The sequence below is a fragment of the Mustela lutreola genome, chromosome 2 (assembly GCF_030435805.1).
Source record: "Mustela lutreola isolate mMusLut2 chromosome 2, mMusLut2.pri, whole genome shotgun sequence".
In the NCBI taxonomy this organism is placed as follows: domain Eukaryota; kingdom Metazoa; phylum Chordata; class Mammalia; order Carnivora; family Mustelidae; genus Mustela; species Mustela lutreola.
This window is the reverse complement of record NC_081291.1, coordinates 1,153,865-1,283,740: the sequence shown is the minus strand read 5'-3', so window position 1 is coordinate 1,283,740 and position 129,876 is coordinate 1,153,865. Positions and strand designations below refer to the sequence as shown.

The following is a 129,876-nucleotide window of genomic DNA, read 5'->3' as shown; positions in this document are numbered from 1 at the left end:
CCAGGGCCAACTTACCACACTGCTGGTTCTCCCCCTCACCAGGCCCTGGGCCCCAGTCCCGGCCTCCGTGAGGGATGGCAAGGCTGGGTGCCCCCAGCAAGGCCCCGGTCTCTCGCGGCACCAGGGGCAGCCCCGGCCCTGGGTCCCTGTACTCTGTGGGACCCGCTGGCCTTTTCCTGCCCTCGCGGGAGCAGATCCAGCTCAGCTCCGGGATCAGCCGGGACCACCTGCCGGCAGCCAGGCCAAGGCAAGAACAAGCATTCTGACGGGGGTCCTGGAGGACCCCACGGCCCACTCTGTGCGCCGGGCTGCCCGGGGGTTGTGCTGGTGTGTCCCAGCGGCTGCGGACGGCTGGGCAAACCTCATCCCTCGGGGTCAGCCTGGGCTGAGGGCCTCGTGTTTTGCTGGGGCTGCACATGTACTGGGGTTCGAAATCCCACTCAGGTCTCCAGCTGCAGGCAGGGCCTCTGGTTTCTGGACGCTCCAGCAAAGAATCATTTCCCGGTCTTGGCCAGCTCCCAGAGGTCCTGCCCCTACCTCCACTTTCACGATCCTCAGCATGCAGGCTGGACCCCAGGGGACAGCGAGCCCGCTGTAGGGGCACCTCCACGGGCCCTTCAGAATCCTGGGCAGGTGGAGGAGCTCCCCCCGGGCTGGGGACCCTGGGGGAGCATGGAGACCATGACCAGCGGAGCAGGCGGGCCTTGGTGGGCCAGGTGCCCCACAGCACTCCCCAGCCACAGCCGGCCCAGAAGCAGGGACAGCTTCTAGAACCGGTGGACGGAACCTCAGGGACACGTCCAGCTGCACTGACCGGGTCATCTTTTACCGGTCAGCAAGGGGGATGGACAACAATATTTAGAAATTCTTAACAACAGGGGTGTCTGGGTGGCGTGGCCAGATGGGCGGCTGACTCTGTTTGGGCTCAGGTTGTGACCTCGGGGTGGTGAGACAGAGCCCCACATTGGGCTTCAATGACAGTGCAGTGTCTGCTTGAGATTCTCACTCTCCCTCGGCTGCCGCCCCTCCCCTGCACGCTCTCCCCAGTACAAAAATAGGTCTTCAATACCTTGATAGTGGTGTGCCTTTCCATTTAGTAATTTTTAAAGAGATTTCATGTATTTCACAGAGGGAGAGCACGACCAGGGGGAGCAGCCGAGGCAGAGGGAGAAGCCGATTCTGATCAACAGGGACCCCAATGCAGGGCTCGACCCCAAGGCCCCAGGGCCACAGCCTGAGCCGAAACCCACCGAGCCACCCAGGCGCCCTGGTGGGCTTCTTTCCATTTTACGTCATTTTGAACGAGTTGCAGAACTTGAACTGAGGGTTTTCAGGTGACCCCACCCATTTTCCCCTCAAGCCAGCGTCCTGGAGGCCAGGGAACAGGACCACCGCAGGACAGTCTAGGGAGCGCAGTCCAAGGAGGCTGGGGTGGGGGATGGAGGGACAGGAAGGAAGGACACTGGGGGAAGCTGCGTCCACAGGCCAAAGTCTGACATGGCCAGGGGCCCCTGCCCTGCTCGGTGTCCCCTCCTCCCCAAATCTCTGGGTCCTGCCGCCCCTCTGACGCCAGTCCTATTCTTTAGGGCAGCCGGGCAGGGGCGCTGGCCTCAGATCCCTCCCGTCCTTGCGGGCCACCGCGGGCTGCACTGCAGGCTCAGATCGCGGGATGCGGTGAGGAGCTGGGGGTCGCTTCTGCTGCTGCCTGCGCCCCTGGTCGGCCAGCGCCCCTTCTTGCCCCTGGTTTGTGCTTCCGTTGGCGGGGGGCAGTGCGGGTGGAGGAACACGGTGGCCGCGGGCTCCGGCCGTCAGAGCCCGCAGGGACCCTCTGCTTCCCGCTGGGGCCCGAGCACTGGGGCCCGAGGCCCAGGGACGACCTCCCTGACCTGCAGGTGGCGGAGTCCTGGCAAAGGCCGTCTCCCGGCCCGGGGTGAGCGCGGCGGGCGCGGGGCCCAGGCCCGGGCGGTCCTCCCCCCCGCGGTCTGACGGCTCAGTGCACACCGTGGCGCTGCATAAATGCAGGGTTCCCCTGCAGGGAAGCGGCGGGCTGCGGATCGCCCCTCGCGCGCCGGGTCACGAAGGAGCCCCGGGGTGGCCGGCCGCGCCCGGGGTCCTGACCTCGGGCGCCGAGGGAGGAGCGCGGTCGGTTTACAAGGGGCGCGGCCCTCCTTGCTTGGCCCTGAGGCCAACAATCCCATTGGCTGGACTCTGCGCCTCGCCACGCCCCTCGCGCTCAGTCCCTGCAATCCTATTGGCCCAGCTCCGGGGCCTCCTCGTCCACAGCTCGCGAGCCCGGCGCCGCGCCAGGTTCGGTGACGCAAATGCGTTGCCCGGCAACCGCTCTCGCCGGGGGGCCGCGGGGCCCGGCGCCGGGTCCAGGGCGCAGGCGCGGCGGCCGCGAGTCCCCAGGGCGCGGGGCCGGGACCCCGGCGTCCCCTCTGCCCTCCGCCGGCGCGCTCGTCGCCCGCCAGCCCCGGGCGAGGCCCCGCCGTGCGGTCGAGGAGGAGGGGCCGCGGGGGCGGCGTGGGAACGGGCTGAGCGCCGCGGGCGTGCGGCTGCCGAGGGCGGGGGCGCTCGGAGGCGGCGGGTCCGCCGGAGCGTTGGGCCGCGCGACCTGATCCCGCCCTGGGGGAGGGGCCCCCGCTCCGGCGTCCGGGGGCCCCCGCCGCGGCCGCTGCCGCACTTGGTGCCCGCGGCCCTGCGCCCTGCGCCCGGCTGCACCTGCCAACCCCCGCCTGGGCCCAGAGTGGCCGGCGAGGCGTCCGTGCCTGGGAGAGCCCCGCGGCCGCTGTGGGCATCAGCAGATTCGGGGCCTTCAGATGACGGAAGTCGAGTCTGTGACCCTTGCCGAGGTCGGGAATCCCACGCAGGACTCGCAGGCTAAAGCCCTGGCGTGCGGGGCGCCCAGGGGCTCGAGTCATGGTCTCAGGGTCCTGGGATGGGGCCCCGCATTGGGCTCTTTGCTCGCAGGGACCCTCGTCCCCTCCCCCTGCCTACTTGTGATCTCTGTCAAATAAATAAATAAAACCTTAAAAAAGAAATACAGGAAAAATAAAACCCTAGCGTGGGCAGGGCTGGGCTCCATCCTCCCCACCAGCAGTGTGGGTCTGCCCATCTCTGGGACGCCCGCCCACCGCCTCCCTCCCCTGAGAACCTCAGGAGGACACAGGGCCCCCAGGAATCCCGACCTCGGGGTCCTTAATCTCATTTGCAAGTTCCTTCCGTCACTAGATTTCATAATGACAGGCATGAGGACAGGGTGTCCGCTGACCCCGGGACAGGCCTGAACTTTCTGCAGCATGGAGCCCACTCTGGGCGAGACTCTGGGCTAGGCGACCTGAGCGGTGTGGCCTGCCAGCATTGGGCTTCCCCCCACGACTGCCCCCTTTTCCCTGCCTACTCCATCACCTGTCCTCTTTGTGCTCCCATGGCCGTGTCCCTCCCAGGACCTGCACACATGCCTGAAAGCCCCGGCCCCTCCCAAAACTGGGGGCTCTTGTACATGACGCCCCAGGTTATTGTTGGGCAGGTCAGCTGGTAGTGGGAGATCTGGCTTTCCAGGAGCCACCTGCGTGTCCACTGCCTTGGAGGACGGGGCAGAGAGGAAACAAGATCACAGGCCGGGGAGGCCTGGGTGGCTCAGTCGGTTAAGTGGCTGCCCTCGGCTCAGGTCAGGATCCCGGCGTCTTGGGATTGAGTTCCGCATCGGACTCCTTGCTCCGCAGGGAGCCTGCTTCTCCCTCTGCCTCTGCCTGCCACTTTGCCTGCCTGTGCTCTGTCTCTGACCAGTAAGTTAAAAAAAAAAAAAGATCACAGGCCAAGGGCCCCATCCTCCAACACTGGGGCAGAGTGGTGGCCCTTGGCCAGATGCTGGGCCGGCCCTGCCTGCCCCCAGCCCCACCCCTGCCCCCACCTTGGGGACTTCCAGTGACCGATCCATGGGAGGCAGGACACGCGCACGCCCCATGGCGGCTGAGGCACCCACAGCCAAGCAGGCGGGGCAGCCCAGGACTCCTGGCCACACCCACTCCTGCTTTCTCTTCTCCCTCCCTCCCCCACGCCCATGGAGGACAGCCGCCCTGGCTCCATCCCCAGGACTGCTGAGCCACCGGAATGGAGCGGGCTGTGAGTCAGTCAGCAGGAAGGGACACTTACAGCCACTTGCATCAGACGTCCCTGCTGCATTGCCCCACAGCCAGAAGCCCCAGCTCGTGACCCCCCACTGGGTCTGGGGTGCTCCTGGAGCTTGGGGGTTCCTGTCCATGGAGGGCCAGACAGGAGGGAATATGAGGGGAGGGTACAGGCCAGGTGGGGCGCCACTTGTCCCTATGCCCACAGCCACCCTTACTCCAAATGCCAGTCCTTACCCCAACACCGGGATCCTCCTTAGAAGCCACACTGCGACCCTGGTCCTCCCACACCAGCTCAGGGCTTTAGGGTAGCCCTGGGTCCCTCTGTGAGTCAGGGGCCTGGCTCTGAGCAAATGAGGGAGAGGCCCAGCCCTTCCCCCAAAGGTACTGACTTGTGAGGGTACTGCAGTGGTCCCAGCACTGTCTACGCACCGTCTGCTCGGCCCCCAGCCCCACGCACAGGCCCCCGGTGCGCTCTCCTGTGTGTGCACACACCGCCACTCAGCTCCCACGTGTGCACAGGCTCTGCCCTGCACAGATCCAGGCTCCGCGCTTCTCCAAACGTGCGCAGACACATGTGCACGCCCAAATCTGGCCATACTCGCACGCACGTCAAACTGGGACCTTGTTTTTAGTGTTGGGGAAGAAAGGTCTTAGCCATTGCCTCCCATAGGGCTGTCAGGTAAAATACAGGACACCAGGTGCCATTCCAATTTCGCGTAAACAATGAATAACTGTTTAGCTGTTTGGGATATACTTATGCCTTCACTGAAAAATATTCCTTGTTTATCTGAGATTTCAAATGTAACTGGGTGTTCTGTAGTCTTGGCTCAATCTGGGAGCTCTGTCTGCTGGGTCGTGGAGGCCTGAGCTTCCTGGATTCCCCCAGACACTGCCCAGGAAGTCAACACTGCACACTCAAGCCCCCCGCACCCCAGGGCTCTGGCTGCTTAGCCAGGCCAGGGAGGGCCCTGCCAGAAGGGACACCGCCCATCACAGCCAGCATGCCTCCTGGCTCAAAGGAGGCAGGGGGAAGCAGGGGCCCTAAGGGGGAGAAGTCAGGACCCGCCCGGTGTCTCCTCAGGGGTCTGGGGGAGCCCTGGACCCTACCTGCCTGCGCACTGGCTCTCTCTTCCCTGTGCGCCACTGATGACCACCAGGAGCTGGGCAGGTGTGGGGGCGGGGCCCAGACCTGGTCTTCCAGCCTCATGTGCCTGGCAGACCACCTCCCACCCCCCAGGGCAGGTCAGAGGAACCTGGGGTCCAAGGAGAGGTGGGCAGGGTAGCCGGCAGATACCCTGGGCCCCCTTTCCCTCCCTGGCCCCTGGGCACCCAGCACTTCTGGGAGCTTGGCCTAGGAACAGGGCCTTCCTGGAGGAGGAAGACTGGCTGGCTGGGTCTGCGGCTGGCCTGCAGCAGGACAGGGCTTGGGTCTGCGAGCACGCAGGCTGGGCCCAGAGGTCCCTCGACTTCCCCATTCCCACTGGCAGCCCCCATCGCCCCTAGAGCAGGCCAGGCTGGGGTGGGCCTGGCTCCCTCTCCTTGTTCAGCGCAAGTCAGGCACTCACAGGCCCCTGTCCCAGGGTCAGACCTGGGGCTCAGACCTGGGGTCTCAGAACCCTCGGTTGGGGGTGCCTGGGTGGCTCAGTGGGTTAGGCCGCTGCCTTCGGCTCAGGTCATGATCTCAGGGTCCTGGGATCGAGTCCCACATCGGGCTCTCTGCTCAGCAGGGAGCCTGCTTCCCTCTCTCTCTCTCTCTGCCTGCCTCTCTGCCTACTTGTGATCTCTCTCTGTCAAATAAATAAATAAAATCTTTAAAAAAAAAAAAAAGAACCCTCGGTTGGGGGTGGGGGTCGGCCCTGACCTGCTCAGGGGATGTGTGTGGACTAACTGGGCACCCCGCTATCAGCAACGGACATACACATGTGCGCTCCTCGAGCTGTGCACAGAAGCCCGTGCCCATGTGCCCATCACACACAGCCCCTCCCGTGGGGACAGGCCCTGTGCACACTGCGATCCCCACCCCCACCAGCTTTCACAGAAGGGTATGCTCCCCTCGTGGTCCCCATCTGCTGTCCCACAGGGCAGGGGGTTACAGGACTCTGCTCACTGGATGGGCAGAAGCAGGGGGTCCCTTGGGGTGTGTGAGCCTGCCCCCCCCGCAGGAATACCTGGTGAGGCCCGGGGACATTTGTGGTTGTCATCACTGGGGGTGCTGGTGCATCAGGTGGGTGGGGGCCACAGTGCCCAGGATGGCCCCCACAGAGAGTGATCAGCCCCTATGTCACTAGTGCCTAGGGCGGGCCTCTGTGGGAAAGATCCCAGAGGTGGGGCACCTGGGTGGCTCAGTGGGTTAAAGCCTCTGCCTTCGGCTTGGGTCATGATCCCAGGGTCCTGGGATCGAGCCCCATATTGGGCTCTCTGCTCAGTGGGGAGTCTGCTTCCCTTCCTCTCTCTCTGCCTGCCTTTCAGCCTACTTGTGATCTCTGTCTGTCAAATAAATAAATAAAATCTTAAAAAAAGAAAAAAAAAAAAAAGACCCCAGAGGTAGGGGCCAGCACCCCCGCCCCTTCTTCCCATCTACAGCACGGCGCCTGCGGAGGAAGCAGCTGTGCAGGCTGTGTGCGGGTGAGGCCGCTTGTCTGAACAGCGCCCAGAGCCTGCCCCCTCCCCCACCAGCCAGGCTCCAGGATCAGGACCCCAGGACCTGAGCTTGGCTGCCCCTGGGAAGACGGGCCAAGGGCAGGGCTTCGTTCGTGTCTGTTCCCCGAGGTCCGTGTGAATGGCAACCCCCGCAGGTCCGCACGGGAGGGTGAACATGGCTAAACACCCAGCCTGCGGTGTGGACCTTCTTCACTGCTGTGGATTGAATCACAGTCCCCAGGACCCAACCCTTGGAACCTGTGAATGTGGCATCTGGACAGAGGGCCTTAATGAATATTAAGATGAGGTTGTATGGGAAGGGTGAGGGCAGAGTTGCCAAGCAGACAGCTGCCTGAAGGCGGGGGCGGGGACCCGGGCAAGGCCTCTGGGGGCCTAGGGACTGTGGCACTCTCGAGGACTGCCAGCCGCCCGGATGCCCGGGAAGCCGGGAGAAGCAGGAAGGATCCTCCCTGGGAACCTTCCGGGAGGGTGTGGCCCCACCTCGACCTTGATTTCAGACTCCTGGTCTCCCGAATCGGAGAGCAGAAATTTCTGCTGTTTGAAGTCTCCTGGTGTGTGAGAAGTTAACACCCTTCAACCCCTGTACATGCAGACACAGACACACACCCCTTTGCACACACATGTGCAAACACACTCAAACACACCCAGTCTTTTCAGCTGTATTCAGGAAGCACTTGCCGTGTCCCAGGCCCTGTGCTGGGCTCTAGACGGCCCATGGACAAATCTGTGCTGTCCTGGAGTTGAGCTTCTGAGGAAGGACAGTGGCCCTTCCATACCCACCTGACCCAGCAGGGCACAGAGAGGGCCCTGGCCTGAGGGCAGGGGTGGGAGGGAACAGCTGGCAGAGGAGGGAGGAAGAATGAGGCGACTTCTCCCAGGCAAGCAGGTCTGACCGCCCCACCCCAGGCACCTGGAGACCTGTGTGTCTACACACACACACACACACACACACACATGCACGCAGGGGGCGGAGATGGGGCGGGGGTGGGGGGCTAGTGCTGGCTGAGGTCAGGTGTGGTCTTGGCAGGGGGCACATAGAGGCTGCCCCATTAGAAGGGGACCATTCAGCTTCACGTCAGTGGGGCCTGGCTGGGGAGGCAGAAAGCCTCTAGTCGGACAAGCAGCGTGGAGGGCTGCGAGGTTGGTCCAGCCCACAAACACGCACTTCCGTGTGCCCAGGGTACGGAGAGTCTTTGGGGACAGGGAGCTGGCCTAGCTCAGGAAGGACTGATTCTACCCAAGTCCCGGTCAGGGCGGAAGTTGGGGGGCAACAAAAAACCGCCCGTCCTGGCTGCCCCCACCCTTTGGGCTCTTTCTTAGTTCTGGGCCCCTGCTCTCTCTGAAACGTTCCTTTGCAGGACTGAGGGAAGGTCTTTCATAGATCTCAGCCCCCATCCCAGTGGTTCCCTTTCTCGGCCAACTACAGGGCAACCCACTGGGGGGCTCCCTGGAGGAGGCAGCTGGGGCTCAAAGCCTTTTGGGGGTGCACCAGCAGGACAGCCAGATCCAGAATCAGGGAGAGGCACCAGGGGGTCATGGCAGCTTGTGGGATCAATCAAGACAGAGCCACAGCACGTTCTGGCATTGGAAAGCTGCAAGAGAGAGCCATGTATGTTCTAGGAAAGGGAAGTCGCCCAAAGCAGTCCGTGTATCCCAAGCCCTGGCCGGCTTCCTGGGGGTATGGCCACAGCGCAGAGCGCGGCTCCAGCTCGGCGCCAGGGACCCACGGGCCTCCCAGGGCCGCAGGCAGCCCCTCCACCACCCACACCCCTGCCGGCAACGGTCAGCAACCCTCCCGGATCCTTCCCCCGAAGCCCCGCGCACCTCACCGCGCAGGCGCGCGGACACCCTCACGGCCCGAGTGCGCAGCCGCCCTGGGCCCGAAGGGCCCTCCGGCCCCGCCCCGGCCGAGCGCGTGTGGGAGGGGCGGGCGGGGGCGGGGCATGCGTGTGGGGCGGGGCGAAGCCTGGCCTATAAAGGCGGCGGCGGGGCGGCGCGCCCGGCTCCTCTCAGCGGCGGCGGCGGCTGCGGCCAAGGCGGAGGAGTCCGCGGTGGTGGCGGCGGTGGCGGCGGTGGCGGCGCTGTTCCCCGCGCGGTCCGCGCAGCGGGCTCCGGGCTGCGTGTCTCGGGCGGCGGCGGCGGCAGTCCGACCCCGACCCCGACCCCGACCCCGGCCCCGGCCCCGGCCCCGGCCCGAGCCCGACCCCGGTGAGTGCGGCCCAGCGACCCTGGCCCGGCCCCGACCGGGTCTCGGGGATCGGGCCCCGCGGAGCGTCGGCGGCCCGGGCTCCCGGCGCTCTGGCCGCAGCCACTCACGCTCTCCTTTGTCTGCTCCCGCCTGCAGGGTCCCTTCCCCGGCCGCCCCCCGCCCACGGGCCGCCCCCCCGGGCCCGCCGTCCCCTCCCCCGCTGGCGGGGCCCGGACAGAAGATGGTGCAGAAGAAAACAGCCGAACTTCAGGGCTTCCACCGTTCGTTCAAGGTGAGGGCCGGGGGGCTTGGGGTCGCCTGGGGCTGGACCGGTCCAGTGGCCGGTGGGGGGCGCGTAGCCCCCCCCAGGATCCCCCCAACTCCGGGGCTCGTGCCTGCCCTTCGCCCTGCGTCTGGGGCTGCCCCAACCGGGTGTGCACTGGTGGTGGGGGGCGGTCAGTGGGCCACAGGCCAGGCCCCAGCACCTTGGGGACTGTGGGGTGTTTCCTCCAAGAAGCCCAAGTGGGGCAGGGGCCGCAGCCTAGGGGCACCTGGCTGTTTGTCCCCTGCAAACCCCAGCCAGGGAGCCCAGCAGGCCGCAGTCCAGCTGTCTGCGCCCTCAGCCTGTGGGTCTGTGGGGTGTTTCCTCCAGGGATCTGAGGTGGGGCTGCAGGTCCCCAAAAGCTCTCCTAGGTGGTCTGCCGAACGGGGGAGCGGATTGGCTGCCCCCCCAGCCCTGCCCCTCCCAGACACTCCAGGCCCAAGTGCTATTTCCTGTGGGAACGGGAAGTTTCTGCGGCTGCCGCCGAGTCCTGGTCTCCGATGAGCAAGTCTGGGGAGGGGGGGCGGGCAGGTGCTGGGCTGGGGCCCCGCAGGGCTGGCTCAGGGGACGCAGTGATGTCAACGGCCGCCCCACCCCGCCAGCCGCGTTATGTAATGGCTTCCCCGGGCCTCCTTGGGCAGGGACCTGTTGCCCTGTAAAGAAGGCAGGACCTGGGCGTGTGTGCAGGCGTGCGCACGCGTGCGTGTGTGTGTGTGTGTGTGTGTACACAGGCGCGCGGCGCACCGGGGTGGGAGGAGCGAGCTGAGACTGTTTGGGTTAGAACTCCCAGGCCTGTCCAGCCAGCATCTCGGGCCAGCGTGCCCCACCCCTGCCCACACGCCTGTCATCTGTGCACTTACCCCCCACACCCCAGGGCAGCAATAGCCTTGGCACATCCAGGTGTCCGGGGCTGGGCTGAAGTTGGGGGTGTGGACCTGAGATAGCACTGGCAGTGGTCTGTCCCCTCCTGGTGCTGGCCAGTAGCTGAGACAGGGTCCATGTGAGGGGCCCGCACCGCGGCCAAAGCAAACTCGAACTTTCCGGATGGTTCCAGCTGCCTCCTGCCAAGGCCTGCTGACTGGAGGCCTGAGGCCTGCCTGAGGCCCGCCCACGGCCCAGTCCGCCCACATCGCTTCGCCCAGGTGGGACGACCGACCGGGAGTGCGGAGGGGGTGGGAGGAGCACTGGACGCTGGACGGGGAGCCTCCGCTCTGAGGTGGCCCTCCCAGCTACTCTAGGACTGTCCCGGCACGCTAAGGTTGCTCTCTTGGGCTGGGGCCAGCTCCCTCCCCCCCACTGTCCAGCAGCGGCTCAGCAGGGACAGGCTTCTGGCAGCCATCTCCCAACACACTTCCCCCATTGTAAGCTGGGAAATCGGAGACCTGGAAAGAGCAGGGGTTTGGCCTGGGTCCCCCCAGCACACAGTGATGAGGACAGGGGGCGGCCTGGTCACTCTTGCGGTCTCCATGTAAGAGGCCGGGACAGGCGTTTGAGGGCAACGAGGGGACCCAGGAGGCACCTCAGGGCCCCGCGCCGTCCCTCCGTGTCCCCTACAGATGTCTGTCGGGCCTGGGGCTGAGGTCACTGGCCCAAGGTGAGGTGGCTGGCGGGTGACGGTGTTGGCTGCTGAGTGGGGGCCTCTTGTCTTATCGCCCCTTCATGGGGTTACCTGGAGCCCCTCCTTCCCGGTGCGAGGAGTAACCTGGCGCCTGGGGCGGAGTCTTACGGTGAGCTGATTGCTGGCGCTCCAGCCTGCTGTCCGCCTGCCTCCCCACAGGGGCCGGAGCCCTCAGCGGGCCGGGCTGGGCCAGTGGACGAGCCCTGAGCAGGCTGGCAGGAGGTCTCCCTTCTCCCCGCTCCCCTGCCAGCCCGGGCCTCCTAGCAACTATCTGCAGGGCGGGTGGGGAGGCTGCGGGGGCCCCTGCGTGTTCTGCAGCCGCTCCCGCTGACCTCCGCCTCCCCCCTCTGCTGCCGGCCTGGCTTCCGGGCGTCCTGTCTGTAGGAATCTGGCCCAGCTCCGGGCCCCTCGGGGTCTCTCTAGGGCTTCCCTGGACTTTCTTCTCTGCATGACCCACCAGCCAGATAATGGCCCCACTTGTCGGGAGGGCCAGTGGCCGGGCCCGGGTCACCCAGCAGCAGCAGTAGCGTGCAGCAGAGGCGCCCCCATGCCCACCCGAGGCCCCAGCCGCCTAGACTGCTGGCGAGCGGGGAGCTGAGTTAGAGGCAGCTCCTGAGGGAACCTGGCTGTGCCTCAGCCTCCAAGGCCGCACACCTCATGCCCGGGCTGTCTGTCCTCAGCCTGGACCGTGTGCTCTGCAGAGAGTGGTTCCAGCCGTCCTGTGGGGCATACGGGACCAACCCCCAAGCGCCTTCCTTCCCCAGTCATGGGGGCTGGTGGGCAGCCTCGAGTGGGCCTCTCTGTCACGGGGCCACTCTCGTGGCTGGGCGCGGGGGCCTGTGAGGGGCTCTGTCGGGGGGTGAAACAGGATGGTGCCGGCTGTGGCCTGGGCAGGGCCAGGCTGAGGGTGGCCGGGGTTGACACTCTCTCCCGAGGCCTTGGAGGCCCATTTTGTGAGCCTGCAGAGTCTGGGGGAGTGACCCTGTGGGACCGGTGACAGTGGAGCCACAGAGGGAGCAGTATGTGGCCAGGAGGGCAGTGGCTGCCCGTTCAGCAGAGGGAAACTGAGACCGGAAAGACCAGGGCCTTGCGTGGGAGGCCGTGGGAAAGCGGCGGGGCCGCCCCTGCTGGGAAGCCCGCCTGGAAGCCGGTGACTCGGCCCCTCCCACGGACGGCCTTGCTGCCTTTGATCCCGGGCAGCGCCAGGGGCCAGCCGGGCTACGGAGCTCGTCCCCATTCTGCAGCGGTGAACAACCAAGGTGTGAGGCGCGGCCTGGGCACCACGGTGACTCACGCCCAGCTCTCTGCCCGCGCACGGGCCCTCCCCACACCGCAGCGCCTTCCTGGACGCCCCAAGGGCCCTGGGCTCGGTGGTGGGGGGAGTGGAGACCATTTCCTCACAGTCCGGCAAAGTCAGGCTTTGTTCCCCTTGAATGTGGACACAGGGTGGGCCGCTCTGGGCGGGGCCTGAGTGCTCTCGCCTCTCCTGCTCCTACAGGGGCAGAATCCTTTCGAGCTGGCCTTCTCCTTAGACCAGACCCGTCACGGGGAGACCGATTTCAGCCTGGAGTGCCCTGCCCGCCCTGGTGAGGCCCCGAGAGGGAGGGGGCCTTCCCCGGGAGCCGCGGGGGGGCCGCTGCCTACTGGGCAGGGTGGGCCTCACCTCCGGGTCTCCCAGTACAGATATGCCCGCGAGCCAGCCCATCGACATCCCGGACGCCAAGAAGAGGGGCAAGAAGAAGAAGCGGTGCCGGGCCACCGACAGCTTCTCGGGCAGGTTCGAGGGTGAGTGGGCGCCAGCGGGGGCGGGGCGGGGAGCGAGATGGGGGCCGGCCTGGGGCAGCTCTCACGACCCCCTCCCGCTCCATAGACGTCTACCAGCTACAGGAGGACGTGCTCGGGGAGGGCGCCCACGCCCGAGTGCAGACCTGTGTCAACCTCATCACTAACCAGGAGTACGCGGTCAAGGTGAGCGCCAGCGCCCGGGCGACCCCCGCCCCTCTGCCCGCAGCGCCTGGGATCTGGCACCGGCGGAGGGTGGCGGGAGGAGGGAGCTGGCGTTCGAGCCCCTGGGCCAGCAGCTGGGGAAACTAGTGTCTAAAAATGGCCTTAGGGCCAGTGAGTCAGGCCACCCCTGGGAATCTAGGTCAGACTGGCCTGAGCCCCGAAGGCTGGGCAGGAAGTGACCACGAGCACCAGCTCCCTACCAGGCGGCTGGGGGCTTCGGTCAGAGCTGGCTCTTGTCTGCTGGGTCCCTCGTGCCATTCCTCAGGAGTGACAAGTGGCTCTTCACGCTGGTCACAAAGATGACCTTTACTTGGGGCCCGAGGAGGCTTAACATATGGGGAAACCAGGGCAGGCCCAGAAGGACCTCTTGGGTGTTCCCGGGTGGCCCCTGACCCACGGTGTGGCCAGGTGGTCTGGAAAACTTGTGTTCCTTGGCCAGGTAGTGTGACCCTGTGTTCTGAGAATCTTTCCAGTAATCCGTGGTGACCCTGCCTCTGGGTGGGGTGGGGTCTGAGGAGGCTGGCGGCCCAGGACAGGGGACCAGGCGCCGCGGGCACTGGATGGTTTGCCTCCAGCACTTGCTGCACTGGGGGCTTTCCTGCTCGGGACCCTGCCGGGCAGCCTGGCTCCCTATCCCTGTTGGGCACTGCAGCTTTCTCACGCTGCTGTGTGGGCCTCCCGTAAATGCGGGGCTCACGTTTTCCTCCACGAAGGCAGGTCCTAGCCAGACTGCCCAGAGCTCCTCCAGAGGAGGTGGCTGCTGGCGCTGTGTCAGGAGGCCCTGGAATCTGGTGGCTCTGCCTCTCGGCACAGGTGCTTGTCACCAGACAGGTGGCACAGGGCACGGGCTGGGCCCTGGCAGCAAGTGGCCATCACGCCTGCCTGCTGCAAGAATGAGCTGGGGGGGCACACCGTGTTCCTCCCCCACCAGGCAGGTGTGCCGGACGGGGAACTCTGGGCCGGGGGGTGACCTCACCTGCCTCACTGGCCCAGGGAGAGGGGGCCAGAGATCCAGCCTGGGGAGAGGTCCCCAGTGGGGGCCAGGGCTACCCGGAAAGAGCCAGCAGACACCTTCTGTCCCCGCTTCTGGGAGCGAAGATGGCTGGGGCACCCTCCGGTTCTCAGAGCTCCTGGGTGCCTGAGGGGATTGGGGGCAGAAGCTGGCTTCTTGAGGCTGAGTCCCAGGGGACTGTGCCTGCTCGTTGGCAGGAGGGCCCATCTGGGCGGCCTGGGGGACCCCAGGCAGCTGCCCAGACAGTCGTGAAACCGGAGGTGAGACTTGGCACTGAGGCAGGCAGGGACAGCATGGCCGGTAGCCAGGCACCCCGAGGCCCCTCCAGTCTCCTGGGTGGGTTGGGAGCCCACTCAGTGGCCACCCAGTGTCCTAGTCAGGGAGGGGAGGCTGCCCAGTTCCAGGGACCTTGACACCCTGAAGGGGCATTCCGTAGGAGTCCCAGACCCCAGACATGCCCCCGAGGCCTGCGGGGTCAGGAGTGGAGAAGGCGCAGCTCAACTCTTCTCTCTCTGGCTTGCTTGTTTCTCTCCTGGTGCCACTTGGGAAACATGTTGTCCCTCCCTCCCCCCAAGCTGTGGTGACGCCATAGTTCTGACTACGGGCGAATTCTGGGCCCCAGAAGAACTCAGTTTTTTAGAACTTAAGATTTAAGAGCTAACGGGGTCCTAGGCATGGCACAGGGTGAATTTTGGGTAGGGGCCCTGTGGGCCTTAGAGGGTCTGGCTGACGCAGCTGCTCTGGCTCCTGCCCCTCCCCCTTCCAGATCATCGAGAAGCAGCCGGGCCACATTCGGAGTCGGGTTTTCCGGGAGGTGGAGACACTGTACCAGTGCCAGGGACACAGGTAATGTGACCCACCTTGCCACACACTGGGCCCAGAGCCAGCTCTCCGTGGATGAATGGGCCTGAATAGCTCGTCATCCCCAGCAAGCATTTCAGGAGCAGCGTCCAGTGTGTCCCTATAGGCAGGGTCTCCTGTGGGCAGGCAGGGATGGGGAGGGGTCGGTGCACAGGGGCCTCAGGAAGCCTTTCTCCTCTCCTGCCTCTCCAACTCCCTGTGCCCCAGGAATGTTCTAGAGCTGATAGAGTTCTTTGAGGAGGAGGATCGCTTCTACCTGGTGTTTGAGAAGATGCGGGGCGGTACGTGGGGCCCGGGAGACCCTTCCCGCTGGGTTGTAGTGGGCTGTGGGCTGGGCCACCAGCAGGACTTCTCAGAGCCGCCCCTCCTGTGCATGGCTTGTGGTGTCTGAACTTGCTGTCCAGACTTTGGGCCCCAGGAGGCCAGAGTCAGAGTGTCCCTGTGGGGGGGAGCGGGAGCTGCTGGGCAGTGGCCTGGAGGCGCCCTGGTGACAGTGTGCGCTCTCCCTCCGCTGCGGCCTGGCCCCAGGCTCCATCCTGAGCCACATCCACAAGCGGCGGCACTTCAACGAGCTGGAGGCCAGCGTGGTGGTGCAGGACGTGGCCAGTGCCCTGGACTTCCTGCACAACAAAGGTGTGTGGGGTGGTCCCCGGGGGCAGCCGGCCCGCCTGGCGCCCGCTCCACCTGCCCCGGGACTCCCAGAAAATGCACCCGCGGACTCGCCCTGGTTCTCTCTGCAGGCATCGCCCACCGGGACCTAAAGCCGGAAAACATCCTGTGTGAGCACCCCAACCAGGTGAGGGCGCTGGGGAGCTGCCCCCTGCGGCCCGGGCAGGGGTGGGGCGGGACCCCCGCCTCAGGGCCTCTGCCCACCCCTCGCAGGTCTCCCCCGTCAAGATCTGCGACTTCGACCTGGGCAGCGGCATCAAACTCAACGGGGACTGCTCCCCCATCTCCACTCCGGAGCTGCTCACCCCGGTGAGCCACGGGCGCGCCCAGACCCGCTCCGGGGCTGCGGTTGCATAACCTCGAGGTGCTGCGGGCCCAGCGCCGCTGAGCTGGGGCTTTTCGCCTAGCAACAGCCGCTGATTGGCCCCGCGGAAGAGGGTGGGGCGGGGCTGGCTCCCGGCTGCTGATTGGGTGGTGGGGCGGGCCGAGCACCTGCCACCTGTTGATTGGGTGGAGGGGCGGGGCGGGCATCCTAGCCCGCCTCTGATTGGCCAGGCTGGGGCAGGGCGGGGCGTTGGGCGCCGCGGCCCGGTGACCCTGCGGCGGGGCCCTCACGTGACTCCGGGAAGTCCCGGCCCGCGCCGCCGCCCATCCCCCTCGCGGGCTCCTGACGCCCGGTCCCGCCCGCAGTGCGGCTCGGCGGAGTACATGGCCCCCGAGGTGGTGGAGGCCTTCAGTGAGGAAGCCAGCATCTACGACAAGCGCTGCGACCTCTGGAGCCTGGGGGTCATCCTCTACATCCTGCTCAGCGGCTACCCGCCCTTCGTGGGCCACTGCGGCAGCGACTGCGGCTGGGACCGCGGCGAGGCCTGCCCAGCCTGCCAGGTGCGCGGGGGCCCCGCACCCGCCCCCTGCGCCCCGCGGGGGCCCCGCACCCGCCCCCTGCGCCCCGCGGGGGCCCCGCGCCCGCCGCACCTCTCGGCGTGTCCGGATCGTGGGTTAGGCCGGCTGGTGTCCGGGGCGCCCCTGGCCGAGCTCAGCACTAAGCCGGCGAGCCCAACTCGGGTCCCGGCAGCCGACCCTTCGCTCCCTTGGCCCCTGCCCCGCAGAACATGCTGTTTGAGAGCATCCAGGAGGGCAAGTACGAGTTTCCCGAGAAGGACTGGGCCCACATCTCCTTCGCTGCCAAAGACCTCATCTCAAAGCTGCTTGTCCGCGACGCCAAGCAGAGGCTGAGCGCCGCCCAGGTTCTGCAGCACCCTTGGGTGCAGGGGGTGAGTGAGCCCCACGGGGGCCTCCTGTTCCACAGGGCCTCTGGGGGCCTGGGGAGTGACTTGGGGTGAGTGTCCGGGAGTCTTGGGGAGCCGCAGCGGCTCCTGCCCACCACGTGGGTCCGGGGCTCTGTCCCGTGTCTGGGCCGGGCACAGCAGAGATGGAGATGTTGCTGCCAGCCAGGGCTTGGGATTGCCGGTGCCACTCGGTGAAATGCTGGGCCTCGTGCCCCAGAAGCACCAGGGCCCTCTTCTGGCCTGGCCCACCTGCCTGGAGCAGCAAGCCAAGGTCGTCCAGGGGTCGGGCAGGACCCAGGTCTCTGGCAGAGCCTGCCAGCCCCCAGCTCAGCTCCCTGTCCCCACCCAGCTGGGGAGAGCCTGCTGGTTTTCTGGCCCGCAGTCAGTCAGCCTGGCTGCCAGTCCAGGACGAGGAGGGCACAAGGGCAAGGGTCTTAACCAGAAATAGAAGTTGCACTGGGACTCTCCAGGGAGCCAAGCCTGGGGCTCTCATCTCAGGGCTCGCCGCTGGAGAGGCACCCGTGCCCTTCTGGGACTCAGGAGACCCAGGAGTGGACACGGGAGGGGGTGGGAGCCAGTCCCCTGGGCCACTGCTGGACTTCCGCCCCCTCCTGCTCGCCTTGGCCTGGCTCAGTTCCCGCAGGTGCACCCCTTGACCCCTGGCCCCAGCCAGCTGGGCACGGGGGCGCCCCTGGGTGCTGCTCCTGAGCCCCGGCCGTCCTGTCCCCACAGTGCGCTCCGGAGAACACTCTGCCCACACCCATGGTCCTGCAGAGGTGAGGCTGTGGGGGGGTCCCGAGGGGGGCACTGAGTGGGGGTTGGTTAAGGTTGGGCGTTCAAGAAAGACAAGCAGTTCTCTGTAAGTGGGTGGGCTGGGGAGCCGTCTGAGTGCCGCTGGGGACGGTGCCGGTGTCGGTGACGGCGGGAGCCCCGGTGGGAGGCTGCAGCCCCTCCCCCAGGGTACTGCCCAGGGGATTGGGGCCTGCCTGCAGCCCCCCGCCGACCTCTGCGACCGCCCCCTCCCCAGGAACAGCTGTGCCAAAGAGCTCACCTCGTTCGCCGCGGAGGCCATCGCAGTGAACCGGCAGCTGGCCCAGCGCGAGGAGGACGCGGCGGCGGCGGAGGAGGGCCAGGGCCCGCCGGTGCTCATCCGCGCGGTCTCCCGCTGCCTGCAGCTGTCCCCGCCCGCGCAGAGCAAGCTGGCCCAGCGGCGGCAGCGCGCCAGCCTGTCCGCCGCGCCGGTGGTCCTGGTGGGAGACCACGCGTGACCCCTCGCCCCTGTACATAGGTCACTCCCGCCCCTCCCCCCACCGCCCCATCAAATCTGAAGAGGTTTTTTAAGCTGTTTCCAGCCGGTGACCCGCAGGCTGCCCTCTCTGGCTGGGCTCCGAGGCACTGAGCTCAGCCGGGGGTCTTTTTATGTGAGGTTTTTGCTGTTGGGTTTTTTTCTCCTTTTTTCTGCCCACCCCCATGTCTCCCCCCCTTTAAAGGTGTTAAAAGCAAAGCAGGCGCCGGGGAGAGGAGAGGGGAGGCCGCGTGTGGCTGGGCTTGGGGGTCCCTGCTGCCCCGGCCCCGAGGCTCGCCCGTACTGTGAAAGGTCCCCGCCCGCCCGCCCTGCCACGACTCAGGAGAGGAGACGATCATCGTCTTCCAGAGCTGGGGGCCCAGGAACGCGCCCCTCCCCAGCCCGCACAGTATTTCAGGGACGGGCCGCCCCACACCTCCCCCCAGTGACCCAGCAGCTCCTTACCCGTCACCCCAGAGACACCCTGGCGGCTGGGTGGGGCGGGGTTTCTCAGGTCTCCCTTGTGGCGGGAGGGGGCCTGGGTGCGGGCAGGTGGGCTCCACGGCTGCCCGCTGTACCCACCCCCTGCCTCGGACTGACAATCGGGGCTCTCAAACCTTGACCTTAAGCTGCAGCCGACCCCGGGTGGGGGGAGCACCCGCTGCCCCCCCAGGATGGCGGTGCCGGAGGAAGTGGGAGGGGCTGGACAGGCGCCCGTCAGCCAACGTGGGGGTTCCAGAGACCCCCACCCTGGGCACCCGAGTGCCCCTTCTCAGGGCTCAGTCTGACCGCGGCCATGTCCCGCCCCTTGTCGCCCTTGGGGTCTGGTGTGGAAGCTCTATCAGCCCCCTTCCTCCGCAGAGCCAGGGCCTGCCCAGGGGTCCTGCTGAAGCTCCTCCACCCCCAAGGGCAGCGTTTCGACCCGCCCACCTTCAGGAAAATGGCCGCTGCTGCCGCGGCATCCTCCGGGGCATCCTCCGGGGCACCAGGAATCACTGTGCCCGCCTCTGCCCACCTTGGCGCTGGGCTCACACGTCGGGTCTGGCAGGCCTGGGGAGACCGATGCCCCTCCTCCTCCTCGGGAAACACTATGCAATACAGGCTCCCCTTCTCTACGCACACGCGCTGCTGCCCGCCGGGGAGGGCCCCCCGTGGTCCCTAGGCCCAGCAGCCTGGCCCGGCGTCTGGCCTGGTCTCCACAGCGGCCCAGGGCCTGGAAAGCCCTCCGGCTTCTAGTTTGTCCTGTTCTGTTAATTTTTCAGACATCAGTTGACTTCCTTCCCTGTTCTCGAATACTTGAATGTTGGGGGGTCTCGTGGGTGGGGGGGCCCAGATGCCGTTTCTGTGGCAGTCTCCCGTGGCTGGTGGGGACTGCCGCCCCTCCAGCCCCCCCCGCCCACCCGGATCTGTGGACTGGCCTTTCCAAAGACCTCGGGGCGTGGGAGGCCGCCCCACCCCGTTTCTTGCCCACCAGTGATCCTACATTTTGCAACTGGGGATTCTGCCTTTTTGTAAAAAACAAACAGGCCCCCGCCCGCCACAGGCGCCTTGGCCGTTTTACTCTAGAAAGCCGAGCCACGAGGAGCTTTGTTCCTTCTTCCCAAAGGTGGGACAGCCACTTCTCTGCCTGCCACACGTCACAGGGACCGTGGGAGTTGAGGGGCTGTCAGAACCGTTACTGTGAATGCGCCTGGCCCCCAGGCCGCCCCACGCTGGGGGAGGGGAACGGCCACGTTCAATGTTAAGATGTGTAAAAAAGACAAAAAAAAAGTTTTTTTAAAAGTGGGGGGAACACATCCAAGCACTTTAAGCGCCGCACCAGGTGAACTGATCCAGCTCATCTTCCGGACACCGACTGTCAATGCCGGAATTTTGTATTGTTTTGTAAGGATTTAATAAAAGTCATAAAAACTTGTGTGTCCTGGTTTCCTGTTTTGTAACAAATGGCCTCCAACCATTTCTCACCCCTGTTGAGGCTGTGAGTCGGGCTGAGGACAGGTGCGGGGGGGGGGGGGGGGGCGCTGCTGGTGGGGTGTGCCCTGAGCCGTCTTCACGGAGCTGAAGTGGAAGCTGCCGGGGCAGCCTGGCCTTGGACCCTGGCCCTCGCCTCCCCACGTCCCCCTCACCGGGCTGCTGCCGGTCTGAGCTTGGGGAGGAGGAAGCGAGAGCTGCTGGCAGTGCCACTGACTTGGAAGGCCACAACCCAACAAAAAGTTGGTTTTTTTTTTTTTTTTTTTTAAAGATTTATTTATTTATTTGACAGACAGAGATGACAAGTAGGCAGAGAGGCAGACAGAAAGAGGAGGAAGCAGGCTCCCTGCTGAGCACGGAGCCCAATGCGGGGCTCGATCCCAGGACCCTGGGATCATGACCTGAGCCGAAAGCAGAGGCTTTAACCCACTGAGCCACCCAGGCGCCCCTGGTTTTTTTTTTTTTTTAAGATTTTATTTATTTACTTGACAGAGATCACAAGCAGACAGAGAGGCAGGCAGAGAGAGAGGGGGAAGCAGGCTCCCTGCGGAGCAGAGAGCCGGATGCGGGGCTCGATCCCAGGACCCTGAGATCATGACCCGAGCCGAAGGCAGCAGCCCAACCCACTGAGCCACCCAGGCGCCCCAAAAGTTGGGTTTTGAAAAAAGACCTACAAACCTGCCCAGATTTTTGTTCCGTGCAGGCCTCTGTGCCAGATAGCCCAGGGCTGACTTCGCATCCTGGCGGGGAGGGAGCGGATCAGGGAGGGCTTCCTGGAGGCGGGAGCCAGTGGGGTGGGGGAGGGGCTGTGACCTCCGGCCCCTGAGGGTGTCACCAGCTGCTTCAGCTTCCCCGTCAGACCAGCAGGGATCCGAGATCAGCCTCACGAGGAAGGCGTGAGCAGGTGGCAGGTGCCCAGCCGCCTACGAGCCGTGTGAACTTCTGGGCCATCTGCGTGGGCTCAAGCTCTGTCCCGGGGCTGCAGCGTGACGGTGCCGGCCGAAGGACGCTCACTCGCGTGTGGGGGACACGTGTGTCTGTTCACCGGTCCGTGGTCCTCAGCTTGTCCCCACGTTTTTGGGTGCTGTGAGCTGGGCTGCAGTGAGCAGTCACCTCTGTCCCTGCGTGGACGGACACTGCCGACAGGAGAGGGCACAGGCACACCCGGATGTCATTTTTGGAAGGACCATCTTGTCACTGTGTGGACTGGGGACACAACCCAAAGGGCCTGGTGAGCTGCAGCCAGCCCAGGGAGGGGTGACAGCCCGGGGCAGGGGGCGCCAGGAGGCCAGAGAGAGAACCAATAGCGACCTGCGTCAGTAGGGGACCCGGGTGCTCCTGGAGTCCCAGGATGTGGCACAGGAGAGAGGGGCACTCTCTGGGCTGGTGACAGGCACAGACTCGAGGATCTCCTGGGCAGGAGGGGCCCCGTCCTCTGTGGGAAGGAAGCGAGACTCAGCCAGGAGCACACCCTACCTGGCACGGAACGGGAAAACCCAACCCCCGCCCCCAGCATTTGTCCAGCTGCCCCTAGAGACGTCTCTGGAGACCCCACAGCTACCCTGCTCCCTCCAGGACCCCCGCCCCCACCGCCAAGCGCCACTCCATCGCCCGGTCCCTCCCCTATCCCTTGCCCAGCCCGGCCTGTGTGTGCGCACCGAGCCCCGGGGGCCACGTGCCAAGCTCCCATCCTCCCTGGTGGCATGAGCCCCGCCTGGCCCCGCGCTGACCTCTCCCTGTCTCCTCCGCCCGTGCAGGGCCTGCACCAGGGACCACCGGATCTTGCAGCTTCCTCCGGGCGGACCCCGCCCCTCCCACCTCTTCCTCCTCCAGGAGCGGCAAGAAAGTCCGGAGCAGGAGGGACTGGGAGCCTTTCCCAGGCTGGTGACGCCCCGGCCCCGTGTCCACCTGGGTCAACCGAGAGGCTGGCTTGGGGCTCACCCCCTGCGCCGGCGCTGTCCGGCCTTGGGCATCCCGGCTGATGCGGGCAGGCGGGCGCGTGCGGACGGGACCGGGACCAAAGCGCCCTGGAAATCTCATCTGCGAAGCGGGTCTGTGCCCTGCACCCCCTTGACAAGGCTGGGACCCAAGCTGATGTTTGGGGTGGATGATGGGGAAACGGGCCGGCCTGCGGAAGCCGTATTATCCTCACAATTCTGTCTGCAGAGCTGAGAGTTTTTAAAAATAAATTTTATTAAAAAGTAGTAATAAGGGGCACCTGGGTGGCTCAGTGGGTGAAAGCCTCTGCCTTCAGCTCAGGTCATGATCCCAGAGTCCTGGGATGGAGCCCCACATCGGGCTCTCTGCTCAGCGGGGAGCCTGCTTCCTCCTCTCTCTCTGCCTGCCTCTCTGCCTACCTGTGATCTCTGTCTGTCAAATAAATAAATAAAATCTTTAAAAAAAAAAAGTAGTAATAAAGTAGGGTCTCCTGGGTGGCTCGGTCGGCTGAGCATGTGACTCTTGATTTTGGCTCAGGTCCTGATCTCAGGGGCGTGAGGTGGAGCCCCGGGCAGGGCAGGGGTCCCCCGTCTGCCCCTCCCCCACGCACGTGTGCACCCTTGCTCACTCGCACTCAAATAAATAAATTAACAAAGTAGCAACGCACGCACAGACAGCCAGGGGCCCTGTGGGTGTCGGAGCCCGGGCCGGGGCACGATGGCTGAGGTCTCCTCGGCGTCATGGGACGGCGTTTCCTCTTGGGGTGAGGGAACTTTCTGGAGCGAGACGGCAGCCATGGTTACACAGAACAGTGACTAGCACACGCCGCTGGTGCGTGCTGTGATCTGCGCCTCGATCCGGGCGAAAAGGCGACCAGAGCGTGTCTGTGGAGGAGGCGCCCGTGTTCAGGTAGCGCACCGAGGGCTAATCTATCACCCCAAGGCGGGGGCCGAGGCTGCACAGACGTGCACCGCCCCCCAGGACTGGGGCCTTCCGCAGGGTTTGCTCCTGTCTCTCCCCGTCCCCACGGCAAGCTCTCCCGTAGGCCACACCAGCCCCAGGCCCTCCTCACCGGTGCTGCCTCCAGAGGGAACGCTTGCCTGTCCCAGGGTCGGACTCAGCCACGAGGGAAGAGTGCTGGGGTCGAGTCAGACGGACATTTCTCTCCGCCCCACGCAGGGTCTGGGATTCGCGGCAACCGCGGGAGGATGCTTCAGGATTTCTGTCCTGCCCGTTATTTCCCTCGTGTAGACTCAGTTTCCCCACGTGGAGTGTGACAATGGCGACCCCGCTTCCCTCTTCCGACCCCCTGTGAGGCAGCAGGAGGCTGGGACCCCAGCAGGGCAGGGGGACAGACGGCTGGCCCGGCCCTGGACACAGAGGCACAGAGACGCGAGAGGAGCGTCCCCAGCATCGTGTCCACTCGTGCGAGGTGGTCCCTGAGGGTGTCCGGGCCACAGGAGGTTGTGGGACTGTGCCCTGGTCGCACCCGACCCGAGCCCCTCAGCTCAGTGACTCAGTCCTGCCCAGTCTCTGGTCCTGCAGTGTCCCCCGCCTTGAGCCTGGTGCCAGGCACGCAGGGCGAGAAGCCTGCTCCCGGCCGCTGCCGATGGGACAGCCAGGACCGAGGGGAGGGGACACGGGCCTCTCCCGGGCTTAGAATCAGGGGAGTCCACACACTGCGTCCCGGGGACAGTCCCTTGTGCTGGGAATCCACAGCGGGTCCTCCCGCCCATTGGTAACATTTTGCAAAACCCTGTTACAAAGTCAGCCCCAGGACTCGGGCATCCCTGCATCCAGCCCAGTGGCGAGTGGCGTGGGGGTGTCCTAGGCCCAGGGGAGGGGCGTCCCTGTCTCCCACACTTTTCTCCGGGGGTGCAGTTCACACCCGTGGTGCCCAGTGGCCCCGGGGGGGGTGTCTCTGGGACCCCCCCCGAAGTGAGGCAAGGGGAGCCCCTCGCCCTGCATTTGGGGCCGGAGCGGGGTACTGGGGGCACCGCGGGCGGGCAGGGGAGCGATGGGGAGACCGGGGCACAGAGCGGTCGCGTGCCCGGCCCACGCACGGAGAAGCGGGGTGCGCGGCCGGAGCCGTGGCGCTATGAGGGGCGGCCGCTTCGTTCTGCCCCCGCCTGCCTGTCTGTCTGTCTGTCCTTCCCTCCCGACCCCTCCCTTCTGACTTTCTTTCCGGAACGAAAGCACGCATTTGCTGGAGATTCAGAACTCTTTACTTGCCAGAAGGAAAACCCATAAAGGACATTTGTGCTGTGGGTCTTGAAAAATTCACCAGCGAATGAAAGGTTTCCACGCACGGCGTGTGCGCTGGCGGCGGCGATGACGGTGTCCGGAGAATTGCAGGGGGGCTTCGGCCGGTCCTGGGAGTCCGGCCCTCTGGGTCGGGGTGGTGGGTCCCGGCCCCTCCGTGGGCCCGGATGCAAGGCTCGGGAGTGGGGAGAAACGGATCTGGAGGCCTGGGTTTCTCCGTGGGGACAGCAGGGACCATCTGGGGGGCGGGGGAGGCCGGGAAGTGGAGGAGGCTGGCGGCCTGCACGGGGTCCCCACTGTCCCCACTTAGCCCGAGGGCACAACCCACCCTGTGAGGTTTCTCAGGAGAGCTGAGGAGGGCTGGGCTTTGCAGCTGGGTCCGTCGGGGCTTCCAGACCAGACTGGGTGGCCCCCAGAGGCGCGGCAGGGATAGGACGGCACCCCTGCCCATTCTGCTGTGGGGACGTTGTAGGAAACCAGGACAGGGGAGAGGGGCGAGCTCCGTGGGAGGTTGCCTGACAAAGAATCCCAAACTCACCAGTTTAATGCAACCATTATGTTCTACTCCTGCTTCCGTAGACCAGGAATTTGGGGAGGGTTCAGCAGGATGGTTTGTCTGGGGTCGGCCCCGAGCCCACAACACGCAGGGAGGGAACCAGACACAGGAGGCCACACGGGGTGTGAGTCCACGCGTGTGACACGTCCTGACCAGGCTCCTCCACCGCCGGGAAGGGGCCTGTGGGGGCCGGGGGACCGGTGGGGCTGGGGAGTGAGGGCTCTGGGGAAAGGGATTCCTTGCAGGTGATGGAGGGTTCTGGAATTAGGCAGTAGTGACGGTTGCACACCTCGGGAAACATACTGACAACTGAGCGAATGGACCTGAGGACACGGGGCTCAGCGAGAGCGGCCAGACCCAGAAGGACCCGTCCCACAGGACCCCACTCCCAGGAGGGCCCCAGAGAGGAGTCTGGTCCACGCAGAGAGGAGGGGGTGGGACCGGGAGCTGGGGCAGGCGTGGGGAGTCCGTGCTTCCTGGGGATGGAGTCTCCGTGTGGGGGGTGGGACGTTCTGGAGCCGTGTGGGGGTGTGAGCCGTCTGCGCAGACGGTCGAGGCAGTGCATTCGTGTTATGTGCACTTTATCACAGTAATAATTTTAAAAAGGTAAAGCAAAAACCAAAACAAGACAACAGAAGGCACGGGGATGTATTTCTGGCCCCGTGTCTGGGCGACTGGGCCACCGCTCATCTCTCCCCGCTCCTGGGCTTGCGGCCATAGTCCCCGCGGGGCAGACAGGACAGGGATCTGGAGTGCGTCCCTCTGTCGAGTCACGGCCCTGAGGTCCAGCACTCCGGGCTGGCCGAGTCTGTGGCTGAGGGGTGACCCGGGCCCCAGCCGTGTCCAGGCTTCTGCCAGGACGGTCCTGGAGCAGGAGTTGGGGGCCGGTGGGGGGAGCTTTCCAGAGAACACGGCTCGGAGGACAAGGGAACCCACAAGCCTCCTCCGTCGCTCTGCACAACCGGCCAGGCAGGAGTTGGCTCCCCTCTGTGCAGAGGGGACGGGCGAGGCCGCCTTTTGTCCTCTGGACGTCGACTTCACCACCTCGCCCGGGCCCCGCTGGAGAGCGGCTCCTCCGGACACGGTGGAGGACAGAGCGAGACGGACGTCCGCACCTCCGCAGCGAGGCTGGCTTCCTGCTTGCCCCGTAACCTGGGTCTTGCTCCCTCGCGCAAAGAGATGTTAGGACTCTCTCGGGCCTCGGAGGCCGCCTCCGGGATGAGGGGCGGAGGACTCGAACCTCAAAGCCCGTCTCAGCAATAAAGAAAGAATCTCGTGACCCAGAGGACTTTGGATCAGCCCAGTGCTGGGAGAGATAAGAGAAGTGTGAGGAGGGGTGGGTGGAGGGGGGGATCCCAGTCCCTGTGGTTCCGGAGAGTGGCACAAAGTGCTTCCAGAGCATTCCAGAATATTCGCGTCTGCTCTAGGCTCACCCCTGGTCGGCGTTCCTGGAGTACAGTCGGGCAGGCTGGGAGCTCGCTGGGCGTCCGACGGACGGTGTCTGCAGTGGGTTGATGTAGGAGCAGAATTTGCTCTGAGAGTCGAGACAAGTCAGTGCGTCATCAGACCCATCACCCCGAATCCCAGAGGCCCTTCTGCTTCTCCCGGAAACTGGCCCCTCGTGGCTGGGTCTCCCGGCAGCACACAGGGAGGCGGGAACGCACCGGAAGGTTTGGAAGGATTCCCTGGGAAAGTCCAGCAGGGCAGGGACTCTCTACGGGGACTCCCTACGGGGACAACTACCCCTGGAGGCACCGGGCCACGACTGGGGGTGTCTGTGGTTGTCACACTATGCTGTGCCTGGCCTGGGGGTCTGGGGGTGCTGCTCAGCCCCACTAGTGAGGACCGTCCAGCCTCCTACATCCGCAGTGCTGGGGCAGGGGCAGGAGCCTCGTGGTGGGGGGCGCAGAACCAGAGGGCAAGGCAGGTGAGCCAAGGGGGGACATCGCACAAGGTCCCCTAGGGGCAAATCCGGAGAGGACGAGGGTCACACATCAGCTGTCCCTCCTGGGGCAGGGGAGCTGGGGTCCACCCCGCACCTGCACGTCATCAGAGTAGGGCTGCTGCCGTGGGGACGTTACTCCCAGGGTCCCCCGGCTCCCGCTGAGACCTGGCGAACGGGACATCAGCTGCCTGAGGGGCCGAGAGCACAAGGCGCCGGCTCGGGTCGGGGGAGCGGCGTGAGCAAAGTCCTGGGACCTGGGGGCGGCCCCTCGGCTCCTGCTAGAAACGGACGTCCAGGTGCAGCGGGCAGCGCAGGAGCCCGAGGTCCAGGACGCCCACCAGGTGCAGGGCCCGGCGGTCTGCTCCCTTTGCTCCCTGTGGCCACCGCCCCCAGGACGGCTGCCCAGGTTGCACCGTGGCAGGAGGACAGGCCGGGGTTGCCCAGGCTCCTGGCTGGCAGGCGCCCTGACAGCGCTGCGCACACAGGCCCGCAGGAGGTGAGACTCCCCGCCCCCCAGCCCTGACTTCCCGCAGAGACTAAGCTGCTTGTCCTGGGAGACACCACCTCCTGGCGGGCTTCCGAGCTTCCTTCGGCTGCTTTCTGGCCACGGAACTTCTCATCAGTGGGAAGCTGCACTCAGGCTCGATGGGAGTCCAGGCACCACTTTGGGCTCGAACCCTGGGGCAGTGGCGCCCCCCTGGCCATATCTGGGCGTCTGACCCTCGGGCACGACGAGACCCCAGCACCCCGCGCCCCTCTTCCACTAGTGACCTCAACCCCACGACCGCCCCAACTGGGAGTGAGAGTTTCACGAAGAGATGCTGTTTTCCCTCAAACATGTATCCTTCTTCCCCCCAAACCTGGTCACGCACTCAGTTCCTGACCTCGGGAGGCCACGTGAACAGTCCATTCTATGCCCAAGCAGATCCGGCCATTGGGCCGGGTGCGAGACTAAATGAGACTAAAGCGTGACCAGGTGGGGCTTCCCCTGTTCCGGGTCACTGACCTGCTTGCAGGAGGAGCCTTCCTGGGCCAGGGTGCCAAGGAGAAGGCTGCGCGGGCCGGCTGGAAGCGCTTCCGTCTTCAGCCCAGGCTAATGGAAGCCAAGGGGCACCAGGAAGCCTCGACCCACAGCTACGATGTCCCTGGCAAACCTCAGGTGTGTGGGGGAGGGAAGCCTTTTCCTCTACCCTCTTAGGTTCTGTACTGGGGCCTGTCAATTAAACGGATGAAAGACATTTTATAGGAGCCACACAACTTTGCTTATTTTTAATTTGACGTGCTCAGGCATCACGTCAAGAAGTTGAGGTTCTAATGAACCTCAAGAAGTTGAGGTTCTTTTTTTTTTAAAGATTTTATTTATTTGAGAGAGAGAGGGAGAGAGAGCGAGCACAGGCATATAGAATGGCAGGCAGAGGCAGAGGGAGAAGCAGGCTCACTGCTGAGCAAGGAGCCCGATGTGGGACTCGATCCCAGGACGCTGGGATCATGACCTGAGCCGAAGGCAGCTGCTCAACCAACTGAGCCACCCAGGTGTCCCAGAAGTTGAGGTTCTAATGAACAGGGAGATCCGACAGCTCGTACACTGTCACGGGGGAAAGGCGGGCAGAAGAGCCGCGTATGGGGGAGCAAATGAATTTTGGGAATGATAAACTGCCCTCAGGAGAATAAGTGGGAGCGGTGATAGTTTGTGACAAAGTCTGTCTGGGAGCGGCGCCCGCTTCTGTTCCCCGAGAGGAGACCCTGATCCCTGGAAGGGACCTATGACAATTGCGTTCTTTCGGGAGCCTCCGTTTTCAGGCAGATAAGGGATTTCAGGAGCTCAGACGCTCGCAGCTCAAAGTAATTCTCACAACAAAGTGCCATGTTTTGGGGGTAACAGGTCCGGGTCCCCTTCAGCTGCTCCAAAACTTTGGAAAGTTTTACCAAACTTTCCTTTTCGTTACTTGTGTCAGACATTTTTGGTGCGAATGAGGACACCCCTGTGCGACAGCCCCAGTGTCCTAGAGTCCCGCAGTGGCCGGGGGTAATGACCTCCCACCCTGCCCTGCACCTTGGGTCCCCAGAAACGCCGCAGGGGTTTCCCGGCTTGGCTGTTTAAGCAGCGCCCTCTAGAGGCCCCGCCAGTGTAGACAGGCCCGGAAGTGGTTCGAAGACCCCCTGCGGCGAAATTCTAGCTCCTTAAGGACTCCGGCAAGAAGACGCACAGGTGTTGGGTGGGCGCACTGCACAAAGTGTCAGTCAGACGAGGCGAACAGCCTGCGCACCTTCCCTGGTCACCCCTGGGGCCGACGTGCCCTCAGCCTCCTGCTTCCGCAGCTCATCTCCGCGTCTTCCGGAGGACCGCGGAGCGCAGGGAAAACGTGGCGTGTTAAAAGCGAACACTTACTTCTCACATTTCAGAATATTTCCTTCTGCGTTGCCAAGACATATATGTACATATTTATATGCATCATATATGTTTATTTATTTTTTATAAATTTTACTTATATAATATGTGTTTTTATGTATTTATATGTTACTTATGTAATATATATATATTTAACTGCAATAGAGAAGTTACGACAAGGTGAAACATGGTGGGTCAAACACTACCTATTTTACCTTTTTATTTTTATTTTATTAATTTATTATAGTTTTTTAAAAGATTGTATCTATTATTTGACAGAGGGAGACGCAGAGAGAGAGGGAGCACAAGCAGGGGGAGGGGGAGAGGGAGAAGCAGGCTTTCTGCCGAGCAAGGAGCCTGATGGGGGGCTCGATCCCAGGACCCCAGGATCATGACCTGAGCTGAAGGCAGATGCCCAATGACTGAGCCATCCAGACGACCCTATTTTATTTTTTTAAGACTTTTACTTTTTAAAAGATTTTATTTATTTGTTTATTTAAAGATTTTATTTATTTATCTGACAGACGGAGATCACAAGTAGGCAGAGAGGCAGGCAGAGGAAGAGGAGGAAGCAGGCTCCCCGCTGAGCAGAGAGCCCGACGCGGGGCTCGATCTCAGGACCCTGGGATCATGACCTGAGCCGAAGGCAGAGGCTTAACCCACTGAGCCACCCAGGTGCCCCTAAAGATTTTATTTTTAAATCATCTCTATACTCAACGTGGGGCTCGAACTTATGACCCTGAAATCGAGAGTCATCTAGTCCACGGACTGAGCAGGCCGGAGACCCCCAACAGTCACCTACTTTCACCCCTGCAAAGGTCTGGAGTTTTGTACCCGAACTGAAATGGCTAATACTTCAGAATTCCCTGTACTTGCTTGAATAACATCTACCAGGGGCACCTGGCCGACTCAGTCCGTGGAGCCTGTGACTGTTGATCTCACGGTTGTGAGTTTGAGCCCCAACGTGAGCACAGAGATTGTTAAAACTAAAATCTTGAGGGGTGGCTGGGGGGCTCAGTTGTTAAGCGTCTGCCTTCGGCTCAGGTCATGGCCTCAGGGTCCTGGGATCCAGCCCCGCGTCGGGCTCCCTGCTCAGCGGGATGCCTGCTTCCCCCTCTCCTACTCCCCCTGCATGTGTTCCCTCTCTCTCTGTGTCTCTGTCAATTAAATAAATAAATAAAAAAAAAAAAAAAAAAAAAAAAAAAGATGCTGCCAGGCAGGTGTGGTGCGCTAGACAAGCCTTGGAAGGGAGCTCGGTTGCTCATAAACCCACCGTCCACCCGTCGGGAACGGCCCGCCACTTCCTTTGGTTTCTCCTTGTCCAGCATGTACAGGGGCCCGTTGGGAACCAACACTGCACCTTGATTTTAGCCCCCCGGAGGCCATCACAGCCTTCTGACCTCCATAGTTGTTGGACAGAAATGATCTAAGCCACTGTGGCTGTGGTATGAGTTACCATCTCATACCCACTCGGGGACCAGGACTGGTCCCATGCCCCGTCCCCGAAGAAATCAGTGGGCCAGGCGTTCCCGGGCACCCCACAGTTCCTGCCATCTTAGATCTTCATTCCCAACCCTTGGCTGATTGTAGAGACCCTTGATATCACCACTAGGGTCTGTCCTTGTAGTTTATGCTGACAGGTAAAGTGAACATGAAATCACACAAGCTATAATTAGGACATTCAGAAACTTACATGGTTTGCCAAATGATAAAAGAAAAAGGTAAAATTATATTTTGGGTGAGGGGCTAAAAAATCAAGGGTTTGCAAATATTTTCTGTAATATTGCCTGTGCTTTGGTCTCACATCTACTCACATCTGTCCTGGAAGCTGGGAAGCAGGCAGAGACACCTCCCAAATGAATGGGCACGTCTCTGTGCCAATAAAACTTTATTTACAATAAGAAGTGAGGGGCCGGGTCTAGCACTCAGGCAGGCCATATTCACTAAGGACACCTGTTTCAGAATATCACTGGAGCTAAATTGGAAACAGCAATAGGAACTCACCCTCTTCCAAATTGATTGTTTCTACCTGATCACTTTAGGTAGCCATTAGAGGTTCTGCACCAAAAATTAGCATGCAGTCATTGAAGATGTGTCCCCAGTACCCTGCAGTCATGGATACTCTTCTCCATACCCAGGGAATGGGGGTCTCTGGAGAACAACTGGCAGTGTGTTTCCGGGCAGGGAAGGTGCACTACGGGCTTGGACTATGTCACTGCAAGAAGGCAGGGGTGTCTATCCACGTGGCAGTGTTGAAGGCACACAGGAGCCCATACAGACATATCCGTCATCAATCATGATTACAATTAATTAAAACTGCGTGAGTCTGAATGGCACGAGTCCATAATTATCCTCCAAGGGCAGGAACAATGGTTATACTATACACAGGCCTGATTTGTTCCGGTGAACCATTTCTCAGCACCCTCACATCAAAAATCTGCTATCCTGTCACCACACGGAACAGACTCAGGGTGACCCAACTATATAAAAGATCCTATTCTTTGTAAAAAAAACCCAAGAAATTAAAAAAAAAAAAAAAGGGCCAATAAAGAAATACACTAAAAAGCTTACACTAGTTATTTTCGGATAGTAAGACAATAGGTGATAGTCACGTGCTTTTCTGTATTTTTCTGGCATTTCCAAGAGTCCCTCCTTTATACTTCTAGAATGAAAAATTATCCCCGGGTTTGGACTGCCTGTGTCCACGGTTATAAGCTGGTGCTTTGGCCTTGGGTCAATTTCTCACCCCAAAAGAGCCGAGTGAGCTGGTGCACAAGGAGGCGTTTTATCCCATCTCGTGGCCGAGGCTGCCGTCGGCAGCACGTCCCGTGAGGGGCTGGCAGGTGTACAGGTGCAGGATGCCCTTGGCTCTGTCCTCACCCCCAGGGTAGAGGTCGTCCCCAGGGGCAGGGGACTGGCTGTCCGTGGAAGGGAAACCCGGAAGGGCTTTAAGCAAAGGCTCTGAGCCTCCGATTAAGCTCGGAGGAGACTGGATTCTACAGGGTAAGGAGGGGTGAGTGGTTGAGGCTGGAGGCTGTCCTGAGAAGCAGGGGCAGTGCACAGTTAAAGCGCGGAGTCCCTTGTTCCAATATTGTTACAAATCTCAAGATGGTGACAGCAGAGCATTCCATCAAGCTTGGGGCCCTGGATGACCGCTTGGGCTGCGTGCCCGGGGAAGTTGGCCGTGATGGCATCCAGAAACGGGGACCCCATTCAAGCTGTGCTTTGGAGGTGAAGAGCTGATCGAGATTTGGGACTGCACACTGAGGTGGGAGGTCTTGCCTGTGGCTCTCCTAGGTGTCACCGGGCCACTCGCCCCTGCCCCCAACAAAACTCCCTTCATGGGAACGACCAGGCCAAGACTGTGGTGTGGGGCGGGGCGGGGGGGGGGTTGCGGGGGCTCCCAGTCCCTCATTAGATGCTACATTGTTGCAGATGTGCAAATGTGTCCTGAAGTGCCCTGTTCAGGTAAGGGCCAGAGGAGAGCCTCACGCCCGCCTATGGGGATGGGCCCGTGCCGCCGGCCTTGACCCACCGGCCTTCTGGCCACCCTGACATGGCTCCAGGACCTGGAAGGGTCGCCGCTCTTCCTGAGTGCTGGTCAGCGGTCCGCGGCCCTTCCTCCAGGGACCCCTCCCCCAGCGCAGCTCCAGATTTTGCCCCCCGCCCTCGGGTTGCCCAAGAAGCCCGGCTTTATGGACCCCGACCTCCCCGTGTCCCCTCTGCCGGGCGCTGGGGTGCCTGGCACTACGGGCGCGGCCAGCAGTTTGGGGTCGAGGCTCCGTGTGCCCCTCGCTGCAGGTACCTGGCCCCGAACGGGGCGCGTTTCTCCGCCCCTTCCGCCTGCGCGCCCCTCCCCCCTGCGCGCCCCCTCCCCGCCCCTCCGCAACCCCCGTCCCCCTCGCCCCGCCCGACTCCCCGCCCCCTCTCCCGTCCTCCCTCCCTCGCCCCTCCCCTCCGCTCCCGTCGCCTCTTCCCTCCCCTCCCCTCCGCTCCCGTCGCCCCGCCCCTCGCCCCGCCCCTTCCCGCCCTCCTCCCGCCCGCCCCGCCCCGCGGCCGCCGCACCGACAAGATGGCGGCGGGTGGGAGCGGCGGGCGCGCGTCGTGCCCGCCGGGGGTCGGCCCGGGCGCGGGGGGCGGCCCCGGGCCCAGCGCCAACGCCGCCCCCGCCCCCGGCAACGCGGCCGCCGCCGCCGCCGCCGCCGCCGCCGCCGTCGTCGTCCCGGCCCCCGCCGCCCCGGGGCCGCCCCCCGCGCCCGCGCCGGGACCGGGGCCGGGGCCGGGGCCGGGGCCGGGCGCGCAGGCCGCGGCGGGCGGGGAGCGGGCGGCCGAGGAGCCGGGGGCGGCGGCGCTGCTGCGCGAGCCCGCGTACAACTGGCAGGCCACCAAGCCCACGCTGAAGGAGCGCTTCGCCTTCCTCTTCAACAACGAGGTGCTCTGCGACGTGCACTTCCTGGTGGGCAAGGGGCTCGGCGCGCAGCGCATCCCGGCGCACAGGTGGGCCGCGCCCCGCCGCCCCGGGCCCCGCCGCCGCCCCGGGCCCCGCCCGCGCCCCGGCCCTGCCCCCCAGCCCCGCGGCCCCGGCCCCGCCGCGCCGCTCCCCGGGCCCCGCCCTCCCCCGACCCTAGGACCCCCCCCCCCCCACCATCCCATCGCGGGGACCCAACCGCTGCGGGGACCCGCCACCGCCGTGTCCCCTGAGCCCCAGCGCGCCTGGGACCCACCTTGCCCCAGGCCTGTGACCCTGCCAGGCCCGCCCTCGCCCTCCACCCGTCCGCCCTCTGATACTGGCCCTACCCTGGCCCTGGGACCCCACCCCCAGCCCCCCAGCGGACTCCTGCCCTCCAGACCCAGCCGCCCCCACCGTCCTGCCCCAGTGGCCTGCTGCACCAAGTCCCCCATCCTCCCCGGCTGGGGACCTTCAGGCCCCCACCAGACCCCCCCACCAGACCCCCCACCTCTGGAGCCCAGGAGCCAGATTCCTAAACCGCATAACCCCCTCAGTGATCCCAGGTCTGTGACACCCCAGCCCATGTCTGCCCCCGTCTCCAGGCTCTGTAAAAGGGGCCATTGTTGGCCCAGGTCGGCCCCCCTGCCAGTCTCCTGGGTGAAGCCCCCAGACCCCCAGCCGGCCGAGGGCAGGGGTGGGGGGTACTGATGTCAGACCCCCGTTCAGTCCTGGTCTTTCTGCCCTTTGCACTCCAGGGGGCTGGGGCTGGGGCTGGGATGGGGGGGGCCGGCTGGGAGGCCTCCGTCGGGGGAGGGGGGCGGGGGGTGTCTTGCCACTGGCCTGGAATGTTCCACAGCGAGCGGTCCTCCAGCCTTCCTGACATGTGGCCTTTATTTAACCTGTGTCTTTGAGATGTTTCTGGCTTTTTCTTGGTTATTTATGTGCAGCTGGATTTAGATTTCTGTCTGCAGAAGGTTCCAGGCCTTTGGTTGGGTCCCCGGGACCTCCTCCGCCGTGTGCAGGCAGCTACATGGGCCTCCCCCCTGCCTGGAGTAGGGTCCTTCCCAGAACCCCCCACCCGCCCCAGGCCTCCTGCATGTCCATCTGATCCACTCAGCCCAGTCTGGCCTTTAAAGCTGTTCCCCCCAACCCACCCAGCTTGGGGGAGCGCACGGAATGAGCTCCTGCCCGCCTGACCCACGCCCTTTGGGGATGGGGCCCCGTGGATGCAGCTGGAAACCCCACGAGGTGGGGGGGCCTCAGGGTTTCTGCTGTAGGGGAGTGACCGGCCGTCCGGCGTGCCCTTAACCTTAGGACATGCACTCCAGCGTGCGTGGCTGTTGGTGATGAAGAAAGGATGGGGAAGGTGGGCGTGGGACCCCCAGAGGAGTCCGGGAAGGGTGTGGCGCGGCTGGAGCTCCCCGGATGGGCTCTGGTGGGAAGGTCAGCCTTGTGTGGTTTCTGGTGAGCTCTTCTGGGAGCAGGAGGGAGTTGTGGCCCGGGAGAGGACGGGCGAGGACAGCAGGGATCCTAGCCCTGCGCGGGTGGTGCCAGTGCCCAGCGGGGCGAGGGGGAGGGGAGGCCTGGGGACCAGAGGGGCTGGGCCTGCAGCAGGTGCAAGAGGGCGCTTTGGGCAGAGGGACAGCGGCTGCTTTGAAGGGGGTCCTGGCTGTGGATGCAGCCTGCACGCGCTTGGTGGGGACCCTCGAAATAGCAGGTGCAGGTCCTCTGCCTGGGGGGCTGGGGTGGCGGCTTGGTAGGGGAGGAGGGGCGGGCTGCAGTGGCGGGTCCCTGGACCCTGGCTCCAGCATCCTGGGGGAGGACAGGTGTGGCAGGGATGCGTCCAGGGCCGAGACACCTGGCGGTGGGGGGAGGCGGCTGGAGGCCCTGTGGGTCTGGGGTCTGCAGCGTGCGGGGACAGAGCCGTGGGAGGGGTGGGGTAGCCTGGGAGAGGTGTGTGGTGGGGAGCGGCGTGGTGCTGAGGAGTGGCTGTGAGGAGCCGCCCCGAGAGGGGTCTGGGCACAGGCGGGGCGGCAGGCACTCCCCTTCAGACCGGCCTCCCGCTGGACCGTGGCTTCGTGCACGGGCGGCCACACGGGTCCCGAGTCCCCAGGGAGCCTGGGCCCGAGACTCCCGGAGCCCGTGGGTTTGATTGCCAGCCAGGGTCCGGGTCCGGCTGACGGCACTTTTCTCGTCCCTGTGCCCTGGCATTGACGCCCCACTCTTTGGCCGCTACTGATAGAAGGTTCTAGTTCTTTTTCTTTCTTTTCAGCCTTTGGGTGGTGATTTTGGATGCGGGGGTGAAATTTGCCCGCAGTGATCATGTGGATCACTGCCCGGCGAGTGGCCCGGGGCGTTCTGGGCCTCGGTTTCCCTACCTGTGAACTGGGTCTGACAGCTCAGATGCCTCCACCCCGGGACTTCCAGGAGGACAGACTTGGTGACCCCACCAAGTGCTTATCGCAGGGCTCCAGGGTGAGCGTGAATAGAGGTGGGGACGGAATCCAGGGCGTGAGGTCAGCAGGCCGGGGGCCCTGTAGGGAGGGGCAGAGGCTCGGTACCCCGGGGCCCCACTGGCGTGTGCCGGGGCTCCCCACCTGGGCCCAGATCCTAGGAGGTGATGGTAGCCTCATTGTGGGGAAACCTGGCACACCCCCCTGAGCCAGGGCAAGGTCAACTTGAGCGTGATGGTGAGCGTCCGTCAGGGACTCCGGGTGGATCAGGCCAGAAGGGCACCTCGCCTCTGTGTTCTTCCCCAGCGTTGTGGGTTGAATGGTGGCCCCCGAAAAGGCGTGTCCACACCCCAGTGCCTGGTACCTGTCAATGGGACCATATTTGGAAAAAGGGTCTTTGCAGATGTGGTGAAGTTCAGGGTGTCAGAGGTCACCCTGGACTGTCTGGTGGGCTCCAAACCCAGTGACAGGTGTCCTGGGAGACAGAGGAGAAGCCCCCGACCACCACAGAGGCAGGCACTGGAGCCCTGGGGCCCCCCCGCGGCTGGAGGAGGCAGGCAGGACCCTCCCCTGCAGCCTTCCGAGGGCCCTGCCGCCCCTGCACCGGCGACTTCTGGCCTTCAGGACTGGGGGACGGTGGGATTCTGTTGTCGAGAGCTGCCCAGCACGTGGGAGACCGGGGTCTCCAGGCTGACCCCAGGACAGCCCCCAACAGACTCAGATCAGGCTCACGCGGTGGGACGCCTGGCCAGGCGTCCTGGAGACTGTCAAGGTCACGAGAAGCAAGGAAAGGTGGAGATCTTGCCGCACGCTAGGGGTGCCTAAGGGGGTGGCCAGACGCCATGTGGGTCGCTGGTGGTGTCCTGCCACAGAGGGCAGGTTCGTGCCCCTGCTGAGCCCACGGCAGAAGGCAGACTGGGGGAGGGGCTTGTGCCAACCATGAGGAAGGCCCCTCGGGCTGGCCCACCCCCTGCCCCAGGCTCTGGCGGGCATGGGCTGACCGGGGGTGGGGGACAGCAGGGCCCTGGGCCCTCGTCTGGGGGCTCTGCTTGGCCTTCACCCTGTCCCTCACGTGTACATACAGTAGATGCATTCAGTAGGTGCTCAGTCACTGCAGGGCTGCTGACCTGCCCGAGTCAGAGGTCTCGTCGCTGCGGAAGCCCTGGGTGTCTCCTACTCCCGCAGTCGGTGGCTCCGATGCCCCAATTCCTCCCGTCGTGGAGAACGGAGCCCTGCAGGGGGTGCCCACGGGGAGCGGTGTGTGGGGTGTGGGGTCCCGGGGCATCGACTGTTCTGCTCCCAGATCTTGGCGATGACTGGCCGTACCATTTGTTTGGGGCACTGCCGAGGCCCTTGTCCTTTATCGAGACTCTGGGCTGGTCTCCCCCTGACGCTGACCCTTCTGTCGCTGATCCCGGCCGCGCCCCGTCCCCCCCCGCCCCCCCCCCCCCCCCCCCGGCAGACAGTCACGGACGCGAGGCGCCGGCGGGATGCACCCCTGGGCCGCCGACACTGGGCGCCGGCAAACTGCGGTGAACGGCCACACGGCCTCCGTCTCAGGTGCTTCGTCTGCCCGGCGGGACAGGGCGGTGCGGGCAGCGCCATCCGTGAACGGGCGCGGCCGTGTTCCGAGAAAACTTCATTTGCAGAAACGAGCGGTGGGCCGGTCTGCCGGCCGCGGGCCGACTCCTGGTCCCTTGGGTTTTCAGCTGCCGAAGGAGCTCGCGGCGAGGCCGGGTGCACCGGCCGCACCAGGCTGGGAAGCGCGACGGTCAGGCTGGGTGCGTCTGGGCACGGGAGCCCTCTCCGCTGGCTCAGGCCGTTGTCCGGGTTCGCGGGACGGCTGCGTGGTTTTCCACAACGGCTTTTGCACATTTATTGCCGATTTTTGTTCACTTTTTTTTTCTCTGTCATGAATAATCTTCGTTATATTTTTCCAGCTGGTTCTTGCTGGGAATCATGTTTATTTCTGTCTGATTTGAGCGATGTCTGTCCGAGGCCTTGTTCCTGCTAATCGTCGGGCGGATTCTGTGGTCTGGCACCGCTGATAGGTTTTCCGGTGGTGACGGGCGCCCGGAGTCCCACTGTCCCGCGCCAGCAGCCCGTGGCCGCCGAGCCTTTGAAATTCAGTTGTCGCAATGGAGGGATTGAATCTTTAATTTCTTAAAAAGATTTAATTTGTTTGTTTGAGAGAGAGAATGAGCACGAGCAGGGGCAGGAGAGGCAAACTCGCCGCTGATCAGGGAGCCCGACGCGGGGCTGGATGCCAGGACCCGGGGTCATGGCCTGAGCTGGAGGCAGAGGCTTCACCCACCAAGCCCGTAGGTGCCCCAGCGAAATCTTCAGATTTTAAAAAAAAAGGTTTTGGGGGATTTCTCTACGCTGTTGTTTTCAGTACACTGAACCCTTGAGTCATGGCGGGGCTGGGGCTCTGGCCTGCTCCCGGCCAGAAATCCACGTGTCACTGTCCACCCTCCAAACCGCCCCTGCTGGTAGCCTAGTGGGGGCCACAGGCTGTGCGACGCCCGAGCGGACGCTTTGTCTGCCATGAGCCGTGCTCTGAGGATCGGGAGGAGAGACGACGTTGGCAGCCCCGGCAGCGCTGGCCGAAGGACACCCGCCTGGGCGTGGGCCCCTGTTGGAGGCACAGCGACAGCTCTGTTACCTGTTCTCAGGTTTAATTTTATTTGTTTATTTATGGACGGCAGAGGGAGAGCCCCCAGCAGGCTCCTCGCTCCTGTGCAGCCCGAGGTGGGGCTCGATCATGACCCTGGACGGGAGCCGAAATCAGCCCGAGGCTTAACCGGCGGAGCCCCCAGTGCTCCAGCTCAGTACGGGTGTGGCCGGGGTAACTCTGCAGCTACTGAATTCCATGCAGGGGCAGACGGCGCCGCGTCCATGCCGCGGGCGTCCAGCTGCCCTGGCTTCTGCGCGGCCGGGCGCGAGGCTGTGGGCGGAGACCCAGGTTCTTAACTCCGGGGTGGACCTGGGAGCGGACAGCTGGGCCTCGGGGGGAGCCCTGACGTTCGACAGTTGGAGAAAGCGCCAGCCTGGGGCTCCCCGGGGGTCTCCGCTGTTCCACTTGGGGATCCCCGGGTCGTGGATCGATCCCCGACAGGCTCCCTGCTGGGTGAAGTCTGCTTGTGGGGCTCCCTCTGCCGCCCCTGCCGTGTGCGCGCTCTCTTGAATAACTTAGATCTTTCGTAGAGAAGGAAAGCACCGGCCTCCTTCCCGGCGCCGCACCGTCTGCCCCCGTGATCTCGGCCTGGTGGCTCCGTGCTCCCTCCGGTCTGTGGGGGCGCCGGGGGTCATCGTGGCTTCCCTTCAGGGAGGGGTTCGCAGGGGCTCCCCTGTGCTTGTGCGTGTCCGCAGCGGCTCCTTCTCCATCTGAGCTGCCCTCGTTTGTTGGTGTAAAACCGTTCCGAACTTCATCTTCTCGAGGGTCCGCAGCGACTGCCCACCTGGCCGCTGAGTCCCACGGCTTGCGTCTCCTCCGGGGGAGGCGGGCTCGCGAGGTCCGCCCTCCCCATGTGCACCTGTTTCTCGCCTTGGGTTGGGTACGCTCCGCGCTCGCTGGACGCCGGGGATGGGCGCTCCCCTCGCCGAGTCCCGGGCTTGGCCTCATGGACTCGCGGCCCTTGGTCCTGGCGGCGCCCGTCGTCCCCGTGGCGGGTGGTGGTCTCCCCCAGGCCGGCCGGGGGCCCTGCTCAGCGGCTGTGGCGGCCGGCCTCCGCCCGTGCCTTGCTTCTGGTGCTGCTCTGTTCCCAGCGCGTGGCCCTTTCTCGGCGTTGCTGTGGCTGTGGTCATCGGACTCGTGTTTGGAGAGCGCGCCCTGGCTGCTGCCAGCCCCGCCGTGTGCCCGACGCGCGACCGTGGCGTGTGCACGTGGAGGCCCCCAGATACGCTTCGGTCAGGCCAGCCATACCGCAGTCTGCGCGCCGCTCCGCCAGCCTCCTAGAGCAGCCTGAAGGTCCGTCAGGTTGTCTCTCCGTCAGCGCTCGTGGTCTCCGGCGAGAGCCTCATCGGGACGCCCATCGTGCGGGCCTCCTGCGGCTCTGCCTGTGGCCTGTGCCTGCCTCACCCGCAGCCCCTCCCGCTGCGTCCCAGGGCTGCTGGCCGGGAGCACTGTCCACTCTAGGGGCTCTCCCCGGGGGACACTGAGGCTCTGTACACGCCCCGTGTCTTCTCCGTGCTGCCCACTGGCTGTCGCGTTGGGGGACGAGGAAGCCCACCGGGTGCCGGGCGGTGGTTTTCCGTGTTCGTGAGCCGGACTTCTAAAGGGAGAGCTGTCCCCTCCTCCTGGCCGCTCCCTCGGTTCTGTGCTTGATCTGTCTTTGTGGACGTGGATACGCGCTGTGTCCCACACACGTACTCTGTTGAGGCTCACGGCGCCCCAGATTTGGCCGTCCCACAACCCCCGCTCCGTGACCCTGTCCCATGGCCTTGTCCCGCTCGGAGCCTTTCTCTGCTTCCTGTCCCCACGAGACACTCTGAGTGCGTCTCGTACTTTCCCTGCTTCGGCCCTGGAATCCACCACGTCTCCAAGGAGCTGGTCCCGTTTGTCGACACCGAGCTCCGGGCGCTGGGCGTCCCCTCGCCGCCAGGGTGTCCGAGCGTGGAGCCCTTCCCAGTGGACGAGCTGCACCCCCGACCTGTGTGTGCGTCCACCTGCCCAAAGCACAGGGTGACCCAGTGCCCCAGGTCAGCACCCCAGAATCCGTCCCTCCACCGCACCTGTTGCCCCTTTATCCTCGGAGGAGAACCTGGCACACCCCTTCCATGACAAGCCTGCTTCGTGGCACAACCCCAGGACCCGCGGCTCTGCTCAGGAGCGAGACAGGACGCGCAGGGGTGCGGCCCCTCCGGAGGCCCGGCTCCTTAAGCGGCGCCTTGCCTTTGTGTGCGGCTCTCTTGGCCTGCACCCCCTTTCCCAAAACGGGTTCTCACGCCATCCGGGGGTCTTGTCCGTGTTCCGTCTTCTTTAAAGCTTTTCAATTGGGGTAGAACGCACACAACACGAGGTCACCACCTGACCGTCTGTGCACAGCTCCGCGGCGGGAAGCACACACCCCCACCCTCCGGCTCCAGAACTTTCCATCTCCCCCACGGAGGAGACTCTGTCCCCACGAAGCACGGACTCCCCAGCCCTGCCCCAGCCCCCGCTCCCACCCTCTCCTGTCTGTGCGGACGGGACTCCTCTGGGGCCCTCCTGGGAGTGGGGACCTGCGGGACGGGTCCTTCTGGGTCAGGCTGCTCTCGCTGAGCCCCGTGTCCTCGGGTCCCTCCGCGTCATGGCAGGGGTCAGGGTCCCTCCCTTCCTGAGGCTGGACCGTGTTCCCGTGTGGGGACGGGCCGCGCTGCGTGTGTCCTTCACACACTGAGGACACTGGGGCGCTTCCCCTTCTGGCCGCTGTGACCCACGCTCTGTGAACACAGGTGTGCAGCGTGTGTGGACACGTGTGCGGCAGGCGTGAAGGTGCTGGGTCCCGTGGTAGCTTGTGTCCAGCCCGCAGAGGGCCCACTGGACCGTCTCCACAGTGACCCTGTGACCCGCACGTCCCCGTGTCGGTGTCTCATCTCGCCGCGGTCCGCGTGGTTCACCCCCCCCGTCTCTGTGGGCCGAGGTGGCGTCCCCCGGGGGGGGCAGATTGGCACTTGGAGAAGGAATGCCAGTGTGGTGACGAGGGGCTGGAGGCGCGAAGGCGTCTGAGCCCGGGGACGGGAGACCCGGTGACCTCTCTAGGGCGCGTCTTGTGGCCATGCCTGCTGGCAAGGGTGCGTGAGGTCTGGGGCCACAGGTGTCCGGCACGCAGCGTGGACACACGAGGTGCCATCCGGGCCTCTCGCTGCGGCGCCCGACCGTCTCCCGGCCGGGACTGAGGTGCTTGTGTACAGCTGGGACATGGGAGCAGGAAGGCGCTCGGTTACAGGTCGCGGGAGCGCAGGGAGGGCCGGGGCCGCCGCCGTCGGGGACGTGTCCGAGGCCAGCAGCTGCGGAAGCCAAGCCTGCAGGCTGCGGGACCACAGACGTGTTTCCTGTCCCCGTCCTGGGAGCCAGACATCCGAGGTCACGGTGTGACGAGGAGGTCCCTCCTGCCTCTCCTAGCTCCGGGGGTGTCCGGGTGTCCCCAGGCTCGTGGCTGCGCCCCTCCCATGTCTGCCTCTCACCACGGGGCTTCTCCCAAAGTCTGTGTCCCAGAGTCCCCCTTACAAGGACTAGGTGTGGGACGAGGGCAACCCTGCCCCCCTGTGACCTCATGCGAACCAGTCACGTCCACCAAGACGATTTCCAAGTGAGGTCCCGTTCCCGCTTTCTGGGGGACGTGACTTTTGAGCAAGGCTGTTCTCCCCCGTAGACTCGGTTTCGCGTCCGGTCCTCTGTCTCGGGTCCGGTCTCTGGATGGGCTCAAGCCCCGTGCCGCGTGGTGGCCCCTACAAGGGCCTGGGAGGTGTGGCCCAGGGTGGAGGGGACGGTAGGAGCTGCGGAAGGAGGTCCTTTTCCCCGTGAAGAGTCGGGGGCTGCCCGGCCTGGGACTCGGGGGGGTCTGTGGGCAGGCAGAGGCTGGAAGGGGGGTGTGGGGGCCACTCTGAGCCCCGCATGCGTCCCGATGGGGGCCCCAGGACTGGGTGTGGTGCGGGGGCCTTGGGGGCCTTGTGGGCCCGGGGCAGGCGCTCTGCGGCCGATGGGTGGCGGGGTGAGCCCTGGATGCTGGGAGTGGACAGCACAGAGCGGCGGCCCCGTGGACGGCTCCGGCTGGGGGTCACAGCTTGGAGGACGGCGGGGTGCCGTGCTGCTTGTCCTCAGCCAGTGGGCCTTCCGGTCTTTATGCTGAGAAGTCGCAGGCAGGTGGGTCCCCTGTGGTCACGTCACACTGGATGAGCCCTTTGGCCTCACAGCTCCCGCCTCCCAACGCCGCCCCTGCGTCGCGCGCCCTCCCCTGCAGCCTCAGCTCCACTCCCCTGCCCCTGCCAGCCTTCCTGGACCCTCGCAACCACCCCAGCCTGCGTGCGTCCAGCCCCACAGTCAGGCTGTCCGTGCACCAAACCTGTACGTGCCTCCCTCCAAGACGGCCGGGACCCTAGTGCCCACAGCCCGAGTGGGGGCGTGGGGGGGGTGACGGAGGGACCCTGACAGCCCGAGCGGGGGTGTGTGGGGGGTGGACACGGAGACACTGACAGCCCGAGTGGGGGCGGGGGACGGGCGCACAGGGGGACAGAGCCTCAGGGCATGGGCTGCATAGCCTCCTTCCTCCGCCTCTCCGTTCGGGAAGCGTCTGCTCCCGCAGCAGCTCCTGTGGGGACAGCCGGGCCCCCGACAGCCCAGACTCGGGTGACGGGCAGAGGCAGAGCGGCGTGGAGCGTAACCGGGCTCTTCTGTGCCGCCAGGTTCGTGCTGGCCGTGGGCAGCGCCGTCTTCGACGCCATGTTCAACGGCGGCATGGCCACCACGTCCACCGAGATCGAGCTGCCCGACGTGGAGCCCGCCGCCTTCCTGGCGCTGCTCAAGTAAGACTCCCGGACCCTTCCCGGCGGGGTGCGGGCGGGGCAGCGCCGAGACCCCCGACGACCGCGCCCCAGAGCCCCCTTCTGTGCGTGGAGGGGCCTGGTCTGGGCGTGTCACACGCGTGGCCTCACACACCGCGGGGCCTCCTGCGTCTGGTCCCTTTTCTGTGCGTCGTGGGCTCCGGGGCCGTCCCCGGGGCTGCATCCACGTCCCCGTTCTCACGCCCGGCAGTCAGCAGGGTTTGTGGAAAAGCAAGATAACGGGAGAACCTTCCATCCGCCTCCAGTTGGCTCTGTGAGCCCGGAGCTCCCTCTCCACTGCGTCCACCTTGGAGCCCTGAGTGCTGGGTGCGGGATCATGACCTTCGCGGAAGGCAGAGGCTTAACCTGCTGAGCCCCCCAGGAGCCCCTAGGGCACCTTTTTAAATGCAGTTCGTCTTCTCTCTGCGAGTGTGAAGAGAGCACAGAGTCTCACGGGAAATCCGGGGCGGGGAAGGAAGAGAAAAGACTGGAAGTTCCAGCAAGTGTGAAGGACAGAGCACGCGGCCCCCATCTGCTGTGTCCGAGCCCCGCGAGTGCTGGCCCAGCTCCAGGCCGCAGCCCCGCAGCCCCTTGGGGACACCCTTGCTCCCTCCCGCTGCCCACCGGGTCCCTGGATGCCCCTTAATCCCTGACTGACACGGTTGGTCCTTCGCGGTCCCGGCGACTTCCCCACTGGCAAGCGGCACTGTGGGGAGCGATCTCGTGGATTTGTCATCGTGTAACTTCTCCGATTGCTCAGCCCGGGCCGGCGGGCTCGGTCTCTCCGTCTCCACCACTCCCCCCGCCGCTGGGAGTGTAGAAGCAGCTGTGGGGGGGGTGCCGTGTGCCAATAAAACTTTATTTACAAATACAGGTGACACAACCATGGTGAGCTCTCACCCCGTACCTGGGTAACTATTATGAAAAACACAGAAAAACACGAGAGCTGACAAGAATTAATGGGGAGTGGGGGTTGGGACCCCCGTGCAGGCCCAGTGGGAATGTGAGACCTGGCTGTGTCCCCAGGAGACGCGCCAGAGGTCCCTCAGGAGGTTTCCACTTGGAGCCACCATGTGACCCAGCAGTTGAGCTGCAGGATGTCTGTGCGGAAACAGAGAGCAGGGACTCGAACGTGACCTGTGCACCTGTGTTCACAGCGCGAGTGTCCACCTGTGGGTGCAGGGGAGACACCACGTGTCTGTCCACACGCTAGAATGTTAACGCGGAGGGACCCCGAGGACACGGGTCAGCGAAAGTGGCCAGACCCACAAGGACCCGTCCTGCAGGACCCCACCCAGGAGGGCCCCAGAGGAGTCGTGTCCACACAGACAGGGCTGGGGCCAGGGCAGGGGGTGGGGAGTCCGTGCTTCAGGGGGACAGAGTCTCCGTGTGGGGGGATGGAAGGTTCTGGACCCAGGGGGGTGGTTGCAGGACCGGGTGAGTGAGCTTCCCGCTGCTGAAACGTACACCTCAAAATGGCGCTGGGGTGGGAGGGGCCGTGCGGCCACCTGGGGCCACTGCTGGCCGGCGGGTCCAGGTGCCCTCAACCCCCCACTGCTGGCCTGGGGGCCGCTGGGCGCCTGCCCTCTTTGGTCCGGGGCTGACTCTATGGGACCACAGCTGCTCGTGCATGGGGCTCTTCGGCTTCTGGCACATTCTTGGGGGACGGGGAGGGTGGCCGCACTCGGGCGCAGCCCCCCAGATCTGGCTCTTGGGGCTGCGTCCCTGTGCATCCGGCGGGCTTCGGCCAGTTCCGACCTCTCCATGCCTGGGCCTGCACCGCAGGCCGCACGTCCACGTTCAGAGTGCAGAAGTGGCCGCAAGGCCCGGGACCCAAAGCTCTGGCTGACCCAGGGCAGACCCCACCGCGGGGACCTCGGGCAGAGTCGGGGGGCTTCCGTGCTGGTGCTCCGGCATGGGGCCGGCCCCGGGGCCGGAGGGGCCGGACTGTGGGTACGTAGCCCCTGGCTGGTCCAGGCGGGTAAGGGTCTTGGGCAGGTCGTGTGTGCAGGTCACGGGGTGACGACAGCTGCTCGTTCCGGAAGGCTCCTGAGGCTGGAGCGCTGCCGCCCGCCCGTCTGACGGTACTGGTGTCCTGTCTTAGGTTTCTGTACTCGGATGAGGTTCAGATCGGACCCGAGACGGTCATGACCACGCTGTACACGGCCAAGAAGTACGCGGTGCCCGCGCTCGAGGCCCACTGCGTGGAGTTCCTTAAGAAGAACCTGCGGGCGGACAACGCGTTCATGCTGCTGACGCAGGTGCGCGCGGCGCGGGGCGGGGTCGGGGGGGCTCCGGCGTGCGGGGCGCGGCGCGGGGCAGGTGAGGGCGCTGCGCGCGAGGGCGGGATGGGGGCGGGGCAGGTGAGGGTGATGGGACCCGGCGCCGAGGCTCCCGGGGCCGCGGGAAGCGGGTGCTCGGGAGAGGCCGCGGGTGTGCAGGGGAGAGGGAGGCCGGGGGAGGGCGCGGGTGCACGGGGGCTGGGGGCGCGAGGCCGGACCAGAAGGCCGGCGTGCGGGTGCCGTCCCGCGAAGGCCGGGGCGGGGACCAGGCGAGGCCGCGGGTGTGGGGTGGGGCGCGGCGCGGAGGGCGGCGGGAAGTACGGACGCGGGCGCAGGGGTTGGGCGAGGGCACGTGCGGGCGCGTTAGGGCGCGGATGCAGAGGGAGGCGGTGAGAACGCTGGTGCGCGGGGGCGGGGCCGGGCCCCTGAGACTGGGCGCGGGTGGGCTGCTGGGGGGCGGGGGCCGCTGGGACGGTGCCAGGACCTGGGTGGGCGGGGACGCTGGGACCAGGCGACACTAAGGCGCATGGGGCTGGGGGCGGCGAAGGCGCGGTCGGGGAGCAGGTGAGGAGGGAGGGGCGCGGGGGCGAGGCGCCGGGGGTGCGCGGGACGCGGGAGGGCTGGGCGGGAACGCAGGCGTGTGAGGGTGCGGGGAGGGCGCGGCTGGGGGGGGGGACCTGAGTGTCCCTTAAATGTTGTGGCTGAAGGAGAGCTTCCCTAGGCTCATCCTGGCCTGGACCTTGCAGACAAGGTGCCTGGCCCGTGTTTGGCCAGAGATTTCCCAGCTGCCTTTTGATGCCCTTTTTCAGGGGTCAGGTGTGGGGAGAGGGGCTGTTACCATCATGAGAGTTTCTTGGAGCAGGTCCCTTTCAGGGTCTGTGGTCCCCGGCGTGGGGGTGTGGCTGGCGTGGCCACAGGGACTGGAGGCAGGGAAGGGCGTGGACCCAGGCGGGTAGGGGACAGGGCCGCCCCCTCCCTGGCGGGCCTGGGCTCAGCCTCATGTGGGCTGTGGCAGGGCCAGAGCCAGGCCTGTCGGGTGGCACCGAGAGCCGTAGCGCTGTGGGTTGTGCCGACCAGGCCCCAGCAGGGAGAGCACGTACCGGGGGCAGGGCTGGTGCTGGGCAGGAGCCGGGACGTTTTTGGCTCCGGTTCCCGCACCCTGCGAGCAGGTTCCTGACGGTGCAGTCTTGGCTGGTCGAAGGGCAAGGCTTCCCTGTCCGCTGGCCGTGTGTGGCCCTCTCCCGGGCCTTCTGCCTTCCCTGGGGCCTGGCCCGCCCGCGGGCCCCATGTCTGCCTTGGAGGCACAGGCATTGTAGAGCCCGAGTCTCTGCGGCCCCGTGGCCGCGAGACGTGGAATTCAGGCCTGCGTCTGGGCCCGAGGGGCGTCCAGGGTTCCCGTGTCGGCCGTGCGCTGACGCCCGCCCTCTCGCCAGGCGCGACTCTTCGACGAGCCTCAGCTGGCCAGCCTGTGCCTGGAGAACATCGACAAGCACACGGCGGACGCCATCACCGCCGAGGGCTTCACCGACATCGACCTGGGTGAGGCCTGGTCGCCGGGGCCTGTGGCCGCAGGTCCGGGGAGGGCGGCGCGGCGACCTCCTGCCGAGCTGGTGCCTTCCCCCCACAGACACGCTGGTGGCGGTGCTGGAGCGGGACACCCTGGGCATCCGGGAGGTGCGCCTGTTCAGCGCCGTGGTCCGCTGGTCCGAGGCCGAGTGCCAGCGGCAGCAGCTGCCTGTGACGCCCGAGAACAAGCGCGAGGTGCTGGGCAAGGCCCTGGCGCTCATCCGCTTCCCGCTCATGACCATTGAGGAGTTCGCCGCAGGTAACGGGGAGGGGGCGGGGGCTCCTCGGCAGGAGCACGACCCCCCGGGTCCCCAGGTGTGACCCTGAGCCAGCTGTGGGAGCCGGGGTGGGGGGTGCTTCTCCACTGAGGACACCCTGGCCGGGTTCACGTGGACAGTGTGGCCCGCATGCCAATGTGTAAAGACCAACAGCCCCTGGACGGCACCCGCTGGGCATCTGGGCTCCCTCCCCCCACGTCCCGCGTGTCCATCCTGGACAAGCCTGCACTGGGCGGGAGGAGGCTGGGCTCGCGCGGACGTGGAGGCAGCCCCACCGTGTGGACATGTGGGACACGGAGCTGCCGGCCTCCCCTCCGGGGCTGGCGGGTCCCGGGTGAGGCTTCCGGTCCCGGCAGCGCAGCTAGTGCCGATCACAGCCCTGGGTCTCCGTGTGCCCCACACCGTGCTTGGCTTGCCAGATGGAGCAGCTGCGGTGAACTGTTAGCGCGCGTGTCGCGCACGCGCGAGCCAGGACCGCCGTCTCCTGCGGAGTAGTGGTCTTGAACGTGGGGTTCAGGGCTGGCTGTGACGTCCGAGCCCGATTGCCCATCATCAAAGGCGTAGTGAGTGCCTCTCGTGTGCCAGGCACCAGCAGTCCGCGGTGACCAGGGGGGCCTGGGCGCTCTGGATGGCGCCAGGCTGTTGTCGGGTGGGGGTGGTCAGCGGGCCAGGCCTTGTCCCGTCCCCATACCTGCGGGAGCCTTGTGGGGGCTCCTCCTGCTGCAGCTTGGCTCACACCCCCAAAACTGCTCTCCTGGAGGTCCCCCTGCCCACCGGGCCGCTGGAACCCCTAGTGACAACCCCACCTCTCGTGAGGCCCCCCCAGGCCGCCCTGCTCTGCCTGATGCCTGTGGTCCCTGGGAATGATCTGTGTCTGCGCCCTGGGGTCGGGTCCAGCCTTCTGGCCCTTTGTTGCTCAGCGCGTTTTAGAGAAAGACGGCCCCTGCTTCTGTGTCCCACCGGAAAACAGGAGACCAGAGACAAGTCGGGAAACACCGTGCCCGGAGGCCCGACGGCCAAGCCCACCGTGGCCGCGGCCTGATGTTCTTTTCCTCCTGCATTTCCTACGCAGAGATTAAAAAGAACCGTGTCAACTCTGTTCATGTTGTACCTTCCTTACTCCCCCAGAGCTGTCCCCATGGGTCCCAGGGCTGCTCGCAGGCCTGTCATCAGACCAAGGAGACCAGCCCCGAGGCCCGAGGCCCATGGATGGGACTGGGCCGGCTCGCCGCCCCTAACCCCTGTCGCTAGGTTGCCTGGCCCAAACCCCCGCCGGCTGGGGGAGACAGCGGCACCTCTTTAGCCTGGGCAGGGCGGCTGCGGCTCCCTGAACCAGGGCTGCCCCCCAGGGCGGCTGGTTGCCGGGCGACCCGGGGGCGGGAGGGGCTTGTGGCCCCGGGAGCCAGCGAATCGGAGGCCCCCGCAGATGCCAGGGCTGCCCGGACCCCCGGTGTTCTCACCTCTGAGGGCCCCCGCCGCGGCCCGACCTCCGCCCCCTGTGCCTGCAGGGCCCGCGCAGTCCGGCATCCTCGTGGATCGCGAGGTGGTCAGCCTCTTCCTGCACTTCACCGTCAACCCCAAGCCGCGCGTGGACTTCATCGACCGGCCGCGCTGCTGCCTCCGCGGGAAGGAGTGCAGCATCAACCGCTTCCAGCAGGTGGAGAGCCGCTGGGGCTACAGCGGGACGAGCGACCGCATCAGGTGGGCCGGCGGGGGCGGGGCCGGCGGGCCGGGGGCGGGGCCGGCGGGGGACACGGCCGCAGCTTGGCACCTGCTCTGTTCACCGCCCAGGTTCTCGGTCAACAAGCGCATCTTCGTGGTTGGCTTTGGGCTCTATGGCTCCATCCACGGGCCCACGGATTACCAAGTGAACATCCAGGTGCCCACCCTGTGCCCCCCCCCCCCAGCAATCAGCCAACTCATGGGGACACGGGCTGACTCTGGGCCTCCGTGGGGTCTTGGGGGAGGCACGGGGCGGGGGGGGGGGGGGCGTTGGTGAGCAGCGCCCGCTCCCCCCGCCCCCCCCCAGATCATCCACACGGACAGCAACACTGTCCTGGGCCAGAACGACACGGGCTTCAGCTGTGACGGCTCCGCCAGCACCTTCCGAGTCATGTTCAAGGAGCCGGTGGAGGTGCTGCCCAACGTCAACTACACGGCCTGCGCCACGCTCAAGGTGTGCCCCTCCCAGACCCCAGACCCAGCCAGGGTCCCGACTCCCCACCCCCGTTGTGGGGCTCTAGGGTCATTGTGGTCATGGCCCCGGGCAGGGGGCTGCCACCCCGAGGCCTCCAGTAGGACCCACTCCCTTGGGAGGGGCCTTGCTGGGGCTCCGGGGTGCCTGACTGCCGGAACCCCATCCACCCCCAGGGCCCCGACTCCCACTACGGCACCAAGGGCCTGCGCAAGGTGACCCACGAGTCCCCCACCACGGGGGCCAAGACGTGCTTCACCTTCTGCTACGCGGCCGGGAACAACAACGGGACGTCCGTGGAGGACGGCCAGATCCCCGAGGTCATCTTCTACACCTAGGCCCCCAGGCCCCCGAAGTCACCTGAGGCCAGCAGGCCGCCCCCCGTCCCAGGCCGTGCCCCCGCGGCCCCCATGCTGTGGGCGTGCTCCCTGCCACGTTTCTGGGCGTCGGGAGAGGGTCACTCCCTGAGGGGAGCCTGGCTGCCTGCTCCGAGGAGCTGGGCAGGAGCTGGCAGGCCCTCCTGCGGGTGTCGGGAGGCAGGGCCGGCCTGGACCCGCCCTGAGCGGAGGGGCTGCCGGGTCCTGGGGCGTGGGAGCCCTGCACGCTGTCCCTGCAGCTCGGGGCTGCCTGACCAACGTCCTTCCCCCGGGCTTCGGCCAGGACCCCGTCTCATGTTTGTTCTGGCCCCCCCCCGCCCCCCCCGCACACGGCAATGCATTCTGGGTTCCCATGCCTCGCGTCGGAGGCGTTCAGCAGGGGCGCCCCTAGTGCATCGGCTTGGGGTCTTGTGTTCCGGTCTGGTCACGGGATGCTCAGGCCACCCCGACCCCGGGCCCCAGCACACTGGCCTTGGTCCCCCCTTGAGGTCCTGCGGGCTGGCGCTCTGCCAGGCCCCCCGCAGCCGTCCCGCCCCTGCAGCCACGGGCGCAGACCACAGGCCCCGTCTGCCCGGGTGATGCCGTGGGTATGCGGTGGGTCCGCCGTGGCAGCCAGGTCCCCGGCTGGCCCACCCCCCACCCTGTACATAACGCAGCCCTGCCCTTCCCGCAGCCACCTCCGAGCAAGCACCCTGCGCAGAGGTGCGGGGGGGCGGAGCCCCGCCCCCAAACCCTGCTGCACCCCTACCACGTGTTCCCGCCCCGTGATTCCTTCTGGAAACTGTCTTCCCCAAAGCCATGGAAGGTGTGCCCTCCTCACACCGTACCCCCACATGATTTTTTTAAATAAAGAAAAGAAACGTAATGGCCCTGACCTGTGGGCTTCTTCCTGCCGGAGGCGGCCCGGGAGCCCAGCTGCTCCGAGAGCTGGCCCTTCTCTGCGGCCGCGTCCCCACCTGAAGACTGGGTGGCCCGGGGAAGGTTCTGCCTGTGTCTGGAATCACGGTCTCCTGACACAGATGTGCCTGCCCTCCCCATGCCCTCTGTCTTCTGCACGAACTTCTGGTCTGCCCATCGGGGGACCCCAGAGGGGCTCTGCCGGAGCACCCTGACCACGCCTTGTCGTCTCTGCCCTCTGGGCCCTGGAGCGGGGCGGCACACAATAGGTCCCTAGGCCGTGCCATGCAGTGCAGGCAACCTGACCTGGGTCCCTTGCTTGGCTCTGCCCCATGGGTGAGATGATCCCCAAGAACAGGCAGAAAGAGAAGGGCCCGAGAGCGAAGAATTTTCCAGAATGAATACATACATCGATCCCTACATTTAAAGATCTCAGAAACTCCGAGATTTAAAAACCACACATACTCAAAAGTGCTAGAAACCAAAGGAAAAAACAGCAGGAGAGGGGCACCTCGGCTCAGCCGTTTAAGCGTCTCTTGGTTTTGGCTCAGGTCATGATCTTGGGGTTCTGCGATCGAATCCTGCGGCTGGCTCTGTGCTCAGTGCGGCGCCTGCCTGACATCGTCTCCCTGCCTTGGCCTGCCCCTAACGCGTCAGCAGGCGCTCTCACTCTGTAACATGAATAAATCTTAAAAAAATGCACACAAAAGAGCTACCAAACTAGAAAATGCGCCCTTCAAAATTGAAAGACAAATGAACTCAAACAGCAAAACGGGACCAAAACTCTGTCAATTATGTTAGACACACACAGATCTCCACGGCGGAAGACGGTCAGGCTGGGTAGGAAACCGAAACTAAACTAGTTCCTGATTCCAAGAGTCTCACTTAAATTACAAAGAAATAGAAAAACTGAAGATAAAAGGTAGTCAGTTTCACTACGCAGACCCCGACCTTGCCAGAAAGACGGCAAAGACCTGAGGGCAGCAAGTGGCCCCGGAAGTGAAGCCCATCGCGCAGCGACGGGGGGTCTGCGCGGCAGGGAGGAGAGGCTGCGGGTGCGCACACGGGTGCGCGTGCGGAATAAATGTGGAATAAATGCGGAGATGGAGACGCAGTCAGCAGAGCCCGACGGGAGGCTCTAACACCAACGCGCCGCATCGGCGAGCAGGACGGCACCGGCCGGCACCGAGGCAGGCTGCCCTCCCACGGCAGGGCAGTCGGACTGGAAACCAATCCAGGGGGATCAAAGCTTGTTTCCATAAACACAGGCTAAAAAGCCATATGGGAATGAAATATTCTGAACTGAATGATATTCTGATCATACTAGAGCAAAATCGTAGATCCCGTCAAAGTGGACTTGGGGAAATTTATATTGTATGCACAGGTAGAAAAACCAAAGGTCTAAGTTTTCATCTTAAGAAACTAGAAAGTGAACAGCAAACTTGATCCCCAAAGTGGGAAACAATATGCTGAGACAAAAATTGAAGCAGAAAACGTGAAATACCAACAAAACCATTAGCTGGTTTCTTGCTGGAATCCTAGCAAAACCCAAAAACTTTCTTTTTTTTTTAAACACAAAAATCCAAGAGCGACGTCCAGACTGAGGAGGAGACAGCACTTCGCACCCCACAGATCGGGAGGACACAGCACGAGGGGTGTTCTGGTTCGGGTACGGACCGTCTGCACGCCCGCATCCCGTGCGGCCTCACGGGCGCCACGGAAACGAAGCGTCCTGAGTGGAAGACGGAAGAACGCGTGTGCAGCGCACGGCATCAGCCCCGTCTCCTTTCAAAGGGAAAGTTCTGCCATTTGCAGCAGCGCGTGGCCTCACTCACGCAGAGGCTGTGCGCGGCCCTCCGTGTGACGTCTGAACTACAGCCGCTCCCGTGGGATCAGGCCAGGCAACGGGGCAGAGGCCGGTCGGCATGCATCTGAGAAGATCTGCGCGCTCTCGGGGCGCACCGTGCAGCCCAGTGACGACAGCGCAGGCCGGCAGAGGTACTACAAGGGGCCCCATGTCCTCGCCATGCACACACCGTCAACTCTGGGAGCTGAGGGGTGTGTTAGTCACCCTGGCCCGGGGTTGGGGGTGGGGGGCGCTGCGCATCAACGTCCTCTTGTCTGCACGCCATCGGGTCACAGCGGACAGCCTGAAGTTAAAGTTGGAAGAAAACCTATGAAAGGCACACGGATGCCGAGAAACCTAGAGGGGCTGGGTTTTAGGAAGAGACACTGCCCGGCAGGCAGAGGCCAGCAACTGACTCCCCAGAAGCATGTGCTGAGCTGGGCACGCCATGGGCAGGGCACACTCTGCCCGAGAGAAGCCAGCTGGGGCTGGCATCTGTGCGCCAGCAGAACCAACCAGAACCTGGAGGAGCTTGGAAAATGGCGGGTTTTCTCCCATGGGACTGTGCTTAGTGCTGGGCGTCTGGTGCAGGGTGGGTGGGGTGGAAATCTGCGGTCTCTCCCTGCCTGGAAATCACAGTCTGCGAGAACTCGGGGCCGGCAATAAAAACAAGCTCAAGACATGAACAAAGTTCAAGACCTGTGAACTGGAGGTGAGCCAAAGCCCAAGTGGAAACGCAGCCTGATGAGCCCGGCCAAGGCCTCATCCAGGCCGGCAGTCTGGGAAGGAGCGGCCCCCGGCTCTGCGGTGCTTGAGCACAGTGTCTGTGACACAAAACAATTCTGAAACGTGGAGGAGAAAAATGAAATCTATAATCAAGAGGGAAAAACCACCACAGCCGGCAGAAGCGGACCTACAGGGGCCCCGAATGTTGAAACGAGAGGTCAGGGGGGCCTGGGGGGCTCAGTGGGTTAAAGCCTCTGCCTTTGGCTGAGGTCATGATCTCAGGGTCCTGGGATCGAGTCCCGAATCCGGCTGTCTGCTCGGCGGGGAGCCTGCCCCCTCACCCACCCACTCCTGCCTGCCTGCCTACTTGTGATCTCTGTCAAATAAATAAATAAAAACTTAAAAAAAAAAAAAAAAAGAATATATTGGGGGCGCCTGGGTGGCTCTGTCGGTTAGGCGTCTGCCTTCGGCTTGGGTCATTCACGATCCCAGGGTCCTGGGATGGAGCCCCATGTTGGGCGCTCTGCTCAGCGGGGAGCCTGCTTCTCCCTCTGCCTGCCGCTGCGCCTGCTGTACTCTGTCATGTAAACAAAATCGTAAAACAGAACAATTAATAAATTGGATAGCTTAAGAACACACGAAGCACGACAAACAAGTCAGGACTAGTAAATCCAAAGACATGTCAAATGACCCAAACTGGAAGCACAGAGGAGGAGGAGGAGGAAACCGTAAAACAGAACCGCGCGTATCAGAGCCCTCTGGGGTCAGGGAAGAGAAGAACTGGAAACCTGGGGTGAGGCCCTGGGAAAGCGCGCTCGCTGACAGCAGGACACCGGCCGGAGCTGACGCAAGACACAGACCCCCAGATCTCAGGAGCCGGCAAGCCCTGCGGGATGAAGACAGAGACAACCACGTGCCACGGCCATGCGGCTCACACGCGCTGCTGCAGGCGGCCAAAGAGGTGCAGGAGTTGGAAGGAGCAGCGGTGACTCACATCAGCACCAGCCGAACGACATCTGTGAAATGCTGGAGGCAAAAAAAACAAAATGCCCCCACAAAAAACTGAACCCACCTGCCCACCCGAAATCTCATTCCCAACAGCCATCGCTAAGGCAGGCAGCATGTTCTCAGGCGGACAAATGTTGAGACTTTGTTGCAGAAACCCACACTCCCAACACCTTTAAACGCAGCTCCCCAGGCGGGAAGGAGAGGCCGAGCCCGGGCCCCCTGGCGTGCGGCGGAGGCAGCACGCACACGCGCGCACGGAACGCACACACATAAGCGTGTACTCACAATTACATAACGGAAATATACCAGGGACCAGGACCCAGTGACTCTGCTCAGAAACACACAGCAGATACCGCACCGGGGGACCGGAGGAGGGTGAGCGGGACCAGCAGCCAGCAGCGCCTGCGCGACCCGCCGGCTCCATCCCCGGGGCCACAGGCTCTGACCCGACAGCCCAGGGCGCCGGTGGCAGGTCACCCAGACCAGCGGTGCCACTGAAATTGTCGCCTGGCCAGGAGATGCCTGGTCGGTGGCTGTTCTCTGCGTCCCCCGGGCGCCCGTTCAGTGTGGGGTTGGCGATGTCTCTCCAGCAGAGGCTCTCCAGGTCGCTCCGACGTGCTTCTTCAAAGGCTCTGCCGACGCGGCGCTCCCTGGCGGCCCGGTCTTCCTCCCGGCGCACCTCGCGCTCCCTGTCCCGCTTCCAGGCCCTTCCGCGGACGCCCGGCCCCGCGGACTCTTCCTCGTTCCTGAAGTCTTCTTCCCCCTCCATTTCCTTCTGAATTCAAGCTGTTTCCGCTCCTAGTTCTGTCCATTTCCGTCTTTAGTTTTTGAATTTCTGATCCAAGATGACTTTTCGCAGAAGTCTTCAAATGTGGTCGGGAGTGTCTCGCTGTCTTCATCGGCGTCGAAGTCACCTGTCCGGGGAGGCTGGGAGTCCCCTGGCCGAGCTCCCTGGTCTGCAGTGGACAGGGTCACGTCCTGGTTTCGCTAAGATTCATTCCCTTTGCTTTCGGCCATATCACTCCAAGACCCTTCACAAGGGCATTAGCCCAGCAGGGGGAGACCCCCCAACATGAGCTCACCGACCCTCACCACATCCAAAGATTCCGTCCCCAACAACGTCCCGGGCCACGGCGGGGTCAACCTGGTGAGCGCTGGGTGAACACGGGCAGCCCGGCAGCCACCGAGACCTTGTCCCTCTGTGCCGCATTCAAGGCACCACGAGAGGCTGTCCCGGGCCCCCACTTTGTCAGGCGTGTGGGGACCCTGTGCGACTGCCCCAGCCCCGCCACTTCTGCAAGCAGCCGCTTTGCCGGGGTTTCTGACATGTCGGTGTGAAGCCAGGCCCAGGGAGACCCGGCCCGTACCTGTCCTCCACGCTCATCCCGACGAGGGCAACAGCGGCGTCCCCAGCCCGCAAACACAGCCTTGCCCAGCTCCGGCACTGACCGGAGCTCTGACGCCGTCTTGGGAGCAGGGGGTCGCGCCCCGGGCCTGCCCCTCCTAGGGACGGGTGCACCTGTGCTGCCTCAGCCAAGCCTCTTGCAAACACCGCACGCCACACTCAGGACTGCTTTCATTTTCCTTTATTTTTTTTAAAAAAGCCCCTAAACTCTATGGCTTCCAGGAAGCGTCAGAGAAACCGAAGTGCCGTTTCTGTACACGGTATAAAGCAAGGCCTAGACGCACACCCGCTGCCAGGCCGGCCCCGCCGCTCCAGCCCGAGGGCCAGCGCAGGCCCTCCGGGGACCTAGGGGGACGGCTCCCGCCAGGGCTGCCCAGCCTGGACGCACCCGCGGGGCTGGGACCAGGCTTTAAGGCGCTTGTCTCCTGCCGCTGCACCGGGGCGTGGAGCCCGGCCGCGAGGAGCCCGCGAACGCCCGGGCACAGACCTCAGCCCCAGCGCGAGCAGGGGCCGCCCCTGGGGCTCTGGGCCCTGGACTCGGCTCCACGAGCAGCAGCGGCAGGAGACCCTGCGGGGCTGTGCCCGCCCGCCCAGGCTGGGCTGCAGCATGTGGTCGGGGCCTCCCCCACCCCGCCTTCCCCTGTGGCGCGGGGAAGCCCAGGGTGGGCTCGCCCCCGTAGCGATGCCCACGGTGCCCCCTCGAGAAAACGGCCTTTGGATCGAGGGAGACAAGCTGAACTTTATGAGACTAACAGGGCGGGCGGCGCGGGCGGCCCACTACTCACTCCGGCGGGCGGCGGCCCCGCCGCTTCTTGTTCCGCTGTCACTGCTCTCGGAGGGAAGGACTAGACACGGGTGTAGGAACGTTCGGCCAAAGTCTCGTGTGAAGGAAGTGAGCCCGCGAGGGGCAGGCGGGCAGCTGGCCAGCCCTGCAGTCTGTGTCCTGGCTGCGGCCGCGCCGCGGGGCCAGACTGCCCCCGGGGGGCTGTGGCAGGAGGGGTTGGGGCGCCTCGGCCCCAGGGTCACTTGTGACGCTGCACCGCTTTTCTCTTCCTCCTCTTGAAGAAGCAGCAGCACCTGCACGGGGAGGGCAAGGGGACAGGGACATGGGGCATGGGGTGGGAAGGAGGCCCGAGGTGCCCCCGTGCCCGGCTGCTGCCCAGGGCCTTACTTGGTGTCCTCGGCCACCTCTACCTCCGCAGGCGCTGTGATGGGGGCGTTGGAGTGCCCGGCCGTGGGGTCGTCCGCGTTCAGCTCCCCGTTGGTGGAGTTCAACGCCTGGGTGGGGGCGCAGCAGGCGGGTCAGGTGGGCCCTGCCCCACCCCCCCATGTCGGGGTCGTCAGCCCCGCCCCTCACCTGGTTTTTGCTGTGTGGCTGGGCTTTGTCCCGAGGCTGAGGCTGCGAGGGCAGGTCGGAGTGGACCGTGCCGATGGGCGTGGGCTGCAAGGGGTGCGGGGCGCACTGCTGAGGCCGCCCACCACGCGCCCGGGCCCCGCCCCTTGCCCCCGCCCCGCCGCCCGGGGCGCCGCCCGGGGCCCCGCCCGCCGCAGGAACCAGGACTCTGGGCCGGCGCCCACGTACCAGGGGCTTCCCCGCCCAGTCGTACTCGTAGTCGAACACGAAGCCGCTGCGGTCAAAGAGGTCGGTGAAGAGCTTGCGCAGATAGTCGTAGTCCGGCTTCTCGAAGAAGTCCAGGCGCCGCACGTAGCGCAGGTACGTGGCCATCTCCTCTGTGGGGAGCCGGCGGGGGCGCGGGGTCAGCGGGGCGGGGCACGGTCAGCCGGCTCGGGGCCGCGGGGCGGGGGCGGCCCTCACCTGGGAAGCTCTCGCAGAGCACCTCGATGGGTGTCGCTCGCTTGGTGTCCCCGATCTTCTGGTAGCGCTCCTTGAGCGTGTCGGCCTGCGGGGACAGCGGTCAGCCGAGCCCGCGCCGCCGGCCCCCGCCCCCGCCCCCACCCCCGTGCCCACCTTGAGCCCCTGCCAGGGCAGGCTGCCGCGCAGGAAGTACATGAACATGTGGCCCAGCGCCTCCAGGTCGTCGCGGCGGCTCTGCTCTGCGGGGGGAGAGCAGGTCAGCGCGGCCCGCGCACCCCCCCACCCAGCCCGCGCGCCGCTCACCCTTGCCCAGGTGCGTGTTGATGCTCATGTAGCGCGCCGTGCCCGTGAGGCTCTTGTGCTCCCGGTACGGGATGTGCTTCTTGGTCTCGGGGTCGATGTACTCCTTGGCCAGGCCGAAGTCGATGATGTGGATGGCATGCTGCCGCTTGCTGCCCGGCCGGCCCACCAGGAAGTTCTCGGGCTTCACGTCGCGGTAGATGAGGCTCTTGGTGTGCACGTACTCCATGCGCGTGATCTGGGGCCGGGGTGGGGGGCGGTGAGGGCCCCCCCGCCAGCCGGCCCCCAGCCCTGAGCCCTGCTCCGCCCGCCCGCGCGCCCCCAGCCCGCACCAGCTGGACGGCGATCATGAGCACAGTCTTGAGCGTGAACGTGCGGTCGCACAGGTCGAACAGGTCCTCTAGGCTCGGCCCGAGCAGCTCCAGCACCATGGCGTTGTACTTCCCACACGGACCGAAGTAGTAGACCTGAGGGACGCCCTCTGCAGCGGGCAACACAGACTCTTGTGGGGCCTGCGGGGCACCCTGGGCACCGCCCCGCACTGCGCGCGCCCGGCTCCGGCCGTACCTGCGGCGTTGAGCTGCTTGTAGAAGCGGTACTCCAGGTGCAGCTGGGGCGCCCGCGACTTGATGGGCTCCTGGGAAGGGCAGGCGGACATATGGCCAGGTGACCCCCGCCCCCCACGGTGTGCAACACCGCCACCCAGGAGACCCACTGGGCCAGTCTGAGCTCAGGTGACAGCCCCCTCTCTGCGTGCCCACCCCCCCCCAGACTCTCGGCTGGTCTGAGCCCGGACCAGGCGACGACACAAAAGTCCCAGACTCACCAGTTTAATAGCCACGTACTCATTTGTGTAGAGATTCTTCCCTGCAGGAGAGACGAGCGTCAGAGCCGCAGCGCCCCGGCAGGGGGCCCAGCGGACCCAGGGGCCTCCGGGGGCCACCTCCGATTCCCCGGCAGACCCCCTTGAGCTTGGCCACGTCCTGGGAAGGAAAAGAACGCCTACACGGCCCCCTGCCCCGCCGCGGGTGGCCCCATCGCCCCCCCATCCTCGAGGTCCCCCCGGCAGGCGGCCTTCTCCTCCCGCCACCAACCAGGCCCCCCCACTCAAGCAGGCCGCTCCCAGCTCCTCTCTAGGGACTCCTTCCTGCCAGCACACCAGCTCGCTCCAATCTCTCCCATCTAAAAAGACAAAGAGAGAAAACGTAGACCCATGGTGACCCCAAGGCCCCTCTTCAGCTCCCAAGGCAGCAAAGCAGGAGAGAGCAGCATTCCCCTCAGCCGGTGCCATCTGACTGCAGCAGCCCCTCGGGGCTCCCGAGAACACCCCCACCCCTTCCCCCTCTGACAGCTGCTCGGCCTCTCCCCAGGACCAGCCCCAGCGCAGTCCACGCCCCCGCCCCCGCCGGCCCATCTCCTTCCGTCCGTCCCGCCAGCAGACCCCAGCCCTGTGGAGCACAGCCCCCTGGCAAGAAGCCACGTGGAGAGGCCTGTCCAGGTCCTGTCCTGCAGGGGACTCACCGAAGGGGCTCCACCCCGGCCATCGGCATGGGGAGCTCCCTCGAGGTGCAGAAAGGAATGAGGCCCCAGGTTCCAGCAAGACCCTGCCCACAGCGGCTCTGGCTGCCTTCCCAGCACACCTGGGGCTAGGATCTGTGTGCCTCACAGGTTCGAAAGAGCCTGGGCGAAGTGGTCTTCCCGAGCCCATCACTGACCCGCAGGACCTCCAGAAGCCCATACAGAAAGAGCCCACACACCCAACCCCAGAGACCTGCTAACATGTGAGTTCCAGAACCAGCCACAGCCCAGGTTTCACCTGCTAGAAACCCCAGATGGGGCTACTGGAGAGCCAGGTTAGCCCAGCAGCTCAGGGCTTCTGTCAAAGGGTCCCGCACCCTGTGGCTCCGAGGTCGGGTGAGCTGCGGCACCACGGAGGGCTGCCCGGTGCTCGGCCCCACTCCCCAGCCCCTCCGGGAGCCACTGTGCCGCGGGGAGCCGGGCTGCCCTCTCCCACAGAGCAGCTCCTCCCGGCACGACCCTGGCCTATGCCCTCGGACTGGCCTCACGGGACCCGGAAGGCCACGAACATGGCCCCACACGGTATACCTGCTCCTCCGGGAGGCCGCGCGTCTGTCCCACTGTCCCGGAGGAGGATCCGCTGTGGGGAGAGGCCCCAGCTTACTCCCCCCATCATGGTGTCACCTGCACCACGCTGTCCCTGTGAACCAGCTCCCAGGCTGTCACGGGGGCTCTCCCGGCCCACCAGCCCCTCCCCCAGGTCCCCGCCCCATCCCAGGCGTGCTCCGGGTGGTCTGTGGCACCAGCGGCCTCCGCGATCCTAGGGCCTTGTTCCCAGGGGCGGTTCGAGAGTCCACAGGTCCACTTCCCTGACACGCTGCGCAGGCCCTCAGGAGAACCCGAGGAGGGGACAGCCGTCACGTGTGAGGTGACTTCTCATGGGGGTCTGCAGTTGTCACTGGGAACGCGTGACAGCCTGTCCGAGTCACTCTGCGGGCCCCTGGCAGGCTTCGGCACGCGGACAACCGGCAGTGTGTTTCCGTTTTTCTTCTCCAACTGTTGCCCAAAGAGAAAAGCTCACTTCTGATGGCGTCTCGAGAGACCACGTGGCCGCCACGGGCCTGTGCCCGCGCCGTGCAGGGGCGCCCAGCCCGCTCTCTCCATGTTTTCCCGTCTTCGCCGTGGCGGGCCATGGTCAGGAAGGGGTGGACTGCGAGACCCCGTGTCCTGGCAGACCCTGTTCACACCGCAGACGACCAAGAGGCTTATCGGACGCTCTCTTGAAGCCCCGCTTCCTTGTTTTTGATGAAAACTAGCTTTTGCCTCTTATGTTCTTTCTTCAACGTTTTACAAGAAGTCTCAACATAAACGGAAGCGCCACACGGGGAAGACCCACATCCTCAGGCCCCAGGTGACCTCAGTGAACCTGCTCCTTACCCCACTGAATGGCCGTGCACCTGTCACCAGATCATCTCCTTTATTTACTTATTTTTAAGATTTTATTTATTTGAGCGAGAGCGAGCACAAGCAGGGGGAGCAGCAGAGGCAGGGGAGAAACGGGCTCCCCACAGAGCAGAGAGCCCGCTGCGGGGCTCGATCCCAGGACCCTGGGATCATGGCCTGAGCCGGAGGCAGAGGCTTCATCAACAGAGCCCCCGGGCGCCCCACCTTCCTTCCTTCTAGTAAGAGCAGAGCCCTGCGAAGCAGCCGCAGCAGCACCCGCGGTGCCTGTTTTCACTGGAGGCATTTCCCGGGGATGCACGCACCCGCCGGGCCCACGCGATGCGTTCGGGCAGACATGGGGTGCCTCCGGCTCCACACGGACGCAGCAGCCCGCCCGAGGCAGCGACCAAGGGGCACCACTGTGCCCGACCCCCCTTCCCGGCTCCAGCCGTGTTTCTCCGAGGATGCCGGCGGGCTCCCAGGGCGCTCTCCCACGCACCGCAGGGCTGGGTACCACGCCGAGCCGCCCGGCCCGGTCCGCTGCTTGTGCTGAAACGTGGCGTGCGACTCACGTGTGGCGCCTTCACTCGTGGCCGCTAAGGCCGAGTGCCTTCTGCGCCCCATGGCGACTCTCTCCACGCCTGCCGTTTCTAATGTGGTGTCTCCCCGCCCTCCCAGCAGAACGGGGCTCCGGCTCACGGCCCCGGGTCAGGACTCGCACGCCCCGCCGGCGAGCTGGCTGGGCACCCCTCTCCTGCCCGTCTGGACTCCCGGTGTCTTTTTACACGTGTGCGACACCGGGACTCTGTCACACAGTGCTTGGCAGCACCACCTGTCTGTGGCCTGTCTGTCCACGCTCCTAACCGGCTTCCTTGTTAAAACACGGGGTCTTTCCAAAGACTTCAAAGACAGAGCGAGCAGGCAAGCGCCCGAGGGGGTGAGGGGCAGGAGAGTCCCCAGCGGCCGCTCGCGGAGCACAGAGCCGGACGCGGGGCTCGATGCCACAGCCCAGAGATCATGACCCAAGCCGAGACCAAGAGTCAGACGCTCAACCAACGGGGCCAGCCAGGCGCCCCTCACAGCAGGAGTCTTTAACTCTGAGGGTTCTGACCCTTTACAGTAACTGACCACTGGGTCTTGCTGAAGAAACTGGCGTCTGACCGCCTGCGTGAGCCCTGAGACAGCCAAAGTCCTTGAAGGCCAGAGTGAGTGGAAGGTGAGCGTGTGCCCACGTGCCCACTTGTGTCTCAAGTGGGGAGTCGCACACAGCTGGAGGCGGTCAGGGCCTTGGCCTCAGAGGGCCTCACCAATGTCAGCGGAGTCACTGGTGCTCCCGAGGGCGGCGAGCAGAAGGAAGATCCGTGGGGGCCACAGGAGGCTGCAGCGGCCGCCATCCGGGTGCAGAGGTCCCCTGAGCTCCCCCGACCCCTGGCTAAGAAGCCAGGACGCCCTCGCCAAGGGACAGAGGTGACTCCAGCCCGAGTGAAGTCTGCTCTCAGCCGAGTGCCCGCCCCCAATGATGTCAAGATGAGCCTCCACGGCAAAGTGTCACACAGACGCCCAACGCGGCGGAGAAGGCAGTGCCGGGGTGTGCGGGACACGGCGAGCGAGGCGGCGACTAGGAAAGCGGAGCCAGAGGTGCTGGGCGCTCGGTGTTGAACAGTCACGAGGACGCGTGAGGCTCAAAGGACGAGACGGGGACACGAACGCGCAGATGGGAAACTCCGAGGGGGAAACGGGGCGTCCAGAGAAGTGAGAAACGCCGAGCGTGGAAGGAAACATTCCCCCCCCGCGGCTCCGACAACAGGCCAGACGCGGCGGAGGGAAGGAGGATGAACGGACAGATGAGCAAGACCGAATGGGACGGAAGCAAAGGGAGGCCCCGGGCCCTGGGAACACCCGCCACCGCCTGGGGGCCCCGCGGAGAGCGTGAGCACCTCGTGCGCGCCGCCGGGTCGGGGGACGCAAAAGGCCCGAAGACGAAGGCAGGAAGGAGCCGGCCAGAGGACCGAAGCGGCTCCGATGTACCGGACAGGAGTCACACAGGTCTGCAAAGCGCACTCAGTCCCACGGACAGACACAAAGAAATCTGCCCTAAACCACGCAGAATCGAGGTCTGAAACCAGAGGCAAAGTGAAAACCTTCAAGTTGCCCGGAAAAAGGACGCACGACGGACAGGAGGGCAGGAATCATCGGGAAGTGCACACGGAGACCAGCCGGCGTCCCCGAGCGCACTCCAAGCAGAGAGTCCGGACAAGCCTGAACTCGGACAGGGCCGTGGGACTCCCGGGCCCTCGGACGCTGCCCACGGGAGTTTAGAAATGTCGCCGTGCCTGCGGGGGCCAGTCTGGCAGTTTCTCGTCCGCACATAGCTTGTCCGCGACCCAGTGCTTTAACAAAACATCTGCACACGACTTGGGGAGGGCGCACGGAGCGCGTGCACCACAGCGGCGGGAATCTGTGTGCAGCTGCTCGTCCCCGAGTGGGAAGACAGACAGGGACAACGGGGCGTGGTCACAAAGACCGACAACCAGCTAGCTACACACGCAGCAGCAGGGACACGCAACACCATGCGGGCAGAAACCCGGCAGAAAACACCAAGCCCCTCAATTTGAAAAAGGCTCGAAGTCCAAAACTGCGGCACCCCACAGCCCCGACGCACCCTGTCCTTAGTCTGTGCACACCCGGACTGTGAGGCTGCCGACCCCAACACCCCAAAAGATAGGCCTGTGTAGCCCCCAGGCTGCAGGCCAGCACTGGGCCCGGTCTGTGTGAGCACGGGTGTGCACACACGCACACGCTAACAGGGCAGCGGGACGGGGACAGGGTGGCTCCGTCTGGGGTCGGCTGCGGAACAGACCGCAGGCTGTTGGGAGGGCCGGACGCCGCTGCCCTCTGCTCTCTGCCACAAGCTCGGCAGCCTCGGTGCCCGAGTGGCACACGCACCGGCCGTTCGAGCCCAGCACCAGCCCCACCTGCCCCCTCAACCAGCACACAGAGATCGGACCCCAGCCCCGACAGTCTGCTCGTTCACAAACCCCGAGCCCTGGGCTTCCTAGAGCCACAGACAAGCAGTGAGACTCCACGGCCCAAGCCCAGTGCTGATGCCTCGAGCAGCTGTGCTGTGCCTCTGGCTCCGAACGGGCCCCCCAGCCTCCCAGGGCCGCTGGCTGGGGGAGGGCTTGGGCTCTGCCTGCGGCTCCAGGGCTCAGCGAGAGCTGAGCACACATCTCACCGGCTAATGCCCCTGTCCCCGCCAGCTAGAAACTTCCACGTGGGCACACAGCTCCCCGAATGACAGAAACACAGGTCAGATCAAGGCTAGGGCTCCACGCGTCCGGCAAAACCTCCCCCTTGGAGGAGGTTTACCTGCATTCCCAGGCCCAACCATCTGTAGCCCCCTGGGAGTGGGGGCCGTAGCCCCATCGGGCAGCCTCCCCCTCCCTGTGCCCCAGAACGTAACAAGGGGCTCACCTAGCCGGAGTTCCCCGAAGTTGCCACAGCCTATCTTCTTCCCGACCCGGAAGTTGGGTCCCACCATCAGGACCCCTGAGCTGGTCCCCGAGCTCCGGACGCCGTGGCTGGTCCGGCCGCCGGCCTTGGACATCCTCCGACCCTCCTCCGACTCCCCTTTCCCGCCTTTCTTGTCAAAATCCATAAGTTTGTGGTACCCTGGCCTCTCCACGGTGACTCTGCTGCCGTGCAAATCCCGGGTCCGGGCAGACCTGAGGCTGCGGCCGGCTCTTCGGGGCTAGTACACCATGGTGGCCCGGCGGGCTCCCTGCTAGTGAGACGCGGGCGCTTGCCAGGGCCCGGCTGTGGCGCTCATCTCGGTGACCTCGGGGTCGCATGCAGGGGGAGGACACATTCTGTTGACAGGTCCCGCCGCCTCAAATCTCGTAGCTCCCAGCTGGTAGAGAAACAAAGACAGGGGTTAGGAGGCCACAGGTGTCCACGACACAGTCCCAGACTGGTGGGGGGACCCACGGGTAGCACCACGAGAGGCTTGGGCAGTGAACCCGCACGCTGGAAAGACTTCTAAAGGTGAGAGTGCGACCCACGACTTTCTGGGAGACAGGAGTACAGTGACTCACGCCCCTGTGAATGCCACAGGTCAGGCTGGTGGGGGGTGGGCTCTGTTGAGGGACCCCAGCCCCATGACTCGAGGGCAGAGCCCCTGGCAGAGGAGGTGGCCAGTCACATGACTGAGGCCTCAGAACCCCAAAGCCAGCTATGGAGCCCCAAGCCTGGGTGCAGAGAGACCAAGGCTGATAGACCCTTACCACGGACCTCGGATGCCTCGGGGCCGTCCCACCGAACCCCCTGCACCCCACCCTGAGCTGTGCAGGTGGGCCTAACCACGCAGAACTGTGGCCTGTGGTCAGGCGGGGCTGGAGGAAACCTTGACCCTGGCAAGGCTTCACTCGGTCCGCAGCTGCCAAAGCCGGCACAGGCTGTGTGCGCCACTGGAGTGGGCCCAGCCTCGGCCGGAGGGACTACGCGGGAGCCCTGGAGGGCTGAGGAGGAGGGTGGGTACCGAGCAGCGCCCAGGATACAGGGAGGAAGGGGCCGGCCACCCAAGCTGGCTGTGGCGAGGGGCAGGTACCCACAGAAACAACCCCGGCCAGCGGCCTCCAGCCCCGTGTCCCCAAGGCCCTCCCAGACCTGCGCCCACCCAGCAGACTCAGCCAGACCCGGCCTCTCTCTCCAACCCTGCCAACCGCTCACACCAAAGCCAAAGATCTCCTCACAGAGAAAGCACCAACTCTGCCAGCCAAAGCGCCCCCCTCTCAAGTCAGGGTGGGGCGCCCGGGCGCCTCCGGGGGCTGATGGAGTGTGACCGAGGACACCCAGGTGAGGACACCCAGGTCGTGATCCCAGGGTCGTGAGCGAGGCCCCTGCGGGCACCTGCCCTGGGGGCGGAGCCTGCTTGACGTGCTCTCCCCCACCCCCGCCCTCCCCTCCCCCCGGCCTCTCTCCGCTGCGGCCTCCGGGCGCTACCCAGCTCACACCCATCAACATCCAGTACTCAAGGCCTGCCACACCCGCCCGGAATGTCCACGTGGGGCTGACGAGTCTGACCAGGTGACGGAAACAAGGCAACGGGACACGGTGGGCTCACCGTGGAGGGAGGCAGCCGGCATTTTTAACAGAGTGGGCAGGGGCTGGCAGGCGGGACACGGAGAGAGCAGGCTGCTTCCCCGGGGCCAGCGCTGCTGCCAGCTCTCCCGGGCAGGGGCGCCAGCGGCACAGATGCTGCTGCCTCTCCCTCGGGGGGGGCCCCAGCACCCCTGCTCCGCGATGGCCCAGGGCTGTGGCGCGCACACACCCCCTTCCGGGCTCGCACACAAGCGTGCACACCCACATCACCCAGAAAGGCGAGCTGCCCTGGGAGCCTGGGTGGGGCCTGCTCGGGTCCCCTGCCCCCGCGGGAAGGAGCTCAGGCCAGTGGGGAAGGCCCAGGGAAGGCCCCACCCGCTCTGGGAACCCTCCCTCCAGCAGGCCCTGGAGGCCAGAACCAGCGGGGTATGCTGGGCCCCCCAGTCAGCAACAGGGCCCAACACGAAGAAGGGGGCGTGCGGGGGTCCCCCGCCTCCCTGCTCCGTCAGTGGTATCCCACATACCCCTGGGCAGAGCCTAGAACACGCAAGGGATGTGGGGTCTTGGGGCAGTGGCTGGGCCCCCCCAGGAGGGAACACGGCCATGTGAGACTAGCAGAGCCAGCCCGCTCCGTCGTGGGCGCCTGGAGACCCCGCAGGAGCCCCCCGAGTGCACCCCGGCTCCGCCTGCAGGTGACCCCACAGACACCGTCGCCCCAAGTCTGCTATGAACACTGCCCTCGCGCCTGTCCCCCAGCGTCCACAGGAGCCGCACTGTGGCAAGAACCCGGATGTCCCCCGACAGACGAACGGGTGCGCACGAATATCGCATCATCGGGAAGGATGAAATCCTGCCGTGTGCAATGACGTGAACACACTAGAGCCGGTTACGCGGAGCGAACTCGGCCAGAGGAAGACGCCGGTCACGGGCATCACGGATACGAGCGTCGGAGAAACAGGACGGCGGCACAGGGGCACCAGGAGAAAATGAAACCAAGATAACACCAGACGCGGAGACAAACCGTAAGAAACTCTTAACCTCAGAAAACAAACAGAGCTGCCGGCGGGGAGGGGGTGGGGGCGATGGGGCACCGGGGGCGGGCTGCGGGGGCGCCGTGAACTGCGCAGGACGGGAAGTCGCACGTCCTACGTCTGAAGCCAGTAATACATTAGATGTTAATAAAAAAATACTTATTTCCTGTAAAAACAACAACAAAGCCCTCGATGGGCTCTGTCCTCCGCCTGAGCCAGACCCCGTCCCAGGCACGCCGTGGGGGCGCGGGAACCGCAGGAGAGGAGCCGGACAGCACCTCCCTCCCCATGAGAGCAGACGGCACCGCCCGTCTCTCGGACCTTGCTCTGCGTCACCCGTATCACGGATATGACCCACACCCCATACTGGTCACCCTTGAAAAGCGCACAGTTGGGGGCGCCTGTGGGGCTCAGTGGGTTAAGCCTCTGCCTCCGGCTCAGGTCATGATCTCAGGGTCCTGGGATCGAGCCCCGCATCGGGCTCTCTGCTCCGTGGGGAGCCTGCTTCCCTGCCTGCTTGTGATCTCTGACTGTCAAATAAATAAAATCTTAAAAAAATTTTTTTAAATCTAAAAAATAAAAAGAATAAGAAAGCACACAGTTCAGTGGTCTTTAATACAGTTACCCAACCATTACCATGATCTCATCCCAGAACATTCCGTCTCCCCAAAAAGCAACCCCAACCCCATCAGTCATCACCCCCGAGCCCCCTTCCCGTCCATGGAGGAGCCTGGTCTGGGTGTGACACACGCGTGGACTCACACCCTGTGGGGCCTTCTGTGTCCGGCTCCCTCCCCGAGCGTCGTGGGAGCGTGTCCATGCCAGGGGCCGCAGGGCACGCGCGTCTGTCTCTGGGCGTTGAGAGGGGAGCCTCGGCGGACACGTGCAGCCGGGGTCCTGGGTGCACCGCGGGCACGCCGCTGCCGGCCCTGACGGACATTGGACATCGTACTGAAGCCGTCGGAGCAGCAGCCGCCCGCGTCCCGGAAGCCCCCAGCACTCCTCCGGCTCCAGCCCGCCCTGCCGGCGCGGCGGCAGCGCCTCGGTCCACGTTTGCCAGCACGCCCGCTCCTTTCTAGACACGGCCTCCTCCGCCGACCGAGACAGAGGCGGCCAGACCGGCTTCCCCGAGAGTGGCTGCGGCGGAACGTCGTCGTGAAAAGGGAGCGGAGGGGGCACGGCCCGGTCTGGAGCGGCCTGGAGGGCCGGACAGAGCAGAACCCGGCAGGACGCGGCGACCCGCCGGGGCAGGACTTCTGTAACAAACACCTGTTCTCCGGTACAAAATTGCAGGGCAGAACGCCACAGCCACAGCCGCCTGGCGGCCACACCCGCCCCCCCCCCATGGGCCCCTCACGCTCCCGGCGCCCGCCCCGCTCCCCCGGGAGCCTCCTGGGGTCTGCACCCATGGGGCGCCCCAGCCCACCTACTGCCCTGCGAATGCTCAGACTCTCCTTCCCTCAGAGCGCCACCAGGCACAGGCCACCAGGTACAGGGCACCAGGCACAGGCCACCTGCGCACACGCAGGCACAGGCGCGCACAGACTCGAACACAGAGGCCCCGAGTCCTGCAGACGTAAGAGCTGCGGGAGTTTTCAAGATCGTGAGGGACACGGACCATTCTCGCATCTCACGACGGCCGCTCTCCTGACGAGGGGCGAGCTCCAGGGGTGAAGGGGCCCCGGGGGCTCCCCGCAGAGGCAGCACGCTGGAAGCCAGCAGGGGGACCACCTGAGAGCCATCAGCTGGGGGTGGGGGGGGGAGGTCCTGAACACAGGCTCCACACAGACGAAGCCAGGACAACCGGAAAGACAGACACCTGCTCTCTGTCCTGGGGCCTGGCACGGAGCCCCTCAAACCCGGGGCACTTCCCGAGGGACCAGTGGGTCTTCAGAGGCACCAGCAGTCGCCGGGCGGGTTAGTGGGAAGACCTTGGGAGCGGAGCTGGGAGGCCAGGCAGGCAGGGGAGGCTGGGCCAGGCTCCGCGGTGCCCTCTGCAGGCAGGGACACCTGGCTCTGGATGCCACTCCCTGTGGACCTACCAGGACGGCTCTGCCCCAGGCACGCGGGAGGAGCTCCTCTGTGGGCCACACACCTCAGGACCTCAGCCCCCGCTCCTCCTGGGAGGCCCCCGGCCAGCGGCACAGGGCCATCCCTAGCAGCGCCCACCCCAGATGGGCATCTCCCCCGGCCTCGTGACCCAGGCGCAAACCCTCTGGGCCTGCAGAGCTGCCCTCCGGAGACCAGAGCGCCAGGAAGACCCCTGTGCCTGGGGTGGTTCTTAGGGTCCCCTCCAAGAGACCATGTGCGCACCCCAGCCGCTGCCTGTGACGGCGGGGTCTGGGGTCTCGCAGCACGCCCCTCCCCAGACACCTCTTGCTGCTGCCATGAAGAAACCTGACCATGGGGGTGCCATGCTGGGGGCTTGGGGACACCGTCCACACCCCTCACTCTCTCACCAAACCCTCTACGGGGAGGGGTCCACCAGCTGGCCCACTCAGCCACAGGCTCCTCTGTGTGAGCCTCCCCAGCGGCCCCTGGCGGCCTCCCCAGCCAGAAGAGCCCCCAGTGGCTCCGGCAGATGGTGCAGACCGGGTGCCTGGGCGCAGCTCGGGAAGGATGTGCGTGCGTGCTGCCCCACAGAGGCCCCGGCACTGTGCCAGCGGCCCGCACCTGTAGCTCTCCCAAGCCCCACGCTGGCCCGCGGCTGCCCCCCTCGGGGTACAGCAGGCACCGTGGTGGCAGGTGAGAAGCCCTTCAGTCTGACCCCTTCCCGGGAAAGCTCTGAGGATACCAGGCCCTCCTCACCCCCACGGAACAGGGCCACCTCCCCGCAACCCAGCAGGCGGCACGGACCTGCCAACGTTCTAGAAGGCAGCCAAACTCAGCGTGCCCTGGGAGGCCACCCCACCCAGCACGGGCCACAGAGGGGCATTCTGGGTCATGCCTTGGTCCACTCTGAAAGCCAGATGGGAGCCACAGGGGACCAGCAAGAGCGAGTCACCTGCCAGCCCAGGAAAGCAAGGAGAGGAGCAGCACAGAGGCCTGACGCGGCCAGGACCGGGCAGATGGCAGCCTGGCATGCCAGGGTCCAGCCAGGTAACCCGCCATCCAAGGGCACGGGAGTGTCTGCCGTCAGCCCCAGCCCTGCCCAGGCCTAGGTGCCGCCGCTAAGAGTAACCCTGTCGGGGCAAGGGGCTCCCGACCCTCCCTCAGGCCTACGATAAACCCAGTCTCTGCTCAACCAACAGGGCCTCCAATTCCTGACACAGGGCAGTTCCCCCGGGGCCCCCCGACCCAGGAAAGGCCTCAGCCTGCTCCCACCAAGAGGACCACAGACCGCGTGCCCAGGCGGCCCCCGTGTCCCCACCAAGCAGGCCTCGTGGAGACCTTTCTGGGGCAGGGCTGTGCTCCTCTGTGAGCACCCACCTCAGGTGAGTTACCTGCCGTGGTATTTTGGGGGTCCTCCATCTTGTCAGGGCCAGGGGCCAGCTCCCCTGGTGGAGGCCCCAAGAACCCCCTTCTCTGACCATGTCCACTTAGTGATGTCACAGTCCCTGGCTGACATCACCAGCGCAGCCCCATCCCAGAGCCGGGGCAAGTCTGGGAGCAGGTGCGCGCAGACAGCCTACCTCCTGAGATGTGGGGCCCTCTGAGGCTGCCCTGGGCCCGGGGCCCAGCCCACAAGCACCCACGTCCGTGGGATCCAGGCTGCGCCCCACCCCAGCATCTCTGGACACGCACATCCCTCCTGAGCCGGACCGACCCTTGTCTCACGGGGCCTTGAGGACGGGGAGGCCAGGCCCCCTCCCAGGACCCCCTGTGCCACATCCCGGTGTCCACACAGCACTCTCAAGGGTGATCTGGACCCCGGACACGTGACGAACCTCGTGGTCGCAGCCCAGAAGTCCCAAGTCACTTGCAAGGTCGTGTTATGACAGAGAAGTAAGTGCCCCAGGGTGGCAGGCCCCCCGCGACAAGGCCAGCGCAGCGTGTTCCGGGGAACAGGTCATGCGCTGCGTGTCCCAGAGGAAGGACTGCAGGTGACCAGCGAGGGCACGTTCGGGGACAAGCATTCTCAGTGGGTGCCACACACAAGCCACTGCTCAGCGAGCAGGAGCGGAAGACCTCAGGCCACGGTGAGCGTCCGCTCAGTGGCCACGAAGACGCCCGGAGGCCGCGTTGCAAGGAGACAGCGTGGAGTCCTGGGGGTCGGACAGGGGCACTGCCGCAGCCACAGGCGGCAGCCACCAGAGTGTGCTCTCCAGCGGCTCGGGCACAGCCGACGCGGACAGGTGTGCAGATGTGGCCGGGTCTGGACCCGAGAGCCCCGGAATTCACAGTGCCTGCCTTGCGACCTTCCGACAGACCTGGGCTTTCACACAATGAACCAGATCACAAAAGAGAGGTGAGGCCCCGATGACAAGCCCCACAGCCGAGCCCACGCACTGGCACCAAGCGGAGACTCGTAAGAGGTCGACCCCAAGACCTGGGCACCAGGATCCCCGGCAGGCAGCAGGAGAGGACGCCCAGGATCTGCTTCGAAACGTCGCCTCCAAAAAGCCTGGCAGGACACAGATCCCTGGGTGAGCTGCTGGGGCCGTGGGGCCCCGCGCCCCGTCCAGGGCGTCTGAGAACAGCGGAGCCGGAGCCGAAGGGAAGCGGGAGGGCTCCAGTCTGATGAGCGGGGCGCACTCCAGTCCTGCGACGGGGGACAGCGGGGACGTCCACAGGGCCTCCCTGGCCATGGGGGCTCCGAGGGGTGGGCTGGGCTGGGCCCTGCTGCTCAAGCAGCCTGCACCATGCCCCACACATGGCCCACGGGGGGCCATCTGTCCAGCCCGGAAGTCACCAGTCACGTTCACAGAAGAGGAACGAGGCGGGTGCCAGGGGCTCAGTGGACGCCCGGGGCTGCCACACGCCAGCGCTGGCCTCTCCTCCGACCGCTCCCAGCCACCCGGGAGAGCCCTCATCCGTAACTTTTCATAGAGCTAACCCCCTATCGCGGGGCAGGCGACCCCACCACACGTGACAGACCCCGGGGACCCCATCCCGGCAGGCCCAGGGTGGCCAAGACACTTGCTGCAGCAGTCCCTGGTGTGGGCACTTGTGTCCCTGGAGAGTCATGTCTGAAGCCCCAGCAATGTGACCCTCTGGCACATTAGGGTAGGCTGTCTCCTTAGACAAGTGTCCTCACGAAGAGAGGACAAAGATATCCAGGAAGGGCAGGCGCAGCCAAGGAACAGCAAGGACAGCCAGCAAGACCAGAATCCGGCAGGGGCAGGCAGGACCCGTCCTGAGGCCTGCAGGGCGGGTGCGGCCTCGCCACACCTGGATCCCAGACCTCTGGGCTCCAGAACAGTGTGCAGCCCCGCTGGGAGACACCGCGAGTGGCCACAGGCAGGAGCTGCGTGGGCAGCCAGGACCCAATGGGACGAACGCAGCCTGGGGACATCCTGCAGGACCCCCGGCCAGCCCTCCTGCGACCTCCCAGGGCACCACACGAGGAACAGTGGACTCAGGGTCCCGGCCCGGAGGATCCGAAGCCGAGGGACAACGGAAATCCCGTGGGGTCGGGACGGGGTCCGGGGACAGAGCGAGGATCTCTGCTGAAGGAGGGGACAGGCCCGCCCGTCACTGCGCGGCTGTGCAGCGTGAGCGGAGGGCCCACGCGGGGCCCCGGGAGCTCTGTCCTGTGCGGGAACTCCGCTCACGACTGCTCCAGAAGAAGGGCTACTAGCAAAAACCCAAACTGGGGCACCTGGGGGGCTCCGTTGGTGAAGTGTCTGCCTTCGACTCAGGTCGTGATCCCAGGGGCCTGGGATCGAGTCCCGCGTCAGGCTCCCTGCTCGGTGGGGACTTGCTTCTCCCTCTGCCTCTGCCTGGCCCCTGCTTATGCGCTGTCCCGCTCGCTCTCCCTCCAACAACTGAACCACCAAAACCAGGACACTGACTCATGAGGCCCACGAGCCACTCCGAGGCTCTGCGTGCACCTGCTCAGAGGAGCGTGGATGAGGGAGTCCATGGCCACGGGACAGCTGGGTGCCCCCACACAGCTGCTGCAGGAACCCCTGGGTTCTAGAAGGTGTGGGGCAGACGCAAGGAGGCAGAGACGGCCCCGTGAGGGTCAGACCCTAACCCAGGAAGCAGCAACGACGCGAGAAGTCAGGATGCAGACAGTGACCACGGAGTCGGTGAAGACGGGGAGACCGGGGCCTCACCCACAGCGAGTGCAGAACACGGCAGCGGCCGCCGAGGAAAACCGTCAGCGGCTCCTCAGAGTTACTCACGGAGCCGTCAAGGGACCCAGAGACCTGCTCCTCGGGGTCCACCACAGAGAATGAACAACATGCGTCCACACAAAACCTGTGTGCCGTGCTCACAGCAGCCGAAAGGCAGACACAACCCCCACCTCAGTGTCCACCCACGGACAAACAGACATGCGTCCCCCGCCCATGGGCACGGCCTCAGCCCCCAGCAGGAGCGAGCACCCCCCCAAGCCCTGGGGACGGACCCTGAGCCCACGACACCCAGGGAGGGAACCGGACACAGGAGGCCCCATGGGGTGTGAGTCCACACGTGTGACGTGTCCAGACCAGGCTCCTCCACGGACGGGAAGGGGGCTTGCGGGGGTCGGGGCTGGGGAGGGGGTGACGGCCAACGGGATGGGGTTTCCTTCTGGGGTGACGGGACATTCTGGAATGACAGGGAGGTGATGGTCCCCCAGAACTACGAATGTATTAAAAACCACCAAAGTGCACATTTCAGTGAATTTTTTATGGTTCTGTAAATTACATCTCAACTCAAAACAGAAAAGCACAGCGCGTGGCATCTCAATAAAGCTGTTTAAAAAGCCACAGGGTGCCTGGGGGCTCAGTGAGTGAAGACTCCGGGCTTGGGCCGGGGGTCGTGATCTCAGAGCCCCAGGTCGGGCTCTGCGCTCAGCACGGAGTCTGCCGGGGCTCTCCCGGTCGGCGCGCCCCGCCCCACGCGTGTAGGCGAACGTGCGTCCTCTCAGGTAAGTCCTGAGAAAGCCCTGAAAATAAACACGAACCAACAGGCAGAGTGAGGGGGTGGGGGGGGACGGGCGCCCACGGAAGGCGCACCTGCGAGCCCGCCCGGCGCCGAGGCCGCACCCCTGCCCCTGCGAGAGCTTCCGCGGAGCCGAGGGCCCGGGCCCACAGGAAGTCAACGCCGCAGAAACGGCCGGCCCAGGGGAGAGGCCGACGGGCTGACTCGCCCAGCGTGAGCGCTCAGCGACCCCAACCTGCGCGTCTCAACCCCTGGGGGGCCCCGGGCGAGGATGCCCCCTGCCACAGCCAGCCAGGACAGCCCCAGTCCATGTGGCCCGGGGAGCCTGAGCTCACAGAACACCCCAGCGCTCACCGAGGCCGGTCAGGGTGACGCTGCGGCCCCCGCTGCGGCCCCCACGCTCCCGCGCACCCCACTCTCCCGCGCACATGCAGGGCTCTTGCACCTCCAGGCTCACAGGAGCCCACACCGAGGGCCCTCGGGAGGCGGCCAGAACCCTCCCGCCCCGTCCCCACCACCAGAGACCCAGGCGGCAGTGGGGACCAGTTAGAGAGACCGGGAGCAAGCCGGAGCTACCCAGCCCCTGCCTCTGGCCACACACGTGGCAGCGCCTCCCCCGACACTGGAACAGCGCCCAGCGCCCAGGAGGCCCCTCAGAACACACACGCGACCCTGCTCACGACCCGGGATCCCAGCGCTCCCCGAGGGGCTGAGGCCAGCGTCCGTGTGGGCTGGGAGCTGCCACTGCACCCTGAAGGTCCCACTGCGCACCCCGCAGGCCCACCAGCCACCCACCCCATCCCGCAACAGCCCGGCACCGGCAGCCAGAACAGCAGATAAAAACACTAGGAGCTCCATTAACAAGGGACCTCGGTCGGCAACACGGAAGCGGGTGCGAGGGCGTCCCCGGAGGACACGGGACACGCTCCCACGAAGTAGCTCTTTCTGTTTGTCCAAAGCTCAAGTCCTCGGGCCCAGCAGAGTGGACCGACTGCGTACTGGGCCACAAATGTTTTCTGGTCAATTCTGTGTTTTTTTTTTTTTTTTTTAAGATTTTATTTATTTATTTGATAGACAGAGATCACAAATAGGCAGAGAGAGAGGAGGAAGCAGGCTCCCTGCTGAGCAGAGAGCCCGATGCGGGGCTTGATCCCAGGACCCTGAGATCATGACCTGAGCCGAAGGCAGCAACTTAACCCACTGAGCCACCCAGGTGCCCCTTCTGTGCTACTTCTTAAAATCAAATATTTCCAATGAAAATTTAGCTCCCAGGGGCGCCTGGGTGCCTCAGTGGGTTAAGCCTCTGCCTTCAGCTCATGATCTCAGGGTCCCGGGATCCAGCCCCGCATCGGGCTCTCTGCTGAGCAGGGAGCCTGCTTCCCCCTCTTTCTCTCTGCCTGCCTCTGCCTACTTCTGATCTCTGCCAAATAAATAAATAAAACCTTAAAAAAAAAAAAAAAAAAAGAAAACTTAGCTCCCCGAGAGCGATGGGCCACAAGTGTCAGACACGCCAGCAGGAAGGAACTGACCGGCCGGGTCAACAAGGCTTCCCGCACAGGCGCCGGGGCTCAGCGGGTTCGGCCTCTGCCTCCGGCTCAGGCCAGGGTCTCAGGGTCCTGGGACTGAGCTCTGCACCGCGTGCTCTGCTCAGCGGGGAGCCTGCTCCCCCCCACTTGTGACCTCTGTTTCACCAAATAAAGTGAATTCCACCTGTTGCTTTTGTGCCAAGGCCGCCACCGCGTGGCCCGGGTCCGCTCTCCACCTGAGATCTGGAGCACCTGTGCCTCAGAAACCCTTGTCACTCCCAAAAGCCGAGGACCACCGAGACCACCTCGACGGGGACGCTGAGGCCCAGGGGGTGAGCGGGCCCTGGAGAGCCTGGGCGAGGGCCACAAGGCGCACTGGGAGCCTCGGGGCTGGGCCCCTGTGCCTCGGCCTTCCGCTCTCCCTAGCCGCCCAGCCCCTCCCGCCGGGCTGCAGAGGAGCTCCGCCGGCAGCTGAAGCCGGACTCCCGGCACCAGGTGCAGCTCTGGACGTGGTCCCCATGGAGCCACGATGCAGCCCAGCCCGAAGCTCCAGGCCGCATCCCTGATGGCTCCTGGGGGACCAGCCCCAGAGCCCTCTCCCAGCTTTCGTCCTCAGACGTCCAGCTCCAGGACACAATGGAGGGCTGCACCGCACAGGCCCTGGGACCCACGGCCACAAGCCTCACGCTCGGGGAGGCCACTCTCAGCTCGGCTCCCAGCAGCGGCTCCAGGGCAAGGCTCTCACCGGGGACATCCTGCCCCCAGGAACCGTGGGCAACACCTGGGGACGTCCGCTCCGTCATGACTGGAGGGCTCCTGGCACCAACTGGGTGGGTCCAGGGAAGCTGTTCAGCCCCCACAGCACCCAGAAAGCCCCCCAGGGAGTGTATCAACCCCGGTGTCAGGGCGCGGCGACAGAACATGTCCTCAGCAGATTTCCAACAGGCCCGTCGGTGCAGCCTAAGCAAAAAGAAGGCAGCCCCCAAGCAGGGGCCCACAGTGAGCTCCCGCCAGCCTCCCCGCAGGTGTCAAAGCAGAGAGGCAGGACGGAAGGCACTGCTAGGGCAGGGAGGTGCACTCAGAGCCCCAGGGCCCCAGGGCCCACTGCCCAGGCCGATCAGCCCTCCTGGCCCCACGCTCGCATGCGGAGCTGCTTGGGGGAGGGGGTGGACTGGGGATTCGTGGGACACACAGCTTCCTGCACAGCGTGGTAAAGACATCGGTCTCCGGTCACAGCCCCAGAATTACACCCAAGTCCATTCCTAGAAGCAGCGAGAGCGCCCTCAGGTGTCCTGTGTCCCAATGAACCACACCCACCTCTCCCGGAAGCCCTCAGCCTTCCTGAAGTCTCTGTCTAATCTAATCTAATCTAATCTAATCCCTGAGACACACAAGTGAACCTGGGGAGACTGAAGTGTCCCAGGCCCTCTGCTGCAAAGCCTCGAGAGGCACCGCCTCACCGTGGGGTGCTGTCCAGAGCCTCCAAGGCCACAGATCTGCAGAAGGGCTCTGCTGGGCCCACTCTCCCAAGGCTCACTCCACGCCCACCAGCCAGATCCTGGGACCACAGCAAGCAGAGACTATGAGGACAGGCACAGCCACGGGGCAGACACTGCCCTCAACCCCGTATCTGCAGGGGAGACAGTACCTGCTCTCTGAGACGGGGGCTCGGTCTCCAGACCCAAAAGCAGATGAGGTGTCCCTCACTTAGAGAGCGGAGACTACTGGATAGCTGGCGTCTCCCTTTACACACAATCTTCCTAAGACTCTAATATCACACACCAATGAGAAACCAGTGACAACGCAGTATGTCCCTTTCCGCCTCTTAAACAGGGACCGCCCACCCAGGGCCGCCTTGGATCATCCCAGGACCCGCCCTGGAGCTACCCAGGTCCTGGCAGGAGGGTCTGAGCAGCGTGAGAAACACAGGCACCTTGCCCACCTGCCAAGAGAGCTGCACCGGACTTGGGGGGCGGGGGCTGCTGACGGGAGCCTCAGCAGACAGAACCCGAGGTCGACTCTGCACCCCAGGTCTGGCGCATCAGTTGATCCGACGCACGCCAAGAGCAGCTTAAGGAACAAAACTTCTGTCACGACGCTTAACCGTGGATGCTACCGAGCTCCCGGAAGAGAAAGGACCCGTCGCGGGGTGGGGGGCTCCCAGAAATGGGCCTCCAGCTGCCCTGAGGGTGAGCAGACCATGCGGGAGGCCGCCCAAGGGAGGGGACCCCAGACGGGGCCTGGACAGGGCTGGTGCGACAGCAGGGCCCAGAACCACAGCCTGCTCCTGTGAGCAGGAAGACTGGGGGTTTCAGCACAAGGACTTACCCCCCTGGGAGAGTGCCTCTGACCCTGTGAGTGGACCCCCACAGCACAAGGGCACTGTGTGGAAGACGGGACGAGAGGGAGACACCAAGGCAGGCCAGCGCCCACGGGATGGTGAGGACAAACAATAGCTCCCAGCACACCCACTCCTGCCCGGGCCAGTCCTGCCTGGCACCGTGGGCACCGAGGGGCACAGGTATGCGCGCTGGCCTCATCAGGGCCAGGCCTCCATACCCAGCAGGTCACTCAGGACTCTGCTTCCTCGACTGCACAACAGGGACTCAGGAGGCTGGCCCCCAAAAGGGAAGGGGGCAGACTCGAAGCCATGCAAGGTGGGGGCCTTCCAGACCCACCAGACCTCGGCTTGGTTCTCTCTTTCCCTAAGGGCCCACTGACTGCACCACGCGGAAAGACTTGACCCGTGGGAACATTCCCGAGCAATCGCCAGCTCTCCCCAGTGCGCCCTGCGGCCCAGCGCCAGCCAGCAAGGCAGCCATGCTGGCCGCCACCCCAACCAGCACGCCCCGGCTCGTGCCTACAGGCACCTGTCTCCCCAACAGAGCCGACCATGTTGACCTGCCGATGTCACCAGAGGCCTGAAGGCTGGTGGCCCCCAGACCCCCACCTCTCCTGCTCCCCCCAGCCTTCTGCCCACCAATGGACCTAGGGCCTTGATGGACTTCACCTGCTCCTAGGAGGAGATAGGGCCCACCTGGAAAGAACCTGCCAAGACAGAGATGGGCCCCACCCCAACCAGGGCGAGGGACCCTGCTGCTTTTGAGGTGGCCTGGGGAGAAGGGGGAACTCCACAAAGTCAACTATGGAACAAGCGGTTACTGGGTCCCCCAGGGGAAAGGCCACCACAGGACAGGGGGCCCCGCAGGCCTGTCCCAGTAAATCCCCATGGACACGAGTGACCCCGTGGGTGTCTGCAATGCCGACTGGCGGCGCGCTGGCTTCCCCCGAGCTGGGATGAACAGATAGAGAGGCTTTCAACTTCGGGAAAAACCCCTCACCTACTTCCTCTCGCAACCCGAGGTAATGACTGTGTAATTAAAAAGAGGAGAAAAATCAGCTGGAACCAGAACCAGCAGTTCAGAGAGGCCTGTCTTCACAGGGGCTGTCATCAGAGCGGGGACACACCCAGAGCCACGTAACGAGCCACTCATCCCCAGTCCCCTCGAGAAACGAGAAGGCGTCCACATCAGACACGAAGCCCGTTTACGCAAGGTCCTGTGCCCCACGGCCCCCGCAAGCCCCTGGGGTTCTGTCCACCCCCGGGGCCAGGCATGTCCAGTCCGCTCCTTTCAGACCTCCCTCCCCACCCGCACCACACAGGTCGCACCTCCACTGGCCCAGCAGGCCCCGGACCGACCCCCCCCCCCCCCCGCACTCAAGCACTCCCCCTTTCTGTTTCCGAGGCCAGGCCACAGACCCCCCCAGAGGGTGAAGAGAACACCTGGGGGTGCCACAGCCCAGCCCCACCCACCAGCCTGCCCATCTGCCTGCAGGGCTCCCTTTCTTGGGGCACAACTTGGAGGAGACACAAGCAAACAGAAAACGAACTACCAGCGAAGCCGCAAACTTCCCCCTTTCGAACCTGCCGGCCTGGCTCCCAGCCTGTCTTGTCAAGGGCCCACCTGCCCCAGGGACCAGACCAAGGCCCCGCGGACCTACCCCCACACTGGAGCCTTTGTGTTCCCACTCGTCTCTCACACCCACGAGCCGCAGCCTGTGGGGCTGGAGACGCCAGCGGAGCCGGCCAGGTCCTGCAGGCGAGGACCGAGGCCCCACGCAGCGGAGGGCCGCCCTGCAGCGCCCCCGAGTCTGAGCAGGGGCCAGAGCGCCCGGGGCAGGCGAGCCGGAGCCCTCCGAGGCACGGCCCACAAACACTACCGCCCCGAGGCCAAGAGCCCCCAGGCCTCCCCAGGAGGACAGCCCCAGCAACCCCCCCCCAAAGCATCCCTGAGAAAGTTGGGGCGGGGGGGGGGGCGGGCAGGGAGGAGATGGCGCGGCCACCGCCCCCGGCGCACAGACCGCGCACCCCCTCCCAGATCCAAAGTGTTTCCGGAAAACAAAACCGGGGGCGCGGGCGGAAAGGGGCGGGCACAGCCACACCGAGGCGGCCGCTCCTAAGCAGGGCCCCGCAACAGGTCACCGCGGACGAGACCCCCTGCCGCAGGCCCCGTCCCCGCCAGCCCCGCTGTCCCCTCGGGGCCTTCCAGCCCACAAAGCCAGGGACGGCTGGGCCGGGGCAGGCGTCCAGGGTCGAAGGGGGGACGTGCGGGGTCACGGGCAGGGGGCAAGGGGCCCGCGCACCCTTGCCCCCTGCCCCCTGGGCCGCGAGAGGCGCAGTGGAGCGCGGGGTCTCGAGCCGGGTCCCCGGACGACCGCCGAGCCTGCACGGGGGCGGGGGCAGCGCGGCCGGAGCCAGGCGTCGGCGGGAGCGCGAGGCCGCAGGGCCCGAGCCGGGGAAGGGGCCGTCCGGTGGGAGCGCGGGGCCGTATCGCGGGGTCTGGGGGCGGGGGGGGGCCCAGGTGCGGGGCCGGCGGGCGGGGGTCCGCGGCCGGGCGCGTGGCCGTGGCAGCGGCGAGGGCGCGCGTCCTTACCTCGGGGACTCTGCCGTGGCCGTGGCCGTGGCCCCCGGCCGGCCGGGCAGCGACCCGGGCTCCCTCAGCAGCGCGGCGCGGACCCCCGCTCCGGGCCCCGCTCGCGCTGCGGCTCCGGCTCCGGCGCCCGCTCGGGCCCCCGCTCCCGCTCCCGCCCCGCCGCCGCCGCCGCCGGCCTCCGCATGTTGGCGCGGGCCGTCCCCGCGGCGCGGGCGCCCGGCTCGCCCCGGTCTCGCAGCGTCGCCCGCGGCCCGCGCTGACGCCCCGGCGTGGGGGGAGGGCCCGCCCGCACTGCGCAGCCGCCGTCGGGCCCGGGCGCGCGGCGCCTCAGCGCGGGGCGGGGCTTGGCGGCCGCCGGCGCCGCCGCACGACGGCCGCCGCGCTTTGCGGCCGCTCGGGGACGGGCAGACAGCGGCCCGCGGGGTGTTCCTGGGGCGCGCGCCCCGCAGGGCTGGGTGGGGCGGGGCGAGGTCGGGTGAAGCGCGCGCGCGCACGTGTGAGGAAGGAGCTGGGCCGCGTCCACACTCCGGGCTCGGGGGCGGGGGGGAGCGGGACTCCCGCCGTTCGCCCGGGCCCGCCCGCCGTTGCCATGGCGACGCGTGGCGGCCGCCCGCCGCGCTTCTGTGACGTCACGGTCTCGCCACCTGACGTCACGGCCGGGCGGTGGCGGCAACGGGGCGGGGCTTGCAGGGCTAGCGGGAGCTCTCGGAGAGGCGGCCGGGCGGGCGGGCCGGGGGGCGGGGCTTGCCCCCCCCCGCCGCCCCCAGCAGGCTCCCCTGCAGGGTGGAGCGCTGACCTCCCGGGAGTCCGCCGGCCTGCGGGCGCTCAGGGCTGCGAGCACCGGGCCCGGCGGGTTCGGGGGGCTACGGGGACCGCGCGGGGCACAGGGACCCAGAGCTCAGCCCTGCGGGAGGACGACGGCATCGGAGCTCGGGCCGTTGTCCGGCTGCGGTGGCCAGGCGGGAGGCCGAGGAAGGGGTCCACGGCGGACCGGCGCTGCAGGGCCGGGGCGGAGGCGGCGGCCGGCCTCGCGGGGCCCGCGGAGCCGGCCGTGGTGACCGAGCACGTGCGCCGCCGTTAACCGCCGCAGTCCTCGCCCGCTCAGGCCAGAGACCCTGCGGAGCCCGTCCGTAGACCTCGCTGCACCCTACACGACCCGCGGGCCGCCCTCCCCAGTGGCCGTCGAGACGCCGGGCAGTGCTGTCCCCGCTGGGGAGACCGTGCTGAGCGCCCGTCCGCTGTCGGCCCAGTGTCCCCTGAAACCGTGCTTTGCCGCCGCCCCTTTCTCTGCCTTTGGATTTTGTCGGGGGCGCGAGGCCCAGCCTGGCCCCTCTGGGACTCCCCGAGCCAGGGCTCTTGCAACCCTGCGACCCATCCTGTCCCACGGCAAGGTGCCCGCCTCCAGGAAGCCCAGGCCACACATGGCCGTGCTGTCCTTGCTGGCGGCGTCTGACCCCTGCCCAGCCTGACCCTGCAGCCTTGCCCCTGTGGGAAGCGACATCCCAGGCCGCTGAAGGAAGAAAGTGAGGCCGAGGCTGGGGCGGTGCCAGGAAAAGGCTGTGTGACTCTGCGCAGGTCGCCGGCCCTCTCTGGCCCTCCACGTCTGCAGGGTAGGACGCTCCATAACCCCCCGGTGCAGCGTGGGAATCACAAGCTCGTGAATAAAGGACCGTCCGCTGAATGTCTCTGTCACCACTTGGGAGACTTTGAAAAAGCAAAAGGCCTTTTGTGCTTCCTCTTTTCTAACCCACTTTGAAGGTGGCCCGCAGGTGCCTGCCTCCTTTTAGCTTTGATCCTGGGGACACCATCGGGGAAAGCTGGTATGGGAAGGGGCCCTGCTGGAGCTCTCAGGGCAGTAAGAACCTCGTGGAGAGGTTGAGCCTGTCGCTCCCGTTGCCCATCACCCCACCGGGGAAAGCCGGCCGAAATCCCAGCCGCCGCTAAGTCCCAGACAGCTGTGGATTTCAGAGAGGAGATGGGCGGGCAGCGACCCCTTGTGTTCCCTGACCCCCGGAGGAGGCAGGCCGGGCTCCTGGGGTCCAAGGCCAGCCCACAGGTCCACTTTTGTGGAACTGAGTCGGTTCCCGCTCCCTGCAGCCAGGCCCTGCCCCCGCTATGGAGCAGGGACGCGGACTGGCACATTCGCATATTCCAGAAGCGGACACTGAGCTTTATTTATAAAGGGGAGGTGACTTGCTCGTGTCTGGGCCGTGGCAGGAGTTCTGCAACCCCAGCTGGGGCGAGTCAAAGCACAGCTGTGAGCTCCGGGGGATCCCAAGGCCAGAAAACGTGTGAGGGGCAGCCCGTGAGCAGACACCCACCCAACAGAAGCTCCTGGGTGGGGCCCCCCTCACCCAGCGGGCCCCCATCCTCTGAGAACAGACCCCAGCCACCAGGGCTCTACCATGTGGCCCCAGGCTGCTTCTGATTGGCCCAGAGCAAGCCCATCTGCGGTGACTCTTGGGTTCCCGAGAGGAGGGGTCCCTGCCTGCCTGTGTCCAGGAGACCCAGATGGTGGTCTCCTGCTCGTGTGTGTCTGCCTCCCGCAGTGCCGAGACACACTGGGGTGAGCACGCGCCGGGGCACCCAGGCCTCCCGGGACCCTCCCAGCGGAAACCAGGGCAGGGGATGTGCAATGTGCCACGGCCACCAAAGATCCCAGCCGAGGAGCTCCTTCACTCCTAGGGGCCAAGGCCTGGGCAAGTTAGAGAATTGAGCGGTGCCACCCCCCAAAATTCACATCCACCTGGAACCTCAAATGGGACCTTATTTGGAAATAGGGTCTTTGCACTGGTGAATTCAGAGGAGGTCACGCTGTGTGAGGGTGGGCTCTATGTCAATGGCTGGTGTCCTCATAAGACAACACATGGGGCACCTGGGTGGCTCGCTCAGTGAAGCGTGGGACTCAGAGGGGGCTCAGGTCATGATCTCGGAGGCGGAGTCGTAGGATCGAGCCCAGCATGGGGCTCTGCGCTCAGCACAGAGTGTGCTGGAGATGCTCACCGTCCACCCCTTCCCCACTCATACACTCTCTAAATATATTTTTTTTAAATGGAAGAGAGGGGCGCCCAGGTGGCGCAGTGGGTTAAAACTCTGCCTTCGGCTCAGGTAGTGATCCCAGCGTCCTGGGATCAGCCCACTGGGCTCTCTGCTGGGGTGGCGGGGGGAGCCTGCTTCCCCTCTCCAGCCCACCCCTGCCTCTCTGCCTACTTGTGGTCTCTGTCCGTCAAATAAATAAATAGAATCCTTTTCTTAAAAATGGAAGAGAACAAACAGCGGACACTGGAGGGGTCAGCCACAGACCGAGGGGCTCCTGGAGCCCCCGGACGGAGCATGGACCCGGCGACACCTTGATTTCAGGCTCTGGGCTCCAGAATTTAGGAGGATGAGTTGTTTCGGGCCACACAGTCTGCGATACTTGAACGTGGCAGTCCCAGGAAACCCCTGTAGACGTGGACCCAGACTGGCCACTGTTAGGGATTGATCGGTGGTTCCCACAAAGGTATGTGGAGATCCCAGCTCCCGGCGTCTGTCGGAGACAAGGGGTCACAGGGCTGGCTCCTGCTGGGGGAAAACCTGTCCCAGGTCCCCCAGCTTCTCAGGGCTTCCCCCTGCCTGTCTGGGCCCACACGTCCCCTTCCTATTATCATACTGGATTGGGACCACGCTACGCCTTATGGCCTCACCTTACCTTGGAAAAGTACTCCTTCGGTGACCACTTCTAAAGAAGGTCACCTCCTGGGGTCCCGGGGGGCTGGGACTTCAACATAAAAGAACCCAGCTCACCTTGTCAGAAAACGCAGAGGCGCGCGCACAGCGCAGCGCACATCTCGCTCCACCAGAGGGCAGGGCCCAGGCCCTCCGACCCCCGGACACGGACGGTCTGTGCCTTCCGGAGGGTCGCAGGGGACTGAGCCCCGCCTGCCCGCGGCCATGACCTGCCCACTGATGCCTCCCCACAGACCCCCTCGCTCTGGTCTCCCTGACACCTTCTGTCCCCACTCTTCACGGTGGGCCCAAAGAGCTCCCAACAGAGAATCCAGCCGCCCTTTCCGTAAAAATGAAAAGAATGCCACTCATCCCTTTCTCTAAAAAACGTTATTTTTTAATGTTGAAGTATAATGAACATTTTTAGATGACATTAAGAAACGTTTTTAAATTGTCTTGAACACTAACCTAGTGTTAGGATTCGGCTAGGACAGGCAGGGAGGGCCCTTCCTTGGAGCTTGCCGCGGGGACACCGCCCCATGGACACGGTCCTCTTGCAAGCCAGGCCCCCCAGACAAGGGAGCACAGAGCCCCGGGGGCCGTGGTCCTTGGGACACCAGCATCACCCCACTGCAGACCCCGGGCTCTGCCCTCCGGAAGGTGGGGGGAGGCACCCGCGGTTTAAGCCCTACCTGTGGTTCTGTGACGCGGTCACCCGCACAACGGGTCCCAGTCTCTCAACTCCAGCCCCAAGCTGCGTCCTTCCAGGCCCCCGGGAGCCGAGGGCGCACACATTCCCCCCTTCTTGCTGTTGTCAGTCTGGTCTCCCCACCCAGCCCAGGGCAACCTGCTCTCCGTCCATCCATGCACTCAGGGGTCCCACACATGGACAGGTGCGTCCCCACGGCACAGCATACCCCGGCACCCTGTTTCGTTGCCCTAGCATCTGCTGGGAGCCTCGGGAGGGCGTGGCCCCAGGAGAGTCGCAGGGGTGGTTCCTGCTGGGGGAGAACCGGTCCCAGGCACCCAAGCTTCACGGGGCGGGGCAGGGGGTAAGGGGGTCACTGGTCACCTTGGCATGCTGTAGAAGCATCAGCCCCGTCTCCACGGGGTTTCTCCTACATTGTTTTAGGGCCCACCTGACTTCAGGGTGACCTCACCTTAACTAAGTACCCCTGCAACCACCCCATTTCCAGACAATTTCCCATTTTGAGCTGCTGGGCACTAGGACATCAACACACAAATCTGTGGGGGGCGGGAACAAGGCAGCCCAGGCCATCTGCTTGGGGCTCGGTGGGGTTCTCTGTGGATCTGGTCTCCTCCTGTGCTGGCGAAGTGTCCCGTGGAGAAGGACTCCCGCCCTCCCGCCGTGTCCATGCGGGGTGTCCACGCCAGGAGCCCCGGGAGGCTCTCCCGTTCCTCTTCGTGCCACATCTACCATTACCTTCTCTTCAAAGTGAGCGATGCTGGTTTCTCATTTTCTGCACAATTCCCTTTTCAAGTTAAAGAGCGGGGCATAAAACAGCGAGTGGACTGAAACGAGAAGCACAGAGGACACGCACCATGGTGGCTCGCGGACCGCTGGGGTGCGGCTGTGCGGGGCAGGGTCCACAGGCAGGGGCGGCATGGGGTGGCTAGGGCAGCGGGCTGTGCACCCCTAACAGCCCCGCAGAGGCTCCGTGATGCAGGACGGACTACGGGACTGACTTCCAAGATCCTCTCCCGTAACATACCCATTACGGAGTAACAAAGGTGCCTGCATGCGGGCTTCCTACCGTGGGCCACACCTGCTCCGCAGGCTACCCTGCCCCACGGTCAGTGCAGTGTGTGCCTGTCGCAGAGGCTGGCTTGGGGTCGTTTGGGGGATACCCATGGCTTGAGACCTAAGGGGACCCAGGCCTGGGTGCATTTGCAGGGACCACGGCTGCCTTTGGACACCACGTGGTGCTTGGCACAAGGAGCTGAAGCAAGCAGGCGTGGGTGTGGAGAGCACAGAACGAGCCTGGCTGGCCGGGGCTGCTGGGGGGCCGGCGTCCGGCGCGGCAGTGTGTGATGCAGAGGGCCCCTGTCCTACCCCAGGGCGGCCAGCCAGGGGCCGAGGGGTAGCACTCGGGGTGCCTGGGGAGCCTGGCCAGAAAGGGCTGGGGGGCTGCCAGGGCCTGTCTGGCCTGTCCGCACGCAAGAGCGCTGCCGAGATGCCCACGGGGTGCTCGGTCCTTTGTCTCAGGAGCTACAGGGTCAGAGGGGGAAAAGTGACGTTTCGATGAGATTCCTCACTAAGGCACAGATTTCGCACAACTTCTTTCCTTCTTCAAGGCCAAGCTCCTGAGAAATTCCGTCTCCCGCTTCCTGCAGCTCGGGAGGGGCTGTGTGGCCGCAGGCTCCAGGCAGCCGGCCCAGGCCGTGGCCCCCATCCTCCCCCAGAGGGGTTCCACCCCAGGTTCCGGATCTCGACAGATGTCTGCTCCACGTTCGCAGGAGGAGAGCCGCTGCGGGCAGGCCGGCCAACGGCCCTGCACAGAGCCCAAGGGGCAGATGGACAGACGGACAGGGGCTCAGACCACGGCACCCAGGCGGCTGGCGGACTCCGCAGGACTGTGCACAGGAGCTCTCTGGCTGCAGGCGGACCGGGACACAGAGGACAAGAACACGGAGGAGCCGGCCAAGCGTCGCCTGTAGGGACAGGAATCGAGGGGACGAGAAGGGCCGAGGGGCGCCCGGCGGAGCCCCGCTCTGCGCCGTCAGCTCCAGAAGGCAGGCAGCGGGCCTGCTGCCCTTCCTCATCGGGGAGGCCTGCAGTGGGCGCCACGGAGACCTCCGCGGGAGACAGCGTCCTCCTGCCGGGCAGCGGAGGCCGGGCAGCTTCCAGGCGCCGCTCGCAAGGACGGCCGCTCCCGGAGGTGAGAGGCGCGCGTGTGGGTCTCTGGGTGCGCGCGGGCGCCGCTGCCCTGGCCGGGGAGGGGAGAGGGCAGTGGGGGTGGCCAGGCAGGGAGGCGGCCAGCTCCTCTAAGGCCACTGGCTGCCAGCCGCCGGGTAGCTGGGCACAGTGGGATACTCGGGCAGGCTGTTCCCCGAGAAGTTGTTGTACTGAGCCTCCCGGGACGGTGGGTTCCGCCACGCGCCTGTGTTCCACTCAGTCTGCGCCTTCTGGAAGCTTCCGCCAGCCCCCCGGTAGATCCTGTGCACCTACAGGCACAGAGGCAGAGAGAATCCAAACTGAGTCTGTGGCAGGTGACAAGACCCGCTTGTGTTCACGGCAGGACCTCTCGCAGGAGTCACAGAAGCCACAGAAACAGCTCCCCGGACGCGTCAGAAAACGCCAGAGCCGACATGGCGGCCTCGGAGGGTGCCAGCCTGATTCACCGCCACGGTCCCCCCGCTGCTGCCGTGTGTGGCCGCCAGCACTGCTCTCCTGCCCTGCTCTGGGGCCGGGCTCTTGGGCCGCCTGACGCGGGCGCCCTGCACCCCACACCCTCTCTGTGGCCCATGGTCTCCTAGCCAGAGACCGCCAGGAAGGACTGACTCCCCACGACAGCGCAAGGAACGTGGGCCAGGGCTGGAAGCTCTAGAAATTCTGGAAAACTCAGCAGGCGAAAACTGGCATTTCAACTGGGTGCTCTGCTGACCGGTGGAGCGAACCCCGTCGCTCACGGGGATCCTCCTGCTGCTCCGTGACTCTTAAATACCCTCTCTGCGCTCTCAGTGAGGGGGGGGGACAGACAGAGAGCTCGCACAGACAGCTGGAGCCCGCCCTCCGGAGCCCGCCCTCCCCACCGGCCACTTGCGAGGACGGCCCTCCGCGGCATCTGGAACCGGACTGCGGGCTCCGGCCAGCCTCAGCCACCCGACCCTGCTGGGGGGCTCGGGTCCCCGAACCGTCTGTGTGGACGCGAGGCTCGAGCTGAGCACCTGCTCCCCTCCCCAAGTCGGGGTTCCTGGCCTGAGCCAAGCAGACGGGCCCGCGAGACCGACCCCGTGGAGAACCCGGCGCTGGGTCTCTGCCAGCCCCCGGAGACCACAGCACACACGCACGGTGCTGTCTCGTTTGGGGGGAAACTAAGCGTGTCCTGTGGGACACCCCGGGAGAAGGCTCTGGAAGCTCCTGCCGAGTGTCCCCGCCCCCCACACCCCTGGCCTGAGCTCATTTTGCTTCCTGTCCTCTGTCTGTATAAACCACAGCCATAGGAAAACCATCTGCTGCGCTCTGGGGTCCTCCCGGTACACCCCTGCACCTGGGCCTGGGGACGGACACAGGCGTGGTGTCGTTGCTTAGGAAGAACACACTCTATTTGAGTCCATGAATCTTTCTTTTCTGGCCCCACAGGCGCCTTCAGTTAGCATCTACTTTCTAATTTCCGATGTTTGCAGCTGCGCGAAAGTCCCTGGTTGCAAACATCGCCCCGTGCGGACTCGATCCCGGAACCACGTTCAGGTTCACTCGCCATGCGTCTGCGCACACACTCGTGGGTCCCACAGGTCCCTCCACACCCCCCCGACTGTCCACACAGCTGAAAGCATTTGGGGTGCACACGGGGCAGGGGGTGCGGAACAATGCTTCTGTGTTCGTTCCCAGACAGCCAGGTGCAGGGGCTCAGGCCTGGTGTCCCCCGCGGCCGAGTGCCTGCCGGCTTCCACGGGGCTGCACGGTGACCATTCTGCCGCAGTCTCCGAGCGCCCGGAGCCGTCCTGCCCGTGGGAACTTTCTGTGGCGGTGGAGACGGCCCACCAGCCCCACACAGCCAGCAAGCACCCGAGATGAGGTGGGTGTGGTAGGCGCCCGCCAATTTTTACTTTTACTTAATCTCAATTTAACTGTACTTGGTGGCCAGCATCCAGCGGCGGCCAAATTGGGCAGCGTGGAGCACACCCCGGGCCACGCATGTGCTGGGGGCTCTGGCATATGGTGTCCCCGAAGGCAGATGTGGCCATCAGCGGCCTCCACTATGCTGTTCCCCCAAGCCTGCTTGAGTAACGGTCAGCTCGTTCCCGGACACTCAGTCTCTCGCTCCTTAAACGGGGATGAGACGAGCTCCCGGGGCTCGGGGGCTAGGGTGATGGCATGCATGGGAAGAGGCTAGAAGTCTCCGAACCCAGAGGACTTACCTTGATGATTGCAATGGCCATCATGGCAGCGGACATGGAGAACATGATGGCTGGGAGCAGCATGACCACAGCAGCCCCGACACTGGTCTGGAAGAACCCGACTGCCGCCAGCCAACCACTACAAGGGGCCAAAGAGAGCGAGCATGGGTGCCAGCACATCCACCAAACAAGGAGCCCAGTATCCTCCATATGTAAAGATCACCAACAAATCAACAAGAAAAAAAAATAAACAACTAACAGGGAAATGGGTGATTGGTATGGGGACTTGCAGGGAACAATGAACACACAAAAAGACGCTCAAACCCAGCAACAAGGAACACACGCTAGAACGAAGTCGCTGCATTCCCCTGCCACACAGGCAAGCGTGGCGTGTGCAAGGGGCTGTGGAGAGAAGCCCTGCCCTGGAGGGAGCGTGGCCCTATGCGGGGCAGCAGCAGTTACCACACTAAGCTCTACGCGCTCATGGCCGCACCCAGCTCTCGTGCTCCTAAGAATTTACACCACAGAATCACGAGTCACCATGAAAAGCCAGGGGGCCCTAAATGTTCACCGGCTGGAGAGAACACAGATGCCTGGTGTGCCACAGCCTCACGATGGATGCTGAGGTGGTGTGCAGGAAGCGAGAGGGCAGAAGAGTTAAAGAGCCCTCGGTACAGCAGGACCGCGTGAGGCACGTTCTGTCCCAAGCACGTGTGGACACACATCCGCACCTGCCTCTAGGGCCGAGAGGCAGGAAATGACGTGCTTCAGGGACGTAGAAGACCAAGCAGGAGCCGGGAAGTCAGGACTCGTCCGCGGCTGCCAGCTACCCCACATGCCCCGTTCAGGCCCTCCAGCTGCTCCGCGGGCAGCCCCGTGTTCCACGGGCCAGCCAGCCAGGCATGCCGGGTCCAGGCCCCCGCGGTCACATGTGCCCCCGCGGTCACACGTGCCCTGCCGCCTACAGCCCTGCGGCAGTGCCCCCGAGAAGCAGAAGGCTGCGTCCCGCCGCCCCCATACGAGCCTCGCCGTGCCCCACGCAGGAGGCCGAGCCCCGGGTCTCCAGAGGCCGCCTGCGCCTGTCGTCGAGTGTCCTTGCGTCTCGGGCAGCAGGATGGGCGCTGGCGCAGGAACACGCGTGGTTTTCTCGGAAGCGTGCTCCGGGGACCGCGTCACGTTCTCAGCAAAAGGGAAGCCGCAAGTCCTCCCAACCCAAGTATGTGACACGGGGGCGGCCGAGGAGCCGGAGCCGCAGGCTCACTCTGTGCTGGGCACTAGGGACAGACCTGCCACCCGCTCCCACTCAGTAGGGGGCTGGGAAAGCCACTGGGGAGGGCACCTTGGCCGGGCAGGGGACGCAGTGTGGGGCCGAGCCAGGCGGCTGGATGGCCCAGGCGGGCGACGGGTGGTCGGAGGCTCCTGGGAGGGGAAGAAATGCTGGCGCGGCAGTGGGGGAGAGTCACCCTCGGGACCAGTGTCCTCCCAGCAGGTCTGCGGCCCGGAAAGAGGGGTCAGGCAGGCGGGGTCCCAGCCTGAGGTCTGCGGTCTCTGGGGGAGGTGAAGGCACGCGCAGGCAGGAATGCGGGCCGGGGGACCTGCTCCACGGCCCCAGCCTCCCCGCAGGACCAGGACGGAGAAACATCTCATGTATGGGTGACCACCCAGGCTCCAGGGACAGTAGGGGACACACTGGTCTCCATCAGCTACAACTCGATGAACGACAGAGCCTGCCACGAGCCGTCCAGGTCAGGAAGAGGCCAGGGCGTCCACGGCGGCAGCGGGGAGGAGCCGGAGGGCAGGGCTCAGGGAGGGGACGAGGGGCGCCGGGGGCTCCCGCGGGGGGGGGGATCCAGGGGGGGGAGAACATGGCGTGAGAGACGGAGCGGAGACTCCCCAGATGTGCAGCCCCGCCACCAGCACACACGCGAGACATGGAGACACGTGTCACCACTGTGTCAACAAGGGCAGGCAGCTCGCATAGAGCAACCCCCGACGCTGGTGGGCACGGACGGAAGCACACAGCATGCCCCCCACGCACAGCAGTATCCCCGGCACCAGCAGGAGCGAGGCCTCCACACGCTGCCCCAGGGACCGACCCCGAGCCCACGACGCTCAGGGAGGGAACCAGACACAGGAGGCCACACGGGGTGTGAGTGCACGCGTGTGACACGGCCAGACCAGGCTCCTCCACGGACGGGAAGGGGGCTCGTGGGGGCAGGAGGCTGGTGAGGGGGTGATGGCTGACGGGGACGGGGCTGCCTCGGGGAGATGAAACCTTCCTCAACTAAACAGAAATGACGGGTACACACTCTTGAGGGTGCACGAAAGCCACCAAGCTGTCTACCGTGAGAGTGAATTTCTGGCCTGTGACGGGGGGCTCACTACCGCCGTTACTCTAAAAACCAAACTGTGGATTGGACAGCCACATGCAGAAAAATGAAACCAGACCATGTCCTTACTCCACACACGGAAACAGACTCCGAATGGATGAAAGACCTCGGCGTGAGGCAGGAATTCACCCCAATTCTTGAGAACACAGGCAGCGACCTCTTCGACCTCAGCCGCACCAACTTCTTCCTAGGAACAGCACCAAAGGCCAGGGAAGCCAGGGCAAAAAGGAACTCTTGGGACTTCATCGAGATCAAGAGCTTTTGCACAGTGGAGGAAACAGTCAACAAAACCAAAAGACAACGGAACGGGAGAAGATACTCGCAAACGACATACCCGATAAAGGGCTAGTGTCCAAAATCTATAAAGAGCTTAGAAAATTCAACACCCAGAGAACAAAAAATCCAATCAAGAAAGGGGCAGAAGACATGAACAGACATTTCTGCAAAGACAGCCAGATGGCCAACAGACACATGAAGTGCTCCACATCACTCGGCGTCAGGGACATACAGATCAAAACCACAGCGAAGGGGCGCCTGGGTGGCTCAGTGGGTTAAAGCCTCTGCCTTCGGCTCAGGTCATGGTCTCAGGGTCCTGGATCGAGCCCCGCATCGGGCTCTCCGCTCAGTGGGGAGCCTGCTTCCCCCTCTCTCTCTGCCTGCCTCTCTGCCTACTTGTGATCTATGTCAAATAAATAAATAAAATCCTAAAAAAAAAAACAAAAAAAACCCACATTGAGATGCCACCTCACACCGGTCAGAATGGCTAAAATTAACCAGTCAGGCAACAACAGATGCTGGCGAGGATGCGGAGAAAGGGGAGTCTCCTGCACCGTGGGTGGGAACGCACGCCGGTGCGGCCACTGTGGACAACAGCACGGAGGTTCCTCAAAAACTTGAAAAACAGAGCTACCCTACGACCCAGCAATCGCACTACTGGGTATTTACCCTAAAGATACTAACGTAGTGATCCGAAGGGGCACGTGCACCCGAATGTTCACAGCAGCGAAGTCCACAAGAGGCAAACTATGGAGAGAGCCTAGATGTCCATCAGCAGATGAACGGATAAAAAAGATGTGGTATTTATATACAACGGACTCCCACGCGGCCTTCAAAAGAAATGAAATCTTGCAATGACGTGGATGGAACTAGAGGGTATTATGCTGAGCGAAGTCAGTCAATCGGAGAAAAACAATTATCATCGGATCCCCCTGATGTGGGAAAGGTGAGAGGGACTGTGGGGGCCTGGGAGCAAGGAAGGAAACCATGAAACACGATGGGACTGGAGAGAGACCAACCATCAGACTTTTTAAAGATTCTATTTATTTATTGGACAGACAGAGATCACGAGGAGGCAGAGAGGCAAGCAGAGAGAGAGGGGGAAGCAGGCTCCCCGCGGAGCAGAGAGCCCGATGCGGGGCTCGATCCCAGGACCCTGAGATCATGACCTGAGCCGAAGGCAGAGGCTTTAACCCACTGAGCCACTGGGTGCCCCTCATAAGAGACCCTTGATCTCACAAAACAAACAGAGGGTTGCAGGGCTGAGGTGGGGAGGGGGAGGGGGGTGGGGTTTGGACCTTGGGGAGGGTATGTACTATGGTGAGTGCTGCCAAGTGTGTGAGCCTGACCATTCACAGACCTGTGCCCCTGAAGCAAATAACACGTTATATGTTAATAAGAAATTAAAAATTTTTTTAAATTTAAAAAAATTGACATAAATACTATAAAAATGAAAAAACAAAACAGCAAACCAAACTCCGGAAGCGCAGGGCAAGGAAGCCTCCGTTCCCACAAACGAGCTGGAAAGGGAGGGCGGGCGCGGGGCAGAGCCCAGGGAGGGCCGGCCCCGGAAGCGCGCACACCCCACAGGCACAGGCAGCCGACCCGAACGTAGTTAAACCCCACGTGGGAACAGAAGGACACCCGTGGCCACGTGGGGCTGCCGACGATGGCCCAGCGGACGGCAGCGCTGCACCCGTGCGGGCCTCCAGCAGCGGCAAAGGCCTGTCCAAGGCCCACGGGCGCGACGGCCACAGGCGCACCACCCTTCTCTCCGCTTCCCTGGAAACCCCAAAGAGGCCCAACACGGAAACCCTACTGGGGGCGCCTGGTGGGCCCGGCTGCTCCCAGTCTTCGGGCTCCTTCCCACCGTCTCCCCGCTGTGGGGACAGGCCGGTCCCCTCCCCCAGTTTGCCCCAGGGCTCAGCGCCGGCCCCAGAGCCTCCCCGTCTCTGCGCTCCCTCCGCAGTCCTACCCGGGGGGCTCCCGGAGCAGTCTGGGGGGCTGGGGGCAGGGACAGGGCCCAGCCCAAGGGTGGACCCATCCCAACCCTATGGCGGCACCCAGGCCTGGAGCACGTGCCAGAGACCCAAAGGACACGGGATGCAGAGCACACGACTAGCCTCTTTCAGCCTCCTCTGCCCCTCCGCGGGACGGTCCCGCCTTTCCTGACCTCGGCCAGGTGACGGCCAAGCACATGCAGCTGCCGCCCCCGAGGGGGTCCTCCCTGGGCTGCGCGTCAGAGGCGTGATCGCAAACCCCCTCGCCAAAGAGAGCGCTTAGAAAAAAAGATAAACTATAACTTAAAGAGCTTTTTATAAAACTCCTTGAATTGAGAAGTGGGCTCCACACCCACACGGGGCTGGAACCCACAAGGTGTCGCAAGCCCCCCCGAGCGAGCCAGCCAGGCGCCCCGAAAACGCCGAGTAAAGGAGCAAGAACGAAAGCCAGAGGAGGGCGCGGAGGGGTCGAGGCCGGCTTCCCAGACACGAAGCAGCACCGGGGTCTTGGACAGACACGTACGAACGAAGGACACTCGTGTGTCTCAGAGTCCTTTTCCTCTCCAGGCCCCCAGGGAGGCGTTTGCAGAAATGCCCCGTGTGGGAGCGACAGACCCTTAGGATGCTGGGCAGGCAGGGGCGCCCCGAGACCACCCCCTGAGGAAAACCGCACAGCTGGCCGCTGTGTGTTCCGTCAGAAGGCCAAGACCAGGGACGGCCACACTTGCAGCCGCAGATACCCGTCCCCTGGCGGTGGGCCACCAGGGACCAGAGGGGCGCAGTCACCCTGGGCTGGGCTCCCAAAGGGAATGTGGGTCGGCAGACCAGCACCCCAGGGTCCCCATTCCCTGCACCGAGCCCCGGGGAGGCCAAGGAGCTCGGTGGGATCCCAGCCACCCCAACGAACGTTCTAAGAAGGCAGAGCCAGGAGGACCCCAATGACAGCCCTTCACCACCTGCGCGGGCCCAGCGCCCAGCAACAGAACGGGAGCAGCGACAGCCGTCCGTGAGAGCAGGCAGGCCTGGAGCCACACGCTGGGTGCTGTGCCCCCTCCCTCCCTCTCCAGTCCTTCAGGACAGGAACCGCTTCAGAGCGGCTCTCTGTCCCGGCTTCCCAGCTGGTTGGTCACCTGTCCCCAGCCCTGCCTGGCCAGCACTCCAGCAGGGACAGAGACTACCGTCCTCTCTCTACAAGCCGGCCCCTGGGGACAACGTGGAAACCGGGGTGGGATGACACTGGACGGAAAAGAGCTCGCACGGAGGGCTGGAGCCCGCCCCCCCACCGGCCGGCTCGCGAGGCTGGCCCTCCGCGGCATGTGGAACCGGACTGCGGGCTCTGGCCAGCCTCGCTGCTGGGGGGCTCAGGTCTGAACCGTCTGTGCAGATGCGAGGCTCGGGCTGAGCATCTGCTCCCCTCCCCGAGCCGGGCTGACGGGCCCACGAGACCGACCCCGCGGAGAACCCGGCGCTGGGTCTCTGCCAGCCCCTGGAGACCACAGCACACACGCACGGCGCGCTCTCGTTTGGAGGGAACTAAGCGTGTCCTGTGGGACACCCCGGGAGAAGGCTCTGGAAGCTCCCGCCTGGTGTCCCCACCCCCCACGCCCGTGCCCTGAGCTCACTTTGGTTCCTGTCCTCTGTCCTCTGTCTGTATAAACCATGGCCATGGGAAAACCATCTGCTGGGCCCTGAGGTCCTCCTGGCACACCCCTGCACCTGGGACCCCAATGACAGCCCTTCACCGGTCCTCCAGACCCAGATCTGGGAGGAACCCGAAACCAAGGGTCCACGCGGAGCTCATCTGCTCAGCAGGCAGGAAAGAAGCAACACCAGGAAGCCCCGGGGAGGCTCTTCGGGAAACAATCCCAGGTGAGAGCAGAAGGTGACTCGCGGACTTTGTAACGGGGAGCAGAACACACAGGAGGGGACAGACACCAGGAAGGCGCTGAGGGGCAGGCCAGGAGGCCACGAACACCCCAAGGGATGCCAACTGAGAGGCCAACGGGGCACACCTGAGCAGAGATAGGCTTCCAGACCCCCGACAAAGCCGAGCACACACACCAGCAGCCTCGAGCAGCCCACGGGACACTCCACGCCAAAGACACGACCTGCGACCAGCTAGCAGCCCCACAGGCACCCACATTCTCGTCCTGGGAGCTGGGACGTGTCCCTTCCCAGAGCAGAGGGGACCTCATCAGGGCCCCGAGCTGGGGGTGACCCTGGGTTCCTGGGGCGCCCGGCGTCCTCACCAGGTCCTCACGAGAGGGAGCCAGAGGGCGGGGGTCCCAGAGACGGGCAGACCCGGCGCTGCTGGCGGGGAGGATGGAGGGGGCCGCAGGCCAGGAAAGGGCAGGAGCCGGGTCTTCCTGGGGCCCCGGGGGACCAGCCCTGCCAGCACCAGGGTTTTGGCCTCATGAGACCCACGTCAGACTCCTGACCCCAGAATTGTGAAATGAGTCTGCTTAAGTCGCTAAGTTTGTCCTAACTTGTGACGGCAGCTGCAGACCTGGGTATAAACCTTAAAAGACAAAAAGCCTAGCTCTCTCCTGACAGCAGGGTCACAGACAGCTGTCCTGGGGGGCCTCTTGCTGTCCGTGGAGCCACTCCTCCCGGACACACCCCCAGGGACACACCTATCAGCCTCCTGGAGGAGCTGGGAGTGCGTCCCAGGCAGGACCCTCAGGGGCAGGCCCCGGGTGGGCACAGGCAGCAGACCCCAGCCCCAGCCCTCCAGGGCCATCAGAGTACTCACACGCCCTCACACCCTGGGAGGCTGGAGCCGCACCCGCCCCACGGGGACCGCGTTGTCACCCCCCTCCCCACGGGGACCACGCCACCCCCGCGCAGCAGCCTGGCACCCGGCTCACCATGCGCCCCATCCCGCAAAGCCGACGGCTTGGATGACGGTCAGGACAAACTGGGCTCCGAAGATGAAGAAGAAGGCCATGAAGTTGAAGGAGCTGTCGGCGCTGCAGAGGGAGAGAGCACAGCTGTCACGCAGGCCGCGTGCGCACGGCGGGACCGAGGAGGTGCCGGCCCCAGCGCGCCAACACACGGGGACTCCGACCGGGCGGGGACTCCACGGGCCACACGGGCCTCTCCGGGAAAAACTGCTGTCCCTGGACAGAGTCCCGGCTGCGGAGGAACGGAGGAGTTTCACGGTGAGCGACGACGCCCACAAGGTTGCTGAAGAGTGACCCGGGGAGGAAGCGTGTCAGACTTAGGGCGCCCCGTAGGCTCTGCGGAAGACACGGACGGTTGCCAATGGGGCCGTGGCACAGGCGACCTCCAGGTCACTGATGGAGCACGGGGCCTGCAGGACCCCGAGGGCCGCGGGAGGAGGCAGGGCGCTCCCAGGCCGTCCGCACGCCGCCAGCATTGCTGAGCGAGGCTGCCTGAGCTGGCCTGGAACCCAGAAGAACGGTTCCTTCCAGCTTCGGCAGCCGGGTGGGTTTCTAGTTCTTAAGCCCCCACCCCGGAGGGCCTCAGGGAGCTGGCAGAGTCCCTGAGCCCGGGATTCGGGAACCATCAAGGGGCAAACATGGCAGGTCCTGAGGAACAGGGGGCCTGCTGGGGTGAAGGTCCACAGAAGCCTAGAGCTGCTTGCGAACACCCAGTGCATCCCCCGCACACAGGAGTGTCCCTTGGCCCCCGGCAGGAGCGAGGCGCCACCACGCACTGCCCCGGGGAAGACCCCGAGCCCACAACGCTCAGGGAAGGAACCAGACACAGAAGGCCCCACGGGGTGTGAGTCCACGCGTGTGACACGCCCAGATGAGGCCCCTCCATGGATGGGGACGGGGCTCGTGGGGGTGGGGGTGGGGTGATGGCTGATGGGACAGGGCTGCCTGGGGGCTGAGGGAATGTTCTGGAACTACACAGAGTGATGGTGCCACAACCTTCTGAAGACACCAGAAATGCTGACACGAGCGGGTGGGCGGCTACGGGAACAGCCTCTCGATTCAATCCCTACAGGACAAACCAGACCACCCTTGCCGGCGTCTAGACGGCCACCCCGGACAGAAGCCGTCCCCCGACCCCACCGGACCGTCCCAGACACGGACGTCTGAGGACGCAGGCCCCGAGCACACAGGGTCACGCGTCTGGCCGTCCCCTGCGCCGGCCGGGCCCGCACTCACCGGAAGGCCTTGTAGGCCGGCCGGAACCAGCACACGTAGCCGCAGGGAGAGAAGAGCAGCAGCCACAGCAAGGCCAGGCCGAAGTTGGCTCCGGAGCCGCCTCCGATCCACCAGGCCAGGCAGGCCACGAGGTTCACCGCCAGCGTGGCACAGTAGACTGGGGAGGGGGCGGAGGGTGAGTGGGCTCCAGGGCAGCGGGCCTGGGCGCCTCCCACCCCGGGGAAAGCAGGGCCGGGCTCTGGTCAGCACGGGCGTCGCAGAGCCAGACGAGGGCTCAGAACACATCACTGTCAGAAAGGCGAGGTTGAGCCCAAAATCCGCGCTCCCGCCGCCGCCTGAGGATGCGACCAAGTTCATGGTGGGGCTGTCCCCGGCCGGCCCCGGCCCCGCCCCGGGCCCGCCCCCAACCCACCCGCTCACACAGCCACAGCCCCGCCCCGGCCCCGCCCCCGCCCCGGCCCCGCCCCGCTAGCGCAGCCACAGCCCCGCCCCCGCCCCCGCCCGCTCACACAGCCACAGCCGGTAGATCCTCTTCACCAGGAGCTGGTGCTCGATGGGGATCTCGTCCGAGAAGTTCTGGTAGAAACAGGGCTTCAGGGGGATAAACCTGGGCAGCGGCGGGAAGTTGTTCTCCTTTTCTGCAGGGACACAAAACACCAAGGAACGATACCAGGCGGGGGGCCTCAGTGACCGCCCCAAACACGTCCCCATCCCTGTCAACCTGCAGACGTGTCCCCTCCCGCGACAGAGGGGACCTCATCAGGGCCGCGAGCCGGGGGTGACCCTGGGTTCCCGGGACGCCCGGCGTCCTCACCAGGTCCTCACGAGAGGGAGGCAGAGGGCGGGGGTCCCGGAGATGGGCAGACCCCGCGCTGCCAGCGGGGAGGATGGAGGGGGCCGCGGGCCAGGAAAGGGCGGGAGCCGGTCTCCCTGAGCCCGGGGGGACCAGCCCTGCCCGCGCTGGGGTTTTAGGACTCCTGACTTCACAACATGAGATGATAAATGTGGGTTGTTTTTTTTTTTTTAAGATTTTATTAGAGAAAGAGAAGCACAGGCGGAGGGAGAGGGAGAAGCAGGCTCCCCAGTGAGCAGGGAGCCCGATGCGGGGCTCCATCCCAGGACCCCGGGATCATGACCTGAGCTGAAGGCAGCCGTCTCACCGATGGAGCTGCCAGGCGCCCCGGTGAACGTGGTTCAACCCCCTCGGCTGTGGCGATCCAGAAGAGCAGCTGGAGAGACGCGCAGAGCCTAAGGCTGCCAGCACCCCACGCCATAGAACGTTCTGGCACTCCAAAGGCACGCGCTTCCTGGGGCAGCTCAGACACATGCCCACCAGCCCCGGGTTCCAACCACAGCACTTTAGCCTCTCTGAGTCCTGGAGCCCAGAAGTCTGAGCTCAGGCTGTCGTGGGGCCGCGCCGCCCCGGGGGCTCCACAGGAGGGTCCCTCCTGCCTCTCCCAGCTCCTGGGGCTGCAGGCAGCCCTTGGCGTGCGGCCACATGGCCTGCGTCAGTGACAAATGGCCATCTCCCATGTCCTTATGGGAACACCCGCCACCGCATCACAGCTACCCTATGTAGTGTGACACCCTCTCCACTAACTACACCCACAGCGGCTCTGCTTCCAAACACGACCCTGCTTCACAGGTGTGGGAAGACGGAACGTGTCTTCCGGGGACAGGGTTTAGCCTGAGCACGGCATGGTCCACGCCACCCTCAGCCTTTGGAAGACGTCACCTCTGTGGCCAGACGCCTCCTGAGCACCTCGGAGGGCCAAGCCGTGAACCAAAGCCAAAGGGGGGCTGCCTTCCTGGCGGGGGGACGCTGACAGTAATCACAGTGACTGAGCAAGAGGGGCGAGCCAGGAAATGCTGCGGGGGGTGGTGGTTAGCTATGCTCCACCGGGAGGGCCGGGGCGCCTGGCTGGCTCAGCCCGCCGAGCATCTGACTCTTGGTCTCAGCTCTCGATCTCGCGGTGGTGAGTTCGAGCCCTGCACTGTGCTCTACGCCGGGCGTGGAGCTCACTCGTAAAGAGCCGTCAGGTGAGCCCCGCCTGCTAAGTGTCTGCCCGAGGCTCAGGTCATGATCCCGCATCCTGGGATCGAGCCTCACTCAGAGGAGCCTGCTTCTCTCTGCCCCTCTCCCCTGCTTGTGTGCTCCAACAAATAACATCTTAAAAAGAAAAAAAAAAAGTTGGTACTTAAATGGAGACTCCAGGAAGTGAAAAGGAGAGGCCCTGGGCTCCGCGGGAGGGCGTCCATGGGTGCGGATGGAGAGGCAGCGGGAGCCCGGGGACCAGGGAAGGGTGGAGAGGCTGAGGTGGAGGCAAACTGCACCTTACTGGCCGCAGAGCCCTGAGGCATGACCACAGGAGGCAGGAAGCCACGGGTTCCAAGCCTGAGCAGAGAGAGGAGCTGATCCTGCTCTGAACTCAGCCTCTGTGATCAGGTGTGGGAGAAGGGCCCCAGCACAGGCCCAGCTTCCATGCCACAGTCCCTGGTTGCCACCCTTCACGGTTCCTGCCCAAGGCCCCAACAAGGACCCCACCCGGCCCCCCGCCCCGCTGCTCCCTCGGCCACCAGCACCTCTCTCCTTCCTGGATGTCCGACCCCCACCCCTCCTGCCGCCCACAGCAAGGACAGAGTGACGCTTCCCGTGGTCAGGCTGCGGCCCAGAGGTGAAAACCCCCACCAAATCACATCCCTTTGAAACCCTATTTTCTTGGCAAATAAGAAGCCCTGGGACACGTTCTGTGTAGACTCGGCCCTCAGGAGCCTGGGTTCAAATCCCAGTGCCACCAGCAGCCGGATGACCTCAAGCACCCAGCGCCCCACCCCGCCCTCCACCCGAGGACGGGGGCGAAGCTGAAGCTAACTACACACACAGGGCGGGGGTGAACGTGGGCGGACGGTGCGCACTCCGGCCCCGCCGTGGCCTTGGGGCCCCCTCACTGTACCTGCACATCCCACCCCCCCTTCTGAGAGGGACGAGGTGGGCACGCCTGTGACAGAGTGAGTGACACACACAGGCATGAACCCAGACGCCCAAACCTCACACCTCCCGGTGATGTCCACGACCAAATGGGCCCCGGGGCAGAGAGCCTGGGGCAAGCGGACAACCCCCACAGAAACCGGCATCGCCCTCCTGTCCGCTCAGAGCGAGGAACGGACCCCAACATCCTCCATGGGAGGAAGACAGCGGCGTGTGCCCCCGGGGGGGTTGTCAGGGTGGGTCTGGGCACTAGGGGACCCCTCCCACAGGACCCCCCCACCGCAGGACCTCTGGGTGAGACTCACCAGACATTTCCGCTGTGACAACTGGGCGGGACAGAAGCCTAGGGCCACCTGGAAGGGAGACAGCCACAGTCAGGAGGTCCCTCAAGGCTGCTGGGGGACCCCGACCCCAGCTGCACGCTCAGCAGCAACCCCGGCTAGAGGCCTCAGCTCCAGGCTGCCCCGGGGGCTTCCGTGCTCTGGTCCCAAAGGGCACCCCAAACCGGTCAGGCCCGCCCCACGAGCCGCCTGCAGAGCCTCCCGGGCAGCGTCCGTGCTGGCAGAATGGGGGTCGGCCTGCTGCCCCAACACACAGCCGGCCAGAACCAACATGTTCCTGGGACCCCGTGGACCCACGCCACCTCCCTGTCCCCCCCAACCCCCAAGCTCCCTCTTTATCCATGAACAGCTCCGAGCACCTCCTCAGCGCCGCTGAGAACTGGGTCCACACTCAGTGCTGAGTGACATCACACGAGTCGCATGGCCTCTGTGGTCTGCACCCTTGCCCCTGCAAGCCTGACGAAGCTAAGGGCCTCACAGCGACCTGAGGCAACTGGGGACGCAACTGGCCACTGGCAGCCCTTTCTACACGGAACCAGGGGAGCCAGCATCACGGAGGAGCCTCGCGGAGCAGGCTGCCACCAACACGTACACCTGTGGGGACTCTGCCGGTCCCCTGAGGGCCCTACGGGTGGGCACGGCCATCACCAGGACAGAAGCTAGGCTCACGGGGCCGTGCCCAGCACCCACCCAGGCCTCACCGTCCCCAACACTGAGAACCAACAGCTCCCAGACGCACGTTCGAGGTGACAAGGTTCCACTGACACTGAGCTCCCACAGTCCACTCCCCACACCCCCGGGATACCCTCTGGTCCGGCCCAGCCCAGCCCTCCGTGCCCACATACCGGGTGGGCTCACAGACCCACGGCACTGCCCATCCGTGGCACTGGCCTGCAGGCAGACCCCCTCCCCTGCCCTGTGCCTGTGGGCTGGGCGGGGAGGGGCTGGGGCAGACCCCCGGGCTCCAGGGGAAGCTCAGAGCAGGGATGAACTAGGCCCCACAGGGACCCCAAATCTGCACACGCTGGTTCTACTAACTGCTCTGGGGAAGACCCCCAGCTGGCCCCATCTGAAGCACGGGAAACGGGACCGCGACCAGAAGCAGCCATTCAGGGAACGGAGTGCAGGCCACCCCCGCCCTGTGTCAACACCCCAGGGCCAGCTCCACCCTTCCAGAACCAGGACACAGGCCAGGAGGTGCCCCCTAGGCCAGCACGTGTCCCCCACATGGCTCAGGAGCTCCCCTTCCCGCATATAAACCCCAAACCTTGACAAAAGTGGTCACCTGATCCAAGGACCCTTGCCTACCACGGTCCCCGCCTCTGTCAACAGACACCAACCTGGTTTGGGGCTATTTATTTTCACAAGCAGAGCCGTTTCCAGACCCAGAACAAAGGGGATCCTGTCCCAGCGGACCCTCGGGCTTGGGGCAAGAGGTGGCTGGAGAAGGAAGTCCGAGGGCCCAGCCCCCTGCCCAGGCTGGACCGCACGAAGCTCAAGCCCGGGGAAAAGCTCCGTTGGGGCAGGAACGTGTCCCCACACGCCAGCAGGACAGTGAGAGGCGGAGGCCTGGTGCTGCAGTCTGAGGGAGACGAGCTGCCGGTGCCTAGGAGTCAGGGTCCAGCCGGCGGCACTGGGCCTCCAGGACCCCACGGAACACCTGGAAGCGGTGGTTGAGGTCGGGCCGGGCGTGGATGCGGAAACGGGTGCCCAGGGCGCCGTCGGGCGAGGGGGCGCCGTAGAAGACGCGCTGCACACGCGAGTGCACCAGGGCCATGGCGCACATGGCACAGGGCTCGCGGGTGACGTACAGGTCATAGCCCGTGCACACATAGGGGAGGCTGTCCGTGCACGCGTCCCTGTCCTCGTCCAGCTTGCGCACAGAGCCCACACGGACAGCCTGGGGGGCACCGGCCGGGGCGAAGGAGCAGGCGGGGAAGGGGCCGAGGTCATAGGCGCCACGGCCCTGGCCCTGAGCCACCAGGTCAATACACACCATGGTGGCGTGCAGCAGGGGGCGGGCTCTGCTGCTGCAGTCATGGCCCGTGGCCAGCACGCGGCCAGAGGACGGGTCCACCACCACGGCTCCCACCGCCCTGAGGCCCCTGGCGGCTGCCTGGTGCGCTGCCCACACGGCCCGCTCCATGTGGGCCTGCATCGCCGTGCGCTCCTGCGCCGAGAACAGCCGCCCGGCCAAGGCGCGTGTCACCTGCCTATCCTCGTGGAAGGACGTGGGCCAGTAGGCACGCGCCTCCTCGAACTGGCCTCTGGTCAGGGGTGGCCGGGCTGGCACAGGCACCAGGAAGGGCTGTCCCAGGCCACGAGGGTCCACGGCCGGCTGCGGGAGGAGCTCGGCGAGCGACCTGGCCCCGGCGGCTGGCCCCGCCAGGCACAGCAGCATCTCGAGCGCATGCGGGCCGGCGCGGCGGCTGGGCCGCACCCTCTTCAGGTGAGGCTGCGCGGGCAGTGGGTGCACGGCTGACACCTCCTTGAGAAGCCGCGACGTTTGCCGCTTGTCCAGGATGGGCGCAGCGTAGGCCAGTACCAGCTCCACGTCCCTGGACTGCTGCTCGGACAGGACCGGGACGGCTTGCCATGGCTCGGGCTCGGGCTCCGGGCTCCCAGTGTTGCCGTCCACACGCTGCTCCCCAAGGCCCGGGGCTGCCTCCATCCTCGGCACGGCTCCGACTGTGGGAGACAGAGACCGGAGCAGACATTCATCCGTCGGCTGCAGAGGCCCCGGCAGAGCGCAGCAATCCGACCCAGGTCCCGGGAGCGTGCGGAATCCGAAGGCTCGTCCGAGTCCGCGCACACGGAGTGCACCGGTGGCCGCGCTCGGGCTCACATCCCGCCAAGTCCTGGTCTGCAGAACTCAGCCCAGCACTGACCTTCTGTCTCCCTGGGGCACGGGCTACTGTGGACATGCACGCCAGGTCTCACCCAGTGAGAAAAAGACCACGGACGGTCTCAGGACTCGTCTTCACACCGGCCGGTTGCCAGGTCCCAGCACTCATTCCCCCTGCCTCTCTGCGCTTTGGGAACGGCGGCTTCTAGAACGTGTAACATCACGTCCGGACCTTGCATCGTGCCCCTGGTGGTCGGGACCGCCACGGATAAGGTCAGACCCCAATGCCTGGTCATCTCGACGCGACTGTGGGGGATCCTTGCTGCCCCCATGTGCCCACACCACACAGCCGGCTGGCATCCGGGGCAGACTGGCCCCCTTCTCTGTGGATAGGGAAGGGCTGGAATCCCCTCTGACAACCGGGGGCTTCCATGTCTCACAACACGCCTCCCAGCCCACTCCTCGGCCACCCCTAACCGAGGGTGTTCATCAGCCAGCCCCGCTGGGAGGCACAGGACAGCCTCACCCTCCAGGCTATGTCCTGAGCTCATGATACATGTCGGGTCAGCACGCAGAGCCCGGGTGCTGCCGGCAGCCACGAGGGACTGGAAGGCGCAGAAGGCCTCCCAGCACACGCACGGCACCGTGCCAGGCAGGGCCCACAGCAGGGCCCACTGAGCCGACTCTAAATCGCCCCCAGCACACGCCACGCCCAGGACCCCACAGCCCGCACGGACCCCGAAAGCTCCAGGTCTCCACAGCAAAACACGCGCCCCACCTGCCCCACTGAGAGTACAACTCTGATGAAAACAGAACAGCCAACAAGTAAGGAAGCCTACCCCGGGACGCTGCCGGCCGGGGTGCCAGCCCCTAGGCAGGGTGGCAAAGCCCCAGCGTCTCTGTCGGACCTGCGGCTGCTCCACTCCACACCCAGCCACGCACCTGGAGCTCCGAGAACACACGTTCACGACGAAGAGCACACGAGGGCTCTTAGCAGAGCCTTCAGGGCACCCGGAACGCGGACACGGCCCAAGCGTCCTTCGATGGATAAGTGGAGACACACAGTGGGTCCCCTACACACAGTGGGGCCCCCATACACGGGAGCAGCTCCTGACCGCCAGCAGGTAGGTGTGAGGTGTCCCCATGCACCCTAGGGACAGACCCCGAGCCCACAACACTCAGGGAGGAAACCAGACACAGAAGGCCACACGGGCTGAGTCCACGCGTGTGACACACCCAGACCGGGCTCCTCCACGGACAGGAAGGGGGCTCGTGGAGGGTAAGAAGTGACTACGAATGGGGATGGAGCTTTTCTGGGGGTGGGTGGAGTGTTCAGGAACAAGACTGTGATGATGGTTCCATAAAAGTCCTAAAAACCACAGATCGGTCCATTTTATTTTTTTTTTAAAGATTTTATTTATTTATTTGACAGAGAAAGATCACAAGTAGGCAGAGAGGCAGGCAGAGAGAGAGAGGAGGAAGCAGGCTCCCTGCTGAGCAGAGAGCCCGACGCGGGACTCGATCCCAGGACCCTGAGATCACAACCCAAGCCGAAGGCAGCGGCTTAACCCACTGAGCCACCCAGGTGCCCAGATCGGTCCATTTTAAATGGGTGAACTGCCCCTCGGTGAAGCCACTAACAAAAAGGGAGGGGTGAGGGCACCGGGCAGTTGCCAAGTCAGCAGACTCCAAACAAGGCCCTAGGCCTCGGATGACAGCTGCTGGTACTGCAGCCGCCACGTGTCCTCCCAGTGACCCAGAAGGGAGCTCGGGGGCTGGCCCCTTTCTGCAGGACAAGCCGAGGCTCTGTGAGCTGGAAGGACTTCCTGGAGCCACCAGGCAGGGAAGGCGGAGTCGGGATCCGACCAGCTCTCGGGCTGCCTCCGGGCCATTCCACAGATAAGGAGTGAACAGCTTCTGGAGACGAGGTCCCTGCCTGAGCTCCCAAGCCCAACGTCCAGAGGGCAGCGCCAGTCCAGTGGCAAACAGGGTCCGCGCACCAGGGCTGTTTCAGCCAGCAGGGACGTGCAGCGGGCTGGAGGCCTCTGGGGCACCCGGCTCCTCTCTCATCCCCGAAGCTTGAGATCAAGGCCCGGCTCCAGGCACCCAGCCACCTCCACACCCCCCGCACACCATCTGCTATGCTCACGCAGCTCAGTGCCAACCCTGGCCCGTCCGGGGGCAGCCACAGCCGGCTCAGAACCGACGATGCAGGGTCCCAGTGCCTCTGCCTCAGGCACTAAGTCCTAGACCAGGAGGAGGGAGCCTCAACTGCACATGGGAGCCCCCACAGGTGGGCCAGGGACATAAGACCCTAACACAAGTGTCCGGCAGCTTAGGATTACCCGCCCCCCCCAGTGTCGCCCCACCACAGAAGGGGTGCCCTGGAAGTCCCGAAGACTCTGGTGCTCAAGGGAATCAGGAAATGGCACTGATTCAGGCAGCGGAGTCTCCCTGCAGGCAACACCCAGTAAACTCAGGCTCGACGCCCCGTCTCCCCACTGGATTAGGAAGGCAGGCCAGAAGCCGGGTGTGAAACCCGGGACCCCAGGCCTAAGCCCCAGCCTCAACGTCCCCCTCTGAAAAACGGGAATCCAACACCATCACGAGGGGCTGTCGGAGGCAGAAAGGGACGAAACCCACACGAGACCCCACAACGGCCCGGGTCCAGTGATGCCCGGGGTCGGGGGTGGGTGGGTGGAGACGGTGGGTGAGTCAAGGAGGGCTCCTCGGAGGCGGTGACCCGCAGCTGGCCCCGGAACGCAGGCAGCCCTGAACAGGACAGCCAGGGCTGGAGTCCCAGGCCCGCCCGCAGCGCGCGAGGTGCTGGTTCGGTGCTGGTTCCGAGGGCGGAACCCGGGCGGCTCCTGGCCCAGCGCGGAGGCGGGGAGCTGCCACCTGCACCCGAACGAGCTCCCCGCTGCTGATACGGAGTTCTCCGACGGCGGGGCGTCCGAGGGGGTCGGGCGCGCGGGGTGCAGCCCGGGCCAGGCCAGGCCGAGCCCCGGGCCACGCACGCTGTCGGTAAGCGCCAGGGCAGCGCCCGTTTACGACGTGAAGAGGCCTGCAGGGGCGGGGCGCCAGCACGCGCGGGACCCGGAGGCGCCGGAGGCGGGGGCTGGCCGCGACGACCCCGGGCACGCGCGCGGGGGTTGGGGGGCGAGCGGAGCCGCCGGGCGTACGGGGCCTCCAGCCCGCGGCCGCAGGGGCGCGCGCACGCGCACAAGGCCGACGGCGGGGCAGCGGCGGCCGGCGGCCCGACCGCCCCACGCGCACGCGCAACGCGCCGATGCCCCCGGCAGCCTCCTGGCGCCGGGCACGGCCGGCGTTCCCCGCCAGCCGAGATACGCTTTCCCCCGCGCCCGTCACCACCCCGGCTCGCCGTCCGTGGGAGCCGGGGCCGTAAGAGCCGAGACCCCGGGACCCCGCGCTTACCTGAAGAACCGCACGCGAGCGCAGCGCCTCCCAAGGCTTAGCAACCGACCGCCTGCCCCGCCTCCGCCCGCGCCGCGGGGCACGACGGGAGCGTAGTTCCAGGGGCGGGGTCGGCGCGGCACAGGGGCGGGGACCGGGACTACAATCCCCACAAGGCTGCGCGCCGGGCCGCGGAGCACCGCCCATCTCCCGAGCGCCGCTCCCGAGACACGCGGGAGCGCGGGGAGAGCTGAGTTGAGGGTTCGAGACCCCACTGGGCGAAGGGGACGGCGGGGGCCGTTGGGGAAATTGGACGAGGGAGACGGAGGCAGAGGCGGACCCGACACCCAGTTGGCTGCTGCCGCGTGGCTTCAGAAGGGCTGTCCTCAGGGACCGGGGTGGGGGTCAGCCTCGCATAGTGGCCCGGGATTGGGCGATGGTTGGCCTCGGTGTTCCCGTCTGTACAGCGGGCCAAAGGGGCCTCTTGGCTCTTTTCGCCAAAACGTGCTAATTGCAGGAGCAGCTCCAGGTGTTCGTCGTGGTGAAACCCTGAGCCCAGCGGTTCTGCACGTCGGGCGACGTCTGGGGACCTCCGCGGCGGCGGGGGCGGGGGCGGGGATGCGCGCGCGGCGCCCGAGCCGGCGGCCGGGGGGTCCCTCGGCGCCCGGTGCCGCGGCGCGCAGGTTGGGGGACCCGGGCGGCGCCCGGTGCTGAGCCCGAGGGAAGTCCGGATCTCGAAGCGCCCCGAGGGGGGCATTTCCCGTGTCCTCCGTCTGCCTGTTTCCCGCCTGCGGGAGCCCCGGAGCCCCGGGTCGGCCGGGAGGGGCGGCCCCCCGCCTCCGCGGGTTCCTGCCGCCCCGGCCCGCGTCCCAGGCTCAACCCCGCAGGGCCCCCGTCGGCGGCGAAGCGTCCCCCCCTGCCCCGGTGTATTCGCGGGAAACACGTTCGCTCCGGCCGGTCCCCTTCCTTTCCGCCCCCCAAATCCCAGTCCGAGTCACGTGGCTTCCGTTCTCTTCCGCCCTGGATGTGCCCCTCGCACCGGCCCAGAGCGCCTGTTCTGCTGCTGATGATTTTTTTTTCCATTCCACGGTGCTTGGCGGGCATGGTGTTAGAAGCAAAGACTGGGTTTTCTGCATGTCGAAAAAAAAAATCCTCCTCAATGTATTTTCTACGTATATTTTTAAAGATTTATTTATTTATTTGACAGAGAGCGATCACAAGGAGGCAGAGAGGCAGGCACAGAGAGGGGGAAGCAGGCTCCCCGCCGAGCAGAGAGCCCGATGTGGGGCTTGATCCCGGGACCCTGGGATCATGACCTCAGCCAAAGGCAGAGGCTTAACCCACTGAGCCACCCAGGCGCCCCAGAATCTGCCCTTTTTTTTTTTTAAGTTAGCTTTACACCCGATGTGGGGCTCAGACACATCGGCCCAAGATCAGTTGTCGCATGCTCCACCAACTGCTCCAGCCGGGCGCCCCTTGTCCCTCCAGTTTCTAGTCTCTCCGTAGGCGAGAAGACATACAGGTGGGCATGTGAAAGGCAGTTTGGCAGATTTCCCAAGAGAACAACCCCGTGGCCCAGCAATTCCAAGTCTAGATACACACACCGGGGAACGGAAAGCAGGGACCCAAAAGGATTCCAGCCCAGCCATGTTCACAGATAAAGGGTGAGAATTCCAGTAATGGGTAAATGGATAAACGGAACGTGGTCCATCCAGATACTGGGATATGATTCAGCCTCAAAAAGGGAAGGATCCTGGAGCACCTGCGTGGCTCAGTCGGTGACGCGTCTGCCTTTGGCTCAGGTCGTGATCCCAGGGTCCTGGATGGAGCCCTGCATCGAGCTCCTTGCTTGGCAGGGAGCCTACTTCTCTCTCTGCCTGTCTCTGTCTGTCTGTCTGTCTCTCTCTCTCTGACAAATAAATCTTAAAAAAAAAAAAAAAAAAGCAACGGACTATGACTCAATGGCACCAATGAGAATCAGCCTTGGGATTTTGCTTGAAATATAAGCAGACGGGCACCCGGGTGGCTCAGTGGGTTAAGCCTCTGCCTTTGGCTCAGGTCATGATCTCAGGGTCCTGGGATCGAGCCCCACATCGGGCTCTCTGCTCGGCAGGGAGCCTGCTTCCCTCTCTCTCTCTCTGCCTGCCTCTCTGCCTACTTGTGATCTCTCTCTCTCTCTGTCAAATAAATAAAATCTTTAAAAAAAAAAGAAAAGAAAAAGAAAAACAAGCAGAGTTCTTCTCCTTGTGCTATAGGGTTGAAGCCCAGAGCTTCCTGCAGTAGTTTTTACCACCCAGTGGTGGAGTTTGTCTGGGAATTAAACCCAAACAGAAGAGAGCAGATCCCAAAACGCTGAGTGCCTGGGTCTAGCCCTGCACACATCGGGAGCCCCGGTGCTTTCTGCGTTTTGTTGGGTGTGGTTGTTAGGACCTTAAGCTAATCGGAGTTAATGATTTCAGTCCTTTATAAACCCAGAGCTTCCATCAATAGGGTCCCATCTGTTCATCATGTAGCACCTTCACAAGTCCCACGATCCTCAAAACTCACAGCGACAGGCAACTCGGGTCCAGAACCAACACGTTGGGAAAACCTGGGGACTGGCTGCCCACTTGTAAGCAGAGTGGCCGCAGAAAGTGACCTGGAGTGTGGGGGGCCTGAGTCAGCTACGCAGGCTGGGTGCCCAGAAGCTCTTCCCTGTCCACAAGGCAGTCAACGAATGAGTCCGGGGAAGGGAAGAGCTTCCCACAGGCCTGCCCCTCTCTCCGCGGGGCTGGGGTGAAAATCAACGTTCCTCATGCCAAGCGGGGCGACGCTCACTTCTGTTGGTCATCACCCTGTCGATGTCCAAGGGCGCTCGTGACGTTGGTGTGGGCCAGGTGCTTCCCACTCTGCGGGGGTCCTCAGACCAGACTCTTCCTGGAAATGTGGGGCAGGTGGGGGGAGCGCGTCCTTCAATGCTCAGGGAAGCCAGATCAAAGCCATTGGGGTTCCACAAGGAGGGAAAGTTGCCACATCCGGCTTCCTGAATATTCTAGGACACGCAGCTGCCCCCAGCAGGTCTCTTCACAAGCGAATCGACCTCGAGAGCTCTGGGCCCCTCTGACGCTCCTGCAGCCGCAGGACTGATCACACGCCAACCATCTGTCACTTCCCCCGGGGCCAGAAAACATTCGTTTCTGAAAAACAAACCAAGTCCTGAAGTTCTAAAACCCAGTCCTTTGCTCACATCTCTTTAACCCTTACGTTGCACAGAATGATAGAACCCACCTGGTTCTCTGCGTTCCCAGGCCCCAGGGCTGAGACAACAATTCGTCCTGATGCATATTTCCAGAGGGCATCCCCCCCCCAACACACCTTTCGAGGCACTTATCATCTCCTTTGTCCTCATGGCAATCCTATATGGCAGGGCAGAAGTATCTTCATTTTATTTTATTTTATTTTTTAAAGATTTTATTTATTTATTTCACAGAGGGCGAGAGACAACGAGAGAGGGAACATGAGCAGGGGGAGAAGCAGGCTTCCCTCTGAGCAGGGACCCCCCCCCAATGCGGGACTCCGTCCCAGGACCCTGGAACTATGACCTGAGCTGAAGGCAGACACTTAATGACTGAGCCACCCAGGGGCCCCAAGTATCCTCGTTTTATAGATGAGAAAACACCGCAGCCCCGTCCTTTTGGTCATTTGACACTTATGATCAGGTTTATGCGTGTGCCTTCCCCGCTCACACCCCAAGGTGGGGTTTGCTGGCATTGAGGAGGTACCGTTTCCAAACAGGGCCTAAGTTCCACAACCTTGAAATGACCTCTTCACGATTCTTGGGGCTGGACATGCACCCCAGGGGTACACAGTTCCAATGAACCTCGCCCAAAGCCTGGCCATGTGGGACTGGAATGTCAGGAGAAGCCCTATTTTGAGGAGCCTACCCTTTGGTCTGATAGTCTTCCCAGCACTCGTTATTCCCTGGCGATAGCTTTTTTATCGAGAATGTCCACTCCACAAGACACAGCACAGGGGCGTCTACCTTCCCTGGCCCGTGCAGCCTGCCCAGCCGCTAAGGATCCCCCAGCACTGTTGTCACTTACCTACCAAAGGCAGCACGTCCCAATCCCTGGCTTCAGTCCTGATCAGCAGAAGGGACCTGGGGGAGTCCCAACACATCCACACCCATAGTCTTGCCCCCCCACCCCATCAAGGGACCCGGCGCCTGCTTCACGTCACTCAGAGAAACAGGGGTGCCCTCCCAAGGGACCTCTATAGCGCACTCCCCTTCAGAAATGCAGATTCTCGGGCTGCAACCTGCACTTGCTGAATCGGAAACTCTAGGCTGGGCTCCAGACATCTCTGTTTCAACCGGCCTCCCAGGGGGGTCCAGGGCCACCCCGCCCCTCAACTTCAAGAACCAGGCCCTTTGCTCCCCCACATTTGCAGTGTCTGGAGATGTCTGTAGTCGGCAGGACTGGGATGCTCCTGCCTCCGAGGGGGTGGGGGCCAGGCATGCTGCTGACCACCCCCCACACAGTGCTCAGGGCACTCCCACAGAGACTGATCTGCCCAGAATGTCAGCAGGGCCAAGGGGGACAAACCCTGCATTAATTATTTGGGAAAAAGATTGAGTCTGGTCTCTGCTCACGCTGGACACAAGAGTAAATCCCTGGGGTCAGAGGGTACAAACCAGGGCGATCCCAGCATCTGTGAGTCGCCCCCACTCAGCGTGTGTCGTGAAGCGCGTGCAGTGTCCCAGGACCTCTGGAGCCCGATGGCTGCAGAACGCAGTCTCCTGGGGGTCAGTGGGACCTCCTGACCCAGGGGGTCTCACCTGGGAGTGAGTCTGCTCCCCAGGGGACACAGGTGATGCCTGGGGACATTTTTTGGTTGTTTCAGCTCCAGGGAGTGCTCCCGGAGTGGAGCGGGTGGGGGCCAGGGATGCGGCCAGGACCCCCCAGTGCTCAGGACGCCCCACAACCAAGAAACATCCGTTCCAGGTGTCAGTCCCGCGGAGGCCGACAAAGGCTGCCCAGGAGCCGAGCAGATACACCAGCCGTGGTGGGGGACCCTGGACAAGGGTCTTGGGGCCCCGAGCCTCAGTTTCCCCACCTGTAAGTTGTGAATGGGGACAAGACCTACTCGTTTTCCGTTGTTGCAAGGAGAGGGACGCGCGCGGCCAAGGGCAGACCCGATCCTTGGCTCCGGGGTGGGGAGTCTATTTGGGGACAGACCCCCCCAAAAAACGGAGCCCTTGTCCGACTAGGCGATGTCTACCTAGGGAGATGGGGCCTCTCCTTCAGGAGGAGACCGCACCCCTATGTCAGGGCCTAGAAGAATTCCCACGTCCCCCTAGGTCCCGGCTGGGTCCTCTAGATACCCGGGCCGGCCCTGTGTGGGCCCAGAGCCGCGGGGAGGTACCGGAGCCAGTCCCGCCCCTCTCGGGAAGACCAATTCCTATTGGCCAGAGGGGAGCGGCGGCGAGCTCTTATTGGGCGAGGGGAGCGTAGCGGCGAATGATGGACGGGCCGGGGCGGGGCGGGGCAGGGGCGGGGCCGGGGCCGGGGCCGGGGCGGGGCCGGGGCGGGGGAGGAGGGCAGCGCGCCCCGCCCCCCGCGGGAAGGGGACTGCGGGGGGCCTTGAGGTTTCCTGCTCCCGCCCCCTCTTTTCCTTTCTCAGCCGGGGAAACTGAGTCAGTGCTTCCTGCCTTTATCCAAAATGTTATTTCCGATACCGTGGGTGGCGGTGTTTTGTGGGGTTTTGGGCATTACTTTTGATTTTTAAATTTATTTCAATAAAATAGTATTTACCTCCGCGACTGTTGCTTTTTGGGGTGTTTGGGTTGTTTGGGGTTTTTTTTTTTTTGCCCTTTCGTGTATTTTCGGTCCAACGTGAGTGCCTCACTCTCTTGACCCAGGTTCCAGTTTTACAGAAAAGGACGGGGCCAGTAAACTCAGTGGGTCCACAATGTTGGGCCTCGGACGCCCAGGTCAGTCACTACCCCTAGATCCAACCTCCAGGGGATAGAGAGGGAGGCGACCTCGTCTTTACATTTAAAAACCGAATAATTGGGGCACCTGAGTGCCTCAGTTGGTTAAGTGGGCAGCTTGGGCTCAGGTCCCGCCGTCTCGCTCTCTCCGAGAGTAAATAAATAAAATTTTTTAAAAAATGAAAATTGAGGAAATCAATTAGGCACAGTTGTCCATTTTTAGAATTAGGGATAGAATAGTATGATATGATATATGAATGATAGATACAATTCACCCATTTGAAACATATAATTCAATGGTTTTGGTTTTTATTTATCTTTAAAGATATTTTTAGGGGCGCCTGGGTGGCTCAGTGGGTTAAAGCTTTTGCCTTCGGCTCAGGTCATGGTCCCAGGGTCGTGGGATGGAGTCCCACATCGGGCTCTCTGCTCAGCGGGGAGCCTGCTTCCTCCTCTCTCTCTGCCTGCCTCTCTGCCTACTTGTGATCTCTGTCAAATAAATAAATAAAATCTTAAAAAAAAAAAAGATATTTTAAAACTTATTTGGCAGAGAGACGGAGCTGGCACACACGCAGGAAGATGGGCAGGCAGAGCTGAAGAAGCGGGCTCCCTGCAGAGCCCGGAGCCCGAAGCCGGACTCGATCCCAGGTTCCTGAGATCATGACTCCAGCCAAAGGCAGATGTTTCACGGACGGAGCTAGCCAGGCGTCCCTATTTTAGGACATTTTAATCACCCCATAAAGAAACCATATAGGCATTAGCAGCCGCTCCCCCCACAAGCCCCAAACACTCACTAATTCACCTGCCTCTATGGAATTGCTTATTCTGAATATTTCATGTGAGGGGGTCATGCAGTATCTTGTTCCTCTGTGTCTCCTTTCCCTAAAGGTGATGGTTTCAAGGCTCCCCCACATAGCGTGTATGCTGGTCCCTCACCCCTGTTTACAACTGAATAATACTCCAGTGTGACCGGGCCATGTTTGCTTTCCGCTGGTCTAGCCGTGAACATCTGGGCGGTTCCCACTCCTTGGCCATGATAAGTAACGCTGCTTTGAACGCGCATGGACAGATCTGCAGGTGGACATAAGCCTTCCTCTGCTACATCAAATGGTAACAGCACGTCTAACCTCAGGAGGAGCTGTCCGCCTGTTTTGCAGGGCGGCTGCCCCATGCCGAGCTCCCGCGGGTCTGTGCAGGAGCAGCCCGACTGTTCCACTTGCTCACCCACGTTCCGTATCGCCTGTCCTATTGGAGACAGCAGCGGGAGCAGCTGAGAAGTGCCATCTCACGGTGGCTTGGGCTTGCCTCTCCCCGAGGACTGCAGCCGTGGAGCTGACTGTCACTATGGACACCTACTATGCGCCAGGCCCTTTCCTGAGAAGACAGACTCACCTTTTGGCTGGCAGGTGACAGCCCAGGAAAACAGAACAAGGGTGACCGGCTCTGCGGAGGGCTGGAACCAGTGTGGTCTTTATGGGGCTTGAAGTGGTCAGGGAAGGCCCCTCCATAGAGGTGACACTTACCCCGAGCCTCCAATCGTGACATGTTTTCTGTGGGGAGAGAGCAGGCAGCCAGGCAGAGGTCCTGCGGCAGGACCGAGATCCCTCTGGTTGAGGTTTGGTGAACACAGGGGCTCACGGAGGAGAAGCAGAGAGTCAGAGAGAGTTGCCACTTTGCAAAACCATCTGGCAATTCCTCTTTCTTTCTTTCTTTCTTTCTTTCTTTCTTTCTTTCTTTCTTTCTTTCTTTCTCTCTTTCTTCCTAAGATTTATTTGAGGCAGAGAGAGCACGTGCAGGTGAGGGTAAAGGCAGAGGGAGAGGGAGCGAGTGGATGCCAAGCTGACTCCCTGCTGAGTCACAGAGCCCAACACCAGGCTCGTTCCCAGGACCCCAAGACCATGACCTGAGCCGAAGCTGAGAGTCAGTCAGTCACTCAACTGATGGAGCCACTGGGGCGCCCTGGCAGCTTCCATTAAAGCTAAACTCATAGGGGGGACACCTGGATGGCTCAGTGGGTTAAGCCTCTGCCTTCGGCTCAGGTCATGATCCCAGGGTCCTGGGATAGAGCCCCACATCGGACCCTCTGCTTAGCAGGGAACCTGTTCCCCACTGCCCCCCGCCTGCCTCTCTGCCTACTTGTGGTCTCTGTCTGTCAAATAAATAAACAAAATCTTTAAAAAAAAGAGAGAAAAAGAAATCTGTGCGTATATCCGTGCTCATATGCTTAGATGTCCTGTGGTTCTCTTTCTCTGGGGAACCCTAACTAACGCAAGCTCCCAGGTGAGCTTCCTGGCACCCTCTTTTCTGCTTCTAAGCCCCACTCCTGAGGTGGGACAGGAGAGGCAGGTGGGGGCAGGTAGGTGAGGGGTGAGGAGTCTGGCTGAGCAGAGAGAGAGAGGAGAGTGCTGGGTCCCCAGGAAGGGCTTCCTGGGTGAAAGTCCCAAGCCTCCAGGGCCCGTCTCCCTCCAGGGCCACCCTCCCCGCCCACCCCACCCCCATCTGTCGGGCCAGCTGAGCTATTTTAAAATGCCCCCCACTTCCTTCCTCACCCGTTCAGGAGCCCACTTCCTGACTGGGTCTCACTGTCTCCTCTCAGCGTGGGGTAAAGACAGACTTGCAAGCTGGGGTGTTTCTCCACCAACCGCAGGGTCTCAGACCCTGAACTTGGGGTTCCCTGTCCGCTGTGCAAATCAGGAGGGGCCATATAATTGGCAGATCCCAGTTGAAAGTGAAAATATGGGGCCCCTTGTTCAGAACTTATTAGGAATTTCATGACAACAGCCACAGGGCAACAACCCAAGGGAGGGGCTCTTTGAAGCTCAAGGCTTTGGGTGACGGCACAGGTCCCAGCCCCTTGAAGCTGGTGCTGCCCTGAGCCCCGGGGCTGTCCCCATACCTCGTGGTTTCATAAACGTGTATTTATCTATTTTATTGTGGTAAAATACACATAACATAAAATTTACTGTTTAGCCATTTCTAAGTGCACAGCTCATCGGTATGAAGCATGGACTCCCCAACCCCTGCCCCAGCCCCAGCTCCCACCCTCTCCTCTCTGTCTCCGTGGACAGGACTCTTCTGGTGACCTCTTGGGAGTGGGGTCTTGCGGGATGTGTCCTTCTGGGTCTGGCTGCTCTCCCTGAGCCCCGTGTCCTCGGGTCCCTCTGCGTCATGGCAGAGGTCAGGGGTCTTACTTTGGTACCAAGTGCACCTGTTTGAGTCCCTCTCACTCTCAGGCAGACACTAAGAAGCAGAAACATTAATTTCTTCTTGTTGTTGTTTTGCTTTTAACAATTTTATTTATTTATTTAACAGAGAGAGAGTGAGAGAGGGAACCCAAGCTGGGGGAGAGGGAGAGGGAGAAGCAGGCTTCCCGCTGAGCAGGGAGCCCGACACGGGGCTTGATCCCAGGACCCCGGGATCACAATTTGAGCCGAAGGCAGATGCTTAACGACGGAACCCCTGGGCACCCCGGACACATCCGTGTGTAACAGCCGGTCTTCTTTAAGCCATTTGGTTTTATTCCAGCCTCTGCCTGATCCTAACAGGGAAACAAGTCCCGTTTCCACCGAGCCCCAGACAAACTTGGAAGACACATCAAAGGTGAGGAACCGTGAACAGTCCCCAGCGATCTCGTCTCCCTGCACAGCTGGGCCCAGGCAGAAGTGACCACCTGTGCAGGGTGGTTAAAAGCCCAGCTGCAGGGCACCTGGGTGGCTCAGTTGGTTGGGTAACTGCCTTCAGCTCAGGTCATGATCCCGGACTTCCAGGATCAAGTCCCGCATCAGGCTCCCAGCTCTTTGGGGAGTCTGCTTCTCCCTCTGACCTTCTCCTCTTTCATGCTCTCTCTCACTCATTCTCTCTCAAATAAATAAATAAAATCTTAAAAAAAAAAAAAAAAAAAAAAGCCCAGCTGCATGGGGCGCCTGGGTGGCTCAGTGGGTTAAAGCCTCTGCCTTCGGCTCAGGTCATGATCCCAGGGTCGTGGGATCGAGCCTCGCATCGGGCTCTCTGCTCGGCGGGGAGGCTACTTCCTCCTCTCTCTCTGCCTACTTGTGATCTCGGTCTGTCAAATAAATAAATAAAATCTTTAAAAAAAAATAGAGTCTTAAACAACAACAAACAAACAAGCAAACAAACTAAAACCGAAACCCAAAGGGCTTTGCCCCAGGTTCCGGGGCCCCAGGGCTGCGGTGGTCTGGTGGTCCGTCTGGTTTCTGTCAGGACTCCCCAGTGGTCTCTGTACTCTGCTTCCTGCCGCTGCACTTTGAGGGTGTTTTCCCAGTTTTCACAATTCGAGACAACATGGGGAGAGACGGCTTCAGACAGAACTTTCTCTCCTCATTCCCCATTGTTCGCTTAGATCCTGAGAAAGAGAATTTCTTTTCCTACCTCTCCCTCCCTCCTTTCTCTCTCTCCATCAGCACTTATTGAGCACCTACTGAATATTAAGCCCTGACCTAGAAACACTGGAAGCACAATAGCGAACGAAACAGAGGCAGGGGCCTTTCTTCTTGGAGCTCACCGGCTAGGCCGATGCTTCTAGAACTTTCTGGGTGATGGACACATTCTTCTACCTGTGTCATCTAGGAGCTACCAGCCCCATGTGGCCCTTGGACACCTAAAATGGGCCCTTGCAACTGAGGAACTGAATTCTAAATTTTATTTACTTTTAATCAATTCATTTAAATTCGAGTAGCCACGTGTCACGTGTAGCTTTCCCAGTGGACAGCACATGCTAGCATTCATGGCTCCAGGGTAGGAGCATTTTTAAGGCCATCCATTCCTGTGGCCTGTTATCTTCCACAGAGGCTGGGTGTCTCAGGTCAGGAGAGAGGGAGAAACGCAGAGTCAGGATGGCCTGAGGTCACGGTGATGCCATCCACTGTTACAAATGCTGTTCTGTGGATTGGGGAATCATCGTCGTGCTCTTGTCAGGCATCCACCCATTGGTCAGACATCATGGGGGACAGCTGGGAACATGGGGGACGGAAGCCAGGGTCACTGCCCCAAGGAGCTCCATAGACTATGGGGAAGACAAGATAAACAAAGGAACCACCCAATACAATGATTGGAGACAGAAGTCCTATTATGGGAATGTCTGCGTGGCTCAGTCGTTAAGCATCTGCCTTGGGCTCAGGTCATGATCCCAGGGTCCTGCTCAGTGTGGAGTCTGCTTCTCCCTCTCCCACTCCCCCTGCTTGTATTCCCTCTCTCGCTGTCTCTCTCTCCGCTAAACAAATAAATGAAATCTTAAAAAGTCCAGTGATGGCAATAAAGAGGCTGACGGGAGAGGGCCTGGGGCAGGGTCTCTGGCTGGGGGTGGTTGGGAGGTGGGGCCTCTCGGAGGAGGAGGGACGCTTCAGCAGGAGACTGAAGATGAGGAAGTGCTGGCCCTGGGGCTACCTGGGGATAGGGCAAGGCAGACAGGAGGCACAGCTGGTGCAAAGGCCCTGAGGTAGGAACAAACTGGAGAAGGCCAAGATGGCTGGGGCGGACAGAGCAAGGAGAGAAGGTGTAGCAGTGGGCCAGCAGCTGGACCACCCAGGACCTTTGGGAAGGAAAGGAAACGCAAGTGACTGTCCTGAAACATGGGGAGCCTTACAACAGTGCTTCTATCTTGGCAGAGTTTGCTCTGGTCCGTGGAGGGAGCTCAGTGAGTCAGGGCCAACTACGGGTGGGTGGGATTCCAGTCTTGTCTCCTGGGCCCACCCCCTCTTCCACTGGTATTTGCCAGTGTTGTCCTAGGGGCAGAGCGGTGCAGCTGGAGAGGAAGGAGGACTGCGGAAGGAGGCTGTGGACAGGCCTCTTCCTGCTCAAAGAAGTCACAGGAAATCAAGGAAATTGGCAGGAGCCTGGCATGGTTGTGACCTTTGGACTCAGACGCACTTCAGCTGAAGTTAGGAGCCTTGGGGGGAGGCATCCAGAGCTCCCTGGCATGCAGCTGGGGCAGGTGGCCAGAGGAAACCAGGGGAAACCACCCCTGGGCAGTCTCCCCTCCCCAGCCCGGGCCTCTCCAGGCCCTTGTCAGGGGGACTGGGGCCCTGGGGGAGGGCTGCCTGGGAAGCCCAGAGTTTGGGGCTTATCTCTGTAAACAAAACTGAAGGTTAGAGTTGGGGGGAGCCATGGGGGTAGAGTTAGGGGGGAGGTGTGGGGGCTGGGGCTGCGGACATGGGGTGGAAAAGGCAGGCGGGCCGGGAAAATGCGAGTCGAGGCAGTGTGCGGGCCTGGAAGGGCAAGGCTGTTCCACTCATTTGCAGTCCTGCCTGCAGGCTGGGGCCCAAGGGCCTCTGCAGACTCTGTCCCGGTCACCTCTTCCGCAGGCTTGTCCGACCACCGTCTCAGCGGAGGTTCATCCGCAAAGGCCTGGCGCACCCCCTTTTCGCTCCCAGCCCACATCCTTATCTGTCTCTGTTCCTTCCTCGCTCCCTCCTCGCGGCGGGAGCTGAGGCCGACCCAGGGTGAGGAGCGCGGGGCACAAACTCAAGGGACGCCGGAGAGCGCAGGTGCAAAGATTCTTCGTATTTTAATGCAATATTTAAAAAGCCGAAATTAACGCAAAATAATCCACGGCGAACAAAACATCGGGATTCTGGAAAAGGTCGGACCCGCCCCTGCACTCCGTGACCCTGCCTCCCTCCGCGTTCGTTCAGGGCCCCGTTCCGAGAAAATTTTGTTCTTTCTCGATAGCGCGTGAACATTCTTATCCCCACGACGGAGCTCTATGGCGCCTCTGTAAATTCGGCTTCCGCAGCGAGTGCCCCGCTCGCCTCTCCCCAGCCCTGGCCCTGGGATGAGCGAGAGAACGAAGGAATGGCAGCGTCTCTGCGGAAAACCGCGGCCGCGACCCGGGGCTCGGCCCCCCGCACGCCGCCACGCCCGCCCGCGGGAGCCGGCCCCGCCCACCGCGCCATGCCCCGCCCCACCAGCGAGTCAGCTCCTCCCCCAATCCCGGCTCCGCCAATCACGATCCGGCCCCGCCCACCCCGTGTCCGCCCCCGCCCCAACTCCGCCCCCTGGCCCCCGGAAGCACGCAGCGCCGGCGCCCGTCCGCAGCCTCTGGGCCCCCGCGCGCGTGGCGCGTCACGTCCGGGGCGGCGGCGGCGGGATCGAGGCTCATTTCCGCCCGTGGGGGTGCGGTGGCGGCGGCGGCGGCGGCGCAGGAGGCTGGGTCGGGGCGCCGAGGGACCGACGGACGCACGGGCGGGCGGCCGGGAGCCATGGAGCGCGGCCCCGGGGCCGGGGGGCGCGGGCCGCGGCGGTGAGTGCCCAGCAGCGGCTAGCGCGGCGCGGGGCGACCGCAGGGCTGCCCGCGGCCGTTTGGGGAGCGGGGCCTGCCCGCGAGGCCGGGACAGCCGGGTGGGACGTCCCCGACCCCTCGCTCCCGGGGAGGCCGCGGGCCGGGCTGTGGGGCCCGCGGATCAGGCCGGACGTCGCGGACCCGCGTTCCGACCCCGGCAGGGCGCCGCCGCGGGCCGCCAGCCGCCGACCACCGCCCGACCCCGCAGCCCGGCCCCGCGCGCACCGCAGCAGCCCGCGGCGGCGCCCTGCTTCCTGAACGTCTCCCGGGCCCCTTCGCCAGCCCCTTCGCAGGCGTCCTCCGGCCGCCTGGAGCACCCGGGGGGCCTTGCCGGCCTCCGCTTGCCGCCAGGGCACACACCGCAGCACCGCACCCTGGGTCGGTGCTCGGCCCAGGACTCCTCCGGGATGGAGCGCGAACTCCGCCGCAGGGCTCACGGGCGCCGCCCGACCCAACCCCGGCGCCCCCCGGGACCCCTCTGGTCGCCTCTTCGGACCGGTGTCCACTCAGGCAGGAGACCAGCAGCTCCTGGGACCCGCCCTCACCCCTGGGGTTTGGCGCTGCCCTGTTCCCTGTCACCCAGCCTCAGCCTGCCCTTTCAGACGCACCTTCTTCCCGGCGGCTTTCCCGCCCCGACTGGCCGGGCCAGGTGCCGTCGGCGTCGCGCCTAAGTAGGTCATCGTAGATGCTGCCGTTGCCGGGTTCCTTGTGGGTCCTCGGAACCCCAGCCGCCCGCGGGGCCTGGCGGGGGCGGGGGCCGGCGGCGGTGCGCTCAGTGGTGCACCTGTAGACCAGCGGCGGGGGCCAGGGGCCTGCGCCCAGTGAGCGAAGCAGTGGGTGTGCACCGCCCGGCGGAGGCCCCGCTCTCAGGACTTACTCGGGGACACTCGTAAGTGGCACGCGGGAGGTCCCAGGTATGCGTGGCCCAAGAAGAGACTGTCCTACCTCCCTGTCAAGCCTCGCAGACTCCGCAGCTTCCCCTTTAGTCTTCACCTCCTGTCACTCGCCCAGTGGGTCTGCAGGTGCAGCAAGCTGTCCTGCGCTCTGATTGCCCTGGGGGCGTTGGCTAAACCGTAAATACAACTTCTGGTGAGTGCGGTGGAGGCAGACCTGGACCCGCAGAGCATAGCGCCTTGCCCTGCTTCGGAAGGCCTCTCCGAGGGCGCTGGAAGGGGGATCCAAAGGGTGGACAGGACAAGGGGCAAGGACCATCTAGTGAGACTGGGGAGGGGGTTCCTGGCAGGGCAGCTGCATGGACTCCGGCTGGTCTAGGGAGAGCCAGGGGAGTGGGTTCCACGGTGAGGGAGGCTGCGGGGGTCAGCCTGTGGCAGCCTGTGCCAGGGATTGGGTTTCTATCCTGAAAGTAGGGGAGGTCAGGGGCCTCCAGAGAAGTGGTGTGCTTGGGTGTGTGCTGGGAGAGCCGTGTGGGGGTGGGGAGCAAGCCGCCAGCTGGACAACGCCGCAGCCCGCATGAGAGGTGGCGGCAGGTGGACCAGGTGTTGGTTGGAGGAAGACCCGTCAGACCCCGGTGGAGGGAGGAGTCCAGGAGGACACCTGTGTTTCTGGCGTGGGCAGCGGGTGAATGAAGGTGTGCGCCTTCATTTCCTTAGTGGCCGGGGGGCTCCTGCTTGCCCACCTGGCTCTCAGCCAGGCCTTCCTCTCCACGCCGATCTTCACTGAGTCGTGCGAGGTGCAGCCCAGCTCTTCCTCCCCGCCCAGTGCACTGGCCGTGTTTGGGTCTGGATCTCCGAGAATATATCGAAGCAGGCGGCCGGGTGGACTGGCTGACATCTGGGGACACGTCATTCCTTTTTGGGCAAAGGGAGGGCATCCTGTGCTGTGTTGTGTGTCTGTCAGCATCCCTGGCCGCCCCCGTGCAGTGCCGGGAGCACCCTTCCCGCGTCGTCACAACCTAGAATGTTTCTCCCTGGTGGCTAGTGTCCTGGGGACGAACTCTCCTCCTCTGGGAGTGAGAACCACTCGCACGTGCGGGGCGCGGCCTGCCAGGGAGTTTTGCCAGTTCAGGGCCGCCTTGGCTTTCCCAGCTCCCGCCCACCGGTCCCGTGTGCCGCGGATCTGGGCAGTCTCCAGCCCATGGTGGCAGGTCACACAGGTCTGGGGGGAGCAGGTGTGTCTTAGGGCTGTGGCCTGCTCTGCTCTGAGTCTGTGTGTCCCAAGTGCCAGCGCCCCAGAATGGCACACGCCAGGGTGCTCTGCCACTGCGGCGGACTCATGAGTGCCTCTCTCCGTCTCAGTCTGGAGGGAAAGGCCTACTGGGCGGTGAGGTGTTCCTCGAGCCTCTGGGTTTCTTCCCGTGCCTGCGTTGGCGGCTTGGTGTGGGACTGTCGGCTCTCGCGGCAAAGCTGAAGTCTGTCCCGTGCGCGGTGGGTGTCTCTGCTCCCCCCAACCCTGGTCTGCTGCCAAGTTGTCTACTCCCCCTGGGAGCTGAGATGCGTCTTTGCTGGTCAGCGAGGCTACAGAGGCCCAGGCAGGGAGAGAGCCTTGCCTGAGGCCACACAGCCCTGTGCTGCCAGAGCTGGGCTGGTAGTGCCAGGGCCGGACTCCTTCAGGCCCCAGGGCCCCTCCCCCAAGCCTGGCCCCAGCACGGGGAGAGCCATTGTCCCAGCTCAGCCTCTGGATGTATCCTGCTTTTGTTATCAGAGCCTTTGTTTGTTGTATGTCCCTTGCCTCTGGACAGTGCAGGCCTGCCCCGGGGCCTGGCCCTCTGGAGCACACTCCCAGGGCCCTCCAGGCAGCAGGCTGTCCTCACCTTGGCCACCTTGTGTCACCAGGGGCTGGCACATGAGTCCTTGAGAGCACAGAGTTGGGCTGGGGGAGAGTCTGGGCCGGCTGTGGGGATAGAGGCATAGGGAGGGTGACCGCGTATGTGTGGACCCAGAGCAGCGGCTGTGTGGGGACAGCTAGGGTAAGCCAGGGCTCTGATGGCCCAGCCCAGCCTGCGGGCCGAGCCGGGGCTGACAGGTGGGGGGCTCACATGGCCAGTGCTGGCGGCTGGACGCTGAGGGAAGGGTGTAGCAAGCGCTGGTCTCGTCAGCTTTGGGTCCCACCAAGCCCCCTGGGAGGTACCTGGTCCCCTTGGAGGACGAGCTGGGCCCCCAGGCCCCTGGGGTGGGGGGTGGAGCATTTGGGCGGAAGAGGGTGGACGGGACTGGGAGGGAGCCAGGAGGCTTGGTGTGGATAAGACTGGGTCACGCGCCTCCCGGCGCAACCCCGAGGGAACCCCATTTCTCACTCCTCCCCTGCAGGGTTTTCCTCTGCACGACGTGGAGATGCAAGTCTGCGAGGCTCCCAGGGGCTCGGCTTGGACCACGATGGGGCTGGGCTGCGGCCTCCTAAGGGGGCTCTTGTCTGGGGCGGTGGCCGGGGGTTACCCTCCCCCCTGCCCGCGTCTCAGAGCACCCCCACCCCTCCCCTGCCACGCGAGGCCCACCCTGGGGCCCGGCGCCCGCCATGAACGGCCTGTCGGTGAGCGAGCTCTGCTGCCTTTTCTGCTGCCCACCCTGCCCTGGCCGCATTGCTGCCAAGCTCGCCTTCTTGCCGCCAGAGCCCACCTACTCGCTGGTGCCCGAGCCCGAGCCAGGGCCTGCTGGAGCAGGGGCCGCCCCTTCGGGGACCCTGCGGGCCTCTGCCGGCACCCCTGGGCGCTGGAAGCTCCACCTGATGGAGCGTGCTGATTTCCAGTACGGCCAGCGCGAGCTGGACACCATCGAGGTCTTCCTGACCAAGAGCAGCCGGGGCAGCCGCATCTCCTGCATGTACGTGCGCTGCGTGCCTGGTGCCAGGTGAGCCTCGGGGTCGCCACGTGTGCCGGGGGTCTGGGGCCACGTTGGGGGGCGGGGAAGGAGCTAGCGAGGGGGACCTGGAGGCTCCAGGTGCAGGATGTGCTCTGTCCTCGGGCCTCTCGTTTCCTGCCGGGGTCGTGCTGCACAGCCAGAGCCAGGTGAGAGCCTGTCTGGTGGGGCAGGCGCCCTGGGAACACTCTGGCCAGCAGGGCGGCAGCTGACCTCCACTGAGGGCGGGCCTCTCTCCACCCAAAGCCCCCGGGACCGTCAGGCCGGCCGTCCTTCGAGGTGCAGGCCCTGTCTTGCAGATGAGTGGCCCGAGGCCCAGGGAGGCGGTTCTGAGTGACCATGTCACCTCCTTGGCCAGCGGCTGCCTGCTTCAGGGTTTCGGCACACACCTGCTCTGGGAAGGGCTCCTGGGGGCTGGGCCCTCAGTGAGGCCTTGGCATTTGCTTTGGGGCCGGGGCACGTGAAGCCTGGCAGGTGGCTCTGGCCAGGTCTGATTCCTCCTGCCGAGGGTGTCCTTGGGGCCTGGAAGTGCAGCTCTTCTGGGAGTACAGTAGTGGGAGAGAGGTGGGGCCTTCCAGGTGCTTCTGCCGTTAGGGCAGGCGGGGTTCTGACTCCCGATCGGAGTTCAAAGGGCAAGTGTTTACCTTTGAGCTAGGCTGGGGGCCAGGGGTGCTGGAGGAAGAAGGCTTGAGTCCACTGGCCAGGAGCCAGCCTGTCGGTGACCTGGGGCAGGTCCTGCTCTGCCAGCAGCCTTGCAGGGCGGACGTGAGTGCTGGGGTCACGTTCTGTGGGAGTGGGGAGGGTAGGTAGGGATCGGCTTCATTCCTTTGTGGGGGCCAGGGCTGGTGCCAGCTGCCGGGAGGAGAAGCCGCTGTCTTACTCTCCGGATAGGTCTAGGCAGCGGGTGTCTGTGCGTGCTGTCCTCGGGCTGTGGAAGTCCTCTAAAAGGAGGGATCCCGCAGAGAGACAGCCATCGCCCAGAGGGACGCGGCAGTCACTATGCCTTCTGGGCCCGGGCCGTGGTCCGCCCTAGGCCGAGACTGTGATCGGTGGTCCCCGTGGTTCCCTTGCACAGAGGGCACGTCTGCGGCCCTGCCGGCTGTCCCCTGCCCAAGACCCAGAGCCAGGAGGAGCCGGAAGGGGCGGCCTGCCTCCCTCATGGACACTCTCGTCTGTGGCGGAGCAGGGGTGTGTCTTATCCCTTTCCCACTGACCTGCCCGGCCCCCCTCCCTGCCGCAGGTACACGGTTCTCTTCTCACACGGCAACGCGGTGGACCTGGGCCAGATGAGCAGCTTCTACATCGGCCTGGGCACGCGCATCAGCTGCAACGTGTTCTCCTACGACTACTCGGGCTACGGCGCCAGCTCGGGCAAGCCCTCCGAGAAGAACCTGTACGCCGACATCGATGCCGCCTGGCAAGCGCTGCGCACGCGGTGAGCTTCGTGCTGGGCTGGGGGTGGCCGCCTGGGGACTCGGGCCTGGCAGGGGGGCCCTCGTGAGATGGAGCCATCCGCGGCCACGCTGGGCCACAGGGCGAGGCCTGACCCGTGTCCCCATGGTGTGACAGGCAGACTTGACATGCGGGAGGTGGGGCGGGCGCTCCTCTCCTCCTGGGACCCCCTTGCCGGGAGTGGATGTGGATGGGCTGGGGGTGTCCCTGGGGGAGCGGAGGCTCCGCCCGCAGGGCATGGCTGGAGGGTGGCCGGGGAGGACGCCCGCAGGCTGCCCGAGGACTCCGGAGAGTCCGGCTGCCCGGGGAGATGTGGTTTTCAGGGTAGAGTGGGGCTGCTTTGTCATGTTGCAGGGCCGGCCCATGAGGCATGAGTGGCCAGTGGCTGTGGTCTCCTTTTGGGGGTAGGGCTCCTCTGGACCTGGAGGGTTCTGGAAGGTTCTAGACGGTTCTGTCAGCTCGGTGTCTAGCACAGCCCTGGGGGCCAGTGGGAGGGTAGCAGGCAGAGGCTAGGTCCTCCCTGGGTATGGGCCCCCAGCTCGAACCTGTGTGATTGCCTCAGGGCAGCTGAAGTTGGGGCCACACCTCCGTCCCTGGAGCCCCCCCATGCTTTTCATCCAGCTGCCGGGCAGCCCGCTTCCCACTTACTTACCTGGTGTCTGAGAATCCAAAGAATCCTGCGGAAGGAGGTCTCCCTGACTACCTCTGGTCCTCCTGGAGGCGCTGCCCTGCCTGTTGCCTCCTCGGGGCTCCCTGTCTCAGTCCTGCCGGTCCCCCCTGCACCCCCCTTTCCCGCAGGGACCAAAGTCAGCCTGCCCTGGGGAGGTTGGGGACCCTGGTTGCCGAAGTGATGCACCAGGCATTCCGGGCTACAGGCCCCAGGAGTGGGGTCCCCTGGTACCACCCTGGCACAGGGGACCCATTCTGGGCGGCATGGTGCAGGGACGTGCTGCCCTCAGCTTCCTCAGCCCTTCCTGCTGCGGGTCCTGCTGGCTGGGTGGGGGCTGGCAGATCACGGCCTGCTCTGGGGCAAGGGCTCTGAGCCGTGTCCGTCCCACCGTCTGTCCTGCTGCCGGCACTGTCCTCAGAGATCCGATCCCTCGGAAAGAGTCAGCAGGAGGGCAGGAGGCTCGACTCTGGTGTTGACCGGGGGCCTGGGAGGGCTGCGGAAGACCTGTCGCTGCACCTGCCGCCTGTCATGTGTTTTAGAGGGCGGTGTCCAAGGGTTGGGACCGGACTACTGCTCAGGGTGGTGGTGCCTCCTGTGGTGTGGGGCGCTGGCTGCGGAGCCGTGGTCAGTGTGGTGGGCCGAAGGCCAGATGGGGTCCCTGAAGCCCGGGGCCAGGCAGCTGTGACCTGGAGTGCTGCCTCCCATAACAGAGACAGATGGGGTGGCCCCTGGGTAGACAGGTGGAGTCTTGCCACTTGGGGGGGTTACACAGGTGAGACGCAGAGGGGCCTTCCCTTGAGGTGTCAGGGTCCAGGTCTATGGGAGAATCATGGAGGCCTCTTCCCCTGGGAGGGTGGTTGGTAGGTCCCTGTGCAGATGGGAATGGGCGCTTGGAGGCTGTGGAGCTGACTTGGGGCCGGGTCAGCTGTGCTGGGGGTGGGGTGTGGTGCTAGGGGAGTCATTGGGGGGAGTGGGTGCAGGGTAGAGGGAAGGGCTGGGACCCGGATGCAGGATGTGGTGCCCACCTACACACAGGAGCCACCACTTCTGCTCGTCTGGGTTGTGCTGAGCCCCTAACTGGGCCACACAGCGAGGGGCTGGAAACTGGTTGGTGAAATTAGGATACACAGCTACCGTGACTTCTCCTGGTGAAGGGCATGGATGGGTGAGGGGTGGTGGGAGGAAGACTGGTCCCCTGCCTGTGCTCTCAGGAACTGGGTGTGTCTCTGGTCAAGTGGGAGGGGGGCAGGAGAGGCCTCAGCGCCTGCCCTGTCCCCCCGAACCCCAAGCATGGCGTGGGGGCCCTCACCAGGGGCACCACAGGAGGGCACCCCATGCCTGTGATCCAGGTTGATGCTGTTGCTGAAACAGGGTTAGTGCTGGGTGGGGCTGCAGCCGCGCCAGCCATCTGTGCATCTGCCCAGGCCCTTCCTCCTTACTGAGTGCACTTGTTCGCTGTTGAGAGACCGTGCTGGGGAGTGGGGGGGGGGGGGTTTGTCTCTGAGTCCAACCCCCTTGCCCAGAGCCACGCAGGGAGAATGGGGGGCTGCCCTGGGAGGGCAGGGCGGAGGGGGGGGGATGTGCTGTTTGCTGTAGCTGCTGCTGGCTGTGGCTGATCCTGCCGTCTCCCCGCCAGGTACGGCATCAGCCCGGATAGCATCGTCCTGTATGGGCAGAGCATCGGCACGGTGCCCACCGTGGACCTGGCCTCCCGCTATGAGTGCGCTGCCGTGGTGCTGCACTCGCCGCTCACCTCGGGCATGCGCGTTGCCTTCCCTGACACCAAGAAGACCTACTGCTTCGATGCGTTCCCCAAGTAAAAGGGGGGTTTGGGGATGGCGGCCGGTGGGGGTCAGGGGAGGGGCTTCTGCGGGGCGGGGCACTGCTCAGAGCCTGGCGGTGCCTTCCCCTACAGCATCGAGAAGGTGTCCAAGATTACGTCACCGGTGCTCATCATCCACGGCACAGAGGACGAAGTAATCGACTTCTCCCACGGGCTGGCGCTCTATGAGCGCTGCCCCAAGGCCGTGGAGCCGCTGTGGGTGGAGGGCGCTGGGCACAACGACATCGAGCTCTACAGCCAGTACTTGGAGCGCCTGCGCCGCTTCATATCCCAGGAGCTGCCCAGCCAGCGCGTGTAGCCGGGCCCTGAGCCGAGCCGGACTTCAGCAATAAGGCGGCGCCTGGACCTCGCCCCCGCCCCGGCCCGGGGGCTGCATGTGACCCCCCCCCCCCCCCCCCCGGCACCCCAGTCCTCCGAGACAGCTGGGGGTCGGGCGTCGGGGGCCGGGCCGGGACCTGCCCCAGCCCAGGGGCCGTGGACGATGTACAGGCGCGGAGCTACGCTCTCCTTTCCTTTTGGAAGCAAAAAGAAGGAAAAACGTGAAAACAAATTAAAGATTTAAAATTTTAGGGTTCCTCTTTCTTTGTGGCTCATGCATGCCTTTCAGGGCCCAGTGAGTGGGACAAATGCAGGGGTCTGGTCACTGCCCTTGGGGAAGAGGAGGTGGCTTTGGGTCCCATCCAGAGTCCCACCCCTCGAGGCTACTGGTTGGGTGGTGATGGAGGGGTAGGGAGCCTGCGGCCCCAGGTGCCTGAGGCCTGTGCCTCCTGGGAGCGTGGTGGTCCGCTCCCCTGTGGTAAGTAAGGACAGGAGGTCTGGGAGGTGCTGCCCCACC

General features: G+C 64.3%; 6 protein-coding genes and 1 long non-coding RNA gene across 14 annotated transcripts; 3 read left to right on the top strand and 4 right to left on the bottom strand.

Annotated features, from left to right (window-relative positions):
• Nucleotides 1–8,801: 8,801 nt before the first annotated feature.
• MKNK2 (MAPK interacting serine/threonine kinase 2) lies at nucleotides 8,802–19,960 on the top strand. Of its 2 annotated transcripts, XM_059159320.1 has the most exons (14): nucleotides 8,802–9,002; nucleotides 9,139–9,274; nucleotides 12,421–12,508; nucleotides 12,606–12,707; nucleotides 12,793–12,890; nucleotides 14,708–14,787; nucleotides 15,010–15,083; nucleotides 15,331–15,435; nucleotides 15,543–15,598; nucleotides 15,685–15,780; nucleotides 16,162–16,356; nucleotides 16,581–16,745; nucleotides 17,493–17,536; nucleotides 17,788–19,960. In XM_059159320.1, the coding sequence occupies exons 2-14, from the start codon at nucleotides 9,224–9,226 to the stop codon at nucleotides 18,026–18,028; spliced, it is 1,395 nt and encodes a 464-aa protein (XP_059015303.1). In that variant the 5' UTR covers nucleotides 8,802–9,002; nucleotides 9,139–9,223; the 3' UTR covers nucleotides 18,029–19,960. The 2 variants fall into 2 exon arrangements, with proteins under 2 accessions (XP_059015303.1, XP_059015302.1); XM_059159319.1 differs by lacking the exons at nucleotides 8,802–9,002; nucleotides 9,139–9,274 and adding an exon at nucleotides 9,814–12,181 and having other exon boundaries at nucleotides 12,601–12,707.
• Nucleotides 19,961–33,178: 13,218 nt separating this feature from the next.
• On the top strand, nucleotides 33,179–51,095 carry BTBD2 (BTB domain containing 2). Of its 2 annotated transcripts, XM_059159318.1 has the most exons (10): nucleotides 42,691–42,856; nucleotides 42,954–43,057; nucleotides 43,396–43,515; nucleotides 45,638–45,794; nucleotides 47,249–47,354; nucleotides 47,443–47,640; nucleotides 49,168–49,360; nucleotides 49,451–49,538; nucleotides 49,689–49,835; nucleotides 50,030–51,095. In XM_059159318.1, the coding sequence occupies exons 1-10, from the start codon at nucleotides 42,716–42,718 to the stop codon at nucleotides 50,189–50,191; spliced, it is 1,416 nt and encodes a 471-aa protein (XP_059015301.1). In that variant the 5' UTR covers nucleotides 42,691–42,715; the 3' UTR covers nucleotides 50,192–51,095. The 2 variants fall into 2 exon arrangements, with proteins under 2 accessions (XP_059015300.1, XP_059015301.1); XM_059159317.1 differs by lacking the exons at nucleotides 42,691–42,856; nucleotides 42,954–43,057 and adding an exon at nucleotides 33,179–33,603.
• Nucleotides 51,096–56,278: 5,183 nt separating this feature from the next.
• On the bottom strand, nucleotides 56,279–80,971 carry CSNK1G2 (casein kinase 1 gamma 2). Of its 5 annotated transcripts, none has more exons than XM_059159312.1 (12): nucleotides 80,813–80,970; nucleotides 64,664–65,099; nucleotides 59,055–59,095; nucleotides 58,796–58,865; nucleotides 58,561–58,709; nucleotides 58,232–58,466; nucleotides 58,082–58,167; nucleotides 57,929–58,013; nucleotides 57,695–57,843; nucleotides 57,470–57,553; nucleotides 57,284–57,390; nucleotides 56,279–57,189 (listed from the first exon to the last, which is right to left on the bottom strand). In XM_059159312.1, the coding sequence occupies exons 2-12, from the start codon at nucleotides 64,845–64,847 to the stop codon at nucleotides 57,135–57,137; spliced, it is 1,245 nt and encodes a 414-aa protein (XP_059015295.1). In that variant the 5' UTR covers nucleotides 64,848–65,099; nucleotides 80,813–80,970; the 3' UTR covers nucleotides 56,279–57,134. The 5 variants fall into 5 exon arrangements, with proteins under 5 accessions (XP_059015295.1, XP_059015297.1, XP_059015296.1 ...); XM_059159314.1 differs by lacking the exon at nucleotides 80,813–80,970 and adding an exon at nucleotides 79,881–79,898; XM_059159313.1 differs by lacking the exon at nucleotides 80,813–80,970 and adding an exon at nucleotides 70,764–70,846.
• Nucleotides 80,972–84,895: 3,924 nt separating this feature from the next.
• Nucleotides 84,896–108,099, bottom strand: SCAMP4 (secretory carrier membrane protein 4). Of its 2 annotated transcripts, none has more exons than XM_059159310.1 (7): nucleotides 108,018–108,099; nucleotides 101,702–101,749; nucleotides 98,917–99,045; nucleotides 98,408–98,564; nucleotides 97,136–97,237; nucleotides 89,624–89,741; nucleotides 84,896–87,706 (listed from the first exon to the last, which is right to left on the bottom strand). In XM_059159310.1, the coding sequence occupies exons 2-7, from the start codon at nucleotides 101,706–101,708 to the stop codon at nucleotides 87,527–87,529; spliced, it is 693 nt and encodes a 230-aa protein (XP_059015293.1). In that variant the 5' UTR covers nucleotides 101,709–101,749; nucleotides 108,018–108,099; the 3' UTR covers nucleotides 84,896–87,526. The 2 variants fall into 2 exon arrangements, with proteins under 2 accessions (XP_059015293.1, XP_059015294.1); XM_059159311.1 differs by lacking the exon at nucleotides 108,018–108,099 and adding an exon at nucleotides 103,078–103,205.
• On the bottom strand, nucleotides 103,344–108,100 carry ADAT3 (adenosine deaminase tRNA specific 3). Its single transcript, XM_059159309.1, has 2 exons — nucleotides 108,018–108,100; nucleotides 103,344–104,425 (listed from the first exon to the last, which is right to left on the bottom strand). The coding sequence occupies exon 2, from the start codon at nucleotides 104,406–104,408 to the stop codon at nucleotides 103,344–103,346; it is 1,065 nt and encodes a 354-aa protein (XP_059015292.1). The 5' UTR covers nucleotides 104,409–104,425; nucleotides 108,018–108,100.
• Nucleotides 108,101–110,271: 2,171 nt separating this feature from the next.
• Nucleotides 110,272–113,316, bottom strand: LOC131825711 (uncharacterized). The gene is made up of 3 exons (XR_009351288.1): nucleotides 112,079–113,316; nucleotides 111,264–111,391; nucleotides 110,272–111,172 (listed from the first exon to the last, which is right to left on the bottom strand). It is a non-coding gene; the product is annotated as an uncharacterized LOC131825711 (long non-coding RNA).
• A 7,774-nt stretch (nucleotides 113,317–121,090) lies between these two features.
• On the top strand, nucleotides 121,091–129,610 carry ABHD17A (abhydrolase domain containing 17A, depalmitoylase). The gene is made up of 5 exons (XM_059159308.1): nucleotides 121,091–121,225; nucleotides 124,531–125,067; nucleotides 126,317–126,511; nucleotides 128,835–129,014; nucleotides 129,114–129,610. The coding sequence occupies exons 2-5, from the start codon at nucleotides 124,736–124,738 to the stop codon at nucleotides 129,337–129,339; spliced, it is 933 nt and encodes a 310-aa protein (XP_059015291.1). The 5' UTR covers nucleotides 121,091–121,225; nucleotides 124,531–124,735; the 3' UTR covers nucleotides 129,340–129,610.
• Nucleotides 129,611–129,876: the final 266 nt, after the last annotated feature.

Coding starts and splice junctions, on each gene's coding strand:
- ADAT3 (XM_059159309.1), bottom strand. CDS start 104,408: ATGGAGGCAGCCCCGGGCCTTGGGGAGCAGCGTGTGGACGGCAACACT.
- MKNK2 (XM_059159319.1), top strand. CDS start 11,944: ATGTGGCCAGGAGGGCAGTGGCTGCCCGTTCAGCAGAGGGAAACTGAG. Junction 12,708..12,792: donor CTTCTCGGGCAGGTTCGAGG/GTGAGTGGGCGC, acceptor CCCGCTCCATAG/ACGTCTACCAGCTACAGGAG. Junction 15,436..15,542: donor GGACTTCCTGCACAACAAAG/GTGTGTGGGGTG, acceptor TTCTCTCTGCAG/GCATCGCCCACCGGGACCTA.
- SCAMP4 (XM_059159310.1), bottom strand. Junction 98,565..98,916: donor GATCTACCGGCTGTGGCTGT/GTGAGCGGGCGG, acceptor CCCCCTCCCCAG/TCTACTGTGCCACGCTGGCG. Junction 87,707..89,623: donor TGGCCATTGCAATCATCAAG/GTAAGTCCTCTG, acceptor CTGTGCCTGTAG/GTGCACAGGATCTACCGGGG.
- BTBD2 (XM_059159317.1), top strand. CDS start 33,179: ATGGCGGCGGGTGGGAGCGGCGGGCGCGCGTCGTGCCCGCCGGGGGTC. Junction 33,604..43,395: donor CAGCGCATCCCGGCGCACAG/GTGGGCCGCGCC, acceptor CTGTGCCGCCAG/GTTCGTGCTGGCCGTGGGCA. Junction 49,836..50,029: donor CGGCCTGCGCCACGCTCAAG/GTGTGCCCCTCC, acceptor ATCCACCCCCAG/GGCCCCGACTCCCACTACGG.
- ABHD17A (XM_059159308.1), top strand. CDS start 124,736: ATGAACGGCCTGTCGGTGAGCGAGCTCTGCTGCCTTTTCTGCTGCCCA. Junction 125,068..126,316: donor CGCTGCGTGCCTGGTGCCAG/GTGAGCCTCGGG, acceptor TCCCTGCCGCAG/GTACACGGTTCTCTTCTCAC. Junction 126,512..128,834: donor TGGCAAGCGCTGCGCACGCG/GTGAGCTTCGTG, acceptor TCTCCCCGCCAG/GTACGGCATCAGCCCGGATA.
- CSNK1G2 (XM_059159312.1), bottom strand. CDS start 64,847: ATGGATTTTGACAAGAAAGGCGGGAAAGGGGAGTCGGAGGAGGGTCGG. Junction 59,096..64,663: donor CTTCGGGGAACTCCGGCTAG/GTGAGCCCCTTG, acceptor TCTCTCCTGCAG/GGAAGAATCTCTACACAAAT. Junction 58,866..59,054: donor AGTACGTGGCTATTAAACTG/GTGAGTCTGGGA, acceptor TGCCCTTCCCAG/GAGCCCATCAAGTCGCGGGC.